At 40.1% G+C, this 143144-nt stretch overlaps 2 protein-coding genes and 1 pseudogene across 4 annotated transcripts; 1 reads left to right on the top strand and 2 right to left on the bottom strand.

Annotated features, from left to right (window-relative positions):
- Window positions 1–33375: 33375 nt before the first annotated feature.
- LDLR (low density lipoprotein receptor) lies at window positions 33376–61473 on the top strand. The gene is made up of 18 exons (XM_087957085.1): window positions 33376–33610; window positions 38188–38310; window positions 42988–43110; window positions 43634–44011; window positions 44618–44740; window positions 45247–45369; window positions 49791–49910; window positions 50476–50601; window positions 50754–50925; window positions 51893–52120; window positions 52619–52737; window positions 53488–53627; window positions 54686–54827; window positions 54997–55149; window positions 55265–55462; window positions 55869–55946; window positions 56394–56551; window positions 58036–61473. Exons 1-18 carry the CDS (start codon window positions 33424–33426, stop codon window positions 58069–58071), a joined length of 2727 nt encoding a protein of 908 aa, XP_087813211.1. The 5' UTR covers window positions 33376–33423; the 3' UTR covers window positions 58072–61473.
- LOC148132362 (uncharacterized) lies at window positions 47861–48652 on the bottom strand (annotated as a pseudogene).
- Window positions 61474–66913: 5440 nt separating the features above from the next.
- KANK2 (KN motif and ankyrin repeat domains 2) lies at window positions 66914–141060 on the bottom strand. 3 transcript variants are annotated; one of them, XM_026679638.2, is made up of 13 exons: window positions 140945–141060; window positions 117249–117359; window positions 90828–90939; window positions 87193–88707; window positions 82288–82395; window positions 82106–82208; window positions 81371–81607; window positions 80202–80289; window positions 79434–79653; window positions 73440–73582; window positions 72938–73138; window positions 71835–71933; window positions 66914–70633 (listed from the first exon to the last, which is right to left on the bottom strand). In XM_026679638.2, the coding sequence occupies exons 3-13, from the start codon at window positions 90862–90864 to the stop codon at window positions 70574–70576; spliced, it is 2811 nt and encodes a 936-aa protein (XP_026535423.2). In that variant the 5' UTR covers window positions 90865–90939; window positions 117249–117359; window positions 140945–141060; the 3' UTR covers window positions 66914–70573. The 3 variants fall into 3 exon arrangements, with proteins under 3 accessions (XP_026535423.2, XP_026535424.2, XP_087813210.1); XM_026679639.2 differs by having other exon boundaries at window positions 140719–141021; XM_087957084.1 differs by lacking the exon at window positions 82288–82395.
- Between the last annotated feature and the right edge of the window lie 2084 nt (window positions 141061–143144).

The following is a 143144-nucleotide window of genomic DNA, read 5'->3' as shown; positions in this document are numbered from 1 at the left end:
ACATTGTCTTGGTTGCTTCTTTTTTCCTGTTCCTCAGGCTATTTTATAGCCTTTTTAAGACTGATAAAATCAATTATATATGCAAGAAAGTAAGTCAAGCCACAGGTTTGTGTGGGTAACATATACTAATCAAAGGGTAGCAGCCTATGTTGCTCCTTGCTCTTAAAAACTTGTACTCTTATCGGCAGAGTAAGGAGGGGGGTTAAAACTTAAAAGACATTCTAAATTTCAGTGCATCTGGGAAGTTGATAATTTCTTGGACAGAATAGCTGAAGGTAGTGAAGAAGCCACCAGAGAATGGGGTGGGGGGGGGTCCTTTGGCAGGGAACACATGGAAGAATGTAAACAATAAACTATGAGGATCTGGAGGCACTCAGGGCCAATAGATCTCAACAATCGGGATCATGTCAGCAAGGAACAGAGTGCTTGGCAAATGCTCTCTGGATTCTTTAGAACAGGGGTGTCAAACTCAAATTCATCGGGGGCCGCATCAGCAGTTTGGTCCCCATCAAAGGGCCGGTTGTATCTGTAGGTCTATGTGTCCACTCTTTATTATCATAAATTAATGTCACTGCATTCAATTATTACTGTTTTTTGTAATAATGTAAGTAATAACTAGCTCTGAAAGCAGAAACATAGTCAGAATAATGACAAGTAGATATTCAAATGTACAATTATTGTACAATGTATTGAAAAATGTTTTTTGGTAACAAACATTAATTTTTTTTAAACATACAAATATTGCCAAACACTGTTTATTAAACATATGGAAAACACAAGGCATTACCTTTTTTTTTAACTTTTATAGTGCCCAGCCATGTGCCCCTTTTAAAGTGCCCAGCCATGTGCCCCTTTTAAAGTGCCCAGCCATCTGCCCCTTTTATAGTGCCCAGCCATCTGCCCCCTCCATTTACTTTACTTACCTTTTACTTCTTTCTTTCTTTTACTTCTTTCTTCTTGCTCCTCTCCGCGGCGTCCGCGCGCTCCTCTGATCCCTGGAGATGTCGGGCGGACGTCACGTGATGACGCCACGTCCGACACCCAGGGAGCAGTGCGGGCAGGAAGAAGTCGGGCCAGGTCCCGGAAGGTAAGTAAATTTTTTTTTTTTAACTTGAGCCATTTTTAAAATGAATTTACTCCGTGCAGGCACGGAGTAAATTCATTGAAAAAAAAAAGGGGGAGGCTGCAAGGCTGGCGGCGGCACCGCGGGCCATCAGACGAGGTCTGGCGGGCCAGATTTGGCCCACGGGCCTTGTGTTTGACACCCCTGCTTTAGAAGGTTGTTAAAAAAAACAAAATAGGGAGAGGCTGGTGCAAAAATCCAGCACTGAATGTTCAGCCAAGGTTTGGGCCAACAAAATTCAGCATAAGGAGAGAAGCAGTAGGCCATGGTGAGGACTCCAAATTTTGTAGAAACATTACAACCAGCAGGTGAGGCCACTCAAAACCTTAGATATATATATCCATACTAATGGGAAACAAATAGAGAGAAGTAGAGAGCCTAATTCAAGATGACCAGTACAATGTTGATAGGCATCACTGAAATTTGGTGAGACTATTGGATGTAACACTGGAAGGCAATAACTTATTCAAATGGAACAGACCCAACTGAAAGGGTGGCATTGTTGCACTGCAAAAGGTATGTACACATAATGCTTTAGTAAAAAGAAAAGGAAAGAGAAGCAAACGTGACACCTCTGTCACTACTGGAGGATATGGATGAGGCCTTTCTGCATCAGATGAACAGACTTTCATGAAGACATGCAATAATGATGATTATCATGATGTCTGCTCTGAAGCTAATTCTGCCAAAAATCTATCTGCTGCAGTGGTTAAGTTGCGAGATGAAATTCATGAATTCTAGTCCTCTCTTAGGCGTGAAGTCTGGCTAAGTGATTTTGGGTCTCTCTCTCTCTCTCTCTCTCTCTCTCTTCCCCTCTCCCTCTCCCCTTCCCTCTCTCCCTCTCTCCCTACAACCCAACATAAATGCTTGTTGTGAGGACAATAGGAGGCAGGAACGTTTTGTTCATCGCCATGAATTGTACAAAATAAAGGCAAAATATAAATATAATAATGAATGAAGCAGACAATATATTACATTATATTATTACAATCTTAGATTTAAGATATTGACTGGAAAGGTATCACCTAGAACAGTGATGGTGAACCTTTTCAGCACCGAGGGACCAAACTGGAATGCGTACGCAAACACTGGTCTTTGGGTTTCCGAAATGTGCATGCGCACCAGCCACCTGGTCTTTGGGTTTCCGGCGCTCCAGCATGCGCGAAGACTAGCTGGCCAGCATACATGCACATGCCAGAAACTGGAACAGCAGCTGACAATGCCACACCTGCCACAGAGAGGGTTCTGCGTGCCACCTCTGGCACACATGCCATAGGTTCAACAACTTGACAAAGAAACTAAGGGAGGAAGGATGGGCATGATTGGAACATGTGGGGAGCTGGGAGCTCCTCACACATTTTGTTTGCAGCCTGAGAAAATCTTGCAACTTTAAAAGTTCTTTTCACAAAATAAAATGTTTGGATTTGTGGACAGTGGACAATAGACGGCCCAGGGAAGGAAAAATAGGGTTTTACTATGCTCCGTTTCGCGCCAAAACCTTAGAAATGAATTTGTTTCTTCTGTGCCTGTATGGATCTGTCAGTAAAATTATACTCTTGGTAAAAAAAAATGTCCCAGGAGTTTCTTTTGTTTTACATGCCAACAGGACCGTTGACAGTAGGACCAAAATCTATGAATTAAAACAACAAGGAAGCAAATCCAGGTTAGATATCAGGATAAACCATGGGGTGTACAAGCTATTAGCCAATGGCACAAGCATCTTTAAAACCCTTTTATATGTTAAAAAATCAAATTTTATTTTAGAAAAACACAAAATATCATTAAAATACCAAAATGCACTAGAATTACAAAATTATGAATTTTATTTTGTTTAACAGTTGTTAAACTTTATGAAAAAGATAGAAACCAGAAAAGGAGGAGAAAAAAAATTAAAATCTATCTTTGTATTAAACTACAATAAACTTACTATATATTAAACTTAGCCAATGCTTTAACAGTAAATACTGTATAATATTGTAGTATAATCAGACAAGACAGTATCCTCATCCTCATCCTCATCACCACATCCTAAAAGCATACTCCACAATTTTTGGTCCACAGCTACACTCTTTTGTAGCATCCTTCCATTTAAGGTTGATGTTTTTCAGATCTTTCTGAAATGTTTGGTGCCAGATTTTCTTTGGTCTTCCTCTTTTTCTCCAACTATCTGGCGGTATCCAACTGATTGCAGTTTTTGTTAGTTGTTGCTCATTCATGTAGATCAGGGCTGTCAAACTCACAGCCTGCGGGCTGGATGCGTCACGTGTTGGCCATGCTCCCACTGGTTTAGCAAATGGGAAAAATCCCAATACGTCACATGACGCTGCCATGATGTCATGGACTTGACACCTCTGATCTAGATGAAGGAATAGAAGGAGAATTCATCAAGTTTACACATGACACTAAGCTGGCAGAAATAGCCAATACGGGCTCAGAGATAGCCAATACAATGATAGGCTCAAAATCCATAAGGACCTCAACAAACTTGAACACTGGCCCTATCTAACAAAATGAAATTCAATGTAGAGAAAAGTAAGATTTTGCACTTAGTCAAGAAAAACCAACTGTATAGGTACAGACTAAGTCAAATTGGTTCAATGTCAGTAACTGTGAAAGGAATCTTGGAGTCCAGGTGGACAACCACTTAAATATGAGCCAACAGTATGCGGCAGCAGCCAAAAAAGCCAATCCAATCCTAGGCTGCATTCATAGGATAGAATCAAGATTACATGTACCACTTTATAAAGCCTTAGTATAGCCACTGTCAGATCTGACACACTTAGATGCTTAAGAAAGAAAGACCCTCAACTTCATTTGGTTGAAGAGATACGTTCTTTTACTAAATATTAGTGGTTGCAGCAAAAGCGAGGTTAGATCTGAGTATTCCTGTGCAAAAAGATTACAATTTTCCCCTTTCCCTTGGCCCTCCTCTCTTGACCAGTTCAACAGTGTTCAATAGGGCCCCAGTTTGACATTTTGGGAACCGCTTTGAGGTTTGGTGCTTCTTGAAGCAGTTTCACATTTCGTTCCCAAGCCAGCCATCCTTGGCAGCTGAATTATTCAGGTTTGACACCTCTGGTTGCTGTCAGCCTGGTTCCCCCTTTCATCCTCTTCTTCTCTCCAGCTCAAGCTTCCCCCAGATTCCTTCTCTCCTCCTTTTTGGTTTATGGCAAGATGCCAATGCAGAGAAGTGAAGTGAAGCAGCTGAAGATGGCAGATCTGACAGCCATGCTTGGAATACTGCATCCAGTTTTGGTCACCACATTATAAAAAAGATATTGAAACTTTGGAAAGAGTGCAGAGAAGAGCAACAAAGATGTTTAGGGGACTGGAAGCTAAAACATATGAAGAACAGATGGGTATGTTTAGTCTAGTGAAAAGAAAGACTAGGATAGATATGATAGCACTGTTCCAATATTTGAGGGGCTGTCAGAAAGGGGGCGGGCAAACTATTTTCCAAAACATCAGAAGGCAGATCAAGAATCACTGGATGGAAACAAATCAAGGAGTTAAGCAACCTAGAACTAAGGAGAAATTTCCTAATGGTGAGAATAACCAACCAGAGGAACAGCTTGTCTTCAGAAGTTGTGGGTGTCCCATCACTGGAGGCTTTCAAGAAGAGACTGGACAGCTATTTGTCTAAAATGGTATAGTCTCTCCTGCCCAAGCAGGGAATTGGACTACAGGTAGTCCTCAACTTACAACAGTGTCAGATCCGTGTATCTTCAATGGAAGAAGAAAAGGGGGGGGGAACTGATAAAGAAATCCTTCTTGATGTAACCTGAATATATTTAATCTCATATTGAATTTGTATAACCTACACATGATACAATAGAGGGATGAAACCCAGATGGCTGGAACCTATCATCTCTGGGAGAGACAGCCAGGGGATGAAGAGACCATAAACATTCCACAGTGAGTTGTGTCCTGGGAAGCCGTAGAAAAGATCGTTCTAAAAAGGGGGTGGGGGAATTAGGTATGCTCTGGGAAACTCTGAAAAAGATCGTTCTAAAAAGGGGGTGGGGGGAATTAACATGTTGACTCTTTGTTTTACTAAATACTCATCAAGATAAGGAGAGGGATTTTGGGAGGGCGGAGCTGGCGTCGCGACGATACGGCATGCTATCTTGGAGGTCTGAGATCATTGCTGATATCTTTGCTCCTGGATGATCCTATCGGATCTAAACCGTCCCGAATAGATGGTGAAAGTGAAGAGCTCATCCTGTTGATCCCAGGGACACCGCAAAGTCCCTGGTAGATCCAGGAAAAGCTCTTCTTGCCAGCGGCAAAGAGGCAGCCATTAAAGCTGCTGAAGTTGGGACAGCTCCAAAATGGAAGAGAACAGAAAGAGAGAGTGTGCTGGTTTGGTGAGAACTTTTTCTTTTTCTAAGATCTGAAAGGACACCCTAAGGAAAAGAAAGAATCTGTAAAAGTTTTGACAGAAGTGATTAAGCGGCGATTTTAAACAGGAATGTCAAAGTAATGTTTTTTTCTTCTCATTGCTGGATTTTCTATACGTGATCTTATATTTTGAAACTGGACTGGCTTTTTCTTTTTCATCTATTTTTTTTTCTCCTTTTTGATTTTGTAACTATTTTAGGCTAGAGACTCCCATTTAGTTATTTCTTTTTTAAAAATATCTTTTTCTTTTTTTTATTAATTCTTATTGCATTTTGCTTGGAAAAGGAGGGGGAAAGTGAAAGCAAAGAAACTTTGTAACACTGCCAACTAGAGGCTTGGAAATATTCTATTTCTCTTGTGACCAGACAAAGCTGAGAAAGAAAGAACTGAGACTTTTTTTCAAGGACATTGCTATAAGAACAAGATAGAGGGAAGAGCATGGGAGAGTATTATTGCAGGTGCTTTTCTGAGTTTCTATCAACAGCTGGAGACTGGTGCTGAAGGTTATAGAAAAAGAAAAGGTGATAAGTTTCTGGAGAAGAGTGTTATAACAAGAGCCTTGGATAACTAAACAAAGTGCAGTGTGTTTTCTTGATTTTTTCTAAGCTGTGCTACACCCCCCCCCCCAACAGTTTACTTTTTGAAATAGCTATTTGGACTTTTAGTTCTTTGGAACTTGTCTTTGCTTTTTTTTCTTTATGCTTGTCTTTGGAAGTTAATTTTTTACGTTTGTTTTTTATTTTAAAAGAAAAGTTTTAGTATTAATGATTCCCTTCCTTTTCTTTTTAAGGGAGTAGCCTTTTTTTTCTTTTTCTCTTTTTGATAGTCTGGTATTTTTGTTTTTCCATCTACCTCCAATACTGGTTTTTTTCTTCCTTTTTATCTTCCTGGCTTTTTTTTTCTTTTTCTCTTATGCAGTCTTTTATATTTGAGACCTCTTAATTGGATTAAGGTGTTGAAGAACCTGAAGAATTTTTCCTTTTTTAAAAGCTTTTTATTCTTCACTTTTCCATCTTTTTTAGGATTTTACAACTTTTTCTCCTTTGTGTATGTTTATGGTTTTTTCCTTCATTTTTGAATTTTCATTGTTATCTAATTAATCCATTGGATTAAGGTATACAAGAACCTGAAGAAATTCTTTTTCCTTTTTTTTTTATTATTATTATTATTTGGCTTCTTTTTTCCTACTATTTTTATTTGGAATCGCAATTGGTTACTTTACAATCGGATTAAGGTCTAGAAGAACCTGAAGATTTTGAATTGTTTGAAATGAGTAGGAAATTAACAGCTACTGGCTCTTCAACTTCTACTTCCTCCTCTCCACCATCTGGAGGACAACGTTTAATACAGACAATGTTAAGGCAAGAGAAAGAACAAGAACAAGAAAATGAAAAAGTGATCCTGCAGATGATTATGCAAGGAATTCAAAACATTCAAACAAGATCAGAGAATATTGAAAAGAGAATAGAGAACATCGAACAAAGAACAGAGAACATTGAACAAAGAACAGGGAAAACTGATGAAAAAGTCAAGAACATCCAACAAATGATGATGAAGTATGATGAGAGACTACTAAAAATTGAAGAAGATAAACAAAGAGATAAGAAGATTGGAAACATTGATACCAGATTAACTGTGGTTGAACAAGATAGAAGTGGTATGTTGAGATGGGAGATGGACAGATCAGAATTTTATCTCAGATTCCAAAACATAGAGGAAGAAAAAGGACAAAATCTAGCTGAGATAATGATAGAAATATTGGCTGAAGCTTTGGAAATAACGGAAGAGAAGATGATGGATGGAATAGATGAGGTTTATCGAGTCTTCACAAGATACGCAATGAGAAACAGCCTACCAAGAGAAGTTCACATCAGATTTACAAAGAAAGCCATTAAAACGCAAATATTGCAAGTGACAAGAGAGAAAACATTGAAATATAAAGCTAAGGAGATTGTGGTTTTGAAACAAGTACCCAGAAGAGTGAGAGAGATGAGAAGAGAATACCGATTCTTGGCCAAATTGCTACTTTAAAAAAGAGGTGAATTATAGATGGTTGATTCCAGAAGGTTTAATGTTCACATGGCAAGAACAGAGATACAGAATTGATTCAATTGAGAAAGTTGAATCATTTTATACAGAATTTTTCAGAGGGAAAGAGGAAGAGGCAGAAAAAGAAATTTCACTAATTGAATTCCAAGAGGACTGCCAAATGACGACTGAAAAAGGGGAAGGTGCAGTAGGTGGAAAGGAGGAAGCCAAAGGTCAACATGAACCAAGATCCACGAGAGCTGCCAATCCTAATTATAAAATATAACCATGGAAGAGAAAAAATTGATTAGAATTAATATAAATGGACTTAATTCAGCCATTAAAAGAAGGAAAACTTTCCATAAATTAGACAAATTAAAATTTGATATAATCTGCCTACAAGAAGTACATATTAAAAAGCAATATGAACAATTGTTGATATAGCCAAAACTAGGGAAAATATTTACCTCCTTGACACAATGCAAGAAAAGAGGAGTGGTTTTATATATTAAAGAGACTATTCCAGCGAAATTGATTTATACTGATGACGACGGAAGAATACTAATGGTGGAAATAATGGATAATAATACGAAAACACTCCTGATTGCAATCTATGCCCCAAATGATAAACAAGAAGAATTTTATAAAAAATTACATATCAAAATAATTGAACTGGACTATGCTAATATAGTTATGATGGGAGATTTTAATGGAATTGCAGACAATAAATTGGACTATACAGCACAGAAAACAATAAAGCAAAACAGAAAGACTCTCCCTAAATCTTTTTTTAATATGGTAGATGAAATAAACTTAAAAGATACATGGAGAGAAAGAAATGCTAAAATCAAACAATACACTTTCTACTCAAATAGACACTTATCATGGTCCAGAATAGATATGATATGGATGTCAGCAGAATTGTTAACTAATATCCAAGAAATAAATATTGAAACAAGTACTTGGGCAGATCACAATCCAGTGACAATTAAATGGAAAGGACAAAGAAGAAGATCTAAATAATACTATTTTAAAGGAAAAAGACTTCACACAGTGGATGGAGAAAGAACTGCCTTTTTTCTTTAGAGAAAACAAAAAAGAAGATACATCAATCCAGAATGTATGGGATACAATGAAGGCATATGCCAGAGGCTTGATAATAGACTATACAAGGAAAAGAAATACCATGAAAAGATTAGCCTCTAAGGCATTAGAGCAGTGATCCCCAACCTTTTCGACACCGCGGCCCGGTTCCGGCATCAGCTGGGCACCGCGGCCCGGTACCGGCGTCAACTGGCGCCGCCATCTTTTGACGAAAAAGTGCTTCCGGTGACATCACCGGAAGCACTTTTCGTCAAAAAGATGCGGCGCACGCTCCGGTGAGCTTTTGGGTAGAAATGGCTTTCTACCCGGAAAGCTCACGAAGCTACACCGCCATCTTTTTGATGAAAAAGTGCTTCGGTGAGCTTTTCCGGGTAGAAAGCTCACCGGAAGCACTTTTACCAAAAAGATGGCGGCGCCCAGCAACCAGCGGCCCGGTAAGGCTTGTTCCGCGGCCCGGTACCGGTCCGCGGACCGGCGGTTGGGGACCCCTGCATTAGAGGATGAGTATAAAGGACTTGACAAAGAGCTACAGAAAATGCCACAGAAAAAGGACATTAAGTTAAAAATGGATATAATTAAACATAAAATGGGTCTAATAGAAAAAGAAGAATTAGCACAGAAAATTAGAGGTGCTAAACAGAATTACTTTGAAGATGCAAATAAACCAGGTAGATGGTTAGCATATAAACTGAGAAAGGAGAAAGAGTCAAGGAAAATATTGCAATTAATAGATGATCAAGGCCAAGTTTGCTATGGTAGTAATGAGAAGAAGGAAATCATTCGAGACTATTATGGGAAACTATACATACAAGAGAATATTGATGAGGAAAGAGTCAAACAGTACCTACAGAATGCTGAATTACCCCAGATACCTAAAGAGATTGAAACAATGTTAGAAAGCAATATAACAATGATGGAGTTAACTGAAGCACTCAAGAAGCAAAATAATGGAAAGGCACCAGGCCCAGATGGACTTCCAGCAGAATTTTATAAAACATTACAAGAATCGTTGAATCTTCCATTGCTAGAAGTTATGAATGAAGTTATGTTAAAGAAGAGGATACCTAAATCATGGTCAGAAGCTTATATTACACTTGTTCCAAAAGAGGAGGCCGGTCCATTACAAATCAAGAACTATAGACCTATTTCCCTACTAAATGCAGATTATAAAATTTGTACTTCAATATTGGCAGAAAGACTTAAAAAATACTTAAATAATTTTATTCACCCTGATCAAAACGGATTTCTGCCAAAGAGACAAATTAAAGACAACATGAGAGTAATCTTGGACACTTTGGAATATTACGAGGCACATCCTGAAAAACAAATGGCTTTGATATTTCTAGATGCACAGAAGGCATTTGATAATGTGAATTGGCAATTCATATTGTTACTGCTGGAACAGATAGGCTTTGCTAGAAAATTTATTCAAGCAATAGAAGCTATATATCATAAGCAAACGGCAAAGGTAATGATAGAGGGAGAACTGACAGACTCTATTGATATAAGAAAAGGAACAAGACAAGGGTGCCCACTATCATCTTTGTTGTTTGTGTTAACTTTGGAAGTTCTAAATAGAAATATTAGAGAAGAAAAGAATATAAAAGGAATGAAAATTAAAAAGGAAGAATTTAAGTTGCAAGCATTTGCAGATGATCTCCTTTTTATTCTAGAAGACTCACTAGAAACAGCATCAAAATTGATAGAAAAGATAGAGGCATATGGAAAGGTGGCTGGTTTGAAAATAAATAAAGATAAGACAAAGATCTTGACAAAGAATATGCTATCAAGATAAAAGGAAGAACTGGCAGACTTATTGAAAATTCAGCTTACGAATAAGATCAAGTACTTGGGGATATACCTGACAGCAAGATGCAGTACACTAAAAGAAAATAATTATATCAAACTTAAGCAGCAGATAGCGCTAGATTTGGCGAAATGGGAAAATTTACAACTGTCATTAATAGGGAGAATATCAACAATCAAGATGAATATATTACCCAGAATTTTATATTTGTTTCAAACAATTCCAATTAGGCTTGGAAAAGACTATTTTGAAGATTTAAATAAAATTGTGTTGAAATTTATATGGCAAGGTATGAAAGCGAGAATAAAATTAAAACTTTTGCAAGATGCTAGAATAAGAGGAGGATTCGGTTTGCCTAATTGGGAGTTGTATTACCAAGCTACAAATTTGATGTGGGTTAAGGAATGGATAACATTAAGAAATACTAGATTGTTGACATTAGAAGGACATGATCTGTTGTTGGGGTGGCATGCTTTTTTATGGTATAAAGGAACTAAAACACGGGGGTACTTTAGAAGACATTATATATGGGAGTCTCTGTGGTTAAACTGGGAGAAGATTAAAAGACAATGTTATTTGAAAATTCCAGTCTGGCTATCGACTATTGAAGCATTTTCTTATCCTATAATATACAAAATGGAACAAACAGTTAGATATGGTGAAATATTGAATGAAAAGGATGAACTTAAATCTATCCAAAAACTAGAGGAACAAGGTATAAAGATGAATTGGTTTTCATATGCGCAAATACATTCAAGGTATGATAAAGATTTTAAAACAGAAGGTTTCTATGATAAACTGACTGATTTAGATAAGATTTTGACAGGTACTGATGAAAAGGTGATTAAAAAATTGTATGGATATTTATTAGAAATTAAACTAGAAGAAGAACGTTAAAGAAACTATGATTGCTTGGGGGAAGAATTTTGGATATGGGATTGATCTAGAGAAATGGCAAAAATTGTGGTCTCAAAATTATAAAATGACAATGTCAACAGCATATAAAGAAAATTTGTATAAGATGTTTTACAGGTGGCATTTTCCCCTGACAAGAATAGCAAGAATGTTCAAGAATAAATCTGAAAAATGTTGGAAATGTCATCAGACACCTGGCTCATATTACCATATGTGGTGGACTTGTGCGGATGCTAAAAAATATTGGACTAAAATCCACATGTGGTTGGAAAAAATGACAAAAAAGCATATAGACTTGAAACCAGAGATATTTTTATTGGGAATTTTACCTGAAATATATAGTAAAGATTTGAAATACCTGATTGTAAATGTATTAACAGCAGCTAGGATTGTATTTGCTAAAAACTGGAAAAATGAGAAAATACCATCACAGGAGGTAATTATTAAGAAAATATTGGAATGTGCTGAAATGAGCAGATTGACATTTGAAATTAGAGAACAGGATCATAAACAATTTTATAAAGTTTGGGATTTATTCTATCAATGGTTAGACAATAAAGTATAGTAACGAAATATGTAGACTTTTAGAAAATACTAAATATATAAAGATGTATTCTTTTCTTATATCTACAAAATGTTTTTAGGATAGATTTGGGATGATAATATGAATTGTCACAAAACAAATTAAGTAAAATATGATTATTTTCCAAAGCATGAATGAATAAAAGTATAGTCAAATGATTGATTAATAATGATACCAATGTATTTAATATTGGATTGAAAATATGAGATCATATACAATGTAATTGTAATTGAAGACTACGAAATGGAAGCACAAAACAATTTGTAAATCAACCGGCACACTGTATGTACATATATGGAAGATGGACTGATGTTTTTATGTTTTGTTTGTTTATGTTTGTTTTAAAAACCAATAAAAATTAAAAAAAAGAAATTAAAAAAAAGATAAGGGGAGGGATTTTAAACTCCCTTATCTCTGCATGTCTGAGAGACCTTAGACACTGCTTTAAATCCCTACATGAATTGTCTCATCTCAATAAAGGATTCCTTTTGATACGTTTGGTTTTCAGAAGTTCATTCTTGTTAATTGAATGGGAAAACTTCTGTAGCCTGACAGTTTGTTTAGTGATTGTTCGAAGTTACAACAGCATTGAAAAAAGTGACTTATGACCATTTTTCACTTATGACCATTACAGCATTCCCATTCATTTGGATGCAACTGTTTCATATTTATGACAGTTCTAGTTTCCCAGGGTAATATGATTCCCTTTTGCAACTTTTCAACAAGCAAAATCAATGGGGAAGCCAGATTCACTTAACACAACCTTGTTACTAACTTAACTGCAGTGGTTAACAAATGTGGCAAGAAAAGTTGTATAACGAGTCAAAATTCTCTTAATAAACTTCTCACTTGGCAACATAATTTTTGGGCTCAATCATGGTCATAAATTGAGGATTATTCGTAGATGATCTCCAAGATCCCTTCTAATTCTGTTATTCTATGTTCTATGTTCTAGTGCACAATGTTTTTGAATAATGTTTGAGAACTGCCTTACTACTAAATCCTGGAACAATCCCTGTTGTAGTAACATGCAATTGTGTGTTATTAAATTGGTTCAGCCACAACTGGACAATGATATTGTCCTAACAGATAGGAAGCAGCAGGTGAAGCTAGGCAGAATCACATCCAATACCTGTACAATCAGCACAGGAGTGTGCTTTCTCCACTTCTCTTCTCCCTATATACCAATGACTGCATCTCAAACAATCCATCTGTTAAAATATTGAAGTTTGCTGATGACACAAGAGTGACTGGTCTCATTCAAGACAACGACGAATCCGCATACAGACAGAAGGTTATACAACTTGCCTCGTGGTGTAACCAGAACAATCTGAAACTGAACGCACTCAAAACTGTAGAAATGGTGGTAGACTTTAGAAGAAACCCTCCCATACTACCACCTCTTACAATACTAGACAACACAGTATCAACAGTAGAGACCTTCAAATGTCTAGGTTCTACTATATCACATGACCTAAAATGGACACCTAACATCAAAAACGTCATCAAAAAAGCACAACAAAGAATATTCTTTCTGTGCCAACTCAGAAAGCTCAAACTGCCCAAGGAGCTGCTGATACAGTTCTACAGAGGAATGATTGAGTCTATCATCTGCACCTCTATAACTGTCTGGTTTGGTTCTGCAACCCAACAGGACAGACACAGACTTCAGAGGATAATTAGGACTGCAGAAAAAACAATTGCTACCCACCTGCCTTCAATTGAGGACCTGTATACTGCACGAGTCAAAAAGAGGGCTTAAACAGTTTATGTCCAGGATGTGAGGGGTAGACCCCTCACATCCTGGACATAAACTGTTTCAACTCCTTCCCTCAAAATGACACTATAGAGCACTGCACACCAGAACAACTAGACACAAGAACATTTTTTTCCTGAAAGCCATCACTCTGCTAAACAAATAATTCCCTCAACACTGTTCAACTGTTACAAAGTCTGCACTACTATTACTGTTAATCTTCTCATCACTCCTTATCACCCATCCCCTCCCACTTGTGACTGTATGACTGTAATTTTGTCACTTGTATCCTTATGATTTATATTGACTGTTTCCTGGTATGATTTGATTGCTGATTGTACCCTATGACTATCATTAAGTGTTGTACGTTATGATTCTTGATTCTTAACGAATGTATCTTTTCTTTTATGTATACTTGAGAGTATTTATACCAAGACAAATTCCTTGTGTGTCCAATCACATTTGGCCAATAAAGTATTCTATTCTATTCTATTCTATTCTATTCTATTCTATTCTATTCTATTCTATTCTATTCTATTCTGTTTCGGCTGATTGTTCCATGATACTACAACCACAGAGAAAATTGGATAGAACCAGAATAACAGAAAAAAAGCAGGAGTTAATTTGTAGCTGAAGTTTTCTCTTATCCCAGACAGTCTCAAGCTTTTACTGTGTCTCACTGCCATAAATCAATAAAAATGAATTCCTCTTTCAAAATGAAAGTTAAAATGCTGTCATGAAAATCAACAAAAGCCAATGTTGACTTTCCTCCTAACACCTAACTCTCCTAACTTTTGCAGAGCCCCAGTTGAGGGCAGGATTTCAATTGAGCAATCATAGCCATTTTGGAAACACTTATTTTATCCTCTTACCTGGAGAATTGGATCAATCTTCCAAAAGATCTAATGGAAGTGTTTCTGAAGGATAATGCTTCATGGTGGCTAGGATATTAGTACAACTCAAAGACATTCAACCAGTAATGAAGAACAATACTTGCTGTGTTTAGAACATGAACCCAAAGTAGTCACATTAGAAACCTATAAGACTGGAGGTGCTGTTGTTGTTTCACTCTATTTGAATTGCAGGTATGGTTTGAACAATCCTTGCTTTATTCTTGCAATCCAACATGTAAGGCTCACAGTCTCTGTTGTATGTATTGAAAAGGAGAAGCCAGCTTTTCCCTAATAGAAAATAAATCAGTATAGAGGCACAAATAAATTAACATAGTTTTAAAAACAAGCTGATGTGGTGTTATCTGGTAGTTCTAGAACAGATTTTAGTGTTATCTGATAGTTTTAGAATGTGCTACTGATAAGCACACGTGCTGGTATATTTTTGATGCTAACAATCACTCAATAGAAAGGAAAATGTTATTTTTCAGGGTAGGTATTGTTTCACCTTTTAAGCTATGTTGAATAAGAGCGCTAGAGTTCCTCCTCTCTCCTGTACCTTGCAATTATGGACAGAAATGAGGGAAAGATTTAACAAATTCTCACTGTGGCTGAGGAAGGTATTTCCTCATAAACATAATAAGCTATAGTTTCATTTGCCAAGAAAGTCAGGGAAGTTCAGCCAGTTCTACAAGGAAGGACAAGGAGAGAAGATGTTTAAAGACACATAGGAACTATATAGAACCTTGGCTCTTTCCCATGAAACAGCAACAAAGAAGTGGAGAGTGAGTTGAACTTGGAACTTCCTCATATGTGTTCTTTAATTTTTGCAGGATGCATGGCTGTATAAATCAGAAATTTTGTTCTCCTCTTCAGTTATTCACAAAAAGATGGCATGTGATGGATTACCTAACAAATCCCAGTAGAAACAAAGATTATTTGCACTTTTTCATATAAGAATTGGAGGGCAATTTACAACATGTGAAGCTAATACCAAACAAATAACTTATGACTTATCATGACATTTGAGTTTAATTCCCTTGTGGGAGAAAAATGAGAATAGTGGATACTCAGATCTACTTTTGTTGGGAATTGAGAAGACTAAAATTGACTCATCATATTTCATCTGCTTTGCCGCTTTTTCTTTCTGCTAGATGTCCCATTGTGTGTACTTACTTTAGCTAAATAATCAATCTCATAATTGTGCGGCACAGCTGATGGTCACCCAGCTGATAGTCAGAAATACTGGTTTGGCTGAACCAGTAGATTTTTTTACTACTGGTTCTGCCAAACTGGGCTGAACCAGTAGAATACCACTGATGTATACCTTCTCTTGGGCTTTGAACTTGAGTTTCCTGTTCCTGCACAAGAACATGTGTTCTATTGGCTGTTGTAGGGGTCATAGCTGGCTCTGTAGGCTGTCTGAGCTCCCAGGTTTGGTTAAAGTTTGGCTGATGCAATGAAGAGGCTTGTTGGGTTTTGCCTATCTCTTTATCTTTTAAGTGCTGACATCTGCTGTCTGCTATTAAAGAAGGTGGGGCCTGCTTTCCAAGAGCATATTTCTCCATTTCTCATCCAGGGAAATATAATATTCTGGCTTTTTAAAATTTCTCAAAACATTTCATTCCTCTAAGAAAGGGGTAGGTGCTAACTTTCTACAGTGACAAGCCCAGGGATGGGCTGCTGCGGGTTTGCACGAACCTGCAAATCTGACCCCTGGCTAGCCCCACCCACCCCACCCCACCCCTTCCCTCCAGGAGTCCCTATACAGCCTGTTTTGGATGACAGGTAAGTACAGGGTCCACATGAAGGCTTGGGAAGGGTGAAAAATGGGCCTCCTAGAGGCTCCAGAAGGCCGAATGGACCCATTTCTGGTCTCTGGAGTGCCTCCAGAGCCCGGGAAAGGCCATTTTCATCTTCCTGGAGGCTTGAGAAAAGCCTCTGGAGCCTGGGGAGTGCAAAAAACGGGCCTCCTGGAATTCCAGAAGGCGAGAAGCGGGCCCATTTCCGGTCTCCGGAAGGCCTCCGGAGCCTAGAGAGGTCGTTTTCGCTCTCCTGGAGGCTTGAGGAAAACCTCCAGAGCTTCTGTTTAATTAATGACCTTCTTTTTGTTTGTTTTACTATTTTATAATAAGCCATGCTATCGCAAGCTCCACATTTAAAAAAATAAGAATAAGAGGAAGCATGGGTCAAGAAAGAGCAAATTATGTGTAATTAAAATATGTGCATTTTGGGTCAGATCTTGCTTTTCTTTTGCTGCTATCATTTCAAGCTCAGTAAAAGTACCTCTTCAATGGAATTGGGTTGGTTTTTTTTCTGGGTTTTGAACAGAGGCAGGCCTGACAATATGCCTTGACTGAATTATTTTCAGACTTTTTACATTGGACTCTCGTTAGTGGAACTGTATTTCCACATCACTCACAACACACTTTCCTTGACTGCCTTGGGCCCAGCTGACGCATTAAACAGAGCAAACTATTCAAGGACCAAAAGTAGGTAAACTTGCTCACCAAGGCTCTATGTGATGCTGAGATGAGTCAGAAACTTTGGTTAGCCTTCATATCCTGTTTTGCTTTGCGAAAGTCAACCTTGTGATAGAAGGACGTAAGCAAAGGCAATAATTTTCTCTTGCTTTTGGCTTATCTTGTGGTAAAATTGCTGCTACAATTTTCAGGGTTTTTCCTAAAGGGAAAAAACATAGAAAATTCCATTTATTTTAGTAATACTGAATATAGAGGCATTGTTGCTGATTCTAAGATTCACCTATATGTCACCTGCGCACATGTAATCACTATGTTATGAACTTTTTGTTCATATAAAATGCTCATATGGAGAGATATGTTGATAAGGATCTGTGGTTAACCTACTCTTGCACAGGCACATTTGTTCATTTTGGTAAGCTACAATATGCTTTTCTGTGTTTAGAGCAGGCCTGTCAAACTGGCAGCCTGTGGGCCAGATGGGTCACACATAGGCCATGCCCAACCCGGCTCCACAAAGGCAAAAACTATCGTGATACATCATGATACGTCACATGATGTGACCAAGTTTGACACCCGTGGTTTAGAGTGTGACCTAAACATTTGACCTAATAAATAGCCCCCTCTCATGAGTGAAACTTTTCACTAGAATTTGCTTCATACAACCATGAACAACCATGTTGGTTTTGTTGAATTGCTCAGTTGGAAGGGGCCACTGAGTTCAATGTCCTATTCAGCAAAGAAGTTGAAATAAAAGCATCTTCAGATCTTCTAAAGGGGAGTCCAATACTTCTTTAGGAAATTGGTTCCTGTCAGATCCGTGTACCTGTCATTTCTTCAGTAGAAGAAGAAAAGGGGGGAGGGAGGCTGATAAAGAAATCCTTTCTTGATATAACTGAATATATTTAACCTTATATCGAATTTGTATAACCCACACATAATACAATGGAGGGAGAAGAGCCAGATGGGCAGAACCTATCACCTCCGAGAGGCACAGCCAGGAGATGAGAAGATCATAAAAATTCCACAGTGAGATGTATCTGGGGAATCTCTGGAAAAAGTTCGTTCTAAAAAGGGGTGGGGGTGGGGGAAATTAGGTATGTCCTGGGAAACTGTGAGAAAGATCGTTACTACAGAAGGGAGGGGAATTAACATACTGGCTTTTGTTTCTCTAAATACACATCGAGATAAGGGGAGGGGTTCTAAACTCCCTTATGTATCCCTGTATGCCTGAGGGACCTCAGACACTGCTTTGAACTCCTACATGAATTGTCTCATCTCAATAAAGGATTCCTTTTGATACGTTTGGTTCTCAGAAGTTCATTCTTGCTAATTGAATGGGAAAAAGTTCTGTAGCCTGACATAAAGCAGCGTCAGCAATAGAGGTCAGCCCAGAGAGGAAATTTAAAAAAAAACCTTCACTCTACCGAGGGGACCCTACAAGAAAGGAAAATGTCTGAGTACAGCAAGGACCAAGGGGAAGCTGAATTCTGGGGAGAAATGTCGACAGTTACCCAGACAGATACTGACTCAGTGCACCCCATCGAAGATAGCGAAGCTGTCTACGAAACCTCCACAAAGCCCCGGTGGTCTATAGGTGTAGGAAAAACAGACAGCTGGGATGGGAGAACCAGAGGAGTAACCCTCACCTGGGGCAATCGTAAACCCGGGTGGAAATTGGAGCTGGAGGCCCTATTGAATCAGGAAGAATGGGATGAGGAGCCACCGGCCGATGACTGAATGAGACGGTACATAAATCGCCTCATGAGGGAAGTCCTGGAGAACCTCGACGTGAGGGATGCACCAGGACAACAACGCAGGAGAGCGTGGGAACCAGAAAATGAGAGAACCTGAGCCGCCACCCCGGATCCAGCGGAGATTGAGTGGGCAGAGGGACAAGCCAAAGAACCAGCAGCCATACCAGGTACCCGACCCCTAAACGCCCCAGATCAGGGGATTAACCCTGGCCAACCCAGAAACATACAACTGCAGAGGAAGATCCCACCCTTTGGGGGTAAAATTCGATGGAGACCCCCAGAAACTGGGATTTTTCTTGGCGCAAATGCTCACCTACATGCAAGAATATGGGCGGGATTTCCCAACCCAGCGATCCCGAGTACGAGTCATCACCCTGGCCCTTGAAGGGGCAGCAGCCAGATGGATGGTGACGCTCCACAACATCAACTCCCCAGAATTAAGAAACTTGATCGCTTCATGACGGCCTTACGCCACCGTTTCGAGGACCCCCTCATTGATAGAAAAGCCCGCAACCACATTAGAGTCGTAAAACAAGGCCGTCACCCGGTAGCAGAATACACCAAGGAATTTCATGACCTGGCCAGCCGGGTAGACTGGCCAGAGGATATCCTAGTCTGTTGGTTCAAAGATGGACTAAATGATGACCTATATGCTGCCTGCTGGCCCGTGGGGCCCTAAACCTCTTGCACAAATGGTACATGATGGCAGAGGAGGCGGAGATAGACATAACTCGAAACCGGTACCACACCGGCAAGTCTTAGAAAAGATCCCCACCCCAGGGGAAACGGGAAGTCTTCCAACCCCAATCTACCATGACTCCAAGAACGTCTGGTTGCTTTAAGTGTGGAAAGGAGGGACACCATGCAGCAGAATGCCATTTGAAGACCCCTGCCAGAAAGCTAGACCACCAATCGGGGGGAAACCTGGAACATCCAGCCCTCGAGGAAAGGAGACTGGCCTGAGAGGCCGAGTAGATGTGGGATTCCGATCGCCCCCCAACCCTGAGGAAGATTCCCAAACGCTCTGAGGGGACCTGAGCCAGTCCGAAAGTGATCCGGAAGATGACCCGCTGGTAAGCAATCCAATTGAACCAATCACCCTACCCCTCAGACTGTTTATTCCCAGCTGAGGGAAGGGGGAGGAAGTTGCAGCGTTGCTGGATTCGGGATGCACCCAATGCCTAATAAACCCCTCCCTTGTAGATAAATTGGGAATCCAACTGAAAGAAATGGAAAATCCCATCGCTTCCTGCCAATTAGATGGAACTATAGCGGGGGGGAGCCAGCCAGGTTTATCACAGAACCATTGAAAATAAGACTAGGGAACCATATAAATAAATTGGAGGAAAGGAACCGTACAATTCCAGAGAGACGTAATATTTGCAAAAAGCTCAGAGGAAAGGATAAAGAAAGGGACAGAGAACAGAGAATCAGCCACGACTGGACAGTTGGCTGAACCCATTAACATCCCCAATGAGTACCAGGATCTGGCCCAAGCATTTAGTGAGGAAGCTTGTGATGAACTCCCACCCCATCGAGCCACAGACTGCGCTTTCGAAATCCTACCAGGGGCTAAACTCCCCAAACCACAAATGTACTGCATGTCTCCCAGAGAACTGAAAGAACTCAGAGCATTTATCGATAAAAACTTAAAAAGGGGCTTCATCGAACCCGCCCGACCAAAAATAGCTGCCCCAGTGTTATTCTGTGAAAAAAAAGATGGCTCTGTACGCTTGTGTGTTAATTACAAAAAATTAAATACAATTTGCATAGAGAATATGTATCTACTCCCCCTCATGAAGGACATGTTAGCCCACCTCCCGAAAGAATTTTTTTTCAAAGTTAGATCTACGAGAGGCATACTACCACATCAGAATAAAGGAAGGGGATAAGTGGAAGACAGCTTTTAACACACCATTGGGATGCTACCAATTTAAAGTGCTCCCCTTTGGACTGCAAGGAGCGCTTGCCATGTTTATGCAATTGATCAGTGAAACCCTTCATGGATTTTTATATAAAGGGGTTCTAGTGTATCTTGATGATATTTTAATCTACATGGAAATGATGGAAGCTACATCAAGCTACTCCGTGCAGTCCTCACAAAACTCTTAGACGCTAAACTATATGCAAAACTCTCTAAATGCGAATTCCACCAAGAAAAAATTGACTATTTGGGGTATAGAATATCCCACGAGGGAATAGAGATGGACCCACAGAAAGTAAAAGCTGTACTGGACTGGGACCACCATCAAACAACTGCAAAGCTTCCTGAGGTTTGTGAACTTTTATCGCCAATTCATTCCAGCTTTTGCAAACATCGCCCTCCCTATCACGAACTTGCTAAAAACGATGGGGGTGAGGGGGAGAGAAACCCAAACCAAGGCAACTCCTTATCTGGACAATGGAATGCCAAGCAGCATTCGAGAAGCTCAAACATCTATTCTCAGCAGAACCGGTCCTTAAGCACCCAGATCCCGAACAACCTTTTGTCATCCAAGCAGATGCCAGTGATGTTGCAGTTGGAGCAGTCCTCCTCCAAAAGAATGGAAGTTGACAATTACAACCATGCGCTTATACATCCAAGAAACTGACAGAAACTGAGAAAAGATGGGCCATATGGGAGAAAGAGGCATATGCTGTGTGGTGGGAAATGCTCACATGGAGACATTTCCTGGAAGGAAACCAAATCCCCTTTGAAGTATGGACTAATTACAAAAAACTGGAAGCCCTGAAAAATCCACGGAAACTCTCCGAAAAACAAGCAAGGTGGGCTCAATACTTTAAACATTTTAATTTCACTCTCAAATATTTTCCTGGGAGAAAGAACTTCTTAGCAGACGCACTGTCCAGAAAACCCCAATACAACAGCAAAAAGATTGAGGTTATAAAACTGATGATCCAACTGACCCAACTAGCAGCCAAAGTAATCACCCGGGCACAAGAGAAAAAAAAATCATCCATGACTGAAGACACAACGACGTCAATATTTAAGGAGGCACTACTTAAGGACGACTGGCTCCAGGCTAATAAAAACACTTGTTTACTCAAAGATGGACTGGCTTGGGTAGAAAACAAACTTTATGTCCCTGCAAGCCAGAGAATGGACCTCATGAAACGCTGCCACAACTCCAAAATAGTGGGACACTTTGGGTTTGTAAAAACTCTGCACCTCATCAAAAGACAATTTTGGTGGCCGTCCCTCAAAAAGGACATTGAAAACTATGTTGTGAGCTGCCCCACCTGTGCTGCTGCAAAGAGAAGACAAGGAAAATATCCTGGACTTTTACAAACAGTAGCAGACCCTCCTGCTCCCTGGAAAGAGATCTCTATGGACTTTATAGTGGAGCTTCCCGAAAGTGCTGTAAATACTGTCATTGGGGTTGTAACTGATCTTTTTTCCAAACAGATTCACTTTATTCCATGCCAAAAGATCCCAACTGCCAAGGCATTGGCAAAGATGTTCCTAATACACATTTATCGCCTTCATGGAACTCCCCAGCGGATTATCTCAGATAGGGGTGTTCAGTTCACAGTCAAATTTTGGCAGTCATTTTTAAATCTATTAGGCTCCACCCAGAGGTTGTCATCAGGAAATCACCCCCAGACTGACGGATCGACAGAGAGAGTGAACAGCATATTAGAACAATATTTAAGATGTTTTATTAATTACCAACAGGACAATTGGACTGACCTTCTTCCTTTTGCAGAGGTAGCATACAATAACTCAGTCCATAGTAGCATGGGGTTCACCCCATTCCAGGTAGCCACGGGCCAAGAATTCAACCCCATGCCGGAACTACCCACCAAAGAACCTGAAATCCCCTCCCTTAAGGATGGATAATTTACAAGCCACGTGGCCAGTGCTAAGATTATCTTTACAGGAAGCTAGAACAGTTTACAAAACTCAAGCAGACAAAAAACATTGCGAACCTAAACCTTTCAAGATTGGGGACCGTGTATATTTGTCCACAAAATTCTTAAAATCATTACAACCCTCTAAGAAATTAGCACCAAAATTCATTGGCCCAGTTCATTCTTGCTAATTGAATGGGAAAAAGTTCTGTACTCTGACAGTTCCATTATCAACCTGCTCTAATAATTAAGCAGGTTCTTCTAGCACTTGTCTGTTTGGATATTCGCTTTATTGGTTGTGTGAATCCAACCATTGTGGTTCTTCAACTGTGATTTTTAGTTCAGTGTTTTGCAACAGGTATTTCTTCCTACCCAAGAGGAAGAGGAAGTTCTGTTAGTTTTGATGCCTGGAAACCCCAGATAAGCTTTCAGCTACATTTCTAGGAGCTTTCAGCTACATTTCTACATTTCCCATACTTCTGGAGAAGTATTAGCAATATCTTGAAGTTCCCATCAATGATCTGGAAGGAAATGTTTGGCAAGTTCTTTGTTTTGTTGCAGTTTCCCCTTTTAGGATCAAGGCCCTTTTTATATACCATCTTGCTACCAGGGAATGCTTTATGTGACACCAGACAAAGAAAGCTGGCTTGTGTCCTGTCTTTGCAGACCTTATTTATTTAATTAAGACTTTATTTGTTTAATTCAATTTTGATGTGCCCAACTCCAACTGAGCTTATAAACTGTTATTGAACAATAACTTTTAATGTGACTGAAGGAGAAGAGTATTAAATATGTGGTCAAAGTCATATTGTCTGCTGCAGTTTCAGGTTAATATGTCTTATATTTTCATTTTTCCTGGAAGAGTTCTTGGGCCTCTTAGAAAACCCTCAGAATTCTTCATTGGTATCCAAGGAGAAAGTATTCCTAGGGACAATACTGTTGTGCTGTAAAGTGGAAAAAGAAATGCTAAAACAATCTTTACTGGTACTAGATAGACATTTCTAATACAAAGCACTGAGAATAAATATTACTTATTGTAAAATTTCATCAGAAATTTGTGGCTTTAAAATTGTATTTCATTTTTTGGTCATAATGTATTAAGCAACACATTAAACATTTATGAGAACTAAATATGTATGGTGGGTCTACTCTGGAGGAAACAAATGACTGTGACATTTATTGTTGCATTACTTTTTCTTCAAACAAGGACCTAATGCAGAAAAGGGGAAGCCTCTTGAATCAAGTATTTGAATGTTGGTCCAATCATAACACAATTATCTTCAAAAATATAACAGTGTCTCTTTCTCAAGTAATTTAAAAATAGTGTCAGAACAGGGTGACAGCAGACTTGTACCTTAATATTTTGTAAATATTGTCAGAATATTCATGAACTGGCAGAGACATGGTAACAAGGTCAGCCAATGAATAGGCATGGCAACTGGGTCAGCCAATGAGGACTGTTTTGGAAACAGAAACTTAAGGAAGGAGTGTGAGCATGGCTTAACTCTGTGCTCAGCTCTAAAATAAAACTAGTCGGGACTTGTCTGTCTTCTGAACTGAAACTAAGAACTTACTTACAATCTCTCCTCTTTACCACGTTGGAAGAATCTGCTGTTGGTATTATAAATTTACTTCATGTGTTATCATGCATATAAACAAGTTAATGAAACCTACTGAATCAGTTATCTGTGTGTGCTTTCTGGATTTGATTTTCTGCAACAAACTCTGATAAATATGACATTGACTTTTAAGAGCAGTCCTATTTTTCTTTTCTCTATTTTTCATGTTTATTTTGCTGCCAAATCTTACACTAAGCAAGAGTTTTCCATATTTTGGCCTATCAGCAGCCATGGTATTCTAAGAGCATGTTGTAAGCACTTTCACAAAGTGATTGTCACAAAATACCCATAGACTAGAAGAAACAGAGCTCATTGCAGGCATCCACAAATTTATAAAATTAAACAGTCCTGGGAGCTTAGTGAGTGCCAAGCATCCCCACATGTCAGACTGAGATTTTTGCCATAGGATTCCAAACAGTACACACTGTTGCTACAGATGTTACATTTCTGTGAAATGAAAAAAGGTGTTTCAGACATTACATATTGCCAGAATTGCCATCCTGAACTTTAAGCTTTGCTTTGCTAGATGCCAGCCTGCCATAGACTGTGTGGGGAAGGAGCTGCTGGGAAGAAGGAAACATGTTTTCCTGAGACATCAGCACATCATCCCAAAGCCAGAGGGGAATGCAACTGCTCACCATCAAGCTGCCAATGCAGGGAATGTTACCAATACAATTCCTTTAAATGTGATTGGAGAATAGAGAGATAATAGGGGGAAGAATGGGAAAGGGAAAGTTAACTGGGGAACCCTTTAGTTCTGGCTTTGATTTACCACAATTCATTTGTCTTCTAATAAAACTATTCCTTTTGCAACAAATGGAGTGAAGAATCATTTCTACTTAGGAGTCCAAGCTAAGGGAGGTCTGACACATATTTTGATATGTGGAAGATAGCAACATGGCTCCAGTTAGGACTTGTTTGGAGTTTGTCTGAGTTTGTAATACAATTTGCTGTAAATTCCCTCTAGAATTCTGTTTTAGTTGTTCATAATGTGACCCCAATGAAGTATTTACTTAGTTGTTAATGTACATGTCAATCATATTTTAATTACTGTATAACACTGACAACAAATCATAAATGAAGTCACCATGTCTTCATTTATTATCCATTCTGGCACTAAGACAAAGTAAATATTTAGTATTGCAAATGGAGTTGCTACTTCTCTTTGAACAGACTGGCACTCCCTCATATCAATACATCATGCTTAACTTTGATTATTACACTCAGTTGGTTGGTAAGATATCATGATGGATGAAGAAATTGAACTTGTCCTTCAAGCATCTTATCTTCTCAGCAGGAGTAGAGAAGAGGCTGAGTCTGTCTCCAGATGTCAATTGGGAAGAAGGAAGGGGAGGTTTGATAGGGTGGTGTTGGTATTGGAGAAAGGTTCTGGGCAGTGGTGGGATTCAATTTTTTTTTACTACCAGTTCTGTGGGCTTGGTGGGTGTGGCAGGGGAAGGATATTCTAAAATCTCCAGTCAGAGGTGGCATTTGCTGGTTCTCTGAACTACTCAAAACTTCTGCTACCGGTTCTCCAGAACTGGTCAGAACCTGCTGAATACCACCTCTGGTTCTGGGTCCTCATCCAGTGATACCTTCCAGCAGACTGGGTATCTGGTTCATATATAATCCTTTCAGCTAAAGAATAATGTTGCCAACAGAAAAACAACTTCAGGAGGTAAAGATATTTCACAGAGTAAAGACCTGGTTTAATTTGAAAACATGCTTGTTTATCTTATTTAGTACAGAGTAATACAAATCTGGATGGGCCTCTAAATTGAACACTATATGCTATTTTATTTTTGTTTATGAATGTTGTGCTGAATGTTCATGCCTGAGCCTCTAGATCAGGGGTGTCAAACTCAAGGCCGTGGGCCAGATCCAGCCCACGAGGTGCTTAGATCTGGCCCATGGGGCTGGCCTGGAAATAGCAAAGGACCAGCCCATGGTGCCTCTACTAGCTAAAATGGGGAGGGGGAGGCCTGCGCCCCCCCATACCACATTTTGGCTGGCAGGATGCTGCAGGTGTCCGTCCTGTCTCCCCCCCCCCAGCTGGTCCACGGAAGACAACTACAGTGCTGATCCAGCCCTCCAAGAAATCCAATTTGACACCCCTGCTCTAGATCAAGGTTTCTCAGCCTTGGCAACTTTGAGATGTGTGGATTTCAATTCCCAGAATTCCCTAGAAGCCTTAAAGTTGCTAAGATTGAGAAACATTACTCTTGATATTCTATGTTACACTACTAAAACAAACAGAACAGTTCCAAACTTGGAAAATATATTAAATGGTAATAATTCTGGAAAGATATCTATATGCACCTTTTGATCAGGAACTCAAGGTGGCATAGATAGCACTTGCTCCTCCCATTTTTTGAAGCTTTCCAGATTCTTGTTGAATAACATATGATCCAATCTAATGCTAATATAACGAAGTAATGTTAAGATACACTGTTTTGCAATTATCAGATGATAAATGAACACCTGAAATTTCTTTTTGGTTTGTTGAAAGGTGTCAAAATGCCTTTCTTTCGAGGATTCGATTTTCCCACTCGGAGAGCTCCGGCGCAAGGATACGGACAACTGCTTGAAAGCTGGACCTTTTTATTTTTCAGGAAGGCGGAGAACAGCGAGAAGTCTGCGTTCCTGGACTAGCTAGCTTCTTATGGTAAGTCCCTGGTTTTTTATACCCTTTTCTCCCTTTGTAAGTTGATTTTGTGTGAGTGTTTGTATTTGTGCCTAATGTTTCAAATCCTGTTTGAGTTTGTCTTTATATCCGCCGGAGGGCAAACTCCGTGGGGTGGCCGGATTGTATTATTGGTTTTCTGTAATCTCTTTTAGCTTTAAGAGTTTTTCATATTTATTCTGTGGCAATCTCCTGTCTGTCCCTTTTGTAATTTATATTTTGTGTCTTTTGTCTGTTTGTTTTGATTATTTGGTATGTCCTGTGTTTGTAAGGGTTTTCTAAATTATTTTTTGTTTCCTTTTCCTATTTGTCTAGTTTTCTTAATTACTTAGGCTTTTGTCTATAGGGATTCTTTAATACTTTTTATTTGATTCCTTTTCCTATGTAAGTTTGTTTTCTGGCTGACCTGATGTTCCCCTTGGGCTTTTCCTGTTTTTTGTGACACTACTGCCTTCGAGAAATTCCCTTTCTACAATCCTTCATATATTTTTTTCTAGAGGGCGATCTCTGATTGAGTGTCTGGGTATACTTGGTATTCGTGATCAATCTGGATCATCATCATGGCCGCCTGTCTCCCCTTCGATTTTCTCTTCTGAGAGGGGATACAGGCCTTTAGGCAACTAAGGCAGGGTGGTATGTATCGACAGAGGCAAGACATGAGGGCACCAAAGACACAAATAGTGACTATAGTTGTTACAAGGATTTTGAGCCAATGGAGATCTGGTATCCACGAGAAGAGCCATGAAAAGTCTAGGAATGATTGCTCATGACCAATATTTTGAGCTAGCTCTTTCAGGTGGTGGATGTCCCTCTCTACGATTCCTGAGGTTTCATCTAGGTTGAAGCAACACATCCCGTGGAATGTTTCACAGCCATAATTATGCTTCAAGAGGAGGAAGTCTATTGCTGCCCTATTCTCCAGGGTGGCTTCTCTGACCTCCCTCAGTTCTCTCCCATTAGGCATGTGGTTAAGATGTCCTTGACTGGTTTCCCTCCTGCTAAGCAAAAGTTTTGTTGAGTATTTCTCTTGCTAAATACGGTTCCTTTCTCTGGGATAAGCTTTGGTTCCAGGAACGCAATTGCTTGTGTTACAAGTGTTACAATTGTTACAGATAATAATACATAGTATATATTGCATTTCATGTTTCCCATTGCTAGATTCCTTTTCTTCCCTCCCCCCCCTTTTTTTGTACAATGTAAAAAAAAAGGTAACAATAAAATGTAAAAAAAAAGGTATAGGTCAAGTCTCAAAAATTACTAAAAGGTATGGCTCAAGTCTCTTCCTTGTTAAAAAAAAACGAAGAAAAAAGGGAAAAAGAAAAAAATGGAGAAGGTGAGAGAAAAAAAATAAAAAAAAATAAAAATAGAGATTTATAACTCAGCACCTGGGAGTCCAGTTTTGTGTAATTCAACGTTTGCACTCGGTTCCTCACAGTTGTGTGGTTCAATGGTGTTGAAGAATGCTGCAAGCGTCCATTGATCTGTGTCCAGATTTTTCTTGAGTTTGATGGGTGGGATTGATTGTGGTGGAGTTTGGCTATGACTGCTGGCTTTGTATGTGTCCAATGTATCCAAGAGTCTCGTTCTGCTACCTTTATGGCGGTGTGTGTAAGTCTTAGTAAGACTTGGTAGGGTCCTTTCCACCTGGGTTGTAAAGGTGAGGTTCTGGTGAAGAACTTGATCCACACCCAATCTCCTGGCTCATATGGATGCAGGGATTCTTCCAGGGGTAAGGTCTGTGTCAGCGCACTCTGGGTCCAGAGCGTCTGTAGTCTCTTTTGCAGGGCTGTAAGATAAGAAGAGAGAACCCTATCCCCCCATCTAAGCAAAGGGAATGAGGATCTAGACCTTGTAGGGTATCGTGGGGGGGGGCAACATGACTCGCGCGCATGTTAGACTCCTTGGTCCGTGTTTCACTTGGATAGTAACAGGTGTTGCTCCTTTAAGTAGTCCCATTTCTGATGCATCCCAACCCCATAAGGAGGGTGGCAGGCTTTTTAAATCTTCATGCTGGTTATCAGCATGATTGTCTTGTGTGTTCCTTTTCCTGGGATCTCCAATTGCAGCCCCTGTTTTCCACATGTTATGGTAGCTCCCATTTTACATAGGAGATCCCTTCCTAGTAGGAATAGTGGGGACTGGGGGCAAATAGTGAAGGAATGGTCTAATGTGAAAGGTCCTAGTTCTACTGTTACGTTGTGGGTAAATTCTACAGGGATTATTTCCCCCCCCCCCACTCCCATTATGCTATCCCGAGCCCCTTAAGCCACTGAAGCTTTATATGGTGGTTCAGTAATTAATGAGGAGGTGGCTCCAGTGTCAACTAAGCAATTGTATTTTTTTCCTCCTATAAGAATGGTGACAATGGGTTCCCCTTCAGGGCCATTTTTTAGGGGAATAGCCAGCCTGTTAAAGGTAGCCATGAATTCAGTGTTTTCATTCTCATGTTCTAGTCAGGAAAGGGGCAGGTCATTTTCCCTTCTTTGCTCCCATTGAGGTCCATTGTTATGATTTATTTGAGGAAAAGGAGCGCTGGGTGGTGCATGATGATTAAAGCTTTGTTGTTCGGTGTAATGGACTGGATTATTGCCTGGCTTCATGTTTCTAGGTGGTGGGTGATACCGGTTGCAGAAAAGTGTTGCCTACATTGCCTGCTGTGAAATGCCCTTCCTGTCCGGACCTATAGCAATGCTGGGGGTTTTACCTGGCGTTTGTCTGCCATCATGGTGCATTACAGCAAACATTTTTAAGTCTTCATGTCTTTCTATCCTCCTTTTTCTATCTTCCTCTTCCTCTTTCAGTTTGTCTCTTTGATCATAGACAAAGTTAGCGATCCTGCGCAACTCTGCTATTTCTAAGGTTGGCCAGTTAGAGACAAAGCGGTGGAAATGCTCTTTGATATCCACAATGGACTGGTCCACGAAGGCTGAAGCTAAAATCCTTTGGTCCCTCAGTCAGCTAAGGTCTAGATGGGCATATGCAATAGCTGCTTCTGACAGGTGGACCCAAAAGGCATCAGGGTTTTCCTTTTCTCTTTGTGTTGTTTTTTGAAATTCTGACCAGTTTAAAGGCTTTTTACCTATTTCCTCTAAAGCTTCTAGTAAGTTATTTTTTGCTCTTGTGTATTCATCCCAGTGATTGGTATCATTGTAGACCCAATCAGGGCAATGTACTGGCCATGCGATGCGGGCTGGGGCTGCCTGTCCAGGGATAGTTGGTAGTTTAGCTATTTGGTCTGTTTTTTCAAATCGTTTTAATAGTTCATCTTTAGTTAGAAAGACTTGTAGCAGCTGGGTCATATCACCCCAGGATGGATTATGGCTGTCTATGATAGATTTCAGGGTTTGAATTACTGTTTGAGGATCAGCCCTGAAAGCTGGGGTATCCTTTTTCCAGATGACCAAATCAGAGGCAGAGAAGGGAGTGTGGGTTAAAACGTATTCTAATTGTCCCCTATTTCTGCCTGGCACTGGTTTGCTTAAAAAGGGAGCCATAATCCGTGCCTCAGTCTTTCCTTCCAGGGAATGGGTTTCAGGTTTTTCCTGATCTTTTCCCTCAGTCAGGTCTTTGGTCCTAGCCATTTCAGCCCAGCAGTATCAATAGGGTATTTGGCTGGGTTTAATGTGTGTTCTAAGTGCTTTCAGGGTTTTATAATCTAAAGTACCACTATCAGGCCAAATTTGTCTACCCGTGTCATCCCGCAATAAAGCCCACTTTTTGCAAATTCTTTTTGCTTCTTTTTTTATGCATTCCAGTCAGGACAGGCACTTGCCTTTCGTCCCAAGCCTCAAGTAATTTATCCAAGGGGGTCTCTTCCATTGCCCTCGAGCTACAACTTCCCATATTCCCTGCTTGATGTGGGGATTACTTTGGTTTAGCCGGGCTGCAGCCGTCAGTTTTCAGACAAAAAAGGTCTGGAAAGGACTCCGGTTTCCCTACACACGGAGTATGGGCCCCTTTCTTTTAGGGAAACTCAGCCATCAGTTTTAAGAACCCCCCTAAAAAACGGGGATCTCGGAGGACCGTCTGCCCACTAGCAGCTTCAGTACAGGCCCCTCCCTACACTCAGCCGTCAGTTTTCAGATCTCCCTTAAAGGTGGGGATCTGGAAGGACCTTTTCTGCTTTTTTTTAGACAAACTATTTCCAATTTTGTTTGCAAGCAGCCGGTACGGGCCCCTTCTAAATGCACAGGGCTTTGCTTGCGGGATGCACCGGGAATATTTTTCCTCTGCTTTTTATTTATTTCCTAACACCAGTTCCTTTTGCAGCCCGCTCGGTTTTTCTTACGTCCTTCAGAAGGACTCACACTCCATGATCACCCCTTGCATTCCCAAATCCAGCCAGTCACGGCTCGTGTTTGAGCTAGCAGCTGGCTGGGGTGCGGCTGGCAATCACGGAGGAGGTGAGGTCCCGCTGTTTCCACAGAGAAAACCCACAATCACATACCTGGTCCACTCACGCTTCCACTCCCCTCACTAGTAAGATTATAAATTTGAAGCGGTACTCACCTGCTTTCAAGCAGCTGTTGAGCGGAAAAGCCCAAGGACTCCCTTTACTACCCTATACCTTCTGGGCTGGGTCCGTGGATGTTGTCCCTGGACAAAGAAGGTCCATGCCAGCTGGGTTTGGATCTGTGGGCCTGGTCCGGTGGCAGGGTTGGCTGGGAAATCTTCGTGGTCGCCAATTGTTGAAAGGTGTCAAAATGCCTTTCTTTCGAGGATTTGATTTTCCCACTCGGAGAGCTCCGGCGCAAGGATACGGACAACTGCTTGAAAGCTGGATCTTTTTATTTTTCAGGAAGGTGGAGAACAGCGAGAAGTCTGCGTTCCTGGACTAGCTAGCTTCTTATGGTAAGTCCCTGGTTTTTTATACCCTTTTCTCCCTTTGTAAGTTGATTTTGTGTGAGTGTTTGTATTTGTGCCTAATGTTTCAAATCCTGTTTGAGTTTGTCTTTATATCCGCCGGAGGGCAAACTCCGCGGGGTGGCCAGATTATATTATTGGTTTTCTGTAATCTCTTTTAGCTTTAAGAGTTTTTCATATTTGTTCTGTGGCAATCTCCTGTCTGTCCCTTTTGTAATTTATATTTTGTGTCTTTTGTCTGTTTGTTTTGATTATTTGGTATGTCCTGTGTTTGTAAGGATTTTCTAAATTATTTTTTGTTTCCTTTTCCTATTTGTCTAGTTTTCTTAATTACTTAGGCTTTTGTCTATAGGGATTATTTAATACTTTTTATTTGATTCCTTTTCCTATGTAAGTTTGTTTTCTGGCTGACCTGATGTTCCCCTTGGGCTTTTCCTGTTTTTTGTGACACTACTGCCTTCGTGAAATTCCCTTTCCACAGGTTATTCCTTTATTTTTTACCACTTTCTTTATGAAAATGAATATAGATAGGTGGTCAGATCTTATGACAGCTAATGTATTTCTGGGCCCAAGATAAACCTTGATTTTGGCTTATAAAACTCAAAAAGGGATTAATGTTATATGTAGAATTGACTTTATTTCCCCTACATCCTGAGAATTCTATACTCCAAACCTGACTTGTGAAGGTGATCCTTGGTAATCTCTCCCAAAGCCCCTGAACATTCCTTATCTGGTCTGTATTGGAATTCTGATTTCATTGGAACACCTATTTGTGTAGACTCTAGTAACTCTTATTTAAAAAACACAATTAAGTTTTTAATATTACACTCTGCCTGGGCTGACATTTTGAAATCAAAATCTGACAGTGCCCATATAGTAAATATAGTATAATTAATAGTTTTTTCAAAAGAGGGACAGGAAAATGATCATTCTAACTGTGCTGTACAGGTGGCATGGGTACTATTCTGGGTAAAATGGAGTGAAATAGTAATTAGATTTCAGTCACGCCATTTTCACTGGAAAAAAAAAAAGTCCAGGTAGCGGCAAGGGTCTGCAGTGAGCAAGCCTGCAAAATTGATCTCAAGGGGCTGTCTGGCGCAAGCAGCTCAGCATTGGACTAAGGGCCACACCCGCCGGCCTTGTCCGGCGGTAAAGCAGGCAGGCTCAGGGCGCGCGATTAGGCTGTGCATGGCTTTAAGGACAGGGCGGAGAAGCAAGTCCTTTTTGCAGGAAGAGACGACCATAACTTTTTCACGAAAAGTGGAAACAGCCGTCTGGAATGCTTTTTTGCTGTTTTGTTTCACTTTTTAAGTCAACGGACTTAGTCCTACACGCGAACACCCGCCCACAAATTTCAGACTTTTGTGATGTCAAGCCAACAGCATCCTCAACCCCGGCCCGGGCGGGGTTAAACGCCAAGACGTCACATCGTGCGTTTGGAACGCCGCCTCCTCGCAATAATATGGGGAGGTTTGAAAATCACCCCACTGGAAGCCCCGCCTCCCGCTTGTCTTGAGGAGGAGCGCGAAGAAATCGGGCAATTGAACCGCGTGTGCTCGTGAATGGTGAGTGCCTGGCACCTGCCCGGATTCTGCGTTTTGTGTACTAGTCCTTTGGGCCACCCAGGCGCAGCCGAAGTCAGAGCAGAGAAAGGAGGGCACCAGGAGCGAACCATGAGCCCAGGTGGATTGGAAACTTCATTGTTTGCCTTAATGCTGTTGGGTATCCTCAGCCGAGTCTCCACAAATGGTAAGAGAGAGCGGGCAAGGAGTTGAAATTTAACTGGCTTTTCAAATGTCGAGGGGAGAAGCAAGGAGCAAGACAAGAGGAGCCAGCGGACGTTTCGTTTAGAAGCTAAGAAGTCAAAGCGTGGGGAGTAAAGGAGAATTGGGGGGGGGAGGTGCTCGGAAAATCCAAATCCTTCAACCTCTATCCCCCCTCCCCCATTACAACCTGATACCTGAGTATCGGGCCGAAGGGACTTAATGAAAGTCCGTTAGGAAAGCTTTCAAAATTACCCCCCTTTCCCCTCTCCCCTTTCCCCTCTTGGGTTAGCTTTAGAACTCGCGTCGCTACAACTCCCTTCCGGGGCTCATTAATAATTTAGTTCGAATTCGTCCCTAGGCACCAGGTATAACATGAAGTAACTGGATACCCAAGTTGGAGGGTACTCCGCGGTTTTTCTTTTTTCAATGCTTTGCATAGAAAATGGCCATAAACGTCTCGCCCTTTGGATTTTGGCCTCTTTTTTGGTCCACCCCATTCCCAATTAGCTGCCGCTTTGAAATTTCATTCAAGGTGGCAGTGGTAGTTACTCCGCCCTTCAATTTAAACGGGAGAGATGAGCTCACGCACCAGGCCCTCCCACTACGAGTTTCTTTCGTGCCATTAATTAAGTGGCAGCCCTGCTGGTCCCAGACGCTTCGGAGCATCGCAGTTCACGGGAGAGGGGGAGAGTCAGCGGGGCGCTTCCTTTACGGGCCGACCGTAATTAGGAGGCGGTTTGCTTCCCTTTGCTCTTCAGTTAAATGATAAGGCTACTCTTGAGTAATCTTGAAGAATCAGGTAAAGATCCAAGGTGGATTGTTTAAATTTTCCTTAAAAAGACAAATAGTGATAGGGCTCAACAACAAGCACATGTTTGTTACAATACAAATCCTCTTAAGAATCATTGGCGCTTTGAGCCTTCAAGTCTGGGAGGATTTTCAGAATCTGGCTGAGATTTAGGTATTTGGGTGGAGCTCTTAAGTTGAGGTGTGGCGGACCGGACTTCTTTCTCAGGAGATGACTGAAAACGGGAACATAGGTAGGGCAGACCTGGGAGTAAGCATGCGCTGCTAAGTGGAGATCCTTTTCAAAAGAACTGGTGGCAGGACAGGCGTGTCAGTTTCCTTCCCTGAATTGCAAAAACCTGTCAGACCCGGTAGGGGAGAATAAAGGTATTCTTTCTGGCGTTTGACTTCCTTAGAAGGTACCTTTGGTATATATTTATGTCCGAAATACAACTTTTGGAACTGCAGGTCATTAATGTTTAAAGATGAAAATCAGTGCATATTTACTAAATATTGCTGCTTTGAAAGTGCAGCTATTTATGGGAGTGTAAGGGAAGAGTCCTATAAAGATGAACATGCTTATTAGGAACACTCCAGGTTGGCGGGAAATAAGAATGGCTCCATGGTCCGTAACTTTTCCCTTTGGAGGCAATCATTGACTTCATCTCACTCTGAGATGCCATTTTCATTTCCTATTGGCTTGTGAAGAACATCTCATAGCTCTTTTCAGGCAATGTCAGGCTAAAGAAGGAAGACTCCCTAGCTGAGCTTCTTTGGTGTTAGGCATCCATTTTTCACTGGTTTCTGTCATCCCACTGCAAATGCCTGGTTAGCTTCCTCTTTTCAAGACTCCTTCCCTGCATTGGTGCAGTTTAGACTTTACATAAAAACAGGGTATCTGCTAGGTATGACAAAACATTTTGATGGGGAAGATTTGAAAATAAGGAATAGGATCTTTTCCCCAAATGTCTCCTTATTTAAAGTTGCCCCCAATTTTTATCACAAATCTTTCCAAAGTGCATTAATAAATTGACAAGCAAAGATTTCACTTTGTTTCTGTGCTTATTTGCAAATGGGCACACTCTCCAAGTTTGCTATATTTAAAGATAAAAAAGAACTACTGTACTTTCTGCCACATACCTGTTAATAATTGAAGGAAATCTGTTCTTGCCTAATAGATCTGTTTTTGGATAGCAAAGTTCCAAAGGACAATTTCCCCCCACTTTGAATGTATCTGATATATTTGCATTAAAATATTTGATGCAAAAAATATCTGACATGAACTTCAGTCATGTTTACAAAAGGAGACTCTTGGTCATTATGGGAATACTTGGTTGTGGTTTGATGATACTTTTCTCAAAATTACTGAAAAGTTAACATGATCCTGTAGATCAGGGCTGTCAAACTCACGTCATCACATGACATAATGACTTTTCCCCCTTCACTAAATCGGCATGGGTGTGGCCAAGCGCATGAAGCATCCAGCCCACAGGCCTCAAGTTTGACAGCCCTGCTATAGATGATATTATTTTACCACAACAAACTAACATGAATCTTACTTTGGCAAGCTGTAATATCAGGAAACTGTTGGCAAAATTTGGTATTCAATAATAGCCTTTATGTGTTGGGGTTGCAAGCTCCAGAATTCCCAGCCTATGTGGAAGCATTAGATTAGAGCAGGGGTATCAAACTGGCAGCCCAAGAGCTGGATGTGTCACGTGGAGGCCACGCCCAGCCCGGCTCCGCAAAGGTGACATCCACAAATGTCATGATACGTCACATGACACGATCAAGTTTTACATCTGTGGGTTAGAGAAAGGTGTCCTAGAGTAAAATTAGAACTCAAGATTGAAGCAGTGTAATTTGGGTAGAAGAGCTTGGCAGGAAGGTCTAGAAAAGGATCATATTTTTCAATCCCCAAAGAATATTTGTGCCTTATGAATAAGCACAATTCTAGTCAAGAGAGGAAAGGAGAAAATAACCATGTGTAAAGAATGACAAGTATGGTGGTCTATCTGATCTGCCCAGAATATATGAAGGGAATGCAAAGTGTGTGCAGGCGAAATTCTTCCTCCTGACAAAAGTCTTCCATAAGAGTGTAACTCCTGACTTGTGCACACTGCATTGCCAGGAGGATAGATGTGTGATGCTGCCCCAATTACAAAATCCTCTGGCCTTGTTGGTGGAGCTGCTTTACAATTCCACCACATGCTAGGCTGGGCAAGATGCATTGCTGCTAAACTTGTTAGCCTCCCAAACATACTGAATTGAAGGCAAGTGCTCCCCAGTAAGCTGCAGTTGAATGTGATGTCTGTGTGATTTGTTGATCTGTTGACATCTCTGAAGCCAGAATAGGTAGTTGAAATTCGCCAACTCCAGTGTGCACTTCACTACAGAACTGAATTAATCTGAACTCCTACTGGATTAATCATTATAGTCTGGCCAGGAAAACAGGACTTGGGTGTGTGTCTTACAGTAGAAATAGGTTCCTGGTTAGTGCCATCCTTTAGCAATGAGCAACTGCAAACTCATCATTCCAGAATGCCCTTTATAAAATAAATACAGATAAGAGGCTAGAGTATTTTGTGAGGCTATGGGTTGAATTTGGGAGATAATGGTTTATGGAAGCCGTAAATTGATACTGGATAATGCAGGCCAGGCTCATTTACAATAGCTCCGGAGAGTTGTTTACTATAGGCCAGACTATAAAATCTAATAAATCTAATAAAATATAAAAAGTTCATGTAGCTATATAAGTATCCAATTTTGAAGGATAAAATGTTTTTGAATCTGCAACTTTCCCCAGCCTTAATACATGATTGCTGGAGTTTTGTTAAGCCCTAATAATTGCTTGGAAAGCTCTGTTGGGAGAAGAGCTTACAGTACCTCCATTTCTCTATTCTACTGTTTCATATTGAAGGTTTCTGGGAAGGTGGTGTCTTATTTGAATTTAGCACATTCAAAGGGTCAGCCCTGGCACTGAAGAAGACTTTGGAGCTTCTGATCCTGCTGAAGATACTGCTAGCCAAACTCGGCCATTAGAAACTGGCATACTTCAGCAACTAAGAAAGTAGCTCTCCAGTTTTCAGACTTCAAAACTCTACAAAATACAGTTGGGATGGAACTGCTGCCAGAACTGCTGCATAGCTGCCAGAGAAAGGAGGGCGTAGCTTCATTGAAATGAAAGCTGCTCTCAATGCTTCATGGCTTCATGTAGAAGCCCAAAAGGCAGCCTCATCACAAGCTGCAGCTTTAAACTGGGTCATTGGGCCACATCAGCAATCCTTGTGGGTACCTATTGCCCAGAGTTTCAGATGTAGCTTTTCCTGGCCAACCTAGACATTCAGGAGATTCAATTTCCATATGTAAAGAGTGCACTGTGTCAGTGAGTGCAGTTCTTCCTCCAGTTGTATCAGATAGATCTCCCCGCTATTATTGTCTCAACTCGCCTTGCTCTCTATCAGTTTGCTTGTGGGTACAATCAGAAATATCTAATTCTAGATAAATCTGGTAAGATCTTCAGTCTCTTGTCTGCAGGTCTCTTACCTTCATGGAGTTGGGAACAGATGCATGTGCACTTAGGATTACTTTTAAAAGTTGTGGTGTGCATAGTTATATATAAAATAGAACTTGGATTCATAGCCTGTGGTGAAGGTACTGATAAATATGAATAAGTTTGTTTAATTTACAGGTAAGAAATTCTCCATATGCAGGTGAGGACTGAAGTCAGAATGTGATGGTTTCTCTTTCTAATGTTTAATGAAACTTTTGCAGAGTGGAGTAAGTGTGGAAGAAATGAATTTCAATGCAGAAATGGATATTGCATCCCTTACAAATGGATCTGCGATGGCAACCCTGAATGCCAGGATGGTTCTGATGAATCCCTGGATGCCTGCAGTAAGTTGCTAATGCTAATTTTGAGCAAATTTTCCTCTTCCAATCTCCCCAAAAGCCACACATGAAGGGACAGTCTTCAAGTGCCTGTGCCTACAAGAATATGCTCTGGATCTCTTATTATCTTTTGTAGAGGCCTTTGCTAACTAAGCTGTTCAAAATAAACTACAGCTTGCTATGATTCCTCAGTAGAGTAAACCAGACATGTCAAACACAAGGCCTGCGGACCAGATCCGGCCTGCAATGTTGTTAGATGTAGCCTGCAGGGCTGCTTCGGAAATAGTAAAGGACAAGCCACCTCTCTGCTCAAGCTGTGGTATTCTATGGGGCACAGCCGTCCTTGTCCACGGATATCTGGTGCCATCCCACGTTCTTGCCCTGCGCTGTTTTGATTCCTGGGGCCCCCGGCAGGGCATCGGTGCTTGTGCGTGGGTGGGGAGGGTGCCTGGGAGGTTAAATAGTGCTGAGGCACGGTGGTGGGGAGACAGCCAAACTACACAAACTGCAACAGGGATGGGGATGAAAATGGGAGTCCATCACAGGCAATGGGAAGGCAGCAGTGAGCGAGGGCTACCCATTTTGACCCCTCCCCACTGCCATTGCCTCTGCGGATGGCCTTTGGCCTAAAACCAAATGGGCAGTTCAGCTGCCCACCCACTGTGCCCCAGCACCATTCAACCCCCCCTCCCTTTCGTCCCACAAGCCAGATCCTGTCTGCTGCTTGGGGTGGGGGGACAATCCGGGGGATGGCAAGGCTTTGGCGTTTGTCTTGGTCTTGTATTCCTCCGCTGAAGACCTCTGGATCCTCCCTCCCAGCCTTGCCTGGCCCTGCACAGGCGTGAGTGATATTTTTTTTTTTTTTTAAAACAAGTTTTATTAATTTTTAAAACACACAAATTATCATTATTCATTACATGTTTAAACCTTTTTCCTTGTAAATTTAACAAGTCAGATAAATTATGATTCTGTTTTAAACCATTTCCATATAATATACCAAAACCTCTTATTCAATTTCTCTTTACTTCTCTTTACTCTTATTCAATATCATTATTATTATTTCATCTGTTTCTTTCTGACTTAGTTACCATTATTCTCATTCTATATTTCTACAAGTTTTTACCAATTCTCCCCCAAAAAGACATATATACACACAACACACAAAACATAAAAAAATATCTTTTGGAAAGTAACTTGGACCCAGGTGTCTCTCTCTTCATGGACTTCAATTATATTCATGCTCATCTTACATATCATTACTTATTTTATTTACCATTCTAAGCCTTCTATATTAACTTCTCCACATATTTCACACTTCTTAATTCTACCTTAATTAATCATCTTAGTTTAAATCATTATATTTGTATCTTTTGTCCATTTTTATCATCCCTTTGTCTCATCCCTTATGAAAAAAAAGAAAATCAGTTTCTCCTGAAATCATTAATCAGAGTATGATGCCTTTCTATCTCCCCTAAGTTAATCAAATTAATCTTTAAAATAATATCTAATACCCAATCAGATTTTGCTTGGTACATTCTATCTAACTAATACATCCAACACAATTAAGTGCATAATTAGAGAATAAATCCAAATATTAAAAAGAAATACTATAATAAAAATTTTATAATAACATCAATACCATAATTTTATTAAACTCTTTAATTAAAACAATATTCTAAACCTCTCCTATTATTAAGTTTTAAAACCAATCATTTTTAAACATTTTAACATTTTAATCTCTTATCAACTCTTAAACCATTGCAATACTACCATCTCATCTTATGTACCTTGCAAAATCTTTTTTTTTTTTTTTAAATTATACTTTATCCATTATCCATAAAAATTCCTTTTTTCCATTTAATTTCAAAACGTTGTAGCTTTTCTCCACCTTTTCCCTTTCTTTCTTTTCCCAACAAACCTTTCTACCCCCTTCTTCTAGCCTCTGCCTTACCGGCTTCCCTTCTCTGTCGTATTTCTTTTCCCCTTTGTTTACAATCATCATATTGGTTTTGCACTTTATTTTTCCCTTTCTTAAATGTTTTTTAGATCTTAAGTCCTTAAACTTTAGTTTTCTTCTTTTCTCTTCTTTTCTTTTCTTTCTCTCTTCCTTTTTTCTGGATCAAATTCTGAGATTCATTAAAGATGGCTCCTTCCTTTCTTTCTTGTTCCTCTGCTGTCTTCATCTGTTGTAATTTTTGTTGATAATTAGTAAGCGCCATTTCTAAGAAAAGGAAAGCTTCTTCCACACCATTTCTTAGTTCCTCAACAGAAAGAGCCATTATAAATCTTTTCTTTTCTTTTCTCCTTCTTTCTTCTTACAACAACCAGAATATTCAAAAGAAAATAAAAAAAGATAAAACAGTCCCAAAGTTATCAATCAGTCCAAACCAAGGCAGAGTTCTCACTTTCTCCTTCTGGGGTGATATCAATCAAAGAGAAAGAAAGTCCAAATCTGTTTAAAGTCTTGTTACAATATATTCTAGTCTTCAAATCCTTAAGGCATCTGCTCCAACAAATCTTAGCATACAAATATTTTCTTTTAATCCTCTCTTCCCACTCATCGCTTAAAACCAATTTCCACCTAAAAATAGGTTTCTTAATATCCAGTTATTTATTCCGTAGGAAAAGAGGGAAAGCTATCCTTTCAGCACCTTCCAGCAGCCGCTTTTTTCCTCTTCTGGCAGGTATTATTCAGAAAGTCATACTTTTCAGGAATTTTATTAAATATGTCTTAGAGTCCTAGGAGCCAAGAAAACTTTCTCCTCTCAATCACTTTCTCCACTTCCTCCTGCGCATTCTTACCCGGCTGCCAGCTTCTTTGTGGCGGCCATTACGGACCGCCGCTGCACCGTCCTGGGAAAAGGGGGTTCTGCCGGCCAGGGAGGGGGTCTGCAGCACCCCAAACCCTTCTCCGGATCCCCTACCTTCAGCTGCCCCTGCAGGGCAGCCTAGCTCCGCACCGGCTGGGTCGGAGCCCCAAAACGGCTAGCGCGGCAGGGATCGCGCAGCTCGCAAATCCCTGCCGCCGCGAAGCCGACAAACCGAAGTCCACAGGCGTGAGTGATATTGAGCCAGCCATGTCAAGCTGGCCATGCCCACCCAACCACGCCTACCTGGCCACACCCACCTGGCCCTTTGAGAGCAACCATAATGTAATGCTGATGTGGCCCTCAATGAAATTGAGTTTGAAACCCCTGTACTAAGCAGTAAGCTAGTGAGTTGATCAAAGTGAATTCACACAACATGTTAAATCAAAAATAGGTAAGTTACATATTGGCTTACTGTAATGTGTGTATTCAGCAGGTATTTTACCAATTATGATCTGCCCTCCTCCTAATGTCCAAGTATCTATGGACCATAAAATGCATTCTTCCCAAAGAAGAAGATGCTTGTTTCAAGGAGGAATAGAAGGTTATTGCCAGGAGAAGTGGAACAATTAAAAACAAAAGATGAGGTTTACCCCTGTTAGCTTCATCGTGTCTCATGACGTGGGACTTCACTCCTTCAAAAAGACTTTGGAGAGGAGGGATTTTTTGTAAAACAGAAAAGAAACCATAATGGTTTTTTTACGTATGCTGAGGACAGACTTGAAATAGCTTTGTCATTTTTTAAAATTCTGTGAATGCTAGCAAATCATGATGACATGGCAAAATTTGTTTTACGTAAATGATTGCAATGTTTAAAACTATTAGCCTTCCTTCCACATTGCTCTTTAAAGTATTTGAAATGAAGCCATCTTGAAACTTGTAGCTGATCTTGAATGTAGGCAGCATATTAGACTAAATTTCCCTGCATCATTAATCCTGACCTTTGTAGTGAAACATGAAGTTCCAAGTCCTTTATTGTATTCATAATTTGATTAAAATATCCAGGTACATCAAAAATGTATTCATTGTACAGATTTCAGATTTTATTGACATTCCCCAAGCCTGCAGCCAAGAGTTTTCATCTGCAGCTTGTTATCCAGCTGATGGAATAGATGACGTTTAAGATTCAGAGGTAGAGAACTAAGGTGATTAAGTCTTAATAGAGAATATCTTTGAGCAAAGCATAATAGAGTGGGATAGTGACATCTTCTCCCAAATGCAAGAGTGCCCTTCTCAGAAGGTAGGATGGAAGGACCTGGAACCTTGTAATATGCTTTAAAGTTCTTGAAGGGAAAAATTGGAGGGAGGCATGGTGGCAATGGTATTGAAAGGAAGATTATTGCCTCTAAGGATCAGCCATACTGTTTCATGTCAGGAGAGCTGAGTTTCTATGCCTATCCATTAGATAGACCAGACCAGGAAATCAACAGTCTTGTAAATGATTCTGCAGTACCTCCACCTTCTCATAGTTCAGTGAATTGGGCAAGTGTTGAGCCACTTCCAAATGTTACCTTGTTTTGTGACTAAAAAATGCTGCCGCCTCTTTTGCCTAGGTAACAGTTCCTGCATTTCTGCAGAATGACATCAAGGTCCTCTTCCTTACTCACTTTACTTCCTATATAGTGCTGTACTTGCTAAATGAGAGCATTGCTCATCTGACTGACTTCTCATGCCGGAACTTGTGCTATCTCCCCCAGGCTCTTTGGCCAGTGAACAACAACCCTAAGACTAAGGGATCTCTTTGCTGAGGCTAATTAGTACCATAAGACTATGGGATACAGTGTAATACAATCAGGGTTTGTATGTATCTTTTCAGAATCTGTGACTTGCAGTTCAGCCCAGTTCAGCTGTGGCGGTCGCATCAATCGTTGTATTGATATGTCCTGGCGGTGTGACTTGGAAGTGGATTGTGACAATGGCTCAGATGAAGACAACTGCCGTAAGTCAGAGCTGCATGACTTAGTGATGGAGGGATTGTGTCATAATGGCATCATAAAAGCAAATGGTGCCACGCTACTGTCACATTTAATGAAGGATGCTATGTTAATTATAGTAAAAGCAACAGGAATAGAGATTAGGAATTCTATTACTTTTAAAGATAAGAAAGAATGTGTCCTATTGTGTCTTGTAGACTTTGATTTTCAAATTCCATCAACCTTGCATTTTAGAGCATAGAAGCTAAAAGGTTACTTATTGCCATCTGCCATATTTATTAGTGGAGACTTCAAGGTTTTTGCAATCATCTGCTGCAGTCTATCTTGGACAGGTAAAAGAAAAACAGGAAGACAGTTTTGAATCCGTGAAAAATGGTGTGCACTTCAAGAAAAAGGCCTCTCAGTTGTTTAGCATAAAACATATATGGATGGTGTCCTGTTAAAGAGAAATTAATAACCCATTTGTAATGTTTGCATCCCATTGTAGATGTAGATTGTGACTGATAATCTTGTCTTCTGCCTTTTTAGCTCCTAAACGTTGTACAGATAATCAATTCCAATGCCAAAATGGGAATTGTATTACTTTTGATTTTCTCTGTGATGAAGATGATGACTGTGGCGATAGCAGTGATGAATTAGATTGTCGTGCGCCAACTTGCAATCCTGAAATGTTTCATTGCAATAGCTCAGAGTGCATCCCCAAGCTCTGGGCCTGCGACAATGAAGCAGACTGTAAAGATGAATCTGATGAATCACCCGAGGTCTGTGGGATCCAGCAGAGAGCCAGCAAAACCAATCCGTGCTCTCCATTGGAGTTCCACTGTGGGAGTGGCGAGTGCATCCACCAGCGCTGGCAGTGTGATGGAAGCTTTGACTGTAAGGACAAATCAGATGAGGCAAACTGTGGTAAGCATAAACTGAGCACTTCTGTGGACTCTCTGCAAAAACTAGGGGAGGTTACAATACACCAGGGGTGTCCAACCTTGGCAACTTTAAGCCTGGAGGACTTCAACTCCCAGAATTCCCCAGCCAGCAAAGCTGGCTGGGGAATTCTGGGAGTTGAAGTCCTCCAGGCTTAAAGTTGCCAAGGTTGGACACCCCTGCAATACACGATCCTTCACAGAAAGAGAAGTTTGGCTTGAAACTTTTGTGGCTAAAGAAGAGGGTAAAAAGGTCTATTATTTTAAGTTGCATGTTTTAAAGGGAGCTGGAACAAACTGCCTTGAGAGGCTTCAACAATACTTCAGAAGAAAGAAATAGGAATTAGAAGTTATTTTTAAATTTTAAAAAAATTGCCAGATACCCTGAGTAGAACAAGATGCTGCATGCATTCTCAAATCCAGACCCAAGCGACCCGGTTCTGGTAGTTGGAGATGCAAATTGACACTCTTGAGTAGCTTGGTTCCATGAGGTAAAATGAACTGTACTAATGTACTGTGTGTCAGGCAGAGCTAAATACTGGGTTGGCGTAGTGGTGTTTCTGTCTCTAAAGATCTTCTTGCTTTTGCCCAGTTAAAGCAACCTGCCGCCCTGATGAATTTCAGTGCAATGATGGGATGTGCATCCATGGGAGTTTGCAGTGCAACAAAGAACCTGACTGCAGAGACCTGAGTGATGAGGTCGGCTGTGTCAATGGTGAGCCCTGCCGATAGCTTTATGTAGGAGTCTGGAGAGCCAGGGATGGGGATGGGAAAGACAATTGTTCAGGGTGGAAGAGCCCAGGCCATGTTCTGTCTACAGTCCTGAGGTCCTCGGAGAAAGCTCCTCTGCAGGTCATTCAGAAAAGCAGGCAAACAAGAGAAGAGATGGTTGTGTGGGGTTACATTGGGATGGGCAGTGAGGAGAAGACTGATAATGGGTTTATTCATTCTTAAATGTTTGCCTGGATTAGCTTGTTATTTGACGAAAATGGAACTGAGTTTAATGCTTTACATTGCCTTGAGATGTCTTGTGGATGAAGTATAGTTTAGGTTTTTTTTTTTAAAAAAAGACAAAGAATAGTGTTTATTAAAATGTTAAATGCCTCTGCTCTCTTTTGTTGCTGCTCTTCTGCTTATCTTCACTTTCTGAACAGCTCTCCTAGAAAAGCCAAATGGAAGCTGCAAAGTGAGATTAAACAATACTTTTTACTTTTGCAACAGTGACAACTTGCAAGGGATCAAATGTATTTAAGTGCAGTTCTGGAGAATGTATCAGCATGGACAAGGTCTGCAATGGATTGAAAGACTGCAGGGACTGGTCAGACGAACCTCTTAAAGAGTGCCGTAAGTATTTAATATTCCCTGAATATGCTGCGGCTGCTAAACTGACCTTGACTGAATTCTCCCTCTATTACATTAAGCAAAGTCAGAGCTGGTACTTGGATAGCAAATCCCCAGAAATACTAGTTCTGTAAATTAGACCGGGAAGTCGAAAAAGCATCCAGGAAGAAGGCATTGTCAAACCAGTATTTTCCTATTGTTGCAAATAAATAAATAAATAATCTCTGCATGGGTATTGTGGAGCAGGACCAGAAGGGACCATCCTTTTGTTTTAGTTTGCTAAGCCTGCCTTGTTCTGCTTCAGATTAGAATTCCAGGTTCCTGAACCAGAATTAACCTTGGCAACTCAAGGCGGTTTACACAATGTAAAATCATATTTAAAATAAAAATAAAAACAATAAGAACTAACAAAAAGAATCAAATGAATTAGTAAAGTACAGTAGAACAAAATTTGGGGGGCGGGAGCCAACTCTCACACACACACCCCCCGACGTCAGTGGGTCACACTAGCCATTTGATGGGTTCCCTCCCTCTGGGTTCCCCAGGCCCGCTGGCAAAACCAGGTCTTCGGTTTCTTTCGGAATAGTATTAACTAGAGGGCCATTCTAATCTCTGGGGGAATGATGTTCCAGAGAGATGGAGCCACCACAGAGAAGGCCCTTCTAGGTCCCACCAGGTTTATCTCCCTCGGGTGGGACCCGCAGCATTCCCTGCCTCCTCGCTCTAATGGGTCGTATAGATGTCACTGGCAAGAGATGTTTCCTCAGATAACCTGGACCCAAGCCATGAAGGGCTTTAAAGGTGACAACCAACACCTTGAATTGCACCTGGTACCAAACTGGCAGTCAATGCAGCTCCTGCAGGAGAGGTGATACATGTGCACACCAGGGTCTGCACAAAACCATGCGGGCCGCTGCATTTTGCACCAACTGGAGCTTCCGGATGCTCTTCAAGGGTAGCCCCATGTAGAGCGCATTGCAATAATCAAGACAGGAAGTGACCAGGGCTTGAGTGACTGAGTAGGGACCTCTGATCCAGAAAAGGGTGTAACTGGTGCACAACCCGCAGTTCCACAAAGGCCCTCCGGGCCACGACCGCCACCTGCTCTTCAAACAGGAGTCGTGAGTCCAGGAGAACCCCCAGATAATGCACAGGGTCTGTTTGGGGTAGGGCCACCCCATCCAAGACTAAAGGTGGTAATTCTCTCTGAACCAACGAACCCCAGACCCAGAGCCACTCGGTCTTGCAAGGATTTAGTTTCAACCCGTTACTCCCCATCCAGTCCCTAACAGCCTCCAGGCATTGCAAGAGGGAGGACACAACAACACATAACTCACCACGGGCCGAGACATACAGCTGAGTATCATCAGTATATTGGTGATACCTCAGTCCATGGTGACTGATGATCTCACCGAGCGGTTTCATATAAATGTTGAACAGGAGCGGAGAGAGTACCGAGCCCTGCAGAACCCCGTAAAGCAGTAGGTGAGGGTTGGATCTCTCCCCTCCTATCAACACTGACTGAGAGCGGCCACAGAGGAAGGAAGTGAACCAAGACAGCACAAGTCCTCCCACTCCCATCCCCTGAAGTCGTCCCAGGAGAATCCCATGGTCAATGGTATCAAAAGCCGCCGAGACGTCAAGTAGAGCAAGGATGGAAGCACTACCCCCCATCCCGCTCCCGCCAGAGATCATCCAAAAATGCAACCAATGCTATTTCTGTCCCAAATCCAGGCCTGAATCCTGACTGGTAGGGGTCGAGATAATCCGTTTCATCCAGAAACCTCTGGAGCTACTGCGCAACCACCTTCTCAACAACCTTTCCCCAAAAGGGAAGATTGGAGACAGGTCGGAAATTATCCAACCTGGTGGAGTCCAGTGATGGCTTCTTAAGAGGGCGGACCACAGCCTCCTTAAAGTGCTGGGGCACCATCCCCTCCTGTAGAGAAGCATTAATCACCGCCAGAGTCCACCGGCTTGTCACCTCCTGGGAAGCTTTCACAAGCCAGGAGGGACATGGGTCTAAAATACAAATGCTCGTGCGCATACTCCCTAGGATCCTGTCCACTTCCTCAGGAGCAACAGGGTCAAATCGTTCCCAGATAACAGGGCAAGAACTGCCTCAGAAGCTTCCACCGGATCAGCAAGCACGCCAGCATCTAACTGGGAACAAAGTCAAGCGATTTTGTCTTCCAGAAAATATGCAAATTCCTCAGCGCGCCCCTTCAGGTGGACCTCAATCTCCTCCTTCCCTAAGAGGAGACGGCTCACCTTAAAGAGGGTTGCTGGGCGATTATCTGCAGATGCAATTAGTGTGGAGAAGTATTTACACTTCACCTCACCAATTGCCACAAGGTAGGCCTTAGTAGCAGCTCTTACCTGTGTTCGATCGAGTTCATCTCCTGTCTTCCGCCAGCGGAGCTCTAGATGTCTCCTCGTGTGTTTCATCCCTCTCAGTTCCTCTGTATACCAGAGCCTCAGTCACCTTCCTATTCTAAACAGTGACTAAGAGCTCGGCTGGACTGCATAATAGATCTGCAGTTATAATCCCCAGCTCCTTCTGGAACCTATCTGGGTCCATTAGTCGATGGGGGTGGACCAATCTAATAGGTCCTGCCTCCCTGCGGGGGGATGCAGCTTTTGAGAAACTCATTGCCACCAGACTGTGATCTGACCATGACAAGGGGACCAAGGAGAGGTCTACCAATTCCAGGTCACATAGACACTGCTCTTACAAGAACACCAAATCGGAAGTGTGACCACTATTACTAGTCGGGCTCTGGATAATCTTGGACAGGCCCATGGAAGTCATGGTTTCTATAAAATCTCGGGCTACCTCCAACCCCGACCCCAGAGAAGGCAGGTTGAAATCCCCCAGAACTATAAGCCTGGGGAATTCCACTGCCAGTCCTGCGGTGAGGTCCAGGAGCCCAGGTAGGGAAGCTGCCACACAGCAGGGAGGCTGGTATAGCAGCAGCAATCCCACCCTTGAGCCCAATCTAAGAAAAAGGGTCTCACAGCCGGGGACTTGTTGGACAGTGCCTCTGGAGGCTGCTAGAGATTCTCTGATAACAACAGCCACACCTCCTCCCCGGCCCTGAAGTCTAGACTGGTGCCATGCTCGATAACCCACTGGGCACATTTCTGCAAGAGGAATGCCTCTCTCTGGGCTCAGCCAAGTTTCAGTTAAACAAGCCAGATCAGCCTTCTCTTCGAGCATCAAATCAGCAATAAGGCTAGCCTTGTTGCAAGCTGATCTCACATTTAAAAGCAGCATTCTTAAGACCAGGGCAACCACTACAGATCAGGAAAATGAGGTGAGTGCAAAGGGGAAGAACATGAGATTGGTATTAAACACCGAGGTCGTGTTCCCCATGTCTGCCCTCTCCCTTGTCTCCCATATCTCCTGTTACTCGACACCACTGAAATAGGACGCCCTCCTCTGCCTTCCCTGAGAATCATTCCATCCCCCATCCCCAACATTCTTCTTTAAAAAGGGAAAAAAAGAAAAAATTACTTCCACTGACAGATTGTTGGGGGCAAGGTGAGCTTTACAGGCACATAGCATTTGCTCTCAGCGCTCTCAAACTCCCATCACCCCTTTTTGCTGCAGAGGGGTCACATACAGCTCCTCTTATCTCCTAATATAATCAGAATACATCCACTTGATGCATAAACAGCACCCTGCCCAGTTGCTCTCACCCACCAAGAAGGAAGCCAATCTCCCCCCCTCCCTCCAGCTCTCACCTGGGGGAAAGGGACCAACATAGTCTCATTCAACTTTTACCCCCAAGCAACCCTCCCAGGCCCGATCACAAAACACCCCCAAGAATGCAGAAGTAAAACTGTAAATGGTAGCTAGAAAAAAATAGCCAGAAAGGCTTGCCATGCTGCATTGGAAATTTAGTAGCTTTGTAGTCCTACAATGTCTCATGAAGTTAACAGTTCCAAGCTCCCACTTGTCAGTTAACCTCAGGAAACCCCAACGGCAGCCTGCCACTCTCCACAGTGTTATTAACCATGAGTAGGCCCAGCTGTCAACAAAGGCCAGAGAAGCTTGTCTCTTCTGTCAGCTCTGCCTCCATCAGATGACCCACACCATCAATTCAGATCTGCAGCTGCTGACTCTTGGGTTCTCTGTTGCCCATTTAGCTTTCTTTTCATTTCTCCCCTATTTTTTCATTTTATTACTTTATATTATTGTATTAGTTTTGTTTTCTTTTAAAACATTGCTAATAAAATTATATTAATTAAAAAGAATTTTAAAATTTCAAATTGCTTAGGAAATCTCTTTGTAAATGTATCCAAAGGTAAATCATTTTGCAAAACAATAAAGGTTTGCAGATATTTGAAAAGATTAAAAGAACTTCAAGATTGTTTCTCTGAGATCAGCTCTACAATATATTCTTCTGCTGTCTTTCCAGGAACGAATGAATGTTTGGCTAACAAGGGAGGTTGTTCCCATATATGCAATGACCTCAAAATTGGATATGAATGTTTATGCCCTGAAGGCTTCCAGCTGATTGATCAAAGAAAATGTGAAGGTAAGAACATCTTGACATTTAATTTTCTATAAGAAGCTTTTGATTTAATGCTAGTTTTCCCAACTTTTTATCCTCTGGATGTGTTGTTAATGTAATCCTCGTCTCCAGTAAGCATTGATAACAATGAGGATAAACAAAGATTTAAATTTAACTTATTTAGAGATGAAAATTCATATCTGATGAAGAGTCTATGGAGATTCTCAGTTATCCAGGTCATGGTTGTCCCAAAGGTGCTTTTTCAAGAGGCAACTGAACTTTCTCGTTTATCTTTAAAGACGTTTCAGTTCTCATCCAAGAAGCTTCTTCAGCTCTGACTGGATGGTGGGGAGTTGAAGGATTTATATTTCTTTATATATGTATATATTTTCTGCAAGGAATAGAAATCCTTCCGTTCCCCAGAACTGTACAAATAAACATGGATAGGAATCCTTGGCCTTCCTCTTTTGCTGGATACCATGAGGAACACCCTTGCTATCACCAAGCACATAAAGTCTTTCAACAAAAAATTGACCAGAGAAATGAGCTATTCTTTTGAATGCTTAGCAACATCATCTTGACTTTGTAGATATTGATGAGTGTCTCAACCCTGATGCCTGTAGTCAAGTCTGTGTGAACCTGAAAGGAAGCTATAAATGTGAATGTAAAGAAGGATATCAGATTGATCCATCTACTAAGGCTTGCAAAGCAATTGGTAAGTCTAGGATTCTGTCTGTGTAAAGTACTGGTGAAAGCTTTTGGAAATTTTTTTGACTGTTTTGTGTGTTTTGTATGTACTGTATATGTAAGAGAGGGTGGGGGGATTAATGGCCCTGGAGTCCTAGTGTCTCTGTTCTTCCTTTACAGGCACCATTGCTTACCTCTTTTTTACCAATCGCCATGAGGTCAGGAAAATGACATTAGACCGCAGCGAGTACATAAATCTGATCCCTCATCTTAAAGAAGCAGTGGCCTTAGATATGGAAATCAGCAACAATAAAATCTATTGGTCTGACAACTTTCACAAGAAAATATTCAGGTGAGTTAGCTAAAGCATGTGTGCTGCTTTTGTGATTGTTGAGTGAACCAATATAGCAAAGAAGCAAAATTGTCCTGGGAAAAGGAAATAATTCACCAGCATCCAAAAAGGTTCTGTAAACAGATTTGTGAGTTGATGTCTTGGAAAATTAACACTTCCCTGGGTGCAGTGAAGGCAGGTTGAGATCTCCCAATAGTTTAGGGAACTCTACTGTCACCTCAATAATTAGGATGAATGAATCTCCCACCTCTAATGCTGCTGCAGAGCAGGAAGAAACAATACACCTCCAGCAAGCCCTATTGCGTCTGCAGACTCAGTTGCACAAATAAGGTTTTCCGTCTGTTGTCTGCTGAGTAGTGCCTCTTGATGCCAGCAAAGTTTTGTGGATGACAATAGCTCCTCCTCGGGACTATAGATGGTGCCAAAGCCAACCATCTAGTGGCAAATCCCAAACATCCCAGATGACTTGGCAAATTTTTAGAGTTCCTCAGCCACCTCAGTAATCCCATTTCCATCCATCCTATTCTTGTTAGAGACAGAAGAGACACAAGCAATGCCCAACCCTGGTTCTCACCCAAGGTGCAGCCTTTCAGGCCCTTAACCAAACTTTGAAAGGCCTTGATATTCTTACATGAACAAGGGAGACAATGATGATAGGATCCATTGTTATTGTCCCAAATCACATTCTCACGGATCCAGTCTGTGTTAAAAAGTACATGCAGCAAGAGTTAACTTGTCCTAAAATACCTTCTCCTTAACTTTGATGTCACAGAGAAGAATCCATATTCTAAAGCTGAGTAAAACTTTCTCTACTGGTTAGCAAGGTTCATTAATTAATTGTTTCAGAATTATTGATGGGAAGTATATGAAAAATAGATGCAATTTGCCCACTAATCCTGCACCCAGCAAATGCTGCCATTGTGCAGCTTTTATTTCAATGAGGCTTCTCTGTTTGTCTTCCATACAGTACCCCAATTGATAAGGCTGGTGACCATTCCCACCATACCACTGTGATTAGCAGTGGCATCAAGGTTCCAGATGGCCTCGCTGTTGACTGGGTGCATCACAATATTTACTGGACTGACTCTGGCCTAGGCACCATCTCTGTGGCCAACAGTGAAGGGTTGAAGAGGAAGACTCTGATCAAGGAGATTGGTGCCAAACCACGTGCCATTGTGGTGGATCCAGTCCATGGGTATGAGTCTTCTTGGAATATTTATTGTTGGAAAAATGAGAGTGACCAAGTCCTTTTCTGTGGGAACATACTGTAGAAATGGCTTCAGAATGATTAAGGAGAAGGCCCTGTGGCTTAATAGAAAAAAGGACATACTTGCATGAAGAAGATCCTAGACTAAGCCCCTGGCATCTTCACTAGATTCTGGGAAAAGTCCTACTTAAACCTGGGCAACCAAGGTAGACCAATTCAGCAGTCTCTATAAAGACTGTTTGTTACATCTTAGATCTGAAATTTTAGGACAGCACAAGCTGGCTATTATTTCTTCTTGTGATGAAATATCACAAATGTTAGAATTGTGGGAGCAGGAAAGGCTATTGGGAGAAACAGACTTGGGTAGACTAAGGAAAAATGGTATTGGGATACAGATTCAGGATGGTGATGAGTTTTGCAACTGTGGATGAATTGATTTAAATGGACTTCTAGCTTTAATTGTCCCTTTCTCCTCTTCCTTGGTAGGTTCATGTACTGGACTGACTGGGGAATGTCTGCTAAAATTGCCAAAAGTGGTCTGAATGGAGTGGACAGCTTCCCCTTGGTGAAAGAAGGCATTCAGTGGCCTAATGGAATAACATTAGGTATGTCCTGCATAGCTGAGAACAATACCACTTCAGAAGACAATATGGTTCTGTTCATTTATATCTAAAGAGATAGACTTTTCTTTCTGAGTTTTATGTTGCTTGGCTACTGCTATTTGTTCCCTTCCCTAGCAATCATTTGCCTCATTAGAGAAGCATAATACAGTTTTGTAAACTCTTCCCCCATTACTAATGTTGGACAGTCTTGGGTTGGAGGCAAGCAAGGCAGCTCAGGACATGGCTGGATAGTGAATCCTAACCCAGAGAATCTGCTTTTTCTAATGGATTCATACTTGTTGTCCAGTATTTGCCTGAAGAACAAATATGACATGGTGCCCTTTTTCTATTTTAGAACATAATTCCAGTACTCCTTGAGTTTAGATTTAAAGGAATCCAAACCATATGAAGGGAGTCAAGTTTTTCTTTGTGAATTTGCTTTGAGGGCAGATTTCTCGGTAGTAGTATGAAAATGAAAATATGAGTTGTTTGGGTTGTTTGGGTCAAAGTGTTTCTGATATCAAAAGCAGTTTAGGAGACCTTAAGGGAGACAAAGGTCAGAAACTGACCTTTAAATAAATGAGCAATTCAGCAGTCTGACTTGGAAATGTTGGTTCCCCCAAAAAATTGCCTCATGTGACCCATTTTCTATCCTAGACTGCTATGGCTTGATGGAGGGTTTTTTTCTTTGTGTTGGAACAAAATGTGTAGAATGTTGCTGCGTATCATGTTAACATCTTTCTTCTGTATTAGATCTGATTACCCATCGCCTTTATTGGGTAGACTCCAAATATCACTCGGTCTCCAGTATTGATGTGAATGGGGGAAACAGAAGGACTGTCCTTGTGGATGAAGAGATGTTGGCTCACCCTTTTGGCATTGCAGTCTTTGAGGTATTGTAGGTCGCTAACATAGTTCTGAATTTTTGACAATACAGGTAGTCCTCGAGTTATGACCACAATTGAGCCCAAAATTTATGTTGCTAAGTGAAACATTTGTTAAGTGAGTTTTACAACTTTTCTTGTCATAATTGTTAAGTGAATCACTGCAGCTAGTAACATGGTTGTTAAGTGAATCCGGCTTCACCATTGACTTTGCTTATCAGAAGTAAGTGTGAAAAATGGTCTTAAGTCACTTTTTTCAGTGCTGTTGTAACTTTGAACGGTCACTAAATGAACTGTTGTAAGTCAAGGACTACCTGTACCAAATAGCGATGCTTGGTTGCTTGAATAAGATACTTGCCCTTAGATGGAATTTAGTTGTAACATCTTTTTCCTGGTTTATAATCAAAGAACCATCATCCCCACCATCAGATCAGTAGAGATGAGGGGACAGAAATAATAATTGTAAACCCCAGACCAATTTAAATACACATAACCCATCCTGTTGCAGGAATATTTAAAAAGTTGCTAGCATTTCTAAAAGCCAATAAATAGATTATAAGATTATAAAGAACGAATAGAAGAATTGGCAGTGGAAATTCTAATTTTATGCATCTGGGATGCACTTGAGGAAGGCTGTCAAATTGTCAAAAGCATGGATTTCTTGATAAAAATCTAGACCAGGTTTACCTCTCCAGATATTAATTAATTGTAACTCCCATCAGCATGAAGAGTAGAGAGGGATGTTTGACAATTCATCAGCATCTTTATGACCACAGAACTCCTATTCTTGCGTATACTTTTGATATAAACAAAATAAACATGATTAAAACCGACTTTCTATTGCATTTAAAGTTTGTTTTAAAACCTAAAGCAATTTATTTACATGTTAGAAGGAGCCAATTTATCAGCAAATTTTAGACCTGTTAATCCCCCCCTACTCCTCCTTAACTGAATGAATTCCGCTTTTGTCTTGGGAACCTGTAGTGTCTGGATAACTTTGGAAGAGTGGAATACAGTTACAGGTAGTGGTCCACAAAATTCATTGTCCAAATTAACCCCTTATCCAGGATAAAGTGTTCTGGACAGATGTCTTAAATGAAGCCATCTATAGTGCCAACCGCCGAACTGGCTCCAATATTGTGAAAGTGGCAGACAATCTCTTTTCACCGGAGGATTTGGCACTGTTTCATTCTGTGCAGCAACCAAAAGGTAAGATGTCTCTTCTTTTTTCTTAGTTTAAGTTTAAGGGCTGACCTTGGTTAGTTATTTGGGTCACTACCTAAAACCGGATAACTTTGTTTTTTATAAATATCACCATTTAACTTGTCCATAGCTTGTGAAATCTTATCTGAAAGAAAAGGGCTTGTCTCTTTTTCAGGTACAAATTGGTGTGAGAAGAATGGCATCCCCAATGGAGGCTGTCAGTACCTTTGCCTTCCCTGTCCCCAAATCACTCTCCTCTCCGCCAAGTACACCTGTGTCTGCCCTGATGGCATGCACCTGGACACCAACATGAGAAACTGCACCCAAGGTACAGAGGCGGAGGGGACAAAGCCAGGGTCATTTTATGGAGCATGGAGGAAACTGCAAAAGTATAATGCTGCCTTGCATGGCAATATTGAATAGCAGTTTCTTCTACCATTCAGATCCTGTTACACCTGATACCCCAACTGTGGCTGCTGCAACAGTGCACTCTCCTAAGATTTCACCTACAGCATGGCTACTATCTACAAGTAGGACTCCAACTCAGAAAACTGATCATCTGCCTGCAGATATGCTGAATAATGTTGTTACCAGCATCCCAGAACATAGCACTCATGAGATGGTCACTCTGTCCCAGCAAGGTGAGAGGCTTCTCTTTCATCCAGGGATCCTGGATATAATCCCTTTACCTTTCAGTGCGAAACCAGTTATCATCACTTACTACCATTTGCCTGACAATTGACTGGCAGCCATTGAAAAGATACAAGAAATCTATCCCGAAAATAAAACATTGGTTCCATCTTGCTAAAAATATTTTCCATGCATTAGTTAAGATTTTGTAGTCTTGGAATAAGATCTCTGTAGTGAAAATGTAGTGTTAGAAGTTACCTACCCCGAGTGGAGAAAGCTTGGCATGAATCTGTTCTGCAACTGAAGGAGGTTTCAAAATGGAGGACAGGTGATCGTCCCCTTCCTTTTCCATAGAAATGTAGTACATACTATGTTGGAGGAGTTAACTTTAGCCTCTTGTGTTTCTTCCCTCCGTAGTTCGAAATGGCATTGCTGCAGAAACAGATGGGACAGAACGGAGGGGTCCATCAGCACTGGCTATTGTTCTTCCTCTGGGTAAGTTTCCCATTTCAGAAGAAGTCCCTGCTTGTGGGCAGGAGGAGAGAAAGATGTTCTAACTCACAGTGGTTAATATCTTTAATTAATGGCCATTACAAAGAATAAGCATTTTGCTCAGAAGACATATTAATGAAATTACTAATTATGATTTGATCTGCAGTTTTTACATGTATAACTAGTATGTTCCTTGTTCTAAGCCAGGGGTATCAAACTCTATTGAGGGCCACATCAGGATTATGTTTGACCTTGGGGGGCCAGGGATGGGCATGACCAGCTCAATGTCATTCATCAAGACTCTGTTTTTGACTGCAACAGCCTTCTGCAGCCCTCTGCCAGCGAAAACAGATCCGGCCCCCCAGGCCTTGAGTTTGATACCCAGTTCTAAGCTATTGTGATGGATTCGCTTAAAATGATGTGTCTTCTTGGGGGTGGGTTTCATTTCAGCACTCATTAGTTTAGTCTCTTTTGGGATTTTCCTCATTTGGAAGAATTGGCGTCTCAAGAACATCAACAGTATCAATTTTGATAACCCTGTTTATCAGAAGACAACTGAGGATGAAATTCATATCTGTCAGAGCCAGGAAGGATATACATACCCATCGGTAAGCCAACATTCAAGATAAAAGCTTCCACAGGGCAGTTGGTGGGGCAACATTGAGCTATATTTCCAAATTAATGCCAAGATACATGGCTTCCTTCACTTGCTTTGCAAGTAGTCCTTGATGTATAATGGCAATTGGGGGCAGAATTGTTTCTGCTATGCAATGCAGTTGTAAAGTGAAACCATTTTGCGTAGTGTCTGCAATCTAAGATGTCCCAGTTGCCATCATTAAGTGAATGCCCTGGTCATTAGATAAGGCAGCCCTCTACAGATGGCAGCAGCTTGCAATCTTCCCTGCCTTTTTCCCCACTGACTTTCTGGGAAACACCAACATGGAAGATTGAGGTGCTTGGCAACTGGTCACAAGTTGCAAAGAATCTAATTGCAATCACAGGAGCACTGCAGTAGCCTAATTTTGGGGACTGAATGTAAGTCCCTTTGTTCAGTACTTTGAACACTTGCAGAATGAATGGTTGTAAGTCAAACTGTTGCTAACCCAGCTTGATTTAGTCTTGTGGGCACAGAAAATGCCGTCAATAATGTTTTGCTTAAATTGGAGAGTAGAAACTGAGATAGATACTTAAACTTCCAGTTTATGCAAGTTTCTTAACAAAAAGTTCATATTAGTTGAACTAGAATTTAGATGTTTCAAATCCATGGCATGTACAGAATATAAATGGAATATGTAGTCGTTCTTAATCTGAATTCTGTTAAACAAGTACCAATGTTCTATCAAATAGATACCTTTTTTTTTTTTTTAGAGTTGCACAAGTCAGCCCTTTGATACTAAAAAAAAAGATCATTTAAAAAGTATTTTAAGTGCAGCCTAAAATTTTGCAGTGTCAAACTGTTACATTAATTCAAAAATTCTGAGCTTACCAATTGTCTTTTATAGCACACCCTCCACTGCCAATAACCCATTCATTTCTCTTTTTAGAAATATGGGAGTAAAGCAAACAGTTTTGGTTCCATTCTTACTGAACCATCCTTACTGAAGGCAGATGAAATTTATTCAAAGGAATTGTTGGTTTGCTCCAAATGATGAATTAACTACATTACTGTAATTCATTTACCAGTACATTAAAGTTTTGGTTTGCTAAAAAAAGTAACTTCATGACGGTTCCAGCCCTTGGAAGCTGGTGTTCAGTTCCCTAACTTGGTTTCATACCTTTCCTATAGTCCAGTATTCTATAAAATAGAAAATGCTTTCTTTCCAAAGTGCTTAACATCTCTTTTGAACTGTCAATGATTGTCCTATATTTATGAATCTATAGCTTTCCAAAGTTGAAACAGTTCTTAAGATCTCCTGAAAGCTGAGTAAAGTGGGTGAAGTTGCAGAACTTAGTTTGTCCTCTACTATTAAAGGTGGGAGAGAAAATGCCATATAAAACTTGGTTGGCAAAAATTTGACATCAAGATTTTCTGAACCCATTCCACTTAACGCACCTCAATGGTTGTTTTCTTCATTCCACATCTTTCTTTTAGAGACAAATGGTCAGTCTAGAAGATGATGCAGCATGAAATTGCCTCTACACCTCAAGTGCCTCTCTCAGGAGTTTGCTGCTTATTTTCTGGGAAGAAGAACACAAATGGTCTGGCTTCAGTTCTCTCCCAGGCATCCAATACTACTCCCTGAGTGACTTGATGGATTGTTCCCACTCTCCTTTATTTTTTTAAGAAGGGCGGGGCCTTTGTCAGCTTCCAGTTTATCAGGACATTGAGCAATTTATGGCATTGTTGGGTTTTTATTGTGCCCAATGCTAACAGGACACTGGTATCTCTGATATGCCCTGGGTCTCCTTAATCTGACATGGTAAGACTATTCCTAAGTGTGGAAAACAGGGATTCAACAAAGAGAAGTTCTTCTCTGGATGCAAGTTTGGGTGTGGTGAGGTCTCCCTGTGGAGAGATCTTTATGCCCCAATTTTTTTACACATGAAGCGAGCTTGGAAAGTTTGAGAATCTAAATCTAATTTGAGACAGGAAGCCAAAGTCACCTAATCCACAAGCTTCTAGATGCCACCTTTCTTCCCAAACTAGACCAGAGGAGTTTTAAAAACGGATCGCATCATCCATGTGTCAACAAAAAACATTGACTTTCCTCCAAAGGAAAAAGTTCAAGGTATTGGATCTGTTGTGAATCTCCCTGTTGGTTCAGGGTTGCCTGTTTTCTTCCAGCTTTCCCTGTCCAACCTACCATGCACTTTTATTTGTTGGTTTATTTTGTGATCTACATAGCCTGTAATCTTGTATAACAATATTTGCACTTGATTGTTTTCCTTGCCTCTCTGGTCACCTGTGTCCAGAAAGTAAGAGGGTGGAAAAAACTAAACCAATGACACAAACGGGCTGACTGTGAAAATGGGGTTGTTGCTTTTGCTTGGTGCTGGGCCTCTTGTGCCTTTAGTGCAGATAAACAAAAAAAGGGCAATAGACTGCTGGCCAAAAAACAGGAATTGGAAGCCATTTTTTTCATAATCCGTCTAAAGTCACTTCTGTACTGTTGCCTTAATGCTGCATCTCTCTTTTCTTCAGTGTTACCTTTTTATACTTGTATCCCTTCCCTTTCTAAAGGAAATGTTTTTTATACTGGAAGGGAGATGCACAATGGATTATTCCTTTTCCACTAAGTTGTAGCCCAGAATCAATTTCATGTAGAGTAGAAAGAACCTATCCTAGATGTGTCACTTTCTATAGTTGAAGGCAGTCTCTGTCACACATTCTGAAGTGGGTTAAAACTAAGCGTATTTGCTGTTTGGCAACTGAATTTTCTGAAATGGTAAACAATATATTGACCACTTGCTAGTTTTAAAATACTGGTATTGATACTTACAGAGAAGTAGAATTAGGATATAAATATAAAAGAACTGCTTATTAATATAACCTTTCTCATTCCATCTCAGAAATAGAAATTGTGCATCCTGTCTCCCTTCAATAATCTAACAATCATTGACTAGAATAATGAGGGTTTTTTGTTCTTGGCCTGACACTTCTAATTCCCTTCCCTTTGAGAGGAAAAGCACTAAATGCAAGGAGGGAGCCCTCAGACCTTTTGTCCTAAAGCTGTGAAAGATCCCAACCTCTTTCGCATAGTATAGAGTATGTAAATAATGTATGTGGTCTATGTTCGTATAGATTTCCTTTGCACAAAAGTTGCCTTGTCTATTTGTATATATGTTCACAAAAACATGACGTATTTATTTATATGTTTATATTATTGAAGTTATTAATTGGCCTTTATTTCTGTCCCACCTCACATTGCCATATCATTCTCATTCTTTTCCCTTCCACAAAAACTGCTTCTCGTGTATCTACGTTTATGTGTATGATGTAAATGTTGTGTTCCTATTTAAAGTAAGCCTGACAGGGTGAACACAGTACAGTATACAACATACACGTTTGTGGAAGTGTACTTTTCAAAGAGAACACAAGATCTATTGCTACTTTACATGGTTTGGACCTCCTCCCTGAGACTGTTGGTTTGAGTCACAGAGTATTTTTGCTCTCCTACTGGTGCTCTACCTCGTAGCGAGAAACTGATACCAAATGAATAGTTAATTCTGTCTTCTGCAAGATTTATGATTCTAGTAAACTTAGAAGAATTATATCTCCCTTAGATTTAACTGATTGACAGCATTTTCATAACTATGGCACTGCATGTTTTTGTCATTGTCCTCTGTTGCCCAGGTCGCTCTGGGTTAGCAGAATTGACTACAGCTGGAGGCAGTTGGGAATCCATTGGTTTTGGTTCTGGCGCCTTTTGCTGTTGCACTGTGAATTTGTAAACTTTTAATTGTGCATCACTATTAGAATTGCATGTGAATGATCGTGAGGGTCAACCAAAATTTCTAACGATCAATAATAAGGTTCTGTTTCTACATCTTCAAAAAAAGGCCAGAAAATATAATGTAATAATTTAGGGGCCTTAAATAAACTTTGAATGTTTTTAGGGTATTAAACATCATCATAGATGCTTTTTCTGAAATCGATCATCTTGATAAATTGTTTTAAAGTAAAAGAAATCACAAGGTTGATGGAAGGGGTGCCTCCTGTGAGAAACTCTTCTCTTGGAGTGCTAAAGCAGCAGCTTTAATATTTTAACCTCTGTCAAAGTAATTGTTCATTAAAACGACAATCCTTGTGAAAAGTCTCACCAATTGGAGGCTGAAGCGTCAAAACAGTCTAGGCATATTCAGTTGGGTTTTCTTTATTTTGTTGTGTTCTAAAATTTGCAAATTTTTACTCAAGCATCAGTTATGTGCTACTGTGGACAAAAGTGTAGATTTGGGGAGTATTAGGCCATTTTTTCCCTTACAGCAATCTAGAACTCTGTTCTAATTATTCTCATGCATCTGTATGATATGATTAGCCCGAGCTGAAGAATAGAACCTTAGGGTGAAACTGTGTTTTCATTTTATGAAACTAGAATCTTTTCAGCCTATAACTCATGAGCCACACACTTAACAAACTTGTTCTGGTCCCTGGAAATCAGTTAGGTTTCAGGGTGTTTGTTAAATCTCAGTGAGTTTTTTGAGTTGAAACTTTTTTTCAAAAGCAGAAAAATTTGTGGAGATAATTAGGAATGGGTGGGATGCTGAAGAAAATTGCTAGCCTTTGCTTTGTTCACTTGCCTCTGGTGTGATGGAAGGTTGAAGAATGACTTGGAATGCAGTGGATGGCAGGGTTCTCCCTTCATGCTTGCATGCATTGATGCCTTCCTGATTGAGGCAAAGGAAATGCAGGTTAAGTTATTTTAATTGGATAGATAAACTGGTTTTATATGTAAACATCTGACAAGTAAATTGTACCTTTACAGATTCATTGAGCTTTATTTTTTTAAATATTAAACATGCCTCTCTTGAAATTTATGGGGTACTTTCCCACATATTGAATGAATTTAATAAATATTTAAATATGTTGAAAGGGTTTCATGCTTCTTTTTGAATTTCAGTATAAGTGTTGACTTGGGGGAGGAGTCCTCTTGGTCACTTTGTCTCAATACGTTTAAAGTTGATGCTTTTGGATTTGTGCAAATACATAACATGCTGTTTTTGTGAAACTGAATTCAAGAAGATTTATGTTGCCGAGTCCCAAGGCTCCAACAATTGTTTAGATAGAATGATTGCACTGACATTCTGGATGGCCTCCAAGAAACCAAAATCTTCCAATATGAAGAAAAATCCAAAGCTTTGCACTTTCCCAAAGAATGAAAGGCAAGTGTCAAGCTTAGAACTATAAATGAACAGTGGTAGACAAGACATAATTTAAGAATGAATGTCTTGTTTTGGTGGTGTTTCTATTCCCCAAGAGCCAGCTTGGTGTAGTGGTTAAGGTGTTGGCCTAGAAACCAGGAGACTGAATCCTGCCTTAGGTTTAAAAAACTGGCTGGATGACTGGGCCACTCACTTCCTCTTAGCCCAACAGAGTTCACGTCACTGGGGGGGAGTTGGGGGAAATAGAGGAGGAAGAAGTATTAATATATTTGCTGCCTTGAGTTGTATATGAAAATGATAGCATAAAAAAACCCATGAAGAACCCATGAAGTAGTATCAGCCAGCAATGAACACAACATCGCACTTCTGACTTACTCCAGGCAAAGGCCTGCCTGTCACATGTCATACTTGTTTCATCAGAATGTATGAGCTAAAAACCAAACAAACCAGAACCTCTTGCCTATTTCAGGGGTTGTTATGACCCAGGTAGTCAAGACAAGGCAGGCCTCTAGAGCAGGGGTGTCAAACATCATCATGACAGCATCATGTGATGTATTGGGACTTTTCCCCCCTTCGCTAAACCAGACATGGTTGTGGCCCATGTGTGACTCATCCAGTCCATGGGCTGGGAGTTTGACAGCCCTACTTTAGAGTGTCCTTTATTGATCTCAAATGTTCCAACAAACGGCCCTCCAATGACAGGTAAGGCTCCATTCCATGCTACCTTGAAGACCGCCCCCCCAAACAACAACCCCTATATTACAAAGAAAGTCCACAGCGTAGGAATGTACTTGCAGGGCAAGGTCCAGGATTCCAAGTCCAGTCCACCCCACTAAGCAAGTCCATGAGGTAAAAGTTCAGGGACAAGACAAATGGCAGTCCTTGAGGCAAAGACAAGGTACAAAGAAAAAGGCAGTTCTAAAGGCAAAGCAAAGGGCAAACAGCAGTCCATAACATAAGGGCAAAGTCCAAGGCAGAAGGCAGTCCTCATGGCTAGATAAAGCAAAAGGCGAAAAACCATCTTTCAAGGAAAGGCAAATTGCATGAGTCAAAACCGGGGAAGTGTAAGCCAAAACAAAGTAAATCCCCCCAGCCTTTCCTTAAGTCACCACTCCAGGTGTTCTGGGAGTGGTGGGGCGACCTCCCAAGTAGCCTTGCAGCCCTTCTCTGAGCTTGCCTATGCTCAGCTCTCCATACCCTTGAATCAAGTGGGGGAAGTAGCTGTTTTTAATCAAGAGAGGATCTGCTGCCTATCAGCATCACTGTCTATCAGCAGCCGATCCTCCCCTCCCATCAACCTTATTGGAGCCCATAAATCTAACAAGGCAGAAAAACAAGGACCAACTCTTTCTATCCCAGAAGTATCTAAAAATGTGAATAATGAGTACATGACCCCAGAACCCTTTTCACCTCCAAGGACTATAATAATGCTGGACACCTCCATAACACTGGTCCTCCACTTCTCCAAAAACTGTCCAAATCATTCCCTGGAATAGGGAGATATTTTCCTGGAGAAAACAAAAAGTATCATCCCAGCCAACCCTGTAACAACTATATCATGAAGCCTTTCTAGAAAGCTTGCCTGCAGTTCATCCATCCTAAAAGTTGCTGAGGAATACTGCCCTAAGCAAGTGGACATTCTGCCACTTCTGCATATATTTTACCAAATTTTAAATTTCTGAAAATATTCATGGTTTCCTTGGTACATGTGGAAGAGTGCTTTCTTACCTAAGAAACTGCATGGCTACTGCTGTGCACTGTCTCCAAAGTTTTTAACATTGATGCAGGGCCAGCTATCCAGGGAAAGGAGGAGATGTTAACAAGCCCCTCCCTGGCTGGGATATAAGGACAGGTGTGGGAGGTGCGGTGGCCAGAGGCAACAGTTCATGCTTCAGAAGAGTTCCCTCTGGTGGATTCCTTGCCAGGATTTCCTTGCCACTATCCAGGTTGGTCAGGACTCTTCCTGTTGAGATTGAAGTGCTAATTGAGGCTCCCTGGAGGGGAACTCAAGACTGCTACAATGTGTGACCTTGAGCTTTGTCAGTGAATGCCCTTATTCCTGCTTTTCTAAATAAAAAGGAGTTTCTCCTTGTGAGGCTGAGTGGGGCTCATGAAGCTGGGTCAGAACAATACACACACAAAATCACAGTCCAGTTTGAATACATAGCAGGGAAAAGTTTCTTGAGAGTTAACAAAGTTGATACTATATAGTATAAAGCTATTACAAAATCTAGTTGTTCTGCTTCTGATAGCACAAAGCCTCCTCTCAGAAGGTAACAAAACCAGTCATGGAGAGGATGAGTAGCATCCCAGACAATACTGCCGACCCTGCTCAAGCAGTGCTTATATGCTATGTCCTGGATAGAAGGAAGAGAACTACCAAAGCAGCTAGACTGCTTTGACCTGGCCTAGAGAGCATGTCCAATGGCCACTCTCCTTGGTATGATAATGTTGCAGGCAGTCGTGTTCACAGTCCTACCCTCATTGCCCTTGTTTCAACGATGCTGAATTTCCCTGGCATAAACATTACTCTCCCTTGCCTAGGAGGGGCAACAAACTGATAGCTTTAAATAATTTTTGTGCTTTTTAAGGAAGAAATGAAATACTTTCTTATTTAATAATAGCTGGCAGTAGAAATGAGTGATGGTGAGAATACTGCCAGGGCCAGAGTGGTCAGGAAGGATGAAGTATCCTCTTTGGCGTTTTGTTTTGTTGGAAGAAATGTCAATCTAGGTTCAGTTCCAAGTGGGAAGAAAGACACTGGAAACATGGAGACTGCATGGAAAGATGGTTTAATGGTGGACAGGACCACATTGAGTTCCTGGGAAAAAAGAGCACATGGGTGAAAAAGATTTATACTCTCTGTTGGGCTTTGAACTTGCTTCCTGTTCCTGTGGCAAGAAATTTATCCTGTTTGTCAGACTCCCATGGGGCCATGGAGGGGTAATTTTGTAGGTTGTCTTGAGTCCCAAGCTTGGTTGAATCTTGCTGGGTGATGTAATGAAGGGGCTTTGGGCAATTTCTATTATGGCTTAATGGCTTGGATCTATGTGAGGGCTAATCCCATCACCCTAGAGCTAAACATCTTTTGTCTTGTAGATAGAGTGGCTGTCTTTCTGGGGCTATTAACAAAAGTGGGGCCTGCTTTCCAAGAGCATGTTTCTCCTTTTGTCATCCAGGGAGGTATAATATTCTGCCTTTTTAATATTTCCTAGAATATTTCATTTTTCTAGAAGAGTGGGTGCTAATTTTCTAGTTTTTAACATTAGTTTTTAACATTCCCTTTCTTGGACACAACAAAGACAACACTAGGGCTCAATCAGGAATTGTAAGTTAAGATGCCACTGATGCCAAAGAAAATCTCAGCAGGGGTGGGATTCTACCGGTTCAGACCGGTTCTATAGAACCAGCTGTTATGAGTTTATGCAGTTCAAAGAACCGGTACATCAAGCCATTGGCTGGCCCCACCCCTTCCTGCCTGCCCACTCACCCTGACCAGTCATTCCTCATCTCGCCCACCATTGCTAACCTGTCTTTGCCCACCATTGCTGCCTGCCTTCCACCGCGGAGCTGATCTCCCTGGGTGAGTGAGCTTACAAGCAAGCCCCGGTTGAGTTGATTCCCAGGCCCAGCCTAGGCCACTGCGCTGTCTCCCCACCCCCGTCCCCAGGGTTACCTGGCTTGCTTCACCGTGACCTAGCTAGCTAGCTCCCCCACCACCACCACATGGCCGTGTCTGGGCTGGCTGGGGAGGAGGGAATGGTCTCCTCTTTCCCTTGGCCAGGAAGAAGCCATGGGACTATGTGCAGGCTGGCTGGGGAGGAGAGAACGGTCTCCTTCTCCCCCTGGTGCTGCTGTGGCTGGATCTGGCCAAGAAAACTCCCCACTGCCGGGAAGTTCTGGGATGCTCAGCAAGACCTTCCCAACAGCGAGAGAGGCTCTGCAGCCCCTCTTGCTGATGAAAACAACTAGAGCATGCCGCCACCACCACCCGTCCCCCAGGTATGGAGAGCCCCAGATCAGGACTCAGCACACAGGGCATTGCTGGAGCTGAGGGGGCTGGCCTTCCCCTCTGCCACCAGCTGCGGGAGGAGGAAGGTTGGGCAAGGTAAAGCCAAACCGCTGCCCAGGCAAGAGCTGCCAGTGGGGATGGGTGAGGCTGCAGGGCAAACCTGGCTGGAAGTTGTTTGTAAATCTTCCCAAAAGGGGGAGGGGAGTAAGCTCCACAGCTGTCCAGGATGATTTTATAACAAGAGAAGATCCGGGTACATTTTTATTAGTCAGCCTTTCCTAACAAGACTGATTTTTTGCTTATATCACTGTTGGTCTCAATGAGCTACTCATCTGCCTTTTGCTGCTATGCAGTTAATCATGCTTTGCTTAAATAGTTTGTTAAGTCCCCTTCTTTTCTGAGAGCAAGATAATTATGTTTATGAATTGCTAATATCACCCTCCTGAGTAATTCCCTTTGGAGCACTTTCAATTTTGACAGTTTAGGAAAGAGGTATTGTCTTTTGGGTTTACCTGAATTAAATGCAGGTGTAGGCATCAGGGGATTTGAAAAGAGCAGTAAAAGAGAAGCACATTCTGGACTGGCTGGGAGGGGAGGGGTGAGGCGAAGCCAGGCGAGGCGCCCCTTCATATGAGTGACATCAAGTTGGCCATGACCACCAAGCCACGCCCACCATTACATGACCAAGCCACATCCACAAATTAGGCCACCCCCATATAACCAAATAATAAGAAATTTAAATCCCACCCCTGCTTCTCAGGGAAAATCAGAAGGACCTCCCTTTTTCTGTCATTTCCTGACATCCTTTGACTGGGAGTGGGCATGCTTTATAAAAATGTGCAGGTGAATAATTAAAATAATAGCAAATTTGGCCAAAATATAAAAGATTATTACTGGCCAATTTACATTTTGCCCAATATTAAAATAAAATACTTTTGGATGTCCTGTAGTAATACTGTAGGCCCAGTACCACTAAAATATTCAGAGTGTAGTGTCAAACCTCACCCCCAAAATAAGACTAATCCCAGCCACCACCAGAACTTGCTTCAAATAACTTTTCAATACAGAAGGAGAAAAGCCCTTTACTATTTCATCACAATAGAATCATTTGCAAACCAAATAAAATATGACTCCATGATACTTTTATTAAATTATTTTTTATTAGGCATACATGTTATGATTCATCAAGCCAAGCCTGTGTATCCCTCTCAGCATTAAAAGAAGACAAGCTTTCCCTGCATCTTTGAGAGGCAAGAATCCATACATGCCCACAGCCCAATTTAAGGTGCAGAAAGTTTTCTTGGGACTAGATTCATCTCTACTCCACCATATCTCTTCCAAAGAAGTCAGCTGAAAGAGGGGAGGGGAATAGAAGGGAGGGCAACCTATGAGGCTCTCTGTAATGATCCATCCTGCAGAAAGGAATTAGAGGAATTGCAGTTTGGGCATTCGCTGCAGGTAGACCCTCCTCCCCATAAGGTGGATTGTGCCCTTTGGAAGAATTACTTCTCTGCTCCATATATAAACAATTGGTAGAAATCTGAATTTAGATCATTTTATTTCTGATGTAAAGAAAGAAAATATATGACAATGTTTCTACAGGTTTTTTTTCACATAGCTTTAATCGAGAAGCAAAGGAAGTTCTCTATTCTATTTTTATTATGATGTATATAAATGGCATCAAGTTCATTTAAATGTATAGAAAATATATAGAAAATATAAAAGATTATATGTATATAAAGCAATATCTCAAATACAATATTTAAATTCACTCCTAAACATGTGCATTTCTGAAGTTTCTGAAACCGTCCTTATTGCTTTTAAAATACTGCTTCAAAGCAGCAGCACTTAATGAATGTTAAGAAGAAACCTTTGTACCATTTATGTATTCAGAGTCACAGATAAACCAGCCAACTTCTAACAAACCTCAACTTGTTTCTCATAACTTTTACACAAAGGAGGATACAAATTGTGCAAAGTGTCATCCACAGTTCTTCTGCCAGTCTCTTTCCTACACTTTGGACATAGCCTTTTGTTTTTGTTTAAAAAACACCTCATGTAATTTGCATTTGAATAATTTACAGATAATCATTTTCTTGGTGTATATTACTATATATTGATATAAAAATGAGATGTGCCCTTTATTACTTCAAATGATTAGCAATTACAAAAACCTTTATCGTTCATCTTGTTTATTACACTTCTTGCTAGGAGAGTAAAGTTTGGCATCTGACACACAAAGAATTACATGCAGAGGACTTTTCAGCTTACAAAGCAAATGGAATATAAATTTTCATCCACTAATCAGCTTGATTCTTTCAACAAGAGGATGGATTTGCCTAACTTCTAATATTGATTTCAATATTTAGGCAAATAATATCAATTACATATTGTTCTTGCATCAAAACTGTGCAGTTTCGGTAAATCTGACTGAACAGAGCAAGGATAGGCTTTATTTTAGGCTAAGAGTCCAATTTACTGGGAGAAAATTTCTTGTGCAAACTTTGTTCAAATAAATAAGAGCTGTGTAAGCATCCTTGTTACTTGTTACAGTTACTTGTCCCAGCTTCTGCCAACCTAGCAGATTTACAGATTAACAGAGTTGGAAGAGAACTTTATTTAGTCCAATCCCCCATCCAAGAAGGAGACCCTACACCATTTCTGACAAATGGCAGTCCAAATCTCTTCTTGAAAGTCTCAAATGATGAAGCTCCCACAACTTCCAAAGGCAAGCTGTACCATTGGTTGATTGTTCTCACTGTCAGAAAATTTCTCCTTATTTCCAGGTTAAATCTCTCCTTGTTCGAAAGCATGTAAAAATACAAGTAGAAAAATAGGGATCACTAGCTTGGGAGTGGGTGTGTATTTGTTATGTATAGCGTATATTTGTTCCATGATTCTTTTACGACTTGCATTTTATGAGTAGTGATATATTTATCATACAAATATATTGACAAATTTAAAATTCAGTGTCAAATACTTATCTTAGATCTATTTAAACACTGCTTATTTTGTGATTTTGCACTGTAATAAAAAATAATTTCTGCTTCACACAAGGTTAGGGATTTCAAAAATTAATTCAGGTAAATTAAATACAGAATTTCAATAACTTTAAAACAGAAAATGAAAGGAGTATCTATTCTCTATGGGGTTGATTTAGAGAGACACTCCTTCATTGGCCTCTTTAAAATATTTTTCCCTTTTTGCAATGGAACAGGAATATATCACAGAATAACAGAGTTGGAAGGGACTTTGAGGCCTTCTAGTCCAACCCTTGCTTGAGCAGAAGACCCTGCCTGTACCATTTCAGACAAATGTCTCTTTTTGAAAGCCTCTAGTGATGGAGTACCCACAACTTTTGAAGGCAAGCCATTCCATTGCAATCACTCTCACTATTCGAAAATTTCTCCTTAGTTCTAGGATACTTCTCTCCTTGGTTAGTTTCCATCCATTGACTCTTGTCTTGCCTTTGACTCCCTCGTCTGCGTAGGAGCCCCTCAAATATTGGAACATTGCTATCGTGTCTCCCCTAATCCTTCTTTTTTCTAAGACTAGACATACCCAATTCCTGCAACTGGTCTTCATATGTTTTTGCCTCTACTCCATAATATCCTTGTTGCTCTTCTCTGCACTTCTTCCATAGTCTCTTATTTATATTGTGGTGATCAGAATTGGATGCAGTACTCCAAGTATGGTTTTATTAAGACTGTAAAGTGGTACTAGAACTTCATGAGATCTTTATTCTATCCCTCTATTAATGCAGCCTAGGATTGCATTGACTGTTTTGGCCGCTGCTGCACACTTCAGATTCCTAGATGAAGAGAAGCAAAGGAAGTTCATATAGAGACATAGATCTGAAGTCTGCTGGGTCCCTCTACAACAACGGAATGGAAACAACAAACTAATCAAGTTCTTGGCAACTTTTTATTGGTGCCTCAATTTGGATTTATTTCCTACTCAGCTTTGGTTAATCTCGGCTGCTGTAATGCTGATTTTTCCCTTTTGGAGCACCGACGCTTTCTGATGGACATGATGATTTTTCTCTCTGAATCAAAGAACATCTCTCACTATTTACCTGCCATCACATTGTGCTCAGAAACTAAATTTCACAGGTCTTTCAAGGCTTTGCAGTTCCCCTCACAACAAACTGTCATTTTGGGGGGGAAATCACCTGAGGAATGCACAGAAGAAGTAAAAACATGAAGATGTGGGCGCTGATTAAATAGTTTTTGCATCTTCTTATTGATAATTAGAAGGAAGTATGGAGAAGTTTGAATTTAGCAGTGAGGCCAATGCCTGTGTATCTCAGTCAAACTATTTTTGAATGTTTGGGGAGGGGAACTGCAATTGTTCCTTTTGGCCTCCTTTTATGCCCTGCAATGTCTCTTGCTTCTTGAATAATTGAGATAAAAAAGATAAGACACATTAGTTTTGATGAAGCAGAAAAGCCATAGCAACATCCAGAGACCTTAAACTTCCAATCTTCCCTTTGGCTCACTATTTGACATAACTGCATCTCATCAAGCATAGCTGAATACATGGCCACATTGTTGAAATGACGCTCACAAAGTCCGTTATCCTGGAAGGTCCACTTCTCTTCCCTCTGAGCAGAGTAGATGGTGAGATTTCAGCTGATGAAGGCAGTGAGAGAAGCTAAGGACAGGAAGCATTTCTAGGGTATACTATTGTATACATTGGCAATGTGTATGGTTTTGTAGATATATATTTCCTTCATCGAGACTGCCAAATTTTCAAGCAGAAGTAAGAAAACTTTTGGATAATATCGTCTTACTTTGGGTTACAGAGTATCACTGAATATTGTATCAGCATTTTCAGGCTTCAACTGCTCCAAGGTATTCTGAAAAAAAGTACTTCATTATTGCTTCTTAATGAAAGTTTTCCAGCCTCATTTTAGCATATTATTTTTAATCAACCTTTCCCTTATCTGACAACAGCTACACAAACCCAACAATCCATGTTAATCCATATGCACAGATCTCCTGCTCACTTACCACTTCCATGTTGAGCCTAGCTGCCATTTGGGGTGGATTATAATTATACTCAATCTGAAGATTGGAATATGGGAATACAGAGTGATAAACAACTTGCCCTGAGGGTATATAGCAAAATGGATTAAATAAGATCTTAGAATTCTCTTGATCAGTTGCAGGTGCCCAACCTCCCATGTCACTTCACTAAAAATTGTTGGCAATTGTCAGGTAACCAGATTCTCCTCTGATTTTCACCAAAACAGGATATGTTAAACTCTCCAAAATGGAAAAAAAAATCTGATCCATCTTCTTAGTGATGTCATAGCATCACAGCTATGATTCTTACAGTTCTCAAACATCAACAAACTTATTTTTAAAAAAACCTGAATCCACAGAAAACTTATCCATCCTCTGTTATTATCACCAAATGCATGTCAGTCTCTGAATCATGTTGTTCCTGTTCTGCCTTGGTTGTGTTTATATTGCAAACATTAATATTTCATTAATACCACATTAGCTGACTTTGTGATCAAGATTCATGGTCTTCCAGTTTCTAGCTTGATGCGTTAAGACTACACCAAATTACAATCGCATTACTAGAATAATTTCTTAGTCGTTTATTCTGCCTGAAACCTGTTTTTCTCTGGAACTATATGACTGTTATCTTTGGGGTTAAAAAGGCTGTAGACCAAATGAAAGACAACATCACCAACTATGGTTATAATTGTCAGGAAAAATAGTTCTATGAGCAAAGCTTAAGGAAACTCATTAGCTCAGATAAAAATTCACTCTTTCTAGCACTATCACACAGAAGAGGGCAAAAACTTTTTTTCCCTTGGCTGAGAAAGCATGTTCTAATGGGCTTCAATTACAAGATACAAATTTTGGTTGAAAACTAGGAAGAAGAGAAGAACCCATTCCGTCCAACCTTTGACAGAGATTCTTAAAGAAAAACTGGATAGCCATCTAGTGGGAATGCTCTTCCTTGAAGTTTCCTGGATTTTAAGAGAAAATGGCTTACAAGTAATTTTATGACAAATGCTTTTACAATTATAGGAAGCAACTCACCAGTGATATAGCTTTGGCAAAGTTCAAGCGAGCATACAGCATGATAGCAATGTCATTCTGACCTGCTTCTAGTGCGATGGAGAGAGCTGTGCTGCCATCCTACAGAAGAAAGCAAGAAGATACACATATGGCTGCAGTGATGGTGGGGCTTATGGGGGGTGGGGGTGTCACTGTTTTTGTAAGGAGGAATTGTCATCATTTTGGTTGCCCTCCCACTTCCTGGAATTCCAGGAAATGCTATCTGGGACTGAGTCATACAGTTCTTTGAACATTAATACAGGGTAGTAGCTCAGGTATGGTATTAGACTTGCACCAGAGACACCAGGTTCTTTACCATAGTTGGTTGACTCCAAGCCAATCATTTCCTCTCACTCAATCTACTTTACAAGATTGTGATTATGGAAGTAAAATTAGGAAATACCCGTTATGTATGCCATCTTGAGTGCCCTGACAAAATAGTATTAATGCAATAAATAAAACAAATTACCATTCTCCAACAGTGCTTACTGGAACATTGATTGATTGATCAATTAATCAATCGACTGATTGATCAATTGATTTGATTTATTGATGCCCATCTTATTCTTAATGTTCACCCCAAAGCCAAGAGAATCATCCCCTCCACCATCTATATGTAATAGCAAACAACTGTCTGATTTATTTTTCTTGGAAAGAGAATGTTTGGCAATGTGCACAATTCTCATTTTCCAATCACACACTTAGATAATAGTAAAATTATGGTAAATTACAGTAGAAGGCTCAGCCAAACATAGGACCAAGGAGGTTGGTGTGTGTGTGGAATGTTAGGGTAGAATTACTTGAATTTAATAATCAAATGTGGAAGAATTTGATGATTTTATTCCCAATATGCCCTGCTTCCTTCTCTCTTTCTTTCCTAAGATTGAGCTGCAGTTATTCAATTATGAGAAATAATTACTACGTGTTTCAAATAGTCCAGTACTAAACCTTGGCACTGAGTAAGACTTCTAATTTGCCCTGGCAACTGAATGAAATCTATTGTGCAGAATTTTTCCTATGGGCTCTGAGATGGATGACAACCCAACAAACTCAGCAGCAGCAGCATAAGTCTAAGCAGGACTTACATTGTCTGTCTGGGCAACATCACACTCAGGGGTAGCCAATAGCAGGCGGACAATCTCAGCATGGCCATGTTCACAGGCACACATCAGTGCAGTAGAGCCATCATCATCTTGCAAGTTGACATCTGCGGCACTTGCTAACAAGGCACGTACCATCTCAAGACGCCCATGACTGACAGCTAACATCAATGCAGTCTGCCCAGCCTGTAGGAGTTGGGAGAAAAACCAAAAGAGTTAAGGGGCTGCCAAATGCAGGGTAGGGAAAAGCCTGTTGCAATGCCTAGCTCTTAAAAACCATGTGTATTAAGAACAATCTAAAATATTGAAGACGCACAAACTCTATTCAGATTTTGTATACCTATTGAAGCCAGTTAACAGCATTTTAAAAGATTTTGAAAATTTTCCATGTACTCATGTGAGAGTATGATTACTACTTTCTGGTTGTCACTATCATCCTCATTATTACCCTTCCAATTTTGCAAGAATCTATTGGTAAAGTTAGTACCTGGTTGGCTTTGGCATTCACATTGCCCTTTTTCAGCAGCTGCTTAATAGTCTCCATGTCACTCTCTGTCTGAGAGGCAGCCAGTGCTGTGAGCATGATGGCTGTATAGCCAGCTTTGTTCTGTTGGTCCACATGACACAAACCTACAATAACAAGACTGTATTAGAAAACTTCATCCTTCTGGAAATAAATATTTGAATATTGTGGGTTCCACAATTTCAAATGAGCTCTGGGAAGCAGTGGTAAAATTTGTTTATAATGTCTCTAAGAAAAGAGATATCATAAATGGAAGTTACTGGAGAGAGTCCACTATTATCTATCTTTCTTTGGTCAAAAATCTATGAACCCTCTATTTTAAACCCCAACATGGTAAACATCTTTTAAGGAAGATCAAATATGATAGTACATTTCACATATATACCAAATAGTTGGTAACATCAGAGAAATATGCAAAGTGTATGGAAAGGTGTTGGGTTATGTCAGGAGGCACTATGCGGGGAATAGTACCCTCCTGACACAACCCTACATCTTTCCTCCGGGTTTCCCAAATAGTTGGCCTTATGACCATCTCCTATATATCAATCAATCAGAATAGAGCTGGAAGGATCTTGGAGGTCTTCTAGTCCAGCCCCCTGCTCAAGCAGGAGACCCTATACAATTCCAGCCTCCTCTTAAAAACCTCCAGTGATGAAGCACCTACTTGTACTGTTTTTGGAAAAATCCTCACTCCTTGCATTAGACCTAACTGTTTCCTGCCAAAGTTCCAGCCCTCCAGGTTCTCCCTAATAGACTGCTGTGCTGCTGTGGCCAGAGCATTGATCTGTGAATTGGGACATTCAGCTTTAAACATTTGCATTGAGTGGTCTTGATGAGTCTCTTTCCCTTCAGCCTCTTTAATTTATAGAGTGATTGTCAGTGCTAAGTTCAAATCTAAATTCCATGGAGGACTTCCGGTTTGAGCTTCTTCAGCGACAGACCGAAACCTCGTCTCTGCGAGGCTTCGATCCGTGCTCACCGCTGGAGCGCCCCGAGCCGGCTGGTTTTGGGGCTAAGCCACCCCATAGAGGTGGTGAAAAAGGGGGAGACTGCCAGCAGGGTTGAGGAGAGCCGCATCTCTCCTCCCCAGCTGGCCATTACTCACTTTCCCAAAGGCGGTTGTAGCGGTGGTCAGAAATGGCCACCACAAAGAAGAACTCGACCGGAAAAGAATGTGCAGAAGGAAGATAAGAAGAGAAAGTTTTGGTTGACCGGGTCGAACAGCAAAAGCAACAAATAAGGTACCCTGGAATTGAAACTATTTAAAAAAAAAACAATAACATTGATCCCTAAGAAGATTTTTAAGCTGCGAAGGAGAGAGAAAAAGGAAAAGATTTGGTTTTATTTCTCCTTTTCCTATACTGACAGCTAAGAGACTTAAGCAAGAAATTGGGAAAAAATCCACTTTGATATTAATAGACATTTAATGCTGAAAATAAAAAGTCAAAGGGATAATAAAGATTTCTGGACAATCAAAAGCTTTTGAAAACAGGAAAGGAGAGAAAAAGAATAAAAGGGCAGGATCTGGAAGGGACGAGACTGCCTGGAATTAAAAAGAATTTACAGCAAAATCTTAACAAGACTTCCAAAAGATACATTTTAACTGAAATATCGCAACAAAAACCCCAGGAAGAGAAAGTGGAAAAAGAAATAAGAAGAAATAACTTGGGACTATTTGGATTACTTGATGATTTCTGCATTTTTGGTTATTGTATTTGAATGACTAAAATCAATCGGGTGGTTGTTTAAGACTGTTTAAAATGGCTCCACTTTTAGAAGAACTTAAAATGGAATTTAAAAAGTGCAAAGAAGATGCACAAGAAGCGAGAGGTTCTTTTGGCTTCGTATTTCAGTTTTTAGAAATGGAGATTTGGAATTATGAGAAACAAGAAATGCCTGCAGAACAAGAAGATTGCGACAAAGAAGAAGCCATCTTTAATGAACAAGTAATCTTAGGTGGGAGGAAAAAAGGAAAGGGGGGAAAGAGAATGGAAAGTTTAAGATTGGGAAAAACACCCCCCCCCCCAAAAAAAATAGAGTGAAAAATAAGTACAAAATCAGAAAGCAACAGAAGAGGGAAATGCAGAAGAGAGAATTAGAAGTAGAGAGACAAAGGGGTAAAAAGGGGAGGGAGAAGATGAGAGGGAAGAAAGAAAGGAAAAGAAGATATAAAGGACAGAAACAAAATATAGAGAAACAGGGCCTATTTAGAGATAATGGGTGAAAATTTAATGGAAAAAGGGATTCTGCAAAGGTACATAAGACAGTATTGTTATATTAGAAACAGAAATAATTTTAGAAAATATGAAACTATGTATGATTAAAATGTTTGATAAAATAGCTATTGTAATTCAGTGGAATGCTTGTTAATAAATAAATGTAACAAAATGAATATTTAATAATTTACAAAACATATGTGAAGAGAAATAAGGGAAAAATTAATTATGGAGATTATATGTGTCTTTAAGGAAGTATGATATTTAATTGAAAAGAAGTGTTAAAGATGTTAAGATTTTAATGATTATTAATGATAGAACTGAATTGGAATGGAATGAGGGTTTATAATTACATATATTTATAATCTTTTTTTTTAAAGAATATAGTGTGTATTATAAGAATGTACCAAGCAGAATTTGATTGGAAGTTATGTATTATGTATTATATTGAAGGTCATAACCTTAAGGTATATATTGAAGTTTAAATAAGAGTTGAATGGATGTAATTAAAAGATATAAAGGTGTCATACTCCAATTAGTAACTACAGGAGAACATTTGTTTAATGAGAAAAGATAATATGAAATTGAAACTGAACAGACAAAAGTATAAATATAATGATTTGAATTGAGATGATATAATCAAAATAAAATTGAGAAAATTAAAAGAGGGGAAAAACTATATAGAAAATGTAGAATAATATAAGATATGGAATAGAACACAAAAAGGAGCATGAAATTGAATTTTGTGTTTGTATAAAGAAGTTCAACCTGGGACCATGCTATTTTCAAAAAAGATGTTTTACTTGTATTTTGTATGTGTGAAAACCCAAATAAAATTTTATTGAAAAAAAAAATCTAAATTCCATGGAGGATGGAAGTATATTGAATGTAAATAAATCCAAGCAGAATTAATGCGAAACCAGTACATGCCACAGGGTGCCTGCAGAAGGTTCCTTGGTTCATAACAGGCTTTCTGCATCATTTAATTTTTTAAAGAAGATTCTCCTAGTTTAAAACCGGAACAGAAAAGCAAATACATGGTAAGGCAAAATGCCAACCAATTGCTTCATATTTATTTCATAAATATCTAAGACTGCTCCATAGCCTTTTCAGAAAACAAAAGTTAGAGAGGCTGAAATGCAGGGATTGGTTGGAAATCTGCCAAATCTATCCTGGTTGGGGATGGGGGTCAAAGTTAAATTAGGAGAGGGAAGAAGGTGGAGCCTCCTCGCTGATGGACCGTAGATCGTGACTCTCTGCGGCTATGGTCTATGCTCTTTCGTTGGAGAGCCCTGATCATTACGATTAGGGGCTGAAGCTGCCTTGGAGGGGCGGCGGAGTAAGGGGAAGCCACAAGCCAGGTTGAGGGGAGTCGCATCTCCCCCCTGGGCTTGGTCTTTTTCCCCCTGAAGACGACTGCAGCCGTGGTTTAAAATGGCCACCCCGAAGAGGAGGACTCAGCTGGACTAAGATTGTGCAGGAGGGAAGAAAGAGGTGGATAACATCTGAACCGGGACAACTGGGTGACACAACTAAACAAAAGTACCCCGGGATTAAGGTAACATGGAATTTTTAAGAAAAGAAAAGTGAGCGGCAAAATTACAAAGGGACAGGAAAAAAATAAGAAAATATTTTTGACAGCTAAGTGGGGCTTCGAACCGGGAAAGGAAGAAGCTGGAACTAAAGATTTAACTAAATTGGACTAAAATATTTTGGGGATATAAACAGACATAAAATAAAGCTGGACTTAAGATTGTCAAAAAATAATAATAATAAAGTTTACAAATTGGAGACTGGACTGTGCTGGAATATTGAGGTTCGAAAAACTCTAAATAAAAAAATGGGGGGAAAAGGTGAAGACTTTGTATAATGGAGAGTACCACCTTTTGACAAAAACTTGAGCTCAAACAAAACGGAAAGCATCCTGTTTCTGAATGAACTTGTGTGGATATAACATTAAAGAAATATTGAAACAAAGTAAGAATCTTAGAAAGTGAAAGCTGAACCAGAATAAAGGAAAAAGCAAGGAAAGACTGACTGTGGGATTGATTGATGTTTTTGGTATAGACCCTGGGCTGGAATAACTGAGAACTTTAGAAAATTGAAAGAAGAAAGAAGGAAAGTAAAAGTGTTTTTTTTGTGTGTGGACTTTAACAATCATAAAATATAAGAGTGTGTAATGATGACATCTCTTCGGGAATTAAAAATGGAACTTAAAAATATGACAGAATTACTACAGGAAAGAGGCGAATCACTTTGCTCTATGTTAGAAAAAATGGAAATGGCGATTGAAGAACAAGAAGAAAGAGCTTCAGAGGAGGAGGAGTCGATTCAAGGAGAAGACATTTTAAATAGACAATTAACACAAAGAACACTACAAAGAAGTGGGGGAAAAAGGAAGGCTAAAAAGTTGAGATTTAAGAAGGCAATCAAAAGGGGGAATACCTGTGAAGTTGGAAAAGGCAGAAAGACCCAGCAGAAAAGGGAAAAGGAAGATATTAAGAAAGAGAGGGATATAAACTGGAATGAGAAAAGATATGGGGAAAAGAGGGGGAGGAGAAGCAGTAAGAAACAGGTGCATGAAATAAAGAAATACGGAAATAGTAAAATGTTGAAAATAAATTGTTTTTTCAGAGATAATGGTTGATGAATTAAAAAGGGGATTCTGCAGGGTGACAAGGGGTAATAAGAATACTTCTGCAATTAAAAATATTTAGAAAATAGGGTAATATAGATACTGATAACTCTTATTAAAAATCAAGGGGGGGAAATATGCTGCGGAATCCAAATGAAAAGATGTAATGATTATTATTGTAATTTCTTAAAAATAATGGTTTATTGGGAATCAAGATGAGGGAATAAAGGTATATTTTAATTATTGAGGTGTCACATTCAAAGCAGTAAAAGGGGGGAAACCTATACTTGTTTGTTTGTTTTTAGTGTTAAAATTTGTATTAATCTAGAATTTATAAAAAGAATGTGTAATGGAAAGGGAATATGACAGACTAAAGAACCAACTAAATTAATAAGTTAATATAGACTATTAAAAGCAAGGAGAGACATTGGTAACTTTATTATTATTATTATTATTAGGCAAACACATATTGTTTATCTTTATTTTTAAAATAAATATTAAAAGATTATATTTGAAATAATTGAAATGAAACAAAAAGATGTTTCGATTGAGATTAATGAAAGAGGCTAGAATTAATGTGTTTGTTTCTCTCCTTACTGAAAATTTGGAATGGAAAAGGTAATAATAGAATTAAGTATGCATATATGAATGTATAATTGCTGTCATATTTGTATGTAAAGGTGATGACCCAGAAATATGTTGTCCACTAAAAAGAGATTTTTGTTTTTAATGTGAAAAACTGAATAAAATTTGTTTAAAAAAAAAAAGTTAAATTAGGGGAGGAGAAACCTTCCTGGGGGGTTAAAAACAGCATCAGGCGGCAATCTCTGCAAATTATGTCAATGTGGCAACTCTGTCAAATAATCTATAGGAATTATTTTTTAAGTTGGCAAATCATTTTGTCCATGACAGCAACCCAACACATTCTCAGAATTCAAACTGTCCTCACCAGCCTAGAGTGGAGCCTGGCTCCCCTGGCTTGAAAGTCACCCTAGGCTCTAGAGCCCCAAGTGCCCTGGGAAATTGACTGACCTGGACTGCTATTGCTGTTCATTTAGATGGGCTATTCTGACAAAGGCTCCCTCCCTTTCTTCTGTCCCCACCTACCAGTTTCAATTAGTTTTGCAACAAGGGGGAAGTTGGAATGCGAGACTGTATAATGCAGGGCCGTGTTGCCATTGGCATCCGCCATATTGATGATGAATTCTAGCAACTGCGGGGAAACAGCCCGGAAATCTGTCAAGTGCAGCGAGATCAAATCTGGATCGGCTTCTTTGTGGCAGGAAAGCTTGAGCCAATAGTGGAGCATTGAGGTATAGGCTAATTTCTGCCAGGGTACATATAAGAAAAAGAAATAACAAGAGAGGTTGGTAAGAAATTGTTAGGGTCCATTTTTGCATGCTGTCTTCATGGCTGAATGTTCTGTGCTTTTTCAGTATTTCCATTGCTTATTATCTTGTGGCAAATGGGCAGGGTATCAGAGACACTATTTTAAATACCCACCCCAACTTTAGAAATAAATATATACCCAGATAAGCTAACACTTATAATTAAGGAAAATGAAGAAACTGAATATTTTTTGACTTGGGACTTATTTTGTCAATGGTTAGCTGACAAAAAAAGGAGTTAGAAACAGGGAAATATATGAAAGGATTAATGATTTACAGAAGATATGTTAACTTGGTTAAACAAATAGTATGATTATTATGTTTATTAACATTAGTATAATTGATATTAATGCAATGAATGTTGTTATAAATACTGTGATTATTATTTCCTAAAATGATTTGTACCCAGACAACTGAAATTGGAATTTTTGTATGTTATAAAATAAAATAAAAACTTATTACAAAAATAAAAGAAATAAATGTATACCGTCTCTTCATCCATTTGTGGATTCGAACTCTCTAAGTATTTCTGAAGAACTGCACAAGCTGAAAGCAACTCCTTGCTGAGACCCAACCTGGTAATTGAAAAAAAGTGAAAAAAGAGGGACATTTTAGCCCGTCTGTTTTTATATATATTAATGTTAGTATTTAGTATTATGTGCGGAAAACTGGGTTTTTGTTCTCTCCTCACTTTTCCTTTTTCATGGCTATAAGGAAGAGTTAAGTAGGATTCATTTTCAGTTCTCATAATTTTGTGTTGTTTTTTAACTTTGAACAAGATCCTGTATTTTGAGAAAAAATATACTTATTTTAGAGAGCCAGTTTGGAGTAGTACTGTATTAAGGTCCCAGAATAGAAACCAGGAGACTGATTTCTAATCCTGTCTTAGGCATGAAGCTACCTTGGGCCAGTCACTCTCTCAGCTCTAGAAAAGGGGGAATGGCAAACCACCTCTGAAAGCCCTTGCCAAGAAAACTGCAGGGATTGACTGATCTGAAAATCAGATACAATTGAAGAAGAAAAATGTTTATTTTAAAACCAGTCAGCATTCTAATTCAGTTTGTGGTCAGCTTGTTTATTAATTCATTGGAAGTGTGCTTATAAATCAAGTGGAAGGGGGAGGAAAAAGAGGGAATATATCAACTAAGTTTTTGATCAAGATTACTTAGAGCAATAATCCTAAATTGTGGTTTAGCATTAAATTAGGAAGTTTCTCTGAGAGGGAAAATTAATACAGAGCATTTACAGTGAATTGTTCTGTTTTGTGCTAATTCAGGGTTATAATTCAATGACAGTTGTGCAACAACTGTTACAGCCCTTACAATACAACATATAGAGAGTTATTTTACTCAAGAAGAAAAGAACTCTGAAACTGTTTCCAGGATGGCATTAGGTAAAACAAGGGTGGGTAAAACATTTTGTGATGCTCACATATCCTATTATCAAATAACAATAGTGCAATTTCAGCAGGGTTTTTTGGGGTTGGGAAGTTTGGGGTCAGAAGAGTAGTCTGTTAATCTGAATGTATGATGATAGATGCAGGTCAACTTTAAATTGCTTTTAAAGAGTTGAGGAGTGGAATTAATGGCTATGTAAAGCATGCAGTGCATAGTGCATACTCTCAAGAGCTCTGAAGATGTCCAAACTAGTGATTACCCAGTTTTGTCTGCTGGTTCCTTGCTGGGACCTTCTGCTGTGGTCATTTTCCCCACCTCGACAGGTACTCCAGGATGTAATGTATCTGTGGTTATTCCAGAAAGCTTTGGAGCTTCAGCTACAATTCCTTGCCCAGCAGGGAGGCCCTCACTTGCCTCATGGTATTCACTCTCAGTGCTTTCATTGTCTGAGATGTTCTCAGCTGTGCTGGAGTCCTCAGAAGAGGTAGACTCATACCTGGAACAACACAGGATTGAGAAACAAGCCAAAAAAAAAAAGTCTGAGAAAGTTCTCCAGATTATCTTCAGAACAGAAAGACACTATTGCAAACCCTGGCTGTGTGCTACCACTGCATTTCAAGAATGAAGAACTTCAGAGATGCCAGGTGACTTGGGATCTTGCAGGTCACAATGGGACAATGGAAACCTGTCTTGGTACAAATGGCAACTTACAATAAAAGCAGGAAGGATAAGTAGAGCTCTCTCCCAATGATAGATTATGATAGGACTTCTAAGCAAACTCTGATAAAATTGTTCAGTTGTTGTGTTTCTTTGAGGTGAAGATGGCATATTACTTCTTTGAACTCCAAATTAAAGATTACGGAAGGAAACAAGTCTGCTGCAACAGACCTGCATGCCTTGTTTCCTCAATTAAGGAATTGAGGAATGAACTGGGGAATTGAGGAATGAAGTGGGAGCTTCCCATTTTCTTTATAATTCTGAAACTGAGATTTACCCTCCATTGACACCCACAAACTGGAGGCTCTTCTTGCTAGTCACTATTTCTGTAGGTTCTTCCTTCTTCTTCATAATTGACCGGATCCCTGCAGTAGATGAAGCTATGGAGAAAAAAATGAAAGTAGTAATATCAACTTGTCAGAGGATTCCATGGCACCTTTCACCACCACCCCTTCTTACCTTGATCCTCCTTCTGAATATCCAGTTTAGGTTCTTGAGAGAGGCAAGGAACCACTTGGAGGGAGTCAAGAAGGGAATCTTCAGTTTTCTCTAGTGATTCTTTGGGTTCTGAAACAGGAGAGTGGCAACAGATTGCTGCCCCTTGGATGTCTTTTTGATTATGTAGTATCAATATTGCTGTTTTGTGGGTTCACATTAAGGAATGCAATATTGCTCCATGTATGTAATACATGGCTTGATTACAACCTGGCCAAGTGCCATATAATAATTTAACATTCCAAGCCTGGAAAACAGGGAACAATGTATACAGGTAGTTCTCAATGTACAACCATCACTGAGCCCAACATTTCTGTTGCTAAGCAAGACAGTTGTTAAATGAGTTTTACCCCATTTTAACAACCTTTATTGCCACAGTTGTTAAGTGAATCTGGCTTCCCCATTGACGTTGCTTGTCAGCAGGTCGCAAAAGGTGATTACACAGCCTGGGACACTGCAACTGTCATAAATACATGCCAGTTGGCAAGAGTCTGAAGTTTGATCATGTGACCATGTGAATACTGCAATGGATGTAAGTGTGAAAAATGGTGATAAGTCATTTTTTCAGTGTTGTTGTAACTTCGAATGGTTACTAAACAAATGGTTATAAATTGAGAACTACCTTTATGGAACTTTTTTTATACACAAGGAATATTCCCTCCTTGTATTAAGCTATGACTTTTTTTACTAACATTCATAAATTCACAACATCATAATAATTTGTAGAAAACGTAGAGATGTGTTGATATTGAAAGAAATAGCATAAGACAAAGAATTGTGTGTTCTGTGAATGAATAGTAAAGTTATATGGAAAAAAGAATAAAAGAAACTTGTAGTCAAGTATCTTTCAGGCTATGCCCAATATATGGGCTTATCTTGACTCCCCTGTGAAAATTGGTTCTTCATCTAGTTTCCAGAAGAGCACCCTTGTGATTAAATTGGAGCTTATGCCTCTAGTTTAACAGATGCTCACCCACTATTAGAGTAGCTAATATAATTTTCCTATTTTTGGGATGGTAGCACATTTGGAGTTCTGTAAATAATAACTTCTGCATTTTTACCGATGGCTGCTGAGAAGCTTGCACATTCACATTATGGGGTCAGCAGAATCAAGCTGCTTAACATCCCACCCACATCCCCCCTGCCATGAGATACTCCCTGTTATTGTCTTTTTTTCAATACATTTCCAAAGTGAAGTTGACTGCAGCCACAAAAAAGATTATAAAGCCCACTAGAGGCCAAAAAATGAAAATCAATCCAGGAGATTGGAGTTTTGCTTAAAGATAGGGCAGTTCTGCTTCCTTTAAAAAAAATAATTTGGTAATATAAACAATCATTTCAACTGTATCATGGGGGATATAAAGAAAATATTCATGGACACATGCAGTCAAGCATTATGTTGGAGCCTGGATGCAATGCTACTTAAATATATAGAGATTGTTTTATTTACTGTATTTTACTTACTCGTTCAGTCAAATTCTTGGCCAGCTTCCCCCCTTAAAAACCATTTTCTAAATGCATAGGTTTGCTGCATAATTTATTATATGAAAGTTATCCCTTAAATTTGATCAAACTTCTATTATGAATATAAACTGTTAATTTTGCCATTGCTACATAATCTCCAAGTTTAAGTTTCCAAATTGATATAGTCAATAACAGATCTGTTTTCCAATGGTCTGCTAGGTTTATCCTCCCCACTATAAACATGTATCTTCATAAACTATAACATTTTTGTTAAAATTTCTTGGAATTACATCTAGTAAAAGCAAAATGTGGTTTCAATTTTAAAAAATCTAAAATTTCTTTCCAGTATTTTTTTTAACTTTGTACAAGTCCATCACATATGATAAAATGTTCCTTCTGTATCATTACATTTCTAGTATTTTTTACTATATTATGGGTTTATCTTGGCAAATACTATAAACATTTTGTACCAGTTTTCTCTTAAGTTGTAACTTGGAATAAATTCTATAGATTTGCATTTAGTCATACCAGGCATTGGCTGTTTTAAAAGAAGCAATGGTTCTAGCTGGAATGATACAGAGAAACTAAACTAACAGTTAAGTATAATAACAGTTTGTCTCTTTGTGACATTAGGGACAGAGAGTTGAAAGATATTAGGAGAATAGATAAATAAACAATTAAACATGTCACTCAGCAGGTGACAACACGTAGACAATTTTAGCTGATTTTGAAAAAAGGCACCTCAAAAGATCACTAGGAAATCCCATAGCTGAATGCAAGATTGGGAAATTGAAAGCAACATCCTTAAAGAAGACAATGGTAAATCACTTCTGTATTGTTTTCAAGCAACTAGATATATTTGTCCAAATAGCCACCAGAAATCAAACTTGACTTGAGGGAGTCTTTAGTTTTAATTAGACATCTCAGGAAAATAATATGTTCACCAGTGTTTGCTGGTTTAATCAAGGCTATCATCTCCTTGCCTTTGTCTACAATTTCCATTCAGCAACCACCGGAAGAAACTTACATCAAGTCATGAGTTATTTTAGGAATTGTTTTCTTTTAGTCCTGCTACCCCACAACAAAGCAGGGATTACAGGAGTGGGATGAACATTTTTTCCATCACCCTGCAGACCACCCCTTGCAATAGACCCCAAGCAATGCAGTTATTCCACAAGCAACACTCTCTGCTCTGAAAACAAAAGTCCCTTTCTGCAATCAACTGTACAACTGCAGCAGGAAGATGATCAGACAAATAAGATCTTAGGGAAACCCTAAAGACACATTGATCCACAGAGGCTCAGTTGGCTTTCATGTTGCAACTCTGCAACAGCTGGAAAAGCTCCCAATGTTTATCCAGGTCGTGATGCCAAGAATGTAGGCCACTCATCCCAAGGGAGTTAACTTCTACCTCATGTTGGAGATTCTGCTGTGATTTCCACATGCAGAGTTAAGAACACACCAAGTACCAGCAGAGAGCTAAGAAAAGAATTGTGAGGCAGAGTTGCATCCTCCAGAGATTTGTAGCTTAGTCTAATTCTGAGCCTAAGGAAGCACTTCTGGCCCACCTCATAGGTCTATTGGACAAAGGTAACTTTAGCTTATCTTCATCATAACTTCAGCTTCCAATAATCTTTTTGCTCAAGAATATTTGACCTCCCCACTGGGAATTCCACAGACTATTTTAAAACTGCCTTTTTGTTTTGCTCCTACTATAAATTGTGGCCAAAAAGCCAATTCCTTCTATGAATGCTTCTTTTAAGATTAGAGTTGTGTGAGAAAACAGTTGAATTTTGCAATAAATTTGCAGGCCAGGCTTTAAGATTTTTCTCCTGACTTTGACAAAGGGATTCTGCCAGAAATTTTTATCTCTCTAAAGACTATGGAAATCCCGCCAAGTCTTTTGTCCTGACTATTTTTAATAGGTCCAGATATAAACTGACTTTAATTTAATATAGTGCTGTGTGTCATTTTAAACATTATGTGCATGAACTGAACTTTTTATAAGGTAATATTCCAGTTAAAGGAAAATACATAAGCAAAATATCCACCCTGGCCCCAGAAACGAGACAGGCTACCACTTTCCTAGTCTTTCAGAAGAGTTTGAAGACCTGACTCTGCTGACTTGCTTGCGCCTGACTTGGAGTGGAGTAGCAACCTTAGGGTTGGCAAACTGTCTTGAAGGGGCCCCCACTTTTAACTTTAATTTATTCCTGTTTTGCCTGCCTGTTATTGATATATGATATTTACATGGTTTTTATGTTTTTAATTGTACATTGTCCAGAGTCGCTCTGTGAATGGATAACCAGTCTCTAAATTTGATAAATAAAAGAATAAAATAAAATATTGTAATGCAACCTTGCTTAAGAAAGAGAAAGATGCATTACCTCATGGCAAAATCTTGTTTCTAGTTGCAGCCTATGGCTGGGACATGGGCTGTTGGCAAATGAAACAAGGACATGGCTATGTATATTTAAACACTGGCTAAAGATTAATTTTTAACTACAAGGTTTGATTTCTCTTATTTTATTGAGTCTATCTGTTCAATATACTGTATCTACCAAATTGAAGGTAAAATTCATAAATAGGGCTTTACACAGATGTACTGTTCACACTGGGACAATAACAGGCCACAGCAATTCTTAGGCAAAGAATCTTTGACATGGAATTGCAAAGTGAATACAGTAGAAAAACAGCTGGAAGAAAATGGGGCCACATCTGTAGCAAAGTTTACATTGAATTTTTAATGTCAAATTAACTTTGGCTGTTTTGGCTGTTGAGGTAGTCCTCCAGTTACGACCACAATTGAGCCAAAAATTTATGTTGCTAAGTGAAACATTTGTTTAGTGAATTTTGCCCCATTTACAACTTTTCTTGCCACAGTTGTTAAGTGAATCATTGCATTTGTTAAATTAATGAAATGGTTGTTAAGTGAATCTGGCTTCCCCATTGACTTTGCTTGTCAGAAGTTCTCAAAATCTAATCTTATGACTCCAGGACACTGCAACCATCATAAATATGAACTAGTTGCCAAGCATCTGAATTTTGATCACGTGACTGTGGGAATGCTGCAATGGTCCTAAGTGTGAAAAATGGTCATAAGTCACTTTTTCAATGCCATTGTAATTTCAAACTGACACTAAATGAACTGTTGTAAGTTGAGGACCACCTGTACCCATAGTAATAGAGTTATATCATTTTTATTTTATTTTATTGTTTGGTTATTCTTCTTTACTCTTCTTCTTTACTTTTTCACTTCTCTGTCTTATTGTCTTTCTATGTACAGTATAACTGCAACTGGGATTAAAGTAACTGAAGAAACTGAACTGAGCAATCTTGTCTGGATAAATGGGTTCTGCTCCCCTGAAACTAAATCAAGGCTAGATTACTTCCTTTGTTCCTTACCTCTTTCTTTCTTTCCATCCCCATCCTCTTCTGTGTTGACAATGCTGATCTTTTTCACAGAGTGAAAGGTGGTGGCTGTGTTTGCTGCTCCAGCATGAATTGGGAAAGTGGTTTCCATCACCTCACTGCTGTGGTATGTGGCACAAAATGGCACCTGAACTTTCTCAGAGACTGAATCTTTGCCTGCTGAAAGCCTGAGGCTGGCACAGGGCTCCTTGCTCTCCAGGACCTGTGCCCTCTGAGGACCGGTAGCTATGCTGGCTGCAATCTCTGGCTCCCTTTCCACTTGGACAACTTTGACTGCATCAACCCGAATGGAGGCATCCCATTGCTGAACATCTTTTCCTCTTGCTTCCCATTCTATTAGGGCCTCATCTCTTGTCGAAGTTTCTTTGTCTTTCTTCTCCCTGCCCTGATGCTCCAGTTTCTGATGGGCAGCTTGGAGATCTTGAAGTGCTCTCTTCAGTTGTGTTTCTAACATAGCAATTTTGGTGGATAGGGTCTGAATAGCTTGGCATTGTTGTTCCACTTCTGGGGAAGGTAACCCCAACTCCTCCTCCTTGACTGCTACCCCTATGTCACATCTTGCCATGTCCACATTCACTTCTCCATCTTCAACTGTCCTTCCCACACCCACTGACCTCACTTCCTTCTTATCCAATCTACCCTTCATGTCAGGTCTGGTACTGCTGTCCTCTGTATTTCCACCTGCCCCTTCTTCAGGGATGTCTATGTAGAGCTCCCCTCGTGATTTTCCCTTGCCAAATCCTCCTGGGTGCCCCAAAAATTTCTGGCTTTTAAGCTGAACACTTAGCTGCCTTTTTTCTTCCTGTAACACTGAGATCTTCACCTGAAGGACTGGGATCATCTTGACCTGTTCTTCCAATTGGCGCAACTTCTTCAAAGCCACAGCCATCTGCTCACGAACATATTGAAGATGTCCTGGAGTTGGTGAGACTGGAGTGGACAACCCAGAACCAATTGGTGTGAATTGTCCAGAAGCACCTTGCTGTGAGCCATTGTAAGAAGTTTGATGGGAAATACTCTGGCTTCCAACCAAAGAATTTGTTGATCCAGATACACTGCTGTGGAGACTTCCTAGGCTACTTGCTGTGGGGGTTTCTAGGTCTGCCTGGTCTTCTAACTTCTTTCTAGCATCCAGCAAAGTTTTCTCCACACGGGCATTGAAACTGCTGTGAATTGCATTAGTGTATTGTGGGTAGAAGCTACGGCCACAATAAGAATAGGAGGAATGGCGACTGTCCATACTGGCATTGGAACAGAGGGACTCTGTTGATGTCCACCAGGAACCAGTGTAGCCATAGCCCCGGGGCAATGAGCTGTAGCGTGGTCGGCGATGAACTGGAATGCGCTTAATAGTGTGGCCTTTCTCAATGTCATCCACATATTTGAGAAAGTCCAGATCAAGACGGTAGCCATAAGGAGTCTCCACCGAGTAAGTTAAGTCTTGCTCCTTCCCATGGAAGATTGTAGTAGAGGCTGTATTGACCTTTCCTTCAAAACACAAAAGAGAAAGTTCAGCTTAGAACACTTTTCTGTCAGGGTTGAGGATGTGCATGAAAGGACTGACCACAGAAAGTCTGGGATCATCATGACCTAGTTGAATAATGAGTGTTTGCGTATCATGGCATGTATTGGCTGATCTCAGCATAGATAGATGTAGTCAATTGTCTCTTACTTCCATTCTATGAGAAAGAAAAATTATCTTAGAATCAATTGTATTTTTTAAATCTGCCAATTGCATCAAAACAGCTCTCCTCAAGCAAGGGGGGACTAGTTTAAATCAAATAACAGAATAACAGAGTTGTAAGGGACTTTGTAGGTATCTAGTCCAACCTCCCACCCAAGCAGGAGACCATAACCATTTCTGACAGATGGTTGTCCAGTCTCTTCTTGAAAGCTTCAAGTGATGAAGCTCCTACAACTTCTGAATGAAATAGAGTACTTGTAACTAGTAAATAGGAACTCTACATTTTCCCCAATTTTGCATTATTTGGATCTCACTGCCAAACCAACAAGCCTCATTGATTGATAGATTGACTGACTGATTGCAAAACTACGTCTTAAAAAAGTTTAATGCCTTTATTCTGTAGCCTGATATCAAGTGTCACAGCATCTCATCCAACCTCAGTACTGACATCACATAAGACAATATAGCTTGCATGTATAATGCTCCCTGTGTGAACAATTCTTAGTTCACAGGCAACTCTATGCCATTCTTTGTGGACCACAGATGTTTCGGCAGCCCTGAAAACTTTCTTCCATAGTCCCAATGATTAGCCCTGAGGGCAGTGATGGGGTGGGGTGGGGTGGGGAGATTGTTCTGTTCATTGTTGTTTGTTCCAAAAGATATTCAAATACTCTATGCTAATTTTTTAAAGTGTTCTTCATGTGCACATAAAGTGTTTCAGAGGAATACAAAAAGTGTTCCAGAGTCAGTATATTTCTAAAATGCTGGATCGAAACAGGGAATGGATATTATTAGCTTGCTCTTGTTTTAAACTGACCTTAGATACACTTCTTAAGTTGTTATATTTGGGCATTTAGCTGGTTACAGAAGTGTAGATAGGATTAGGTTTGTTCTAAAAAGAAAATTTTATTTTTTTAACTGAGACTTTCTCCCAATCCTTTTTCTCTAATCCATAGATGAAACAGATAGCAGTAGCAATAGCATTTAATTTTATGTACAGCCCCATAGCGCTGTACAGCATTTTTTGGGTGGTTTGCAATGCAGAAGTATTATTTGCATATTGCCCCCAACAATCTGAGTCCTCATTTTACTGATTTTGGAAGGATGGAAGGCTGAATCAACGGTGAGCCTCAGTAGGATCGAACTCCAGGCTGCAGGCTGAGTTAGCCTGCAATACTGCAGCATTTAGGGATTCATAGAATGGGGTTTTTATTGTCTATGAAATCTTATTTTAGTGGTCTAGCCAGAATTATTTCCACTTGTGACCCTCTCCTATTTTCGCTTTTAGTCAGAAAGCACTTTGATTCCTAACTTATATTCTGGGACTACTAAATATACAGGTAGTTCTCATTTAACAATTTAGCAACTGTTCAGTTATGATGATGTTGAAAAGTAACTCTGTGATTAACCCTCGCATTTTCAGGTCTGTAAGGCAAAGGAAAACTGAAATAAGATCATAAGCAGAGTAAAAATTTCACTTAACAATTGAGTTAGCAGCCCCAATTGTGGTCGCTACAATTACAGCCATCAAGTTGAAACATATTTGCATACACAAGAAACAGAACTGTATCCCACTGAATCCTTCCCATCAGTGGTGAGATTCAAATTTTTTTACTACTAGTTCTGTGGACGTGGCTTGGTGGGTGTGGCAGGGGAGGGATACTGTAAAATCTCCAGTCAGAGGTGGTATTTTCTGGTTCTCCGAACTACTCAAAATTTCCGCTACCAGTTCTCCAGAACTGGTCAGAATCTGCTGAATACCACCTCTGCTTCCGAGGCTATGAAATAAAAGAACTTTCAGTGAGAATACTTCTGAGATTGAATGTGGCAATGTGATCTAAGATTACTATCTGCATTGGCACAAGAATGCCCAGTGCCATCTGTTGATGCTCCCTGTTCAAAAGTAGTCTTCATACAGACCTACCTGGGAAAGCAGTCCCCATATGCAGAACCTGGGCCATTCCTTCCACTTGATCAATACGAACGTTCAAAACAGCCCAGAAGCCTTCTCACAGCTCATAGGAAACCCACTTTGCCTGAAAACAGAAATAAATGCCATCTTAATCCACATATTCCTAAAACAATCAGCCTACACTAAGGGACTCTGTTTCTGTTTGATGCTTCAAATGTTTGTGAGAATGACTGATAGGAATTTGACAGTACTTTCTGAAAGCAGGACACTGCCCTCATTAAATTACACTAAATTACTTCCAATAACACTTTTGAGTAATCACCACCAATCTTGTGTTAGGTAGATGTCACATTGAGCTTCAAAGTGGCACAACAGTTCCTGATTAGAGTGTTTACAATTCCCAACAGGGTTATTGCCACTATAATTATCTTCAAGTTACAGAGAACAAAAGTAGAAATAAATGTATGTTTTAAAAACTATGCAGTAAAAATGTGCAAAACTGAATGTAGTTCAAAAGATTAATAGCTTACCCATAAAAATGCATCCTATCTAAAACTGTTTGTAAGATGCTTGCTAATAAGAAGAAATATTAAAACAAAACTTTCACATCATTCCACCCTTCATCTTCAATAATATTCCCTCTGTTATTTAAAGGACTATTTCTCCTCTTACTTATATGATGGAAATTGTTTTAAATGTTTAAAGTATAGATCACCACCATTGGGGCCTAACTGGCTTAAAGGGCAACGCAGAAAGTTTTAATAAACTTGTACTTTTCAGGATCTGTAATTTGCATGTCTCTCTATATATTATTTCCCCTTTTGCCATTCAGAGTCTTGCTTGTATATCTGAAAGCTAAAAAGAGTTTAACATTCTCTCTTTCCTTCTTAATACTGTAATCTTTTATCTCTCAAGGGAAGGGAAATGATTCTGCTAGCCACATGCCTTGACAATATCCAACCAGGAGGTGGCACTATATAATGTATTTGATTCCCCCCCCCACACACTTTTTTTCTTATTTGCCAGAGAACCGGGTATAGAAGCCTTTCACAGACACACCTACACGTTCAGGTTAGGGGGAGGACAGCGAGTAAGGTGTTTCCTAGACGATAATTAATGACAGCAATAATTCACAGGCTGCACACACCAAGACCAGGAATAGAGTTAAGCTATAGGTTTGAGGGTTTCTTGGAGAGGCAAGTTGAGACCACCAACCTTTCATCCTAAGATTCAGTTCTGCAGCTACTACAGTATAGTTACAAAATAAAAATTCTAAATACAAAATTAAACAATTGGGAATTGTTTGGAATACAGAAAATGTATGCTATAACGTATTATAAGCCTCACTGACTTTTTGAAAAATTATTCACCTGAGTCCACATAAGTTAAAAAATGCAAGTCTAAATCTTGGTCATATTGACATGGTTGTGATTTTACTTATAATTAACACTTCCCAAATTAGATCATAAAGCTTTATTGATTAGTCTCTAGGCCATATCAAAATACAAAGTTTAAACACGTATTACCAATAAAGTCCAAAAGAAACAATTTAAAATACGAATAGGGTAAAATATGCTGATCTCAATCAGACCATTTTAGTCAGAAACTCTGCTGTATTAAATGTTGTTTTCAAAATGTTAAATGTTGTTTCTGGCCACACATGAGGTATGTTGTTTTAATATCGGCCTCCCACTGGGCCATACGTTTAATGTATAGATCAAGGCAGTGGTGGGATTCAAAAATGTTTACTACCGGTTCTGTGGGCTTGGCTAGGTGGGCATGGCCATGTGATTGGGTGGGCATGGCTTTTTTTGCAGCACTACCCCCACCTCCCCTCACCCCCACCCCATTTTGGGGGCCTTCCTGGCCTCAGAGGAGCCTCTGGGGGTGGCATTTTTGTTCCCAGAAGGCTCCCCTGGGGCTCAGGAAGAAAAAAAACGGAGCATAGGAAGGGCACACAGCACCCCTCCACGCTCCGTTTTGGGGCCTTCCTGGCCTCAGAGGTGCTTCTGGGTGGGGCGTTTTTGCTCCCAGAAGGCTCCCCTGGGGCCCAGGAAGGCAAAAATGGAGGGGGCGGTGCCCCCTCCCTCCATTTTTCACCTTCCTGGGCCTCAGGGAAGCCTTCGAGGTGAAGCAGTAAGAAGCGAGGGGAATCCTGGCACAGCTGTTGGTAGGAACAGCTGATTGTCGGAAGGTTAAAAAAAAAAGAAATACCTTGTCTTATCTTTATTTATTTTCAAACCAGCCACCTTTCTATATGTCTCTATCTTTTCTATCAATTTTGATGCTGTTTCTAAAGGGTCTCCTAAGATGAAAACCAGATCATCTGCAAATGCTTGCAGCTTAAATTCTTCCTTTTTGATTTTCATTCCTTTTATATTCTTTTCATCTCTAATATTTCTGTTTAGCACTTCCAAAGTTAACACAAACAACAAAGGTGATAGTGGGCACCCTTGTCTTGTTCCTTTTCTTATATTGATAGAGTCTATCAGCTCTCCCTCTATCATTACCTTTGCCGTTTGCTTATAGTATATAGCTTCTATTGCTTGAATAAATTTTCTAGCAAAACCCATCTGTTCCAACAGTAAGAACATGAATCGCCAATTCACATTATCAAATGCCTTTTGTGCATCGAGAAATATCAGAGCCATTTGTTTTTCAGGATGTGCCTCGTAGTATTCCAAGGTGTCCAAGATTACTCTCATATTGTCTTTAATTTATCTCTTTGGCAGAAATCCATTTTGATCAGGATTAATAAAATTATTTAAATATTTTTAAGTCTTTCTGCCAATATTGAAGCAAAGATTTTATAATCTGCATTTAGTAGAGAAATGGGTCTATAGTTCTTAATTTGTAATGGGTCGGCCTCCTCTTTTGGAATAAGTGTAATATAGGCTTCTGACCATGATTTAGGTATCTTCTTCTTTAACATAACTTCATTCATAACTTCTATCAATGGAAGATTCAACGATTCTTGTAATGTTTTATAAAATTCTGCTGGAAGTCCATCTGGGCCTGGTGCCTTTCCATTATTTTGCTTCTTGAGTGCTTCAGTTAACTCCATCATCGTTAAATTGCTTTCTAACATTGTTTCAGTCTCTTTAGGTATCTGAGGTAAATTAGCATTCTGTAAGTACTGTTTAACTCTTTCCTCATCAATATTCTCTTGCATATATAATTTCCCATAGAAGTCTCGAATGATTTCCTTCTTCTCTTTACTACCATAGCAAACTTGGCCTTGGTCATCTATTAATTGCAATGTTTTCCTTGATTCTTTCTCCTTTCTCAATTTGTATGCTAACCATGTACCTGGTTTGTTTGTGTCTTCAAAATAGTTCTGTTTAGCACCTCTAATTTTCTGTGCTAATTCTTCTTTTTATATTTGACCCATTTTATGTTTAATTATATCCATTTTTAGCTTGATGTCCTTTTTCTGTGGCATTTTCTGTAGCTCTTTTCCAAGTCTTTTATACTCACCCTCTAAGGCCTTAGAGGCTAGTCTTTCATAGTATTCCTGGGGTGCGAGACTATTCCAGGGGGTGCGAGAAAAGTCAGGCTAATATTGGCTATATGTTAGCATATTCTATTTATTTCAGGGTGCGAGGTATAGTCTATTAGGGGGCGCGAAAAAAGGTTGGGAACCACTGCTCTAACATATGCCTTCATTGTATCCCATACATTCTGAATTGATGTATCTTTTTTTTTTCTCTCTAAAGAAAAAAGCCAATTCTTTCTCCATCCACTGTGTGAAGTCTTTTTCCTTTAAAATAGTATTATTTAACGTCCATCTAGATCTTCTTTTTTGTCCTTTCCAGTTAATTGTCATTGGATTGTGATCTGCCCAAGTACTTGTTTCAATATTTATTTCTTGAATATTAGTTATTAATTCTGTTGACATCCATATCATATCTATTCTGGACCATGATAAGTGTCTATTTGAATAGAAGGTGTATTGTTTAGTTTTAGCATTTCTTTCTCTCCATGTATGTTTATTTCATCTACCATTTTAAAAAAAGATTTAGGGAGAGTCTTTCTATTTTGCTTTATTGTTTTCTGTGCTGTATAGTCCAATTTATTGTCTACAATTCCATTAAAATCTCCCATCATAACTATATTAGCATAGTCCAGTTCAATTATTTTCATATGTAATTTTTGTAGAATTCTTCTTGTTTGTCATTCGAGCATAGATTGCAATCAGGAGTGTTTTCAGTATTATTGTCCATTATTTCCACCATTAGTATTCTTCCATCATCATCGGTATAAATCAATTTTGCTGGGGTAGTCTCTTTAATATATAAAACCACTCCTCTTTTTTTTAACATTGTGTTAAGGAAGTAAATATTTTCCCTAATTTTGGCTGTATCAACAATTGTTCATATTGTTTTTTAATATGTACTTCTTGTAGACAAATTATATCAAATTTTAATTTCTCTAATTTATGAAAGGTTTTCCTTCTTTTAACGGCTGAGTTAAGTCCATTTATATTAATTGTAATCAATTTTTTCTCTTCCATGGTTATATTTTGTAGTTAAGTTTAGCAGCTCTTGTAGATCTTAGTTCATGTTGTTCTTTGGCTTCCACCTTTCCACCTACTGCACCTTCTTCTTTTTCAGTCACCATTTGGCAGTCCTCTTGGAATTCAATTAATGAGATCTCTTTTTCTGCCTCTTTCTCTTTCCTTCCAAAAAATTCTGTATAAAATAATTCTGCTTTCTCAATTGAGTCAATTCTATGTCTCTGTTCTTGCCATGTGAACATTAAACCTTCTGGAATCAGCCATCTATAATTCACCTCTTTTTTAAGTAGCATTTTAGTCAGGAATCGGTATTCTCTTCTCATCTCTCTCACTCTTCTGGGTATTTGTTTCAAGACCACAATCTCCTTGTCTTTATATTTCAATGTTTTCTCTTTTGCCACTTGCAATATTTGTGTTTTAATGGCTTTCTTTGTAAATCTAATGTGAACTTCTCTTGGTAAGCTATTTCTCATCGCATATCTTGTGAAAACTTGATAAACCTCATCTATTCCATCCATCATCTTCTCTTGAGTTATTTCCAAAGCTTCAGCCAGTATTTCTATCATTATCTCAGCTAAGTTTTGTCCTTTTTCTTCCTCTACGTTTTGGAATCTAAGATAGAATTCTGATCTATCCATCTCCCATCTCAACATACCACTTTTATCTTGTTCAACCACCGTTAATCTATTATCAATATCTCCAATCTTCTTGTCTCTTTGTTTATCTTCTTCTTCAATTTTTTGGAATCTCTCATCATACTTCAACATCATTTGTTGGATGTTCTCCACTTTTTCATTGGTTTTCCCTGTTCTTTTTTCAATGTTCTCTGTTCTTTGTTCAATGTTCTCTGTTCTTTGTTCAATGTTCTCTATTCTCTTTCCAATATTTTCTGATCTTGCTTGAATATTTTGAATTCCTTGCATAATCATCTGCAGAGTCACTTTTTCTTGTTCTTTTTCTTGCTTTAATATTGTCTGTATTGAACGTTGTCCTCCAGATGGTGGAGAGGAAGAAGTAGAAGTTGAAGAACCAGGAGCTGTAAATTTCCTACTCATTTTAAACAATTCAAAATCTTTGGGTTCTTCTAAATGTTAATCCAATTGTAAAGTAACCAATTATACTTCAAATTAAAAATAGTAGAAAAAGAAGCCCAATAATACTGATTAAAAAAAAGAAAAAAAAGGGAGGACAAAATTTCTTCAGGTTCTTGTATACCTTAATCCAATCAGTAGTTAGATGAAGAAAAAGGCTTGAAAAAAAAGGAAAAAAAAGGATAAGGAAAAATTCTTCAGGTTCTTCAACACCTTAATCCAATTGAAAAGTCTCAAATAGAAGAGAGTGCATAAGAATAAACCAGAAAAGGTAGATGAAAAAACAAAAATACCAGGAAAGGAAAAAAAAAAGGCTATTCCCTTAAAAAAAAAACATTAATACTAAAGCTTTCCCTTTAAAATAAAAAGCAAACGTAGAGGTTGGACTTCCAAAGAAAAAAAGAAAAACAAAGACAAGCTCCAACAAAGCCAAAAACCCAAATAGTTATTACAAGAAAAAAAAAAGATAAAATGAAATACAATAAAGCTGGTGAGGAGGGATAGCACAACTTAGAAAAAGTAAAAAGAGCACACTGCACTTTGTTTAATTATCCAAGGCTCTTATTATAGCTCTCTTCTCCAAAAACTTATCACCTTTTTTCCCCCTAGGTTTCAACACCAGACTCCAGCTGTTGATAGAAACCCAGAAGAGCACCTGCAATAATACTCTCCCATGCTCTTCCCTCTATCTTATCAAATAGCAATGTCCTTGAAAAAGAGTTCTCAGTTCTTTCTTTCTCAGCTTTGTCTGGTCACAGGGAAATAGAATATTTTCAAGCCTCTAGTTGGCAGTGTTACAAAGTTTCTTTGCTCTCACTTTCCCCCTTCTTTTCCAAGCAAGATATAATAAGAATTAATTAAAAAAAAGATATTTTAAAAAAGAAATAACTAAAAGGGAGCCTCTAGCCTAAAATATTACAAAATCAAAAAGGAGAAAAAAATAGATATAAAAGAAAAAACCAGTCCAGTTTCAAAATATAAGATCGTGTACAGAAAATCCAGCAATGGGGAAAAAAAAATTACTTTGACATTCCTGTTTAAAATCGCCGCTTAATCACTTCTGTCAAAACTTTTACAGATTCTTTCTTTTCCTTAAGGTGTCCTTTCAGATCTTAGAATAAAGAAAAAGTTCTCACCAAACCGGCACACTCTCTCTTTCTGTTCTCTTCCGTTTCGGAGCTGTCCCAACTTCAGCAGCTTTAATGGCTGCCTCTTTGCTGCTGGCAAGAAGAGCTTCTCCTGGATCTACCAGGGACTTTGCGGTATCCCTGGGATCGACAGGATGTGCTCTTCACTTTCACCGTCTCTTCGGGATGGTTTAGATCTGATAGGACCGTCCAGGAGCAAAGATATCGGTAGCGATCTCAGACCTCCAAGATTGCATGCCTTATCGTTGCGACGCCAGCTCCGCCCTCTCCCTGTGTTAGTTATTTTTCAGAGGTTGAAGGATTCCCTGGGGGTTCTCTTGTAGCAACACGGCTCCTACAGCCATATCACTAGTGTCCACTTGAATCATAAAGGGAGCATCTGGGTTTGGGTATCTTAGCACAGGTCCCACTACAAACAGCCGTTTAAGTTTCTTGAATGCTACCTGACATTCCTTGGTCCACTTTAAGGGTTGGCTAGGTTTGGGTTTTCCTTCCCCTTTCGTCTTTAGTAGCTTCATAATCGGTAGGGCGATTTGCACAAAAGGGAATGAATTGCCGGTAAAAGTTTACAAGACAAAGATCTTGACAAAGAATATGCTATTAAGACAAAAGGAAGAACTGGCAGACCTATTGAAAATTCAGATCACGAATAAGATCAAGTACTTGGGGATATATTTGACAGCAAGATGTAGTATATTAAAAGAGAATAGTTATATCAAACTTAAACAGCAGATAGCGCTAGATCTGGCGAAATGAGAAAATTTACAACTGTCGCTAATAGGGAGAATTTCAACAATCAAGATGAATATATTACCCAGAATTTTATATTTGTTTCAAACAATACCAATTAGGCTTGGAAAAGATTACTTTGAAGATTTAAATAAAATTGTGTTGAAATATATATGGCAAGGTAAGAAAGCGAGAATAAAGTTAAAACTTTTGCAAGATGCTAGAATTAGAGGAGGATTTGGCTTGCCTAATTGGGAGTTGTACTATCAAGCTACAAATCTGATGTGGGTTAAGGAATGGATAACACTAAGAAATACTAGATTGTTGACATTAGAAGGACATGATTTGTTGTTGGGGTGGCATGCTTTTTTATGGTATAAAGGAACTAAAACACAGGGGTATTTTAGAAGACATTATATATGGGAGTCTCTGTGGTTAAACTGGGAGAAGATTAAAAGACAATGTTATTTGAAAATTCCAGTCTGGTTATCGACTATTGAAGCATTTTCTTATCCTATAATATACAAAAAGGAACAAAGAGTTAGATATGGTGAAATATTGAATGAAAAGGGTGAACTCAAATCTATACAAAAACTAAAGGAACAAGGTATAAAGATGAATTGGTTTTTATGGTGCAAATACATTCAAGGTATGATAAAGATTCTAAAATGGAAGGTTTCTATGATAAATTGACTGAATTAGATAAGATTTTGACAGGTACTGATGAAAAGGTGATTAAAAAATTGTATGGATATTTATTATAAATTAAATTAGAAGAAGAACAAGTTAAAGAAACTATGATTGCTTGGGGGAAGAATTTTGGATATGGGATCGATTTAGAGAAATGGCAAAAATTGTGGTCTCAAAATTATAAAATGACAATGTCAACAGCATATAAAGAAAATTTGTATAAGATGTTTTACAGGTGGCATTTTCCCCTGACAAGAATAGCAAGAATGTTCAAGAATAAATCTGAAAAATGTTGGAAATGTCATCAGATACCTGCCATCAGATACCTACCATATGTGATGGACTTGTGCGGATGCTAAAAAATACTGGACTAAAATCCACATGTGGTTGGAAAAAATAACAAAAAAACATGTAGACTTGAAACCAGAGATATTTTTATTGGGAATTTTACCTGAAAGATATAGTAAAGACTTGAAATACTTGATTGTAGATGTATTAACAGTGGCTAGGATTGTATTTGCTAAAAACTGGAAAAATGAGAAAATACCATCACAGGAGGAAATCATTAAGAAAATATTGGAATGTGCTGAAATGAGTAGATTGACATTTGGAATTAGAGAACAAGAGGATAAACAATTTTATAAAATTTGGGATCTTTTCTATCAATGGTTAGACAATAAAATACAGTAATGAAATATGTAGACTTTTAGAAAATAATAAATATATAAAGATGTACTTCTTTCTTATTATATCTACAAAATGATTTTAGGATAGATTTGGGATGACAATATGAACTGTTATAAAATAAACTAAGTAAATTATGTTTATCTTGTAAAACATGAATGAATAAAAGTATAGTCAAATGATTGATTAATAATGATACTAAGGTATTTAATTTTTGATTGAAAATATGAGATTATATGCAATGTAATTGTAATTGAAGACTACGAAATGGAAGCACAAAACAATTTGTAAACCAACTGGCACACTGTATGTACACATATGGAAGATAGCTTGATGTTTTTATGTTTTGTTTGTTTATGTTTGTTTTTAAAAACCAATAAAAAATTTAAAAAAGAAGAAAAAATACCTTAAGGAGTGACTGGGCGGGCGAGCATCGGGTGGACGGGGTGAGCGAACATTGGGCATTGGGTGGGCAGGGCAAGAGAGTGAGCAGCGACTGGATGACCGGGTTGGGGACGTGGCCAGGCAGAAGTTACTACCAGTTCGGCGACCCATGCCAAATCCTTCCTACCGGTTTGCCTGAACTGGTGTGAACCAGCTAATACCTCCACTGGATCAAGGTACTTATCTCTCACCCCCTTATACAGACAGCAATCAAATAATATATAAGTCAAGTCTTCTACCCCTTCAGCTCTGCAAATACATTATATATTATATATATATATAATATATATATATATATATATATATATATATATATATATATATATATATATATATATATATATATATATATATATATATTATATATATATTATATATATATTATATATTATATATGCAAATACATTAAAAAATCATTATATGGGATAGAATGGAAGCTCCCATATAGAACCATTGTATCAAGCTGTTCAAATCTTGCTCGGGTCAATGTTTCCGAGGTGTTTTGACAATTGTGACTTTAAATAGTTGTCCATTTGGAAGGTGTTTCTATTTGCTCAGCCATTTCAGGCTACCAGCCTTACTAAGGGTGGCTATGTCATTTTGAGCTTCTATGCCCATGATTCTTTGGGCAACTCTTTTTTTAATTTGTTCTCCTGTTTCACAAGAGGCAGGGAGGCCAGAGCACTTTATGCAATTTGTCAATTTGGTAATCCAGACTGTTTGTGATTGTAATTTTATCTGCTCTAGTAGACATAACCTAGGGAGTCTATCCCTTTCCATTTCATTAATTTTGATCCAATTATAAGTTCTAATTTTTGACAGTATGTGAATTGTGTAAATTCCCAATTCAGTACTTACTGCAGCAGCAGATGTCTTAGGGCCCACACCCAAAATACATCTCAGGTGTTGAGACTGTTTGTTCTAAAACTGTAATAGAGTGTAAACCCCCTCATCTCCATATAGAAGCATGGGGATTACTTTAGCTTTATATACTTTGATTAGTCATACTACAGAGCCTGGGTAAATGTGATTCTTTAATTTAATAGATCCAAACAAGCTTTTGCTCTAAGTGTATTCCGTTGGTGATGACAAGCCCAAGATCCAGTCTTTGGGAAAGTTATGCTTAAATAAACAAAAGTGCTAACCTGTTCAATTGGTTCCCCATCTAGTTGCTATCTATGTGTCTGGTTATGTTTACCAAATACCATAATTTTTATTTGGATTTGCTAATAATTAGAGAGTTATCCTGGCAGTAGTAACTAAATCTCCTTAGTAGCCTACACAATCCTACTTGTGAGTACAATAATAAGATCACATCATCAGCATAGAGCAAGGTGCTACAATTTCTATTTAGGATCATTGGCATGTGAATCATAGGATCCTTCATTAAACCTGGCAAGTCATTAATATATAAATTAAATAGTAATATATAAGTTAAATAGTAATGGGGCTAAGACACACCCTTGCTTTATCCCTTTGTTGTATGAATCCTGTTAGTCAAACCCCATACTGTACTTTCAGACAAGTATTTATATACTTATATTTATATACTAAGCGGAGCAGAGCATCCAAATCAGGATTAGTAGTCTATGTTCTGTTTTAAGAGCTGTCAGTTTACTCTCTGCTTACCATATCAAATAAAGGCTGAATATAGGGGCCTCCTCTTGGCAATTAGATGGTTCAGGATAAAGCAATTGTCAATGGTAGATCAACTTTGTCTAAAGCCTGCTTGTTCTTCTACGAGAATATGATTTTCTATATTTTTTCTACAATATTGATCAGACGAGTGTGTCTATAATTACTAGGATCCTTTTTATTCCATTTTTTGTATATGGGGGACCAAAATTAGGTCAATATGCAAGGCCTTTTTATACTTTCTCAAATACACTATCTGTATCTTGGCTGTCTTTGACAATACAATCTCTTGTAATTGCTGAAACAAGATAAGGGCCTAGATCAGGGGGGTGAAACTCGTGTTGTCACGACATCATCACGTGACATATCGCAACTTCCCCCCTTCGCTAAACCAGGTGTGGGCATGGCCAGTGCATGACACATCTGCCCGTGGGCTGCAAGTTTGACAGTCCTGGTCTAGGTAATGAAAGAGTAGTTAAAAGTAGATAATTATGGATTCCTTTAGACTAGAGTATGGTCTTCATATTGTTTAGCAACTATTTAAACCAAATGCATAGAACACTTTTCTCGGTAAAATTAAATGTTTATTATGTTTTTAACTTACCAAATACAGTGGGTAATTGGGTGGATTATTCAGTCAATAAAAGAATAATCTTTTATGGGATTGGGTGTGGGTTTATTATGCAGTGGACTTTTTAAAGTGTTGTAAACTGTCCAGAGCCACCTCAATGTGGTTTTGATAACTATCTAAATTTTATAAATAAATAAATTTACTTAACTGGGATTCCTATCAGGACCTAGAATGGTTTTTAAAAAATGTTTCTTCTACACAGTAGAAGCGGATAGAATTAATGATCAGCAGGGCTACATATTCAGCCCCAACAACTCAACCAATTTACCTAAATTTGATCATATAGCATATTTGCTACTATTAGCATATTAGGGAGAAATAGCAGCTGGGGGCAACATTGGGGAATTGACATCCAAGAATTGATTAGGAGTTTCCACAGAAGGAAACTCCCTGGACATGTAACATGTCTCTTTTCACCCCAAATCATATATCAAAATGGCTCAGGCAAGTTTTTAGGGAAGCCAGAGTTTGGACTGGGGAGAAACATTCTCCATCACATCCAGATGCAACAAGCTTGGTTTGGAGAGGCAGAAGCTGGGAGAACACACTTCTCTCTTCTCCAGGAGAGCCAAATAGCTCAGTCAAGAAGAACAGGACAGCTGTTGCTACTCTTTCACTCTTCCCACCCCTCCCTAAGGCTCAACCTGAGGCTGTTGACTCCAGCTGCCTGTCAGGCTAGCCCACAGCTTCAGCCCTTGTCACAATGGATTACCTTTAAAATGCCACATTTAGAGCCTGCTTAACAATCTGGAGACCATGACAGAAGCAGATGCTGAATCCTGCTGAGCAGATGTTGAGAATGGAGACTATCTGGGTTTCCCATCTGTCAGAGAGCCTGAATGCTGGACAAGAACAGCAGAGGAACTGAATGGGACTTTGTTTTCCATGGAGCAGCATCTCTCAAATTTATGGGGAAATTGTGGCAAAACCATAAACATTCCTGTCTCCTTATCCATTTTCTCATTGAGGGTTTCACATTTTTTGGCTGCAAAGTACAGTCACGAGGAAAATCAGAAGGGAAGGACATTTCCTCCTTGCTCATTGACTCTCCCCCCTCAACCCACTTCAAATTCCCCAGCGCTGGGTCAGCAGATACTCTGAGTTTTCTCTGTCCAAAGCCTCAATCCTCTAGACAGGGCTGCTGCCTCAGTCTGCTCCCAATATCACACTCCTTCAACAACTGCAGTCAAGGCCTGGCAGCAGCAGGCTTGCAAAAGCCCTTTCAAGAAGAATGCCTGGGCCAGAGTAGAGGAGTGGTGCAGAATAAATACAAGGAGTGTGAAGCATAGTGACTCCCTCTGCAAGGAACTGGCCAGGGATGAATTTGCTGGCCTAGGGTCTGCCTTGCAATTCACACACGGCTCCAGAAAAGCTAATTGAACCAGGAGGATGCTGGAGAGACAAAATGCCCTCTGTATATATTCAAGAACCCTTCTTCATAATTTTGCTTTTTTAAAAGAGTGGTTCTAGGCACAAGGGACAAGTTCTTAGGTTAAAGCCTGGAGAGGAATTTCTTGGTGAGAGGAGTTTGCTTTTGGAGGACTCCGGTTGGGAAAAGCTGAGTTAGACAAGTCACCACTACAGATGACCCGAAATGGCCTTTCCAAAGGATGTGATAAATGAGGACGGGTCTGTCAGCAGCAGCTGGTCTTCACTTCTCTGAAGTAGTTTCTTCATTTTCCCCCATGTGGGCTTCCCCCTTGCAACCTTCCATGTGAAAGAACACAGGTGTGAAAGAACATAAAGTAGACCTATGGTCTACATGAAGTTAAGCTCATATGCAGTAAGTTTCTGTAAAGCAAGCAGTGTTTTAACTTCCTGAAGATTTTTCCTTCACCTGCACATATAGGTAGACAAGATTGCTAACTCTAGAGAACTTCCTTTTCACCCTTGTTTTAAAATGTTCAGGGTCAAAAAAAAGTTATATGGAAGGTCCTGCTGTAGAGTCCCAAATATCAGTTGCTGTTGCCTTCCTGCCCTGAGTTGGATCTCTTTAGGGTGTCTGTGGAAAACAGGATGCTGCAACCAGCAGCATTCAGATGGATTTTTCCTGTTGTTGTTGTTTTTGTGCACAGGTGGTACCAGCATTTATACCAAAGCAAATTATAGTACTTTAGGTTTTTTTTTCATGTATAAGCCATAAAGATAAAGGTTCCCCTCACACATATATGCTAGTTGTTCCCAACTCTAGGGGGTGGTGCTCATCTCCGTTTCAAAACCGAAGACCCAGCGCTGCTCAAAGACGTCTCCTTGGTCATGTGGCCGGCATGACTAAATGCCAAAGGTGCACGGAACGCTGTTACCTTCCCATGAAAGGTGGTCCCTATTTTTCTACTTGCATTTTTTACATGCTTTCGAACTGCTAGGTTGGCAGAAGCTGGGACAAGTAACGGGAGCTCATCCCGTTACGCGGCACTAGGGATTCGAACCGCTGAACTGCGGATCTTTTGATCGACAAGTTCAGCATCTTAGCCACTGAGCCACCATGTCCCTTTTGTATAAGCCATTGGTACCACCAATTAATGCTTGGGGCAGTTAGATATCAATACAAAAATCCTTTCAAAGTTACTTAATAGAATAGAATCTGATTTTCTATCTGGAAGAGAAAGGGGGAGAAGGTTGCTTTGAAGGAAAATATGCTGGGGTGGAAGAAAATAAAAGTTTATTTCAAATGTGACAGACTTCGGGGGGGGAGGGGGAGGAATGGTGTTGCTCCATGAAAGCAGATTAATGCTTGCTAGTGACTAGGATATTCAGGATTGGATTGAGACAAGCGTCCCTGTCAATGGGGAAAACCACCTTGGAAATGAACAATCTTTCTGCAATTCTAGAAGTATTGCATCTGAGCCAGAAATAAATCAGCAGAGTGGCTAAGAGCAGAATGGGAGATCCACCCCACAGGTGCAGAACTATTTTTGAAATGGCAAAAAATATTGTGTGGACCTAACCTTAATTAAGCTCTGCTTATGGGAGAAAGACAGATATATAGTTGTTTACAAACCAAAATCTTCATTTCCTTCTTTAACCTCATTTCCATAGCTGGTGGTTGGCATGGGTTTTAAAATCCAACAAGTCAAGTAATCATTAAATTGTAGTCACTGCTACAATTCAGAAAATCATGTTAAAGACATAACTTGGGATTCAACCTGACAGTTCAAATGTAATGGTGATAGAACTCTGGACTTAGCAAAACCCAGTTTTAGCAAACACGCCAATGATTATTTTCAGCCATGTTGCCATGGTCACTGGCTAACAGGTACAGAAACTTGCATGCATCATAACTCTTGATAGCAATGTGCACTTTTTAAGGTGCTTGAGCCCACATGCTCTAACATGAACTTTGCTGTTGCTACAAAGCTGAAAAGAGGCATATCATGAAAAAGAAAATAATTCTCAATGGGCTCTCTGTTTCGATTCAACAGCTTTTCTTTGCAAGAAACATCTGGTTCATTTCATTAGCACTGCAATGAAAACAGCTGCCACTAAGTTCACTACTGACACCAGAAAGAAGCCAGATCCCAGAGTCAATTATCCTGGGAATTGAAGGAAAGAACACTGCTATGCTGGGGCTACAATCTAAGGATCTGGTTGGAATGACTTTGCTGGGACAAGCAAGATCATTTTTTTTAAAGAAACTATTTATGATCCTTTTAATTTGCCCTTCTGGGGTTGGCAGAAATATTCTCAGGCTCTTCAGAATGAGGTTAGCTTTAATGAAAAAATGATTTGGGAAGCTGCCAGCTTCATACAATAATTGTTTGCAAGCAAGGAGATGGCCCAGCTCAGGAAAGGACTAAACTGATATGAGACATTTTCTGAAAACTTTCTGCCTCACCTTCCATCTTTGAGAAGATACTCTTTTGTCAAATTATGTGTATACAAAGAGGAGCATTTTTAAAGCCTTATTCTAAGTAATGGATAATTGGAAAAGAAAACTACAATATCATGCTGCACTTCTCAAGACAAGGTAAAGATCCAGGAATGCTGGATTTACCATTGTCTTGATCTTGACACATCCATTGATTGCCTTTCCAGATATTACCTTTTCTACCCGATCAGATTCTGAGGGGGTTCCCAGACTAAGATAAAGTCCCAGTTTTAGCTTGATGTGGGCCCTTTGGTCCACCAAGGAGTGTGTCACACATCATTGTGTCCCCATTCTTTCTGTGGATATGGCTCTTCTATTCCTTGGAAACTGACAAACTGTGACAAAACGAGACCCAAGCATCCTAGCATTTTGCACTCATCCCCTTTTCTAGCAAGAGGGACTTCAATTATTTTATTATTGATTGATTGATTGATTTGATTTGTCAATCGCTTACAAGGTAATAGATATAAGTATAAACATGAGTAAGAATACAGGAAATATGTAGGGGACAATAGGACAGGGACGGGAGGCACAATTGTGCACTTATGCACGCCCCTTATTGACCTCTTAGGAATGGGGTGAGGTCAATAGTGGATAATTTGAGGTTAAAGGAGTGGGGGTTAGAGGATGTAACAACAGTCAGGTAGTGCATTCCAGGCATTGACCACTCTGTTGCTGAAGTCGTACTTTCTGCAATCAAGTTTGGAGCGGTTTACATTGAGTTTGTATCTGTTTTGTGCTCTTGTATTGTTGCGACTGAAGCTGAAGTAGTTGTTGACTGGTAAGGACATTGTAGCAGATAATTTTGTGTACTATGTTTAAGTCCAACCGTAGGTGGCATAGTTCAAGGTTGTCCAAGCCCACAATTTCAAGCCTGGTCATATAGGGTATTCTGTTGTTATTATTGGGGAACTATCACCATAATTTAAACAAAATAAAATGGGTCATAAATAAACCTCAATCCACAAAGGAGCGGAGTGCCCAGAGCAGCGACTAAGAGCATTGCGATCGACCAGCCACAGCTGAGAGCAGTGCAACAGACCAGCTGCAGCTGAGAGCAGTGCAGCGGACCAGCTAAGCGGAGCAGAGCATCCAAATCAGCATATTGTACCTGAAAACCCGACAGTGGCCAGGCAACCAAAAGGCAGGAAAAAGATAAGTACAAAACACTTGTGAACAGAAAGGAAAGATCCCTTTCAAGGCAGGAAGTAGAGCGTTAAGAGCAAAGCATTGCCTAGAAAACAGGATGAGATTTCTAACAAAAGAAGTGCCAAGAACTTTTAGTCTAAAATTTTTAAAGTCTAAAATTTTTAAAAACTTTGAATTTTTTAAAAAACATTTCTAATTTTTCAATTTTTTTTCAGTTTTTTAATTCTTTTTTTCAAATTTTAATCTTTTTTCAACTCTTAAATGCCAGTATAATTTATAATTTTAAATTATTTTTAAAGTTTTTAATTTTTTTCAGTTAAATTGAAAAAAGTTTACTTACATTGTATTCAGAAAGTATTCAGGTCCCCTTCATCTTTGTCAATTTTGTTCTACTGCAACCTGATTCTACAGTTGTTGATATTCATTTTTTCTCATTAATCAGTACCCCATAACAACAAAGTAAACACAGAATTTTAGAAATGTCTGTAAATTTATTAAACAGAAAAAAACTGAAATATCACATTGGCATAACTATTCAGACCCTTCATTCAGTACTTGTTGAAGCAATTACAGCGTCGAGTCTTTTTAGGTATGATGCGACAAGCTTTGCACACCTGGATTGCAGGATTTTCTACCATTCTTCTTTGCAAATCCTCACAAGCTCAGTCAGATTGGATGGCAAACAGATTGGACAGCCATTTTCAGGTCGCTCCAGAGATGTTCAATAGAGCTCAAGACAGGGCTTTTGCTGGGACATTCACAGAGTTGTCCTTAAGCCATTCCTTCGTTGTTGTGGCTGTGTGCTTAGAATTATTGTCATGTTGGAAAGTGAACCTTCGGCCCAGTCTGAGGTCTTGAGTGCTGTGGAACAGGTTTTCATTAAGGATATCATCCCTGTACTTTACTCCCATTCAGCGGATTTCCCTCAACCCTCACCAGTCTTCCTGCTGCTGAAAAACAGCCGCACAGCATGCTGCCGCCGCCGCCATGCTTCAAAGTAACAAAATTGACACAAGTGAAGGGGTCTGAATACTTTCTGAATGCACTGTATCTTAATTCTTTAGAAAAATTTAAATTCTTAATGATCTAAGATGAAAAATAATAAAACATGAAAAAAAAAAAAAGACAGGCCCTTCAAAACAGGGAAGATAGTGATGAATTTTTCAAGACAGAGAACAAAAGTCCAAGAACTCTCGTAAACTATCATAAACTGATATTTCACAACAGGGAAAATATTTGATTTTTAGAAATTTTAATTTTTTATCGAACAAAGTCATGGAAATAAAGACTGATACTATCATGACTTGCAAAATGTGTCATAAATTTCAGCTTATGCTCACAGAAGACCCAAAGTATGTATCAAATGTAAACTATAGGAATTACTAGAAGAAAAAGTAAAGGGTCTAGAGGCAACTCTAGCCACTCTGAAACTCAATGAACAAAGCAAGGAATCCCAAACTGAACATGAAGACTATACCAAAATGAACAATGAATCTGAAAACAATAACAAGAGATTACGAACAGCTAGCAAAGAAAATTAAAGAATTAGGAGCATAAGTGGTGTTTTCATCTATACTTCCAACAAAAGGCCAACATCCAATGAGGGAGCAAAGAATTTTAGAAATGAACCACTGGTTTAAAAACTGGTGTTGTCAAGAGAACTTCAGTTTCCTAGACCATAGTCTGCATCAGCCATGGCGGCACAGTGGTTAGAATCCAATATTGCAGGCTACTTATGCTGACTGACTGCTGTCAACAGTTCAGCAGTTTGATTCTCTCAGGCTCAAGGTTGACTTATCCTTCCATCCTTTCGAGGTCGGTAAAATGAGGACCCAGATTGTTGGGGGCAATATGCTGACTCTGTAAACTGCTTAGACAGGGCTGTAAAGCACTATGAAGTGGTATATAAGTAAGTGTTATTGCTATTACCTACATGAAGGGCAAGGGATGGAGTTCACAAGAACTTGAAAGGATATATTTGGAAAATGACTGGCTCATCTTATCAAAAAGGCTTTAAACTAAAATTGAAGGGGGAGAGGAGCAATCTTTAAGACCTTTAAATTCCAAGCAAAAAAATAACTAGATAACCAATTATATAAAGAAGTAGCGAGTAAAGAGAAAGAAGAGGAGGAAAAAAGGAAAAACAGTGATGGAAAGGATGGAAAACCCAGATACAAAGTAGGAGATATAAGAAATATACTTAAGACCCATAAAGGACTCAAATGCTTATACAAGAATGCTCAAACTTTAGGGAACAAACAGGGTTAACTTGATGTACTAATGCATGAAGGTAAATATGATATAGTTGCCGTTGTTGAAACACAGTGGGATGAAACTCATTACTGGAATGTACTAATGGAAGCTTACAAATTATTCAAAAGAAACAGGAGGATTATATATAAAAGATCACTATATACCTACATAAATGCACAAAACCAAGGATGATCTATATGGGTCACTATAAAAGGAAAAAAGAATGGCATTGCTATAGACCAGTGATGGATAACCTTTTTGGTACCGTGTGCCAAAACGGAGCGTGGGTGGGAGCGCGCACGTTCCTACATGCTGGAAACCGAAAAAATACATGATCTTCCGGTTTCCGGTGTGCCTGGTCTTCCGATTTCTGGTGCGCATGCACAGGCCAGCTGGCCGGTGTGCATGCACTAGATCCACTTGGCATTTTGGGGATCCTTGTGCCTCCCTGCCCGCCCCCCTGATCCCTGTTGGTATTGGCAGGACATCCCTACCGACAACCCGGTTCCACAGCCCTGGACAGGGAAAGAAAGTTGGGTGGGGAATGCCGCCTCCCTCCACTGGAAAGCTGGAGCCCCTTCCTGGCCTTGAAGGGAAGGGGTGTCAGTGTTCATAGGGTTTGGGTAGTGGAGCCAGAAGGTGGGAGAGCTTTGCCCCAACTCTGCCCAGGATGAAGTGCCCCTCTCCAGCCCGCCACTGAGAACAAGCCAGCAGAACAAGCCAGTGTCCTATCACTGTCGTACAGGATGAGCTTCCCGCAACGGCCAACCTGACCCTGGGCAAACTGGTTGTTAAATTACACCCCCCCATCAAAGTGGATTCTGGGTGTTGTGCTGTGCTGTGCTGCAATGGAGAAACAGACACCAGAGTGGCCAATATAAGGGAAGGAGGAAGAGCAGGGAGAAGAAAGAGGGAAAGTGACTTCCTCCTTCCCTCATGCCGGCAGCTCCATTGTCTGTTTCTCCATTGCAGTGCAGTGCAGTACCCAGGATCTACTTGGGTAGTGGGGGGGGGGTAACAACCGCTTCATTTGAACCTGTGCGAACCAGCTGAATTCCAACACTCATGTAGGGTCTCCTACTTGTGCAGGGATTGGATTACAAGACCTCCAAGATCCCTTCTGACCCTATTATTCTGCTAAAGACAATGGAAAGAGAGAAACAAGGGAACATTAGAGATGACATGAGGATTTTACAGGTTTTAATAGACTGAAGCAAATATAATTCATGTATCTGCTTATGTAAGATATAAAACTAATACATTCTTGGAGAGATATGACTAACATTAATAACAACAATAATACATTGGTTTTAATGAAATCTTCAGAATGGACTAAAAATAATATAGTTGGGGAAAAAAACTAGTAGTAGTTATCAGAGAGTATAAATTAGTAAATAGATAAGTTTACAGAAACAGAACGTGCAGTCAAATATTGCCAACCCCACACCTACCAGGGGAAATAAAAACATTTTTGCCTAGCTCCAAAAGATTTTGAGGATTTGCCCCTGGTGAGGACATTTCAAAAGAGAGGGTGGCACAATTAAAAAGCTTTTCAAGTAATGACTTATTTAATCCAATTTAATTTCTCTAAACATGACAACAAAGATGAAAGCAGGTTTAGTATGGAAAACACAATCCATAAGGCAGCAAAATTCAGTCATTCAGGTTGTAAAATCAGAATCAGTGCTATGGATTGGACTTGGAAATGGGTAGAACATCAGGGAAGCATTTCTGAATCTTGACTAATCCCAAAGCTGTATTGTGGACTAAGTTTGGTTTCTTAGCATCTTCAAAGATAATTGCATGTGCACTCTAAAGTTACCAAAAATTGCATGTGCTCTACAGTTACACATTTACAAGAATAACAGCCATAGACTAATGACATAGTAAATTCAAGAGCTGCTGACAAAGGACAAGAGGAAATTGAACATTTTAGCTCAGGGTAGGTGCTCTATGTGAAAACAGCAGGATGAGAGAATTCTTCAAGAGACAGAACACAGTGCTGGCCTTTTCCCCCTATATGGAAGTAATTTTCTCCAAAAATAAACAGTTTCGTAGGCTGTTACATGAGAACTTCCTCTTACCCACAGAGAGATCTTCACAATGATGAGGGAAGAGTAGAAACTAAAACACCAAACTAATGGGATAGCAAGAATCAAGAATTTTGGCAGCCAGGATTTTCCTGGAGCAGGAAGTGGTGAGGAGAACAAAGGGTTTGCAGTTGGAATATAATTGAGGCAGCAACAACCAATTTAGGAAAGTGGAAACTAATGTCCTTTCTACAGGTCAGTACTATAGAGAACATGATGGCAAATTGCAGGCTCATTGGATCCTTGCAATGATTGAAGATATATAGTAGGTCAATCAGAACCTTCAGGAATCACTTTGCTGTCCAAGGTGAAAATATGCTCTGTCCTTGTAAGTCAAACCACCAGATACCCAAGAGAAGCTACATTACTTTGGCTTCTGAAAATCTGAGGGGGTTCCTTCTGAGAGCTTGAATCTACTGTTCTTTCATGACCTCACAAATCAATTGTTTAAGTCTTTGCCTCAGTATATCCAACATCTATCACTTTTTTTCAGAATATTCCATTCCACTTGGCCCATCCTGAGGTCAAAGTGCTGAGGAAGGTTCTTCCTGCTAAGTTTTCAGAAGGCAAGGCATTAAGGAGCTACAGTAAGTTTAATGTGATTTTAGAACTTATTCATACACATAGTTGTTTTTTTAAATGTTATTTTGTACTTTGTATGCCGCCCAGGTAGGGGCAGCATGTACAGTAATTGGAAAACAAATACATTCACTTTCTCCCTCTCCCATTTCCAAGAGTCTGGGACATTCTCTACTCAGTAAGCAAAATCTGAAGGTCTTCGCATTACCTGTTTTTTAAATCTCTCCTCATAGTGCCTGATGTTATACTTCTGCAAACCTGCTTCCTATCCAGATGATTGCACATGGTTGCACATGGGTCATCTGTACTTTAATCAAGTTGACTATCACTTTGGTAACATGTAAGCCCAATGTTCATATACTCCTTGTGTCTTTTTGCCCTGGAATTAACTCTAGGGGAGAGGAGGGATTTTTGAATCAGTAAGGAAAACAAATGGGAATTTGTTTCATCTATTCCAATAATTTATTCTAACAAGATTCGGTGTCCAAGGAAGAATGGCTAGGTTAGGCACTGCAAGGAAATTCACAGGTAATAAGTATCTGTGCTTGTAGGATACACATAATGCATGTATTACTTCCTCAGCATGATCGTATAATTGCTGCCCAAAGAATGATATTCTTGAGCAATAGTTCTAAAGGAGAATCCAAACTAGATAAGAAGAAACATCAGTTCAAATAGCTTCATGGGATAAATATAAAGAAATAAAGCAGTAAGTGTCCTCAGACACCTTCAAATGAAAACTGATTTTTACCACTCTATTATCCACCTTAATGCCTCCAGAATACAGGTAGTCCTTGTTTAGCAACCACAGTTGGGACCAGCAATTTAGTCAATAGGCAAAGCAGTTGTCAAGTAAAATGTGACAGTGCTCATGATTTTATTTCAGCTTTCCTTTGTTGTACAAACCTGCAAAGATCATAATTGCAAGACTTGGTTGCAAAGTTACTTTTTGTCACCATTGTAACTGCAAATGGTCACTAAATAATGAGGCAGTCACTAAACAAGGACTACCAGGACTATCTGTATTGAATCATGAAACTGTTTCTCCCATTCTACCTCTCAGAAACTCACGGGATGTTAACAGGATCATCTCCATATTCAATCCCATTCAAAAAGCATCTTCCCACTGGCTTGCAGGAAATTATCTTTCCCAGCTTTCCTTACAGTTAGCCCTTGTTCTGTCTGCAATTTCATCTAGTCCATTTTAGATTGGATTCTTGGATAATCATGGCCATGAATTCTTGATTTTCAAGCCATTAATTCCCCAGTGCTTCTCTCTTCCTGTTCTGAGGCTGTTTTCAAATGTTTGTTTCTGCTTTCATTTGTCTGATTAGAGAGCAATGAATATTAATTCATTCTCAGTAAATGATTATTGAGAAGCTATGACACAGTTGCCTGATACTCCAACCAGAGCATGATATAATTCTGCATTCCCTCAGAAACTGCCCTTGGAAGAAGTCAGTCTTTTGCCTTAAAGCCCCCCTTTTCTTTATCAATTTAAAGAGACCATGTTCTGAACTTCAGATGTTGAATCACACTGTGTTCCAGCTCCATCACTGACTGGCCAAATCTTGTGTTGTGCAACAGGGATGAGTCCTAAACCTGTCACAATGAAATGAGATTTAATAAGCCAGGTCGTAGACCCTGAGCTAGCCATCTCTGAATAACTCTCTTAGAGTATTACTATAACATTACAGCTCCTTCATGGATCCTGCCTTGTGTAGCGCAATGAAGCTATGAGCTATGCCATGCAGGACCACCCAACATGTCATAGCAGAGAGCTCTGACAAAATTTGATCCACTGGAGAAAGAAATGGCAACCCACTCCAGTATCTTAGCCATGAAAACCCCATGGACAGTACCAAAAGGCAAAAAGATATGACACTGAAAGATGAGCTCCTCAGGTCGGAAGATGTCCCATATGCTACTGGGGAAGAGCAGAGGGCTAGTACTAGTAGTGCCAGAAAGAATGAAGCGACCAGGTCAAAGCCAAAAGGATGCTCAGCTGTGGATCTATCTGGTGGTGAAAGGAAAGTCCGATGCTGTAAAGAACTATACTCCATAGGAACCTGGAATGTAAGATCCGTGAATCAAGGGAAGTTGGACGTCAAGGGAAGTTGGTCAAACAAGAGATGACAAGACTGAACACTGACATCTTAGGAATCAGCAAACTAAAATGGTTAGGAATGGGTGAGTTTAATTCAGATGACCATCAGGTATACTACTACGGGCAAGAATCCCTCTGAAGAAGGAGTAGCCTTCATAGTCAATAAAAGAGTAGGAAAAGCAGTACTGGGATAAAATTCCAAAAATGACAGAAGATCTCAGTTCGAATCCAAGGCAAACCACAGTAGTCCAAGTCTATACCCCAACCACTGGTGCTGAAGATGAAGAAGTTGACCGGTTCTATGAAGCCCTACAATATCTTCTACCAAAAATGATGTCTTTATCATCATGGGGGATTGGAATGCTAAAGTAGGAAGCCAAAAGATAACTGGAATAACAGGCAAATTTGGCCTTGGAGTACAAAATGAAACAGGGCACAGGCTGATAGAATTTTTTCAAGAGAATACGATGGTCATAGCAAACACTCTTTTCCAACAACCTAAGAGGTGGCTCTACACATGGACATCACCAGACGGTCAACACAGAAATCAGATTGACTATGTGCTCTTCAGCCAAAGGTGGAGAAGTCAGTACAGTCAATAAAAACAACACCAGGAGCTGACTGGGGCTCAGATCATGAGCTTCTCATTGCAAAATTTAGGCTTAAATTGAAGAAAGTAGAGAAAAGCACTAGGCCACTCAGGTATGAACTAAATCATATTCCTAATGAATATACAGATCTGATAGACAGAGTGCCTGAAGAACTATGGATGGAGGTTCGCAACATTGCATAAGAGGTAGCAACTAAAACCGTCCCAAAGAAAAAGAAATGCAAGAAAGCAAAATGGCTGTCTGAGGAAGCTTTACATATAGCTGAGGAAAGAAGGGAAGCGAAAGGCAAGGGAAAAAGAGAAAGATACACCCAATTGAATGCAGAATTCCAGAGAATAACTAGAAAAGATAAGAATGCCTTCTTAAATGAACAGTGCAAAGAAATAGAAGAAAACAATAGGGAGGACCAGAGATCTCTTCAAGAAAATTGGAGATATGAAGTGAAGGTTTCATGCAAAGATGGGTATGATAAAGGACCAAAATGGCAGGGACCTAACAGGCAGAAGAGATTAAGAAGTGGTGGCAAAATTACATAGAAGAACGAGCTTAATGTCCCTGATAATCATGATGGGGTGGGTCATTGACCCTGAGCCAGACATCCTAGAATGTGAAGTGAAATGGGCCTTAGGAAAACTGAGCAACAACAAAGCTAGTGGAGGTGACAGTATTCCAGCTGAGCTATTCAAAATCTTAAAAGACAATGCAGTAAAAGTGCTACACTCAATATGCCAGCAAATTTGGAAACTCAACAGTGGCCACAGGAGTGGAAAAGGTCAGTTTACATTCCAATTCCAAAGAAGGGCAATGACAAAGAATATACCATACCGCACCATTGCACCCATTTCACATGCTAGCAAAGTTATGCTCAAGATCCTACAAGCTAGGCTCCAGCAGTATGTGGACTGAGAACTTACAGAAGTACAGGTAGGATTTTGAAGAGGCAGAGGCACTAGAGATCAAATTGCCAACATACACTGGATCATAGAGAAAGCTGGAATACCAGAAAAACATCTACTTCTTGACTATACTAAAGCCTTTGATTGTGTGGATCACAACAAATTGTGGCAAGTTCTTAAAGAGATGGGAGTATCAGAGCATCTTATTTGTCTCTTGAGAAACCTATATGGGGGTCAAGAAGCAATAGTGAGAACTGGACATGGAACCACTGATTGGTTTAAAATTGGGAAAGGAGTCTGGCAAGACTGTATACTGTTGCCCTGCCTTTTTAACTTGTATGCAGGGCACATCATGAGAAAGGCAGGGGTAGATGAATCAAAAGTTGGAATTAAGATTGTCGGGAGAAATATCAACAACCTCAGATATGCAGATGATACCACTCTAATGGCAGAAAGTGAAGAGGAGCTCTTGATGCAGGTGAAGAAGAAGAGTGCAAAAGTTGGGGACTGCAGCCAAGAAATTAAAAGATGCTTGCTCCTGGGGAGGAAAGCTATACCAAATCTAGACAGCATACTAAAAAACAGAGACATCACCCTGCCAACAAAAGTGTGTATGGTTCTCCCAGTTGAAATGTATGGCTGTGAAAGCTGGGACCATAAGGAAGTCTGAGCATCAAAGAATAGAGGCCTTTGAACTATGGTGCTGGAGAAGACTCCTGTGAGTCCCTTGGACTGCAAGGTGATCAAACCAGTCAGTCCTAGAGGAGATCAACCCTGACTGCTCTTTAGAAGGCCAGATCCTGAAGATAAAACTCAAATACTTTGGCCATCTAATGAGAAGGAAGGACTCACTGGAGAAGAACCTAATGCTGGAAACGATTAAGGGCAATAAAAGAAGGGGACAGCAGAGAATGAGGTGGCTGGATGGAGTCACTGAAGCAGTCGGTGTGAGCTTAAATGGACTCCGGGGGATGGTAGAGGAGAGGAAGGCCTGGAAGAAAGTTGTCCATGGGGTTGTGATGGGTTGGACATACCTTCACAACAAACAACAACAAATAACATGGCAGAGAAGGAAATTGTTACCCATCATTTTGTGATCCCTGAAGCAGAAGTATGATCCATTGCTCTCCAACATAAGAATAAGAACTGGGTTTTTAAAAGCACAGCTCCATTTGGCAGCTGGCAATATTTTGCAGTTTTCTTCAAATTCAGGCCAGGGCATGTATTCTATTATACTAATAAAAAAGAAACAATCTTTGAAGACCCCAAAATCAACCCTAATAATTGCCTGAGCAAGAAGGTTTTTTCTCACCTGGATCAGACCTACATGCCTATCACTGTTGCCTGGAGAGAGAAGGCTGAATTCACATGCTGGTTTGTCTTTTTTTCTTCTTCTTTTCTATCCAACCGTCCAACTATGACCCTGCAAAACAAAATTTAAGAGGGCAATGTGATATTCCATTTTCCCACCAAATTTCCATTTTATTGTGCAAAAGGAGATATATACACACATACATACATACATACACACACACACACATACAGGAATACAGGAATTTACCTTAGAATATTCAGATTCAAATCACTAGCAAGCTGTTAGTCATTCAACAAATGCTGCCATGTACAAAATAGTGGGCAGAACGAGAAAATTCCATTCTGAATCACCCCAATTTATTTATTTATTTTATTTATTTATTTGAGTTGTCAATCACTTACAAAATAATAGGTATAAGTATAAACATGAGTAATAATACAGAAAATAGGTACGATATTATTATAAGTGACAAACATTTTTTAAAATAAAATTAGCATTATAAGAAAAGTAAGCATGGATCAGGTATGTTCTTTATCCTGTACAGATGCAGATAGATAAACTCCACAAAACATCCATAACAAAGTACTTTTATTGGTTCATCAGGTATCCTCATAACTTACATTTGTGACTAAGTTCTTTAATGACCAATCCTTTGCATATCTGTCTTGTAGGTAAAAAGAAGGTTTATCTTCTATTCTTTTTCCCTCATTTTGTAGCAGTAGAAATAGAACAGTTACCACGAGTCCGTGAGTTCAGCCAAGAGTGAGGATAACTCCTCCAACCCCTCAAGGGTCAATTTAGTGGCCAATCAGGAATACAGATGTGGTCACGTGATATGGACTACATTTCCCAGGATACCTTAACTACATTTACCATGATGCATTCCCTTAAGGGGACAGCTCACAATTGCTACCTAACTATCCAATTCCCATACACTGGCTGGACAGCACACTCCCCACCTGGAATTGTAAATTCCACTATTAAAAACAGAAAAAAAAATTAACTATAAACTAAGATAAGCAGTAGACAGTAATACTAACTGAATAGCATATAACTACATAACTAAGATAAACAGTTAGCTATATAACTAAGAAAAACAGTATACATTAATAAAGCATCAAACAAAGCAAAGCATGCAAAGCTTGAGGTTCAATCTTCAAGTTCAGCCTCTAGGTGCAAGTCTGCTGGTCACCTCTGGTGGCCTTTTAGGGTGTACAGGTACTCTTGGCAGCAAAGGTGAAAGTCTGGTGGTCGCTTCTGGCGACCTTTTAGGGTTGACAGGTATTCTTGGTACCAATCATGAAAGTCTGGTGGTCGCTTCTGGTGGCCTTTTAGGGTTGGAACGGTATTCTTGCTTCCATGGTGTCAAAGGGCATTGGGAAGGTGTTGGAAAGGGTGTTGCGTAGGCATATGCCCATGTAGAGCGTCTTAGTGGACGTCTGGTGGTTGTTGGCAGCCATTTAGGGTGTCCTAGCGAAAGTGTACTGATCGCTGGCAGCCTTTTAGGCTGGAACGGCATTCTTGTTTTCGATGGTGCTAAAGGGCATTGGAAGGCTGTTGCATGGTGAGTCGGCGCACACTGCTGTGCAGTTGACACTCGCCACTGGTTCCAGGGGTGCCTCTGTAGCACGTTGAGGCTTCTTGTCCGGGGAAGGGTTATGTGTTGTCTGCTGTGGTGGCTCGGAGTCTGGATGCAGAGCGGCTGGATGCTCATTGCTGTCAGCATCCTCGTAGGTTCTGGCTTGAGGGCATGTGTTGTAGATGGTTCGTGGTTCTCCTCGGGGTACTTTATGAGGAGGTTGTGATCCTTTTTTACATGCACAGGTGGTCTCTCTTGCTGCCGGGTGTGGGTAGCACATTCGTCTTGACGCATATCTGCGTTAGAGTTGCCTTGAGGGTGTGGTAGGAACTCTTTTGCCTGTGGATTAAGTGTGGCAACTGTGGCGACTTGCACGTGTACTTGTTGAGAAATCTTTGATGTAACTGGTGGGTCAATTTGCTTGCCCAAGTAGGCCTTGACACATTTATCTGGGCTCTCTCTTTCCAACTTTCTGTGGTTTAAGTTGAAGAAGGCAGCGTTGGCCACCTTCTGCCATGCTGCAGCCCATGCTGTTTTTGCTGCCGTCTCTCTTTGTCGTTCAAATAACTCCACTTGGGCCTGAGTTTTGGCTATTTCTGCCTGTTGTTTGGCCATTTCTGCTTGTTGATTGGCCATTTCAGCCTTCTGCCGTATCGCTTCTGTCGTAATATGTAAATCTGCCTCTGCTGCTGCAGCTTCAACTTGGGCTTCTACAGCTCATTCAGCGTAACTTGCTGCTTTGGAGGACGTAGATGCACGGCTACGACGGGAGGATGTTCTGGAAGGATGGTGAGAGCTGGCAGCAGAGAATTGGCACAAGACACTAAAACCTGCCTGCGATCTAGCTGATTTGGGATGGAGGGAGGAGGCTTTCTTAGAATGGTGGGAGGAGGCTGCTTGTGATTGAAGACCTAGTTCGGATGTGGCCTTCTCCCTTGCTCCTTGTTCCTTTTGAAGCGCATCGAGGAGCGCTGCCTGGAGGGCTTTATTGCTTTCCTCAACACAGTCTTCGTGTTCCTTGTGTAGTTCCTCGAAGCATTCAATGTGTTCTTGGAGCTTTGGGTCACCCAGCTTTGACTGGATGAACTTGAGTTCACTTTCGCTGTCTCTCCATTGTACACAAAGGTAAGATAGATCATGTTGCAATGTGCAGATTATCTCGAGGGACAGCCTGTGTGTGGGGGTATCGCAGATCTTCTCCAGCTTCTTCCACGAATTTGTATGGTGTCGATACTCCCAGTCCCAATCTTCCCTCAAGTATGACTCCACATTTACATCAAGGGTGGGTGGAGAGTTCGAGTCATCTGGTACTTTAGGGACATCTTTCATGGCTGAAGAAGTTGCCATGTTTCAAATTGGCAAAGGTGAATTTGGAAAATTTAGTGAGTTTCCATGCAATTCCCTTTTTTTGTACTAGGGTGCACTGCAAGCAGGTAGCAGAAAGTAGAATTGCTGCTGGATTTAATACTTGAGCACGTCGGTGGCACTGCAGACTCTGGGAGATATGGCTGTTTCTAGGGTGCATTGTGAGCTTGCTACACTAGGGGGCACTAGAGGTTGCGTAGCGAAGTCTGAAGACTTGAGGCTAAACACAGAAATATGCATATCAAAGTCTGAAGACTTGGAGGGCTAAACACAGAAATATACCTATTCTTGTCACTTGCTCCACAAGGTGGCAGTAGAGGGTCTGGAAGACGCTGTTGCTATGCCCATGTTAGGTTGTAGTTAATCTTGGAACCTTGAATTAAATTGATTAAATTGTACACAATAAATGCAAAAGGGGATTGTCATTGGATAAACACTCTGGTCAAATTTGAGAAACTGTGTAAAAAAAAATCAAACTCTGGGAAATTTCTCCTTGAGCCCCAGATGTAGCTGTGGGCTGCTTTGCTTAGGTCTGTTGGGTTGCAGTTAATCTTGGAACATTTGAATTAAATTGATTACATTGTCCACAATAGTTTCAAAAAGGGATTATCAATGCAAACACGTATTGGAAAACTCAGGGAGATTTTTCTTTGAGCCCCAGATGTAACTGTGGGCTGCTTTGCTTAGGTCTCACTTCCTTGTTGAAGAGAAAAAGAGGGGGGAATTCCTTACCCAACATCCAAGGGGCCTTTTAAAATATACGTTGCACAGATAAAGAGAAAAAGAAGATCAAATTCCTTTGCTTGGGAGGAGAAAGGAAGTCACTGTAGGTTTTTACAAGCGAAGGAATGCTTTCTGCATTTGTAAAGAGCTTTGAAACAAAGGGGTCTGCCTCGTGGCAGGCCGTTTCTATGGTGACAAGGAATGCAAGGTATCTTTATTGTTCACTTCCTGCTGAACATAGGAACAGAAAAAGATAGAAAAAAAGGCAAACCCTCTCCAACTGCTGAGAATTGTAGCTTCAGTTTCTTATTTCCTTAGACCACAAGAAGAGATTACTTTGAGTTCCTTCATCTGCATTTGAAAAAAAAGTTTGTAGGTAGTAACTGGGGAGAAGCAGGGTTGATGGGTAAAACCTGGCTCCTCCCTTTGTTTTACAAATTGGCTCTTTCCCAGTTAGCAGTTGTAATTTGAGACACAGCACTTCCTTCACTGAAGAGAAAAGGAGGGGAAATTTGCCCCTTCCTGGCGTGATACAAAGACAAAGGAATCCAGCCTCAGTAGAGGAAGAGAAAAAAAAAGGATTGAAGGAGACAAATTTGATTGCGTTTGAAAGCATAGGATATTTGAAGAGTCTCTTGTGTGAAAGGGGAAGGGGGGGATTGCCCCTCCCTGCAATTCGAATTGAGGCACAGAGCTTAGCATTCTACATTCACTCCTGGTTTCAACATTACTTTGCTTTATCACAAATCCAAATTAACAGTCTGTATACTGATGGGCTTCAGGACTTCAAATTAAGCCATCTTTTTAGTGTTCTGTATCCTGTACAGATGCAGGTAGATAAACTCCACAAAACATCCATTACAAAGTACTTTTATTGGTTCATCAGGTATCCTCATAACTCACATTTGTGATGAAGTTCTTCTTTAATGACTAATCCTTTGCATATCTGTCTTGTAGGATGGTTTATCTTCTATCCTTTTTCCCTCATTTCACAGCGTTAGAAATAGAACAATTACCACAAGTCCGTGAGTTTAGCCAAGAGTGAGGATAACTCCTCCAACCCCTTGAGGGTCAATTTAGTGGCCAATCAGGAATACAGATGTGGTCATGTGATATGGACTACATTTCCCAGGATACCTTAACTACATTTACCATGATGCATTCCCTTAAGGGGACAGCTCACAATTGGTACCTAACTATCCAATTCCCATACACTGGCTGAACACCACAAGGCATCTTGGCATCCTCCAAATCCTTGGGACTTTAATATCATGATTCCAAACTATAATAAAAATGTTAAATCTACTCCAGGGATGTCAAACTCGATTCCATTGAGGGCCACATCAGGGTTGTGTTTGACCTCAGGGGGCCAGGGTCAGTGTAGCCAGGGTGGGCGTGGCCAGCTCAACATCACACATATTGGGGGCACCTGTGGCAGCCCGAGCGCTCTGCCAGTAAAAACGGAGCTCAGAAGGGCCACCGTTTTCACTGGCAGAGGGTTGCAGGAGGTTGTTGCAGCTGCAAATGGAGCTTAATTATGCACTTCCACATAATTCATTTCAATTCTAAAACATTAGCCTTCATTCAGTTTTTCTTAAAATGTCAACCCTGCCCAGCTTTGGGATATGGAAATAACTTTCTTTCCTCTTCTCCTCCTCCACCTTTGCATGCTGTACACTCTCCTAACAAAAAAGAATATATAGATGTCTAAGCTGGAATCCTAGTTGAATCTGAGCTTGGTTGTTTGCTTGGAGATGTTTCATTAGCCAACAAGGTAACATCAGCAGGGGTGGGATGCAAATATTTTTACTACTGGTTCTGTGGCCGTGGCTAGGTGAGCATGGCTTTTTGTAGTAGTACCCCTTGCTCCATTTTTTGGCCTCCTGGGGGGCATTTTTGCTCCTAGGAAGCTTCCCTGAGGCCCAGGAAGGCCAAAAACAGAGTGCAAGGGAGGCGCACAGCACCCCCCTGTGCCCCTTTTTGCCTTCTGGGCCTCAGGGAAGCTTCCTGGGTAAAACAGTAAGACAGCGAGGGGACTCCTGGCACAGCTGATAGTCGGAACAGCTCATTGGCGGGAGGGGGAAAATACCGTAAGAAGTGACTGGGCGGGACAGGTCGGGCGGGGGAGAATGCAGTCAGTGATGCACATGATGTTGTGCATGCGTGATAATGACTGACTGGGAGGTAAGGTGAGGGGCGGGCAGAGAGTGATGAGGCCAGTCAGGAGCATGATTCACCAGTTCTCCGAACTGGGCAGAATTATAACAACTGGTTCTATAGAACTGTTCTGAACCGGTAGAATCCCACCCCTGATTTCATATATTATTATTAACTGATGCTAAGGAGTTCTACTCCCCCTCCCCACCTGCAAAACACAAGCAGAGGAGAGGAGTTTCAGTTTCCGTTTTAGTTTCACAGCAGCAAGCAGTTTTAGTACAAAACAGTTGACTTAAGCCGTGCCCAGGCTCCTTGCTGTCTCCTTCTTGCTCACACAGCAAATACTGTTTCAGTTTCCAAACAGCCCTCAACTCTCTCACACACTGACAGGATGCTATCCGGATGAATACAAGGGATGCTGGTAGGCAGAGGCAGGATTTTTTTCTCCTTATTTTCCTCCCCCAAAACTAAGTCCAATCACATAGTTTCATAGCAAAACACAGGTATCCAGCTATTTATTTATATGTTTGATCTAGTGCTCTAATATATCTCTGCTGGTAGGCTACCCTCATAGGGTTTGTTGCTATGCAACAGTCCCAGAATTTGGAAAAACCTCATTTCACACAGCCCATTAGAATACAGATTTTACAAGCTACTGATACTGTGCTATGGTAAACTTTTGAGACTTCTCAAAATATTTGCTATAATTTCAAAATCAAATCTCATGCAACCATCCCCATAGCAACCTATTATTTTCCAAACACAAGACTGTTTGCCTGGCATTTTAATTTACATTTTTTCCTGAAAGAAGGAAAAGGTTAAGTTAATGTAATTAATTAAATATTAAATGTAATTCATTAACTAAAATGTAATTTAGAAAGATTTTGAGGGAATACTTCAGCCTCAATCAATTTGAAATAGACAGGGCTATCACCAATTGGCTAATGTTTTCTAAAGTTTGCTATAATGATGCCGCTATATCTTTATTTTTCCTTTCCTTCACCAAATGGACACATGAAAGTTACTAACAACACTTTATATCAGAGAAGTGTACAACATTACTACCATAAAATTACTACCTTATAATGGATGCTTTTCAGTACAAGTTGGAAGGCAAACTTCAAATCTTTGCTATATAAATCCAGAAAATGAATTTAATTTGAGGGTGATTAAGAAGGACATTTAATTCAGTTTCTCCATAGATCTCATGGCTTCCATGAGACATTCTGAGATAAGCAAGTCATATGAACTTTCATTATATTTATTATACAGGCTTTTAAAAACACATTTTAATGATTTCTCTCTCCAGGAAAGAGAAAGGTGAAAAAGTTAAATAAATAAATCTGCCAAATCAATACATTCATCAACTAGTTCTTTAACAAGTATGCAGAATCACTATATTCCAAGTTTAGTCTTGGAGTGAAGAATTTACAACTCAACAGAATGTAGAATATATTAAGCACTCATAATGTAGCAACTGATTCTGAAAACTTTGATTTTGCATTTTTTATAAACATGCTCAGAATTCAATCATGCAAAGTCCCTATTTGGAACAGAATGTAACAATGTATACTAATCAATGAAGATGAATATTTTTTAAATTATTAAAAACTGCTTCTGTGGAGAGCAGAGCTATCTGAAATAGAGACAAAATGGCTTCCCCCATTAGATGTTTGTTTTTTATCCAAATTATCCTTATATGTTGCACTTGCTCTAAAATTGGTACCTAGAATATTGTCAGGTAAGGTTTGTAGTGTGCCTCTACTTAATTATGTGAGTACAGTTAGTCTTATGACTTATGACTACAATTGAGACTGGAACTTCCATTGCTAAGTGACGTACTTGTTAAGAGAGAGAGTCACACCTGATTTTACTACCTTTTTGCCACAGTTGTTAAGTGAATCCAGTGGTGGGCTTCAAAAATTTTAGCAAAGGGTTTTCTGCCTGGCTGCTGGGTGGGCATGGCTGTGGCCTAGTTGGCCTCCTGCACCACAGTGGGGGGGGGCATTTTTGCCCTCTCCCGACTCTGGAGGCTTTCCTTGAGCCTCCAGGAGGGTGAAAATGGCCTCCCCGGGCTCTGGAGGTTCTCTGGAAGCTGGAAATGCACCCATTTCCAGCCTTCCCAAACTTCTGGGAGGCCTGTTTTTCGCCCTCTCTGAGCCTCCGCACACGCCCTGCACTTACCTGCATCCAAAACAGGCCGCGTGGGGAGGGGAGGGATGGGTGGGGAGGGAGGGATGGGTGGGGCCAGCCAGGAGTGGGATTTGGGGGTTCTCCAAACTGCACAGAATCTTAGCTGCGAACCCCCAGCAACCCACCCAAGTGAATCCCATGATCATTAAGTGAATCCAGCTTCACCTATTGACTTTTCTTATTGGAAGCCACAAACAGCAATTATGTGACCTTAGGATGCTGCAACTATCAAATACATGCCAGTTGCCAAATACCTGAATTATGATCACATGACAATGGAATGCTGCAACAGTCATAAGTGTGAGGACTGGTTGTAACTCACTGTTTTCAATGCTGTTATAACTTTGAACAGTTGCTAAATGAATGGTTGTAAGTCAAGGACTACCTATACAGAAATCCTATGGATTACCCTTCCAAATTTTTTTATCATCACATCCCCCCACTTTACTATAAACAAATGTATAGAATTTAAAAATCTAAATGGTTCCACAATGGTAGCAACAGTAGTCCTTCATCTACTAGGAACTCCTACTAGCAGTAGGAAAGCAGCGGAGCAGTTAAATATCCTTCTGTAACTTCCATTCTTTCAATCAATTCACAAATTGTTTCAGAATTAGAGATAATTATAGATGTACTATGTTTGTCCATGAGCAATGCTTAGAAAAGAACAGTGAAGTGTTCCAGAACTATCCCTCCACAACATTCCAAATGTGGTTCAACGTAAGCAGTGATTCAGTGATACCACTGAAGCAAAAAATTTAAAAAATCCAATGTCACATATACATATACAGTGATAGAAGCTGATCTAGCCATGATCAAGTCAGAAAAGATTCTGTGGTGGTGTGCAAAGTTTTGAATGCTTCGTAAAAATATATTGTTGCAGCCAGAAAACATGCTGTATGACTACCAGGAAAGATTTCTTTTGGGACCTTTTATTTAGGAAAAAGGACAAGCAAAAGAGAGAAAATACAAAAGTAAGATTTCACTTAGAATGAAGAAAAGGCATGTGGGAAATATTTTCTCTTAATCGTAGTAGTAGAACCCACAGTCATGTAATAAGACTGAAGAGGAGATGTGCACAGCAGGCAAAAGTATTTCTTCAAAACACCCCATTGAGAAACTATGGAATTCATGGCCAGAAGACATAGCAGTAGTTGAAAATTCAGACTTCTTTGAGAGGTTTCTAGTCTTGGTGGTTGTATTGGATCAAATATTAAAAACTAGTATGCAGGTATTTATGCACTTATTTCATTAATGCACACATCGTTACTTGATAGCTGCATTTCTGAGTTTCTATATTCAAATCCCACAGGATTCAGTTTTAAAGCCCTCCAAATCAATACATTATTCCCAGTCTATGTGAGATGCAATCCATCTAATGCCAGCACTTAATCATCCACATGATAAGTCAAAACAGCCTCATCAGCACTATATCTCTACCTAGAAATTCACTTTTCACTCTTCTATGGATTAAAAAAAATAAGAATACTTCATCCCCCAATTTCTTCAGCTTCCTTCCTAAGTAATCACCTTCTAAGGTGATCACCTTCTTCAAGTGATTACTTGAAGCCAGCAAGGGTTAACAAAAACAGATCATGCCTGACAAACCTTATTTCCTTTTTTTGACAAAGCGACTAAATTAGTGGACCTGTAAAATGCTGTGGACATAGTATACTTGGACTTGAATAAGGCGTTTGACAGAATAAACCACAACCTATTTCTTGGTAAGATACAAAAAAAAATGTGAGATAGATACAGTAGTATCACCACCAGATGGATTCATAACTGGCTGACCAACTGCACTCAACATGTAGTTATCCATGGAAGTGCAACTAGTGATGGTCTATCTCTATCATATCCAGTGGTGGGATTCAATTTTTTTTACTACTGATTCTGTGGGCGTGGCTTGGTGGGCGTGGCAGGGGAAGGATACTATAAAATCTCCAGTCAGAGGCGGTATTTGTCGGTTCTCTGAACTACTCAAAATTTCTGCTACCGGTTCTCCAGAACTGGTCAGAACCTGCTGAATACCAACTCTGATCATATCCTTGATCTCTGCTTCTGAATGCATTCATTTCTGTTCTAATAAGAAGAACCTACCAACTCTTCTCTTTCTCTTCTGCTCTTCAGAGTTTGTGCCTCTTTTCACCTATTCAGCTAGCCTTGTATTCTTATCTTGATTTCTTCTTTATTATTTATGAATAGTAAGTGCCGAATATTTTCTGTATCTCTTGTTTCTGCTTGTCATCCTTATCTAGTGGGCCTTGTGGAGAGTTGCTTCTGCTGAGAACTTGTCCCTCCTCTGTTTTAATTAACCTTCACATTCCTTACAATCATAAAGAGCCTAATGAAACGAACTACAGCTCCTGAATGCTTGTATCCTTCAATAAAACTGGTTAGGCTGAAAAGGTGCTACAGACTCCTGATTTTAGCTACCATAGACTAACATGATTCTTCTGTTATGAATGTATGAATTATTTGCTACTCCAATGTTCTTCCTTTTCCTTCAGGCACTACTACATAAGCTTGCAACTGAAAGGTTTTGTTTCTTATGACACCATCAAGAGAAAAGCATTGCTTCTTTTTAGTTATTTCCATTTTCTTAATCTGTATATTGTCAATCTAAAGAGGAAAAAACATCATGGGACTTTCCCTTTAACACAGCTGCCAAAATCCAGCTAGTTCTCCCTGTTCTTTTGTTCAATGAAGTTCAAGTTAGAAATTTAACTTTCTAAAGTGTCTAATTCAGTGTTCCCTCACATTTAAATGCTAGATGCCGAAGGAAAAAAATATTTTATACAAGATGTAAAAGAAAAACCATCAACACCTCACCAAACAACTCTGTTTAACAACGCTGCTATTCTGAAATTGCTGCCTCAATAACCAAAAATGCTCCATGGCCTCTTGACCATGCTTCAGAATGAAAATGGAATCATTACATACAAGGAGGAAGATAAATGTGTTAGATTAAAAGCACTCTTTGGTAGCATCCCAAGACAATTCATAAAGCTGCCACAAGCTGGATGATACCAGACGGCCAACACCTACGTAGAGCAGCTGACTGGGGAGAGGCTGATTCAACTTAATGACCCAGGATAGCTTTCCAACAGTGTAATGGGACCTCCATGAGGCCATATCATAATGAGGGCAGCCGTGCTTGTGGCCCATACATCTACCTTCCTCCCTTACAATACTTTTCCATGCATACTCAGGGTACTTTTATACTTTTTATGAAGTGAGATTTTCTTTTCCTTCATTTTCTATCTCAGTTACAAAAGGCAAAATATGCCTTAATCGGCACAGGAAAGATAAGCGCAGTGATCTTTTACCTATTGTGTAGAAACCCCTTGTTTTTGTGAAATTTAATCCCTCAATATGTACAAATATTCTTGCAATATGTAGATTGACTCTATCAAGTAGCCAAGTGAATACCTGGAGCAGATGGGAAAGTTCTTGGAGAGATTTAACATTGTCCCATCTTGAAAGAAAGCAGAAGTGGGAAAATCTTTGATTTCCATATCCTAAGTTGCTATTTTATAACCATAATTACATAGCATGCTGCCAAGATTTCAGAGCTGCAAAAATTTTAGCGTTACCACACATTTAACTTAGTTCATTTATACACAGCTTTTATTATTTTACAAATAACTCAAGGGGAGGAACATAGCTCACATTCCCTCCTCCTATTTTCCCTACAGCAACCAGTCCAGAGGTGGTATTCAGCAGGTTCTGACCAGTTCTGGAGAACCAGTAGCAGAAATTTTGAGTAGTTTGGAGAACTGGAAAATACCACCTCTGACTGGCCCTGCCCCCAACTATTCTCTGCCTCCTGAGTCCCAGCTGATCGGCTGGGTCTTCTTTTGTTGCCCTGCACAGGAGAATGGAGCTGGAAAGAAAATTAGTGGGGTGGGGAGGGAATGGAGATTTTACGGTATCCTTCCCCTGCCACTTTCTGGTCTGATACTTTAATCACTGGCTCTCTAGTTTGTTGAAACTCTTCTATTTCAAGCACCATAGAGTGCAATCTGATTTCAACATTTGACAAATAACTTTGATGTCCTTCATCAGCCTGCCTAACCCTGTACCTTCCAACAGAATAGGCTAAAGGCCACACCATCTCTTCAGACAACCTGCTTTCTGACAGCTATTTTCACAAAGGCTGTGAAAGACCCAGACTGTCCTTGCTAAAATTACTTCTTTGCAGAGGACCTTTAAATTAAGCCAAAAGTGGCATGTGCCGATGAGGCCATACATTGTCTATCTCAGATTTGTTTATATTTATGTGCATATATAAAATTAATGTGTAACATAGGCTGTAAATACTATATTGTTTTCTGAAAACAAGAGTAAAGAGAACTTCTCACAAATATTAAGTTAAAAATGGGAGGCTATTGATGAAGCATGGTAATAAAAATTAACATATCCCCTTCTACTGTCTCAGTCTAAATTTCTCTCTCTTCCTAGTGATAGCTCTTTGAAATGTAAAAAGAACACCAAAATAGAAAATTCAGTGCCCATAATATGTAGGATGTTCCTCAGAAGAAGAAAAAGAAAGCAAGTAAATTGCAATTTGTGGCTAAAATATTTCCAGATAAGAAACGAAGGTGAAGCTTGGGTGGGAGGACCCCTCCACTATCACATTAGAAATCTCCTATTATCTTGATCAGTGGGAAGTCAGCTGCAGACTTGACTGAGAAGAAGAAAAAGTTTACAAACTGAGTACAGAAAATGCAAGAGCTCATGCCAGCCTTTGGATAGTCCAGATCAGGAAACCAATGTTATGGATGCTAATATTATAAGGTTACAGTAAAGGAATCTTCAAAGTCTGAATGTGTCTCTCTTCTCCCTGCTTTTATATTAAGAGTACCAGGGACGGTCAAATTTGAGACACTTTCTCAAATTATTTTCCTCCTTTCGACTCAGATTTTTCTTACCTGGCCATTGTCCTGGTTGTAGCTCTTCTTCCTGTTCCTCGAAGTTACTCTTACAGCCCACTGCATCATCTGAAACCTCATATGGAGCTGTATTTTATAATTTCCCTCACTGGTATATGATCACCCCTCAGGAAGCCATCTTAGGCATTTCAAATGTTAAGATTTCTATGCTCTTTGAAATTCCTCTCTTACTCCTTTCAAATATAAGAGACTCAGTATCAAGGAAATGTTCCCACGAAGAAAAACATGTGCTTGAACTGTCTTTGGTAGGACATTGCACATTTTGAGGATAGAATAATTGTTCTTGGAGCAGGGAAACCCAAATTCTTTGTCCCATTCAGCTTGTGGGCCCCTTTTGCAGCTGAGTAGCTAACTTCTTCATACTGTTATGGAAACAGGATGGAAGAACTCTCTACTGGCAACATTGGAAGTCTTAAGGGGAAAGATGATTGTGATAGCTGACATTGTCAGATGTAAAAATATGTACTTGCTCTGTCAGATGTTGGAAGACAAATAGCTGAAGAAGCAAGATCCAATTCCCCAGTTCCCTGATACTCATCATCACTTTGGAATGGGGAAGGGTAAGTGCATGTAGACCACAGGAAGGCCAGCACTAACAGCTGTTGGATAAATAGCAACAACTGGGGCAGCCCGGTGAGGTGAAAAAATATCATTGAAACAGACCCGGTCGCATTGATATTCACCCTGACTGTTGGGCTGGGCTTTATCTTACAATTTGCCCTGTCTGCTGTTATCTGCATCCAGTGGAGGTTAAGCCTTGTACCTGGAAAAGCTGTGCCCAATATTGCATTTAAGAGATGCAAGTAATTCTGCATTTTCAGAGATTCCAGCAAATCATACTTTTCAGTAAAAATCATTTTAGTCCATGCACAAGGTAGGTTTAATTCCCATTCTCAACACAGGAAGAATGTATGCTGCCTTAATATCACTGCCCTCACAATAATCCAGGGTGATTGTCACTAGCTGCTATGGGTGTCAGAGAAAGGAAAGCAAGGAGGAGGAATGGCAAGAGGATTCTTCTCCTTCACTGCTGACTGACTGGCTTGCAGGGTGCTGTGCTCCTCTCCCCTTTACCGTTTCCCTGTGCATTGCACAGGTTTGCATTGAAGAGCATTGCCACCACAATTAACAGCAGCCACGGCTATGTGTCTGCCTTAGAAGGGTTCATACTGGGCCCCCAGGGGTGAAGGAAACCTGTTAGCTTTCCTTCTCCTCACAGATAGGCACAGAGCCTAGAGGCCAGATGGAAAGCAGTGGGCCAACTGGAGCCAGGCAGGTAACTTACCTTCCTCAGGTTCCTCTTCCATATGGCATATAAGTGTTTGCATAGGATTGGACCTGAGATGGAGGCTCCAAACTCCTCAGCAAGCAGCAAGCAGAATGCCTCAGAGCCAAGGCAAGGGGACTATGCACTCTTGGACTCCATGAAAAGTAACTGAACTTAATTCAATTTAGCAAATATTTTATTAGGCCAGGGATGCAAAATGTATGACTTCTTTCTTCACATTAGCCATTTTGCTGAGCTAGGATTGATTTGGCTAATGTCTGAGACTGAGACTACAACATTATTTTATGCAATAAATGTAGCTTCCTGTTACAAGAAGCAGTATAATGCAATGGAAGAATTGGAGTAGTCAGCTGCAATCTGACCTGTCTACTTTCCAGTCTGCTTCTAAAATGATACTCAAGTCTATATACCCATGGTTTGTCTATGAGTTTTTACAAAATATATTTATTGTTATTCAGTATCATAAGTTTAGAGTTACAGTTTCATAAGTTTAGAATTGTAAGCCACCCACAGTCATTGGCTGGATGGGCAGCTATAGAAATTGAATAAATACATAAACAAACAAACTTCCATATGACAAAAATATTCTCTGAATATACATGCAATTACTTTTCCAGCACAAAATTTCTTGAACATTTGAAAGAAGATACACAGCAAAGTTATCATTGGTTTTAGCTTTGATTTCCAGATTCTGAAAGAGAACAAGCTTTATGAATTCCATTAGGAGAGAGATCAAGCTTGGCATTCAGCATTACTTTCTAAAACAGAAGACATGCCAGAGTCCCTAGTGCTGATCTAAAGAAAGCAGAGATTGATGATAATGAAAGAGACTCAAAGCACGTCATTAGATCATAAGATTTGGTCTTCAGCTTTTGGTTATTCTAGATTTAGAATTTGAATTTTCTCAGAAATAATTAAAATAAACAAAACTGGCCTTAACTAGTCTACATTAGCTATTTGTCAAACATGATTTGGTGGTGGATCTCCTTTTTCTCTAATATTGGTACTTCTTCAAACAAACTGAAAAAAAGGGATGTTTTAGAAGAGCACCTGGTAAAAAAAGAAAACAGCATTTACTTCTTCTTCCTTATCCTCTTTATTCACTTGGACTCTTCTAATAGTCAGATGAAAGTCGACAGTATTATGGGATTCAGAATATTTTCCCATCTCTCCTTGCTGTTTTCCAGTACTTGAGTTCACTATACCTCTGACTTTTTCCATGTTTCTATGTTCAACTTTGGAAGAGGAACATATGCCACAGGGTCCACCTCAACTCTAGAGGTAAAAGTAAAGAGGAAGGGGGAAATTACTTTGTTACTACTTGCATGCACTTTGTTTATTGGGGAATGGGTGAGATAAGATATATTTAAAATATTGACATAAATTTTTTTTTAAAAATATGCAATATGCAAATGATAGGACAAAAAGTGGATATATGCATATCATGGAAATATTATACCTCCCAAGTGTTTCAGTGAATTGGTTTAAATGGAGAATCGAGACATTATACAAGATGGACATGCTAAAGGCATCAATTCCTCTATTTCCTTTAAATGTTTAAACAGACTTATCTGTAGAATAGACTTAATAGTACAGCTCTGTTATCAAAAAGAACATCAATAGTTTAATCTTTTTTTACTCCAAATTAATCTGAAAGAGTGGCTTGGATAAGCATTTAGAAGGCAAGTCATGCACAAAGAGATAGATAGTTCATCTACCACATTTTTTGCTATTCTGGCCTGCACAGCTCTGCACTTTGAAATCTATGCAGAAGTATTTGCCTCTTTAAAGCAGTTTCATCCAGTTGCCACTCATACACATTGATTAAATTAGGTCTTGCCTGCAAAGGCTGGGAGCCCAGCAGTTGGTTGGGTTTACCTTGAAAGTCTGCTTTTCTCAATCAGCCTTCTCAGATCCTTTCAAAACATGGCATAAGCCCCCACCCTTCATATACTGAGATTTCAATTATTTCAAAAAGATTTGCTAAGGCTATCTGGTTCTTAGGGCTGGAATGCTAGTCTGAAGCTAAGGGCTAGAGATAGAAAATAAGCCACTTAACATTCTTAATGAAACAGGATTATTCTCAAGAGCTAAAGAGCTCTAGCTAAAACATACCCAGGTATATTCTTCCAATGGCACCCTCAGCATCAACAGAGAACATTAGACCAAAGCTTGCCTGCTCCTCTACTTATAGAAATATATCATATATAGGAGCAAATGGGGGGAAACCTGAATGTCAGTTTTATCCCTCAAGAAACACCAGAACAATATAGGTCAACTTTCATATCTCTGGGCATAAACATACTTCACTCTGGCCCAGCAGGGCTGGAGATATGCAGACCTTAACATGAGATGTACACATGGACAGGGGAAACAGAAAATTCCATAGGATTTTCCTACCCTGGAACATAGAGAAACTGTCCAACTCACCTCTGCCTAATTGTTAACCTTTTGCTTTCAAAACAGAAAGAACCCCACTAATACATGCATACCAGAGGTGGTATTCAGCAGGTTCTGACCAGTTTTGGAGAACCGGTAGCAGAAATTTTGAGTAGTTCAGAGAACTGGCAAATACCACCTCTGACTGGCCCCGCCCCCATCTATTCTCTGCCTCCCAAGTCCCAGCTGATCGGCTGGGTCTTCTTTTGTTGCCCTGCACAGGAGAACGGAGCTGGAAAGCAGGTTAGTGGATTGGGAAGGGAATGGGATTTTGCAGTATCCTTCCCCCAGGAGTGGGGAGGGAATGGGGATTTTACAGTATCCTCCCCCAGCCACGCTCACAAAGCCACACCATGCCCACTAAGCCATGCCATGCCATGCCCACCAACCCACATCATGCCCACCAAGCCACGCCCACAGAACCGGTAGTAAAAAAAATTGAATCCCACCACTGCTGCATACATAGTTCTTGTTGTCTTTTCATCATCTCCATGCTGTGAGTGAGCCCAAATTCTGGGAAAGTGGGGACTTCTCTGTCTCTGTCTCTCTCTCTGTCTCTTTCTCTCTTTCTCTCTCTTTATGAATTAATCTGCCTTAGCTAATTTACTGAACAATGTTAATTAATATGAGCAGGTTTTATTTTTAAAATTAACAAAATACTAATATTATATTAATAATGCTTCTTTGCTATTAGAAAAGAACTTGCAGCCTAGGATTTCTGGAGTCCCAGAATTCTGTGGTTAAAAAAAGAAAATGCTCACAGATCTTTATGTTCAGGAAAATGCATAGGAGTGGAGAGAAAAAGAAACGAGGATGAAAAATCAGATAACAGAAGTTCAGTATATCCTATCAGTACTGATCTGTTAAGATAGATGGCAGAATTTTTTTTAAATAAAATATTGTATAAATGCTATATTGCCATTCAGTGGGATATAAGAAGCAGAAAAAAATTAAAAGAGCTTTACAATTCAAGTCTCTGCTGTCTTCCAGAAAGTCAGTCTTTCCTTACAGGCTTCAGGCCAGTGCTGGATGCCAATGATTTTCTGGCTTGTGGTTAGGATGGTTAGATGTTCAGAACATTATGCCAAGGCAGAAGAGGGCGGCTTCTTGCTTGGCTGATGTTGATACATGCAATAATGAATCTCAGAAAGAGTGCACAGGATCTGTTCCTCAGAGCCAAACTAGGCACAATGTCATTCAGACAACTGGTAATTTTTGTAATTAAAAAAACAAAACAAAACAGCAAACAGCAGGGATTTGCTCGGGATTGGAATTCCAAGGACAGCACAGTTGAAGATTTTTTTACTTTACTCTCCTGGGTTTCCATTCACATTGGGTACTCACACCCGTCACTTGTGCTTTTAAAAAAAGCCCCTCCCTAAAGAGTCAGTTATAAACCAGCTGCTTGTGATTTCTAAGGACTGGTGACTCTGTGACTTGCCTATGTAAGAGGCCATTTGGGAAGACAATCTGCACTATATAGCTGGGTATGAAAGGAACAATGTTCTGAAGACCCACATCAACATGAAATTCAAGCATTAATTGATCAACCACAATTAAATTATTAAATCTCAAAGCAATAACTGAAATAATGTATAAAAGAATTCCCATCTTTTGCCACAAGCACTACACCAATGTATTGCAAGACTAGGAAGAAGTAACTACATAATGGTGATTGACACTGAAGGTATTGTGGAGAACGTGGCACTTTTCACTAGGTTCTTTCTCTATGCTTCAAGTGACTAAAGTGGATGCATGAGATTAAGTGCTAATTTAAATTTAGCAAAGGTTAAATTATGCTGGCCATACCTCAACTTCTTCCCACAGTGGGGAAAGGGCAAAAGGAGGGAGGGTATTGGATTTTAATAAGTGACTCCATCTGGCTTGAAAGAGTGAATTGTTTGATCTTGCTGAACTCTCAGAGCCCATTTATACAATGAGGCCCTTCAGCCAACAACTTTGGAACTGCAGGATGTCCTGCAGGCAATGTTTTGTTCATAGGGAGGTTTGGGGAGAGAGCTCTGCAGATGGAGCTTGTGCATTGCGTGAAGAATTAAGTTTTTTTCCTTTGTGGTTCTAGGAGAAAGAGGTGTGACATGCTGGAGAATAATAGCAGCATAACTTGGAAAATCAGGGCTTAGACCAAGCAAGCATGTCAGAAGAGAATTGAACACTGAGCAGAAATGGAATAAAAATGCATCACACAAGGCTATTTGAAGGGTCAATCGCTGTTGTCTGAAGTCATTTGTGATGTTATGACCTCTGATTATTATAATACCCGCTGGAGATAAGAGTGTGATCAATTCCCCTGTAGGATATCTGTTTGTATCCTTCCCAAACACAGCCTTGAGTTTACTGTCTTTTCTTTCCCTCCTGTTCTGTTGGTGAGATATTCACTATCCTCTAGTCTAAGCATTAAGTTGAAAGCTTTCTACTTCTCCTCCCCCAGCACTAAGGTACTTTTTGGCTACCTTTCAAATGGGATAAGACCTGTGTTAGTAACCAGAGATGAACAAATGTCATTCTGAGGTCTCACCATCTCCTTCCTAGGAAGCTTACAGGGGAAGAGGAGCTTCCTGCCCTGTGAATGTGTTATTATCATCTTGTCAAATACTCTGCAAACTTGCTTGAGAATCCAAAAGCCTTTTGTTTTCTTTCTGTATTATACTTTTCAGGGGAAGACTGAATATCTATAACTGAAATTTCTGCTACCATAAATATCCTGGGGTCCAATTACAACCTTAAAGCCACATGAAGCCACATAATTGTTTGTTGATCACCTGATAAATTTAATATATTATAACATCAGATGCTGGGGTTTAAGAGGAGAGAGTGAAATTCAGACACAGACAGTTTTCTTCTCAAAGATTTCAAGAACATGAAATCCTGAAGTAACCTTGTCCCACAAACACAATTTACAAGGATAGTAGAAAGGTTTAGCCTCAGTGTGACAGTTATCCCTGAATGCAGATTTTTTTTTATTTACTCTGTTAAGCTGCCAGTTAGGGAAAACTGCAGCGTTACAAAATCTTGCACCCTTTAGCAAGGACCTCTCAATATGGAATAGTTGCCCTAATTTGGCATCAACATGGCCCTGCTATATTCCTACAACATTAATCTCCTTGGGCAAACAAGCCAACATTCTTCCAGCTCTGACACAGTACAGCTCACATAGCAACTCTTCAATTTAGCAATTTGTGATGGTGGAGCCTTGTGGGCTTGGGGTGGGGCCATGTTTCCATTCACAACAACTCCTGCCTTCCTTTGCATTGTAATTTGAATTTGGAGCTCCCTGTAGATTTCACAGGGAACTTTCACCAGCAACATAATCTTAATTCTTCTTGATGGTTTCACAATCCTCACAAAACAAAACAAAACAAAACTGTGCAGTATGCACAATCAGGCTCTTTTTCTGCCTTTAGGCAAGTGATCACTCCCACCAACACTGCATGAAACCCAAACTGTGGCTGCAATTGTTGAGAAGAGCACCTGCCTACAAAACTACCTGTCCTGCCTTCCCCACAGTTTCCAGTGGGAAATTGTATATAGGAAAATTGCAATCCTGATAGGCAGTTTTCCTTTTATACATATGACTCAGTTTTTCTGAAAATGACCAAATGCATATGGCATGTACTCTTCCCTTTAGTTCAAGGAATTTTTGTAACTCTTTACTCAGTTAGAAAGACACTTACTGAATGATTTTTCCTTTTGGTCTCTTGGATAAAGCACTGCTTGATCTCTAGTGGTTTCTAACTGCACTCACAAGTGGCATGGTCTATTGAGCAGAGGGTCATGGCAATGCAACTGAAATTTCATCTTTTTCTTATGCATGTCGACATATGACCCATGAAAAAGGGATGCCACTTAATTCATATAATTGCAACTACTATATCTAGTTTTTTTTAACTCTCCCCACAGATAAATCTCAGTATGGAGATGATCACACATATCATTTCAAATTGCATTGAAGGAACTTGTTTTCACCAAGCAACGCATCAGGGAGTGAAACAACACTCCATTCCACCTTGTGCTTAGACACTTGGCAGGCCCTACCCTTTTGAGTGGTCTCTACAAAATAAAGAATGAGCCTTATTCAGATAGCAAATTTTTTTTTCATGAAATTAATACAAACCCAGGAATGGAAGACTTCAGTGGAATTAGGCTACAGATTAGACAGGAAATTCTCTTGCATAGAAACAGATTCTAAGACACTCTGCTCCAGAACATTTATGACAAATAGAGATAAGAAATTGGTTTGCTCTTCAAGCTCATTTCAATTTAGTTTCTGAACATTTCGTTATCAGACTAGGTAACATCAGCAGCAGGATTTTCTTGTCTTCTTCTCCTTAGTTTATAAACGTCTTGTGTGGTCAGTTGGTCGTGTGATTAGTTGTTCATTTGGAGTTGCTCCATGATGTTACCCAGTCTGGTAATGAAACATTCAGAAACTAAATTGAAACAAACTTGAAGAGCACACCACTGCCAAAATCTAAAACCTGACTTACAAGTATTTGCTATTATTTTCAGAGATAAAAAATAGGAAGGTCTCAAAGCTTCTTGCAGTCTCCCCAGTTATTTGGTGTGGCCTGCACTCCTTCAGTTAAGAGAAGGGTGACCAGATCAGGGCAGAAACTACCCAATCCTGTGGAAGTGTGTGGAACCACCACACCTGGGCAGGTCAGGTCAATGAGTGTCTGTATTTCTAAATCTGCATCAAGACACTGTCATAGGCATAGCCAGAACCTGTCAGCTTAATTCTAATAGGGAGGAGAAGAGGTCATGGTGTGGTCTTTGCCAATTGGTTGCCTGGATCAGAGGATCAGAGGTGGGATTCAGCAGGTTCCGACCAGTTCTGGAGATCCGGTAGCGGAAATTTTGAGTAGTTTGGAGAACCAACAAATATCACCTCTGACTGGAGATTTTACAGTCTCCTTCCCCTGCCACGCCCACCAAGCCACGCCCACATAACTGGTAGTAAAAAAAATTGAATCCCACCACTGGCCAAGATGAAAATGCTGCTACCTATTTTAGTCCTTTCTCTAGAGCTCTGTCTCCCAGGAGTTGTCTCCCAGGAGTTGCACCTGAAGGGGACCTCCACGCAGCCCATATTGTCCCCTTCCTTTCCTGGCTCTCTTATTTGCTTTCACGTTTCTAAGAGGCAAATCCCAGTTTCTGGCTCAGACTGGCTGCTTTCTACCTGTGACATGCTTAGAAGGTTGTGGACAGGAGGTTGGTTGTTCCTTACAATTCTAACTCCCAAATGTTCCCCTTAACTATAATTAGAAAACACCAAATGGAAAATATTTTTCTTCAGTGTGGCAAGTTTTTAACCAAGTTTATCCTACTTTCCATTAAGAGTAATCTGAAATTAGCTAAAATTTGAAATTACAGCTTTTTATGATAGGGTGGTACATATCATATTGAAAACAGTATCTTTCCGATCCCATAAGGTGAATTGCCAATTTTTTTTGGGGGGGGGAGCAGAATTGGAAATAATTTGCAACACAAATTTATCTGCTGTGAGTATAAATCCTGGTAAGTTTCAGATGATTAGTTTCAAAGGTTTTATGTTGTTATTGAACACAAACCAAATATTGGTATTCTGGTTAATGAAAAAATATTGCTAGAGAAAATTACACTGAAGGGTGAAAAGTAGCTCTATTGCACAGTATGGGTGCTGCTGTTTACTTTTTTTTAAATGAATTTTTAAAGACAAACCAGGATGCTTTTCATGATTAACCTCTGAAAGGATTGCAGAACTGTAGCCTTCTGGCTAATGGACTAGTCCTTGTGGGGGTCTCACACTTAGCTAAGCTTTAGAGCTCTGGCTCAAGATATCACTGTTTTAGAAAAGGAAGCCATCCTTGGCCAGGTTTGCCAGGTTCAGGAACAAAGGGAGATCTCATACTGGATGGGGCATATATGGCCGTTGGGCTTGCCTTCAAGACAGCTACCCAAAATTAACTGGGAACCAAAAGCCATAGTCTTTCCAAGGGACTCCTATTGCCCAGCTTGCTTTTTTTTTGGAGGGGGGGGGGGAGAGGACCCCCTCCTTCACTGTCCGGGCAAGGTTAACAGGTATCTAGTTTGCTCCACTCCCTTCTTATTTTGCACTCTTTCCTTCAGCTGCTGAGCTTCCACCTCCAGGGTTTTCCTGCCCCACCACTTGTGGGCAGCCAACTCCAAGAAATCCAAGATGTTTCTCCACTATGGGACGTCCCAATGCAATAAATGATCAACATCAGCCTGACAGGCAGAGGAGCAAAAAAGGGAAAAAGGAAAGAAAAAAAGGAGAGAAGAGAGAATGGAGAAAACAACTTTAAACACCAGCGCACCCGTTCGCAACGAGCGCGCGCCTCACTCTAATGGCAAACAGCTGTAGATGACCACACTAGGCAGCCCCGCCTTTCTCCAGCCTAAAAAAGGCACTGAGAGGCGAATCAAAGGCGGTGGGGGATGTACAGATGGTGTTTGTCCTTTTCGGCTCTTTTTCCAGCTCCGGGGGGTGGCAGCGGGGGAGAGCAGCAACGCGCTTACATTACATCAAAACCATAACACGGCGAAGGAGTTTGGGCGGGATTTAGGCAAGCGGACAGGATTTCTCTGGAGTTTGAAGGGACTCGCTTTTTCAAAAGCCACCCAAGGCCATCGAGGCCGATCTGAGGCGAAAGAGCGGGGGCGACGACTCAAGGGAAAGGCGGCCGGGATCCAAGGAGCAGGGGCACAAGCGAGCCAGGGGAACCAGCGAGAGGAGGAGTGCCCGCTTACCTTTCACGAGCCGCTTTGGGACCCTCAGTCCGCGGAGTCATTTCTTCGACTCGAGCGGGAGGGGAAGAAAAGCAAAGGCAGCGGAGGCGCGGGATTTGGGAGAAGCCTCAGAAGAAGCGGCGTTTAGTTGGGAGAGGGGAGGGAGCTTGCGGGCAAAAAGCAAAGTAGCGGAGCATCTTCGCGTCGAGCAGTTATCGGACAGGACTGGTCAACAGGGCCGGCGTACCTTAACGGCCTCTCCCGCTTGCGGTGCGCCGCTCCTAGCTCCAGCCGAGCTCCTTGCCAACGAAGCGGACTTGCCCAGCAGGGACCCCGCGACTGTCTGAGACTCCACCCCCGCCCGATGAGGCCGCGCCCCCTCCGTTGCATGGGCCAAGCGACGGGGGTGGGGGAAAGTAGCGGGTCTGCCTGACTCCACCCTCGGTGGACTACGAGTGGCCGGGAGGGTTCCCGTTCCTAACCCGCACCAAGAGAAGAGCATACCGTCTCCTGACCTTTGCATTTTACGCGAAGAAGTCCTGGAGGGTTCAATTTTCTCGATCGGTTGCATTTCTCGTCAGTGGAATTGTTGTATATCAAAAAGGGGCTTGGAAAAACCGTTCTTCGCTTTGAAAAGAGGAAAATACTCTCCAGCCTAGTAGCTTTTCAGTCCTTCTGGTAGGTAGCAGAGACATGTCTATTTCAGAATGTTGTCCCTGCTCCCCCCGCCCCCAATAGAATCAGAAGTGGAAGGGCCGCTTGTGTCTTCGGGTCCACCTTCAAGTAGCACTTCAGGTTGAAGCATCCCAGGCTGTCCAGCATTTATTTTATTTTACTTTACTTTACTTTATTTTATTTAGTTTGTTAAGCATGTATGAGAAAACTATAAGTATGAACATAACATATAAACATATAAGTATAAACAGGTATAAGTAGACACATAATGAGTACGAATAAATGGGGACAGTAGGACAGGGACGGTAGGCACACTGGTGCGCTTATGCACTCCCCCTCTTAGGAATGGAGTGAGGTCCACAGTAGACAGTTTAAGGTTAAAGTTTTGGGGTTTGAGGATGTAACAACAGAGTCAGGTAGTGAGTTCCAGGCACTGACCACTCTGTTGCTGAAGTTCTATTTTCTGCAATTGAGTTTGGTACGGTTTACTTTGAGTTTGTATCTATTGTTTGCCTGTGTGTAATTGTGGTTGAAGCTGAAGTAGTCATTAACAGGTAGGACGTAGCAGACAATATTGTGACTAAGTTTAGGTCAGACCATAGGCGGTGTAGTTATCTAGGTCCAAAATTTCAAGCTGGTGGCATAAGGTATTCTATTGTGAGCTGAGGAATAGCGTACTCCTCTTGTGAAATACCTCTAGACTTGTTCAGTTGTGCTAATGTCCATTATACAGTGTGGATTCCAGGCAGATGAGCTGTATTCCAGAATTGGTCTGGCAAAGGTTTTGTATGCCCTGGTTTGTAGTTCAATGTTACCAGAAAAGAAGCTTCGCAAAATTAGGTTAACAACTCTTAATGCCTTTTTGGCAATGCTGTTACAGTGAGCTCTGGGGCTCAGATCTTTTGAAATGAGTACTCCTAGATCAGGGGTGTCAAACTCAAATTCATCGGGGGCCGCATCAGCAGTTTGGTCCCCATCAAAGGGCCGGTTGTATCTGTAGGTCTATGTGTCCACTCTTTATTATCATAAATTAATGTCACTGCATTCAATTATTACTGTTTTTTGTAATAATGTAAGCTCTGAAAGCAGAAACATAGTCAGAATAATGACAAGTAGATATTCAAATGTACAATTATTGTACAATGTATTGAAAAATGTTTTTGGTAACAAACATTAATTTTTTTTTAAACATACAAATATTGCCAAACACTGTTTATTAAACATATGGAAAACACAAGGCATTACCTTTTTTTTAACTTTACTGACTAGATGGCTGACATCGTTTTCCTAAGGTCAGTCCATCGATGTTTGGCGCTTAGGTCTTGTGCTGTAGCAATCCGCAAAACAGCATGGAGGTTATCATCAGTGATGCGTGATCTGAGCTTGGTCTTGTTCAGATTCATGACTGAAAACATCTGTTCACATAGATAAGTGCTCCCAAACATGGACAGAACACGTGCAGCTTGAAGTCGGAGCTGTGGCATCAAAGCAGGGGGAGGAGACGGTAAAAGTCGTCGACTGTCGCATCCTGGAACTTCGCTTTCAGGCTGCTGTTGGACTGCCCCTTTTATAGTGCCCAGCCATCTGCCCCCTCCATTTACTTTACTTACCTTTTACTTCTTTCTTTCTTTTACTTCTTTCTTCTTGCTCCTCTCCGCGGCGTCCGCGCCCTCTGATCCCTGGAGATGTCGGTGGGCGCCACGTGATGACGCCACGTCCGACACCCAGGAGCAGTGCGGGCAGGGAAGAAGTCGGGCCAGGTCCCGGAAGGT

This window comes from Notechis scutatus, chromosome 2, assembly GCF_049901735.1.
Source record: "Notechis scutatus isolate UNSWTSFEM ecotype Mainland chromosome 2, rNotScu1.2, whole genome shotgun sequence".
NCBI classification, from domain to species: Eukaryota; Metazoa; Chordata; class Lepidosauria; order Squamata; family Elapidae; genus Notechis; species Notechis scutatus.
Note: the sequence above shows the minus strand (reverse complement) of the source record. Positions and strands in the feature narration are given on the sequence as shown.

Bases quoted from the DNA above. Each gene is read 5' to 3' on its own strand.
- LDLR (XM_087957085.1), top strand. From the start codon at position 33,424: ATGGTGAGTGCCTGGCACCTGCCCGGATTCTGCGTTTTGTGTACTAGT. The intron at 50,602-50,753 runs GTAAGTCTAGGA...CTTCCTTTACAG, and splicing joins TAAGGCTTGCAAAGCAATTG to GCACCATTGCTTACCTCTTT. The intron at 55,150-55,264 runs GTACAGAGGCGG...TCTACCATTCAG, and splicing joins CATGAGAAACTGCACCCAAG to ATCCTGTTACACCTGATACC.
- KANK2 (XM_026679638.2), bottom strand. From the start codon at position 90,864: ATGGCCCAGGTTCTGCATATGGGGACTGCTTTCCCAG. The intron at 82,209-82,287 runs GTAAGAAGGGGT...TTTTCTCCATAG, and splicing joins TATTCAGAAGGAGGATCAAG to CTTCATCTACTGCAGGGATC. The intron at 71,934-72,937 runs GTAAGTCCTGCT...TTTCTTCTGTAG, and splicing joins ATGTTGCCCAGACAGACAAT to GATGGCAGCACAGCTCTCTC.